Below are 103,987 nucleotides of genomic sequence, written 5' to 3'. Positions count from 1 at the left end.
TTGACTTTGTATTACTTAATTTGTGAGAAGTAAGATGACGTAGTCCCCGCTTTATAAGATAGGAAGCAAGATAATGTGATCCCCACTTTTTATATGAAAAATAATAGAGGAAGGCTATATAAATTTTGCATCAGTTCTTGAGGCTGTGTTTCGTTGCAGTGCAATTTTATCTGCACTAGTACAAAGGCATGGGAGTGCAAATGAAGAAAATGTAAATTCTCAATTAATTTTATTTTGGGTTTTACTTTATTCTGCTTCATGCCTAAATTTATTTCATTTGTACTACAATCAAACAAAATAAGATAAATTTTAAAACAAAAATAGGTCAGAATTTATATTCAAATAATTTGCACTTCCATAGTTTTTAACTCTAGGTCGGCCTTACCAACATTAACAGCCCGAGCTATATCCATCTACATTAATTTTAACCATGGGTGTTGCGGGGTTGTTGTGTAAGACCTTGAAGAAGAGAAGATGAATTCGTAGAAGGCAAGGGTCCCGGAGACAATAGATCATGTATAGCCCAGTAATGAGCCAACTGAACATTGGAGCTCTTGAACTAAAGCAACAACCCTCAACAAGTTTCTTGCACCAACCTAAAGTCCATAATATATAAATTATGACATATATTTCCTATATATTGTATGTTAATATAATATAAAATATTATAGATATTAAATATAATGTTCTTAATGTTATAGGCCCAAAGCCCTGTTCAAGCCCATAGGCTATAGCCCTTATCATTGGTGCTAAACCCAACCTAACCCAAAGATAAAAACATTATATTAGCTAGGAAAGCAGATTACCTAGTCCTTTACATCTGCTGTATCTGGAGGATAATGATTCAACAGAAGTGATCCTGCATAATATTTTTGCTCAATCGTGCAGCCTAATGTGCAGGAACATTGAAACTCCGACTTATAACCATGAGTTCTATAGACTGAAAAGAGTGAAATAAGTTTTTGGTCACCAAGTCCAATGGTTGATTGGACCCGTCAGGGACCCCTTTGTACATGCCACATCAACCTTATCCCCCAGATCGTGTGTTGAAGTTTTTTTTTTTTTTTTTCTCTTTCCTTGGAGTGACAAATCTGTCTAGAATTTTATTTTATTTTTTTCAAATTAAAGAAAAGAAAACGTTGAGGAAGGCCGATGGGCAATTTGATAATATGTATCTACAAAGGAAGCTTATTATAATTTATGAAAAATAGGAGAACTGTATTACTGGCCAATCAGATGATAAATCTCTTAAGGCTGCATTTGGAATTTCTTATTTTAAGGACTTATCTTTGTTTCGTAGTTAGAAATTCTGTTGCAGACACAGAAGCAGTAGACACACTCATAGGTAGCAGCACGCACTGCACGGCAGCAGCACGCACCACACGATAGCAGCAGTAGGGGGGCCCACACGATAGCTCACCAAGGGCCCACTTACCTTGCCACTTTAGCCAATTCGTCGCCAGCTGCATTATCCCTCATCCCTTATCCTTATCTTATCTTATCTTCTTAGTAAGAGTTCTGTTGCCACTAGAAGTAAGAGTTGTGTTACCATTAAAAGTAGGTAATTTATTTAGAAGTAGAAATTTGAGTTTGATAGGGATTACCCTAGTCTAGCCGAATCCAACAATGAATTCCCTTTTGTAATCTCCTGTTTAAGGAGCTATGAATTGAAATAAAAGCATTTAGTTTTCCAGTCAAGAAAGAGAGTGATGAGAGTTCGGGTGGTCTCTTGGACAAATCACCCATTCGGTTTCCCACAATAGGGTCTACATGTAAGGGAAGGCGCAAGGGAAAGCAGGACTTTCTCCGTGGACCGACCCATGACGAGATCCTACGCCCGCGCCCATAACAAATTCAATGTTCACAGAGGCATTTTAATTGCAAAAAGGAGATAAGTCCTTAAAATAAGGAATACCGAATGCAGCCTAAACATATTTGAGAACTAAATTACAATATTTTTGTGGATGCTTATAAAAGGTTGAGTTTGTGAAGCATATTTTTTTATTTTGTCAAGTTATGGGAGTTATTTTGATGTAAAACAAGTTGCTCCTTAAATAAAAATGTAGAATAAAAATGTAGAACAAGTTGTTGGTCAAAGGTTTATGGAAACCAAAAAGAAAAAGAGGCTAAAATAGGCATTGGAATTTCAACGGCTATAATTTTTTATCAAGGTATTCATTTTTTACATATTATATGTCAAAACAATCATTTTAACGTTGGCAAATCCTTTGTATTCATTTGCATTGTTCAGGCCCAAATTCCCTTGTTCTTTTGCTTACAAATATTTTTTTTTTCCTAAAAACTTTCCCTTTATATTAGATTGTATATCTTTATTGTTTTAGCATATTTTAATTCCTGAGTTTGATTAGTAATTCTTTTTTTTTTTTTCAATAGAATAAGATGTTTTGAAAAGTATGAATCCGATTAGGAGTTTTACTATTTTTAGTAATCTAACTATTTGTTAAGATTTTCCCATAAATAGAGCATTTGTGCAAGCCCAAATTCAATGAATTGAACAAAATTTTCTTTTGCTTTTCTCTTCCCTTCTTCTCCTTGTGGATCGATGGGCCAGATAAAGCCTAAGGTGGCGGTCAATGTCTAACAAAACCAAAGGTTATAAAAAGGGCGGGATGTTTTACAATCACTGAGCCAGTGGTCATATGGCACCTAAGGCAGCGGTTTGGACCGCCATCTTAACCAGGCTAAGCTAGCGGTCATGGAAAAACCGCCACTTTTGATAACTTTGAACCGCCTCGGACCAGGAAGCAAAGGTGGCGGTCTTGATCTAAGGCGGCACCGGCTTAGGCAGCGGGCATATGATCACCAACTTATATCTAAGCTAGTGGTCTTTAGGCCTATGCCAGCGGTTTTGAGACTACGGGCTTAGTCCATTTTTCTTGTAGTGATCCTAGGCTTTCTCTTTAGGGGAAGTTGTTGAAACCTCCCCTAAAGCTTTTGACCATTGCTGAAATCTCCCCCAAAGTTTGGTAATTGTAATTACATCCCCTCAATTTTTTGACACAACTGCAAGTAGACCCCCTTTGTTGGGATCCTCTAACAAGAGGCATAAAAATGTCCAAAATAGCCATGATATTACTATTGAGGCTGGTTTCTACAAAACAAAAAAATAGAAAATCAAACTTTATAAACAACAAAAAAAAGGTTGCAACTTTACCTCTGAGCAATTGATATGAAGGGAAATTTTGGAAAATAAATCAATTGCAGAAAAGAGATTGGAAGGGTTTGGGCCAGCGCAGCAACTCATATGAAGAGAAAATTTGAAAAGTAAATATTTTGATCAAAAGTAATTGCCTAGGTATTTTGGGTATTTTCATGCCTCTTTTTAAAGTATTCTAATAGAGGGGATCTACTTGCAATTATGTCAAAAAGGTTCAAGGGAGGTTTCAACAATTTACCCTTTTCTTTAAGACCATAGTGTACCGTTCTACATGTGCTTCCCACTATGTCATGTTTTGTCTGACTCAATTTGGATTATCAGAGTTACAAACTTTCCTCATTATTCATTAGTGGGTATTTTTGTGCGAGTTATACAAAGCTTACAAGTAAATGGGGTGATGATTAGGATTTTTTTTGCTATTTCTTTTTATTATATTTTTTATGGTTAGGAATTCTCAAAATTTTCAAGGGAAAATATAATATCTATTTTGGATGATGCCTCGTTGTAATGGAGAAACTAATGATTTTGATGTTTTTTGTGGATGAAAAATCCTTGGAGTGCAGTTTGGAAATTCCCTCCATTAGGTATTTTTGTAAACTAGTAAGTAGCGTGTGGCAATTCTGGATGATGATAATGATAACAATAATGTATCTAAATTTTTCTATAAAATTAATGTATTTTTTATTTTATATATATTTTTTGTTTTTTATTATTAATCGGATGCATATTGCAAAATCAAAATCCAATTACGTAAACATCTAGGTATCACTAACAAGTCCACCATATTGGTTTGACTTTTCTTTTTGTAATGTTGTATCTTCTTAGTGCATCATTTCTTGTTCATTTATAAAAAAAAAAAAATGTAAGATTTAAAAAGAGGGAATTGGATGGGGTGAAAAGTTGTAGCTCAAATTGCATTTTAAACCTCAAAATTAAATAGGAATTAAATTCAAAAAATGGGTATTTTAGTCAAAAGAATTTTTCACAATCTTATTCATATTTTTAATAGTAATGTAAATATAGAATTATAAATGTATTCAATTTTTTCTATAATTTTTAATTTCTATGTGTGTAAAAATAATTTTGTTATTTATACTAGTTTTTTTTGTAAAACTTATGTATTCTTTTCATTTGTGTGTTTTGTATTTTATTAATTGTTATTAATTAATTTTGACATTAAAGGTTAATGCATTTGACCCAAAAGTTGAACTATTGATTTCCACCAAACAGGAAAACAATTTCATTTTTTGTTAGTTTTAGATTATGTATTTCATTTTCATCATTAATAAAAACAATTCTTGTTTATTACACTTATTTTTTTAATTTGATTAATAAAAATATCGTTAATATGTATATTTTTCTTTATATTTTTGCAATTTTATATATTTATTTATATTTACAAATTTTATTATCTAATTATGATTTCATGGGTTGACCAAGCTAATTCAGATGGTTGAATTGTTTAGTCATCACTTTGATAAAGCATGGTTTTGTTTTTGAGTGTGGGTTTATATCATTAAAAGCAAAGCATTTGACATAGATCTAATTAGTAGCATTTATTAGTAAAAAATAACTTAGTAGGATTTAATAAGAGAAAATAGGAGTTAATATCTTAAATATAAGGCTTAATGACATGACATTAAATGAGGTGAAAATCATTAATTGAAATTACATTTTCAACTCTCATAATTAGAGATGGAATAAATACATAAATATGGGCATTTTAGTCAAAAAAAAGTTCTACGCCCTATCCGTACTTTTAATAATAGATGTTTGCCTTTGTTAAATGTTTGAAATTTGCTATCTAGAATGGTTAAAAGCAAATAATAGTGGAGTTGGACCCTAAGATAGCTGTATGTGCAATTAATGGAAAGTGTTCTAATGTGTCATGAGGTTGTTTAGACCATACTGCTATCCATTTATCCAAGTTTGACTTCTTAGAATTTACATATGTGAGCAGGTAAGGGAATAGGGCTGCACATGTTATATTTATATCTAATCATGAGATGTAGACCTGTTCATTGGCTGTGTTGAATTGGGATCACCTACCAACAAAACAAATTTCTATACCCTACCAACTTGATTTGACACCATGCATCTCCCTACAAAATTGGGGCCTACCATAAAAGTGGGACCCTCCATGTATGAAATGGGCAGTGTCAGATATTGTTGGTAGGGTGTTGGAACATATTTTGTTGGCAGGTAATCTGGACTGATCTGTGTTTGGGCTTAACTTTTACCAGAATTTGAATGGTATAGTCTAAAGGCCTAGCCCCAAGTTCGCCCTTGAAGATAGTTGAGTAACATTTGGCACTAAGACAATTTTTTTCTGATTTTTCATTGTTTTAATTATTTTTTATTTGCTGATTCAAAGGAAAAAATAGTAAACATTGCAGGCTCCTTAATAACTAAAGTGTGTTGGGTTGATTAATATCTATACTCATTTAAAAAGAATGTGACTTAGAAGATTTCTCAACTTATGTGGTCACAATACCATATACCAAATTCATTAATTCCCCCCCCCCTTATTGTAAGGAGATACTTGGTTAATTTGGAATGAATACCAATACAACTGAATAGAGTGCAAAGCCTTGTATTTTATATTATTTTGTATGTATTTGTACTGTATATTTTTGCATTTGCATTCTTTCCAAACTGAGCCTTAGGAAGGAGTACAAATACAAATATGTAGAGTATAAAACTTTGTATTTTGTATTATTTTGTATGCATTTGCACTACACATATTTGTATTTGTACTCCTTCCAAAATAGAAGAAAAAGGATTTGGGTTGAAGTAATAAGAAATAATTTAAGTGTTCATAATTTAACAATGGATATGACAATTAATAAAATAGAATGGCAAAACAGGGTTCATGTAACCAACCCCATATGGTTGAAACAATGCTTATGATGATTTAATCATGTATATACAAGTAATAATAAATATGAAAAGATATTGTCTATAATTGTTTTTGTGATTGAAGTTTTACCCTATTTGGTAATTTGTCCTCGTTGTATGGTGAGGGCAAAATCTTTATTAACAAATCTCTAGTGGTTGGCATTTTTATCTTGGTTCAAAATAAGCAAATTTTAGTTTTAATTTGTTAAAACACATTTTTGTAACAAGCCACTTACTAATAATGGGTTGGACGATCTCTTGCCTCTTGACCTTCTATTTTATGATGATGACTCAAGTGGTATTAAGCCACTGAAATTCAAGGCTATAAGAAAAAAATTTGCTAGGTCAACGAATCAACTAATTGAATACAATAATAAGAGATTGTAATGTTGCTAGGTTTAGCCACATCATCAACCTAGATCTGTTGTGAACACATGGGACCCGGCCACATCAGTAAATTTGGCATGTTCACCCATGATCGATTATGTAACCCATTATATGTGACTTTTTTCAGCTAGTGCATGAGAGTTCTACCAATAAAGGGTCTAGGGAAGGAAATATATATGCAACATTAGTCACTTGTAGAAAGGCTATTTCCAAAATTTAAACCTTAGTCACTTACGTTGCAATGGAGCAATCCCCAAGCAGGTTATAGTGCCACATCAGCCAGAACAAAATGGTGCAAGTCTGGATCTGCTCCTGACAGAGTGCCTCTCACACTGACCTCACAACATGTACCGGCCTCACATTGAGAACATCTCTTGTACTTGCATGTTATGGTGGGATGTGGCTATGAGGTGTTGTAATTTTATTTGAAGTGTGATTCAAAAGTTTAATAAGGTTAGTTTTGTCATTTTAACTTTCTACCTTTTGTCTTTTGTCCTTATTTGCACAGACCCACATAAGTCACATGCTCACATAAGCTTTGACAGTTTTACCTTTGCCAAAAATTTGAAAATTTTGTTTCCCTCCTTTTTTGAGCCCAACTTTTCAATCTCCTAGTTCGCTTTTGCTTGAATCCCACATTGGAAAATTACAAGGGAAGTGTTAAGCTTATTATTAGGAGTTGGCACTTCTCTTATGGGGACCCAAATGGGGTACATATACATATGGTCTCATGGCTTGAGGTAATTGAGGTAATTTTGTTTGTTCTAAATGTACTTGAAATTATGAATGAAAATGATTCTACTTTCTTTTATATGGTTGACTCTGTTGACATTTGGCATGGTACATTAGGACATGTTAGTGTTCCTTATTTAAAGAAAATGAAACAAATAGGGTTAATTTCGGATTTTCAAAAAACAATCTTGGCAAATGTCAAATATGTGTAGAATCAAAGTTCATTAAGAAAAGTTACAAACCAATACAAAGGAAAAATGAGTTACTTGGCTTGATACATAGTGACCTAGGGGATATGACAAGCACTTTGTCTAGAGGAGGAAAATCATATTACATAATTTTTATTGATGATTTTTCTCAATTTACCAAAATTTATCTTCTTAGAAATAAAGATGAAGTAGAAGAAATGTTCTACAAATACAAAAATGAAGTTGAATTGCAATTAGGAAAGAAAATTAAAAGATTCAGAATTGATCGATGAGGAGAATATGATTCTTTTTTCAAGATTTTTTGTGAAAATACAGGAATAATACATGAGACAATTGCTCCCTACTTTCGTAAGTCAAATGGAATTGCAGAAAGGAAAAATAGAACTTTAAAGGAAATTATGAATTGCCTGCTAATAAGTTCTAGTCTGTCACAAAATATGTGGGGGGAAGCCATAATAAGTGCTTGTTATCTATAAAATAGAATTCCTCATAAAAAAAAAAAAAAAAAAAAAAAAACAAGAAAAACACCTTTTGAACTATAGAAGGGTTATAAACCAAACCTGAAATTCCTGAAAGTGTGGGGGTGCCTAGAAAAAGTTGGAATCCCATAACCTAAAAGGAGGAAAATTGGACCAATAATGGTAAATTGTACTTTTATTGGATATGCACAAAGTAATGCAGCTTATAGGTTTTTAGTCTTAAAATCTAAAGGCAATATTATAGAGCTTAATACTATCAAGATGTAGAATTCTTTGAAACCATCTTTCCCCATAAAAGGGATGAAACCAATTTTGAAAATAGAATTGGTAGACTAATTGAAACACCTATTATCCAAGTACCTGATAACAATTATTAATAAACTTTTGACCTTAGAAGAAGCAAAAGAGCAAGAAAAGAGACTAACTTGGGTGATGGTATATTTGCATACCTAGTTGATGAAGATCCTAAAACTTATAAGGAAGCCTTAACTTCCTTTGATGCAACCTTTTGGAAAGAGATAGCTAATATTGAATTCTAGTCTATATTATCAAATCATACTTGAGAATTAGTAGACCTACCAAAAGGAGTTAAACCAATTCAATGTAAATGAATCTTCAAGGAAAGGCTTAAGACTGATGGAACCATTGATAATTCAAAGCAATGTTGGTTGCTAAAGGATACAAACAAAGAGAATGTGAAGACTATTGTGATACTTGCTCACCAGTAAACAAAATCTCCAATATTAGAGTACTCTTAGCCATAGCTTCTATATATAATTTGATGATACATCAAATTAATCTAAAAACTACATGTTTAAATGGAGATCTTGAGGAAGAAATCTACATGAACCAACCTGAAGGTTTTCAGGCTCCAAGACAATAACATAAGGTATGAAAATTAGTAAAATTCCTTATATGGTTTAAAACAAGCACGAAAATAATGGCATGAAAATTTTGACAGTGTTTTAACCTCTAATGGTTTTGCCATAAATGATAGTGATACTTGTGTATATAGTAAATTTAATGACAACTCTGGGGTTATAATATGCCTATATGTTGATGATATGTTAATCATGGGAATTGACTTGTCTATTGTAAAAGATATTAAAAATTTCTTAATGTCTAAATTTGATACGAAAGATTTGGGTGAAGCCAATGTTATTTTAGGGATAAAAATTTATAAAACCAATAAAAATATTTTATTATCTCAATCACATTATGTTGAGAAAATACTTAGAAGATTTGGTCAGTTTGACAGTATTCTAGTTAAAACTCCTTATGATCCAAATATTCATTTAATTAATAACAAAGGGAATGTTGTGTCTCAAGTAGAATACTCAAGGATTGCTAGAAATTTGATATATTTAAAAAAGTGCACTCATCCTGATATTGCATATGTGGTTTGCAGATTAAGTAGGTATATTCATTGTCCTAGTAATGATCACTGGCATGCTATTATTAGACTTCTAAAATATATTAAAGGAACTATGGATTATGGCTTGTTTTATTGTGGTATCATTTACTATTAGAAGGATATAGTGATGCAAATTTGATCTCTAATGTGGAATCCAACTCAACCAATGGTTATATTTTTACATTTGGTGGGGGTGTTGTGTCATGGAACTCATCTAAACAAACCCGCATAGCTAAGTCCAACATGGAATCATAATTTATGGCCTTAGAAAAGGCTGGGACTAAAGTTGAATGGCTAAAAAATCTCTTAGGTGATATTCCTTTATGTAAAAAACTAGTTCCCTCTATCTCACTACATTGTGATTGCCAAAATACTATTTCTCGAGCAAAAAATAGGACCTATAATGGTAAAAATAGACATATCAGATTGAGACATAATGTAGTGAAAAGATTAATTTCTGATTGGATAATATCCCTTGGTTTTGTACGATCAAAAAAGAACCTAGTAGATCCCCTAACCAAAGCTCTTCTTAGGAAGCTTGTGTTTGAATTTTCGGGGGGTATGGGACTTAGGCCTATTTCAGAGGTTATTAGTGATGGAAACCCAACTTATGCAAGTGGAGATCGCATGAGCTAGGTTCATATGAAAAAAAACGAAGTCATCAAATGACCCATTGAGCACAGTTAATTTATTTGTCCCTATATCACTTTAAAGTGCTCGTTGCTTTTAGGTTGAGTTACATACTCTTAATGAATCCTTGCTACTTTCATGATTGCTTATTGTGTGATTAAGCAGTTCACACTTGTACTTTACTTTTGGATTCACCTATGTGAGCTTGGAGGTGAGGCTACCTCCTATGAAAACTTAGGCCGATTTTCTAGTAAGCTCATGAAACTAGGATGGCGTAGGGCTGATTTAGTGCCACAACAATTATAAGATAGTTCTATGGGTAGTAAATCAACATATCTACGACAAAGAAAATTGGTTCATAGGCTTAGTCTACCAGATCTCTATAGATCCTGGTTGTATACCCTAATGTAAGTTCATAGTCTAAAAGACACTTACATCATTGCATTTTTGTCTTAGCATCTCAACTCAGTAATCTCATCATCACATTAAACTTTTGAATCATGTGGGGGATTGTTGAAATTTGTTTGAAGTGTGATTCAAAAGTTTAGTAAGGTTACTTTTGTCATTTTAAATTTTTGTATTTTGTCTTTATTTGCACACACCCACATAAGTCACATGCTCACATAAGCTTTGACCATTACCAAAATTTTCAAAATTTTGTTTCCCTCTATTCTTGAGCTTAACTTTTCAATCTCCTTGTTTGCTTGAATCCCACATTGGAAAATTACAAGGAAAGTGTTAAGCTTATTATTGAGAGTTGGCATTTCCCTTACGGGGACCCAAATGGAGTACATATACATATGGTCTCATAGCTTGGGGTGGTTAAGGATTCTATTTCACATGTGTGCATCGAACCGACCTTTTTTTACTGGGTGTGGGTTACCTGCTTACTTTTTTTATTGGCCTTTTTTTTTTTAATCTGAACAATTGTGCCTTTCATTTTAAACTTGTTTTAATTTTGAATTCAAACAAGTGACTGTTCATTTTCTTCTTTCTAATCAAAACTTTTGGTCTTGACTTAGCATCACTTCACCGCAACCTTTAATGGCATCTCTCAGAAGAGTCACCACATCTTTCTCTTGCATTAGAAATTCTATTTATACTCGACACATTGTACTCTCAGCATTCAATCATTCTATGCATACTGCATTCATTTTACTCTCAGTATTCCAAGTGCATGACTATTGAGTGCCTTAAAGGTTGTTGAATCATAGAACAAAACACTGGGTTTCCTATACTACACCAGACATTATCCAGAGGAGGTGAAATTTTGCTTAAGGACAACTTTACAGACACACCTCATCCAATAAGTCTTTGAACTCCATTTACTTTTACATCTTCTGCACATTCACTATAGATGTTGAATTTTAATCTCATTAGAGATCAAATCCAATGGGGTTTGATTGATCAATTACATGAAAAACATACCTGCACATGACTTGGAAAATAGTTTTTCTCTTATTAAAACCAGTTTTCAACTTGTCCTACATTGGAAAATTACAAAACTTGTTATGGGTTTTTAAATGGAGCTTATTTACACTCCTTAGAAATAAAGATGAGAGTATGGAGGCATGCTACAGCTCAACGCGTGTAAATGCGCATTTGTGCGGTGCAATGAGGGGCACTTTGCTCGCACCCACGTGACTAGCGAATGGAAGCTTTGACTTTTGGTGTGAAGCTGACTGTTGATGTTTCAATGGTCACAATTCAATCAAGTGTGATCAAGAGGCAGTATTCAAAATTAATAGTCATTAATTGTTAGCTATCTTTTTAATAGTCAAAGTCTAAAAAATCGTAACTGTTGAAGGAGCCTTTTTTGAACCAACACCTTCCTCTGCTCCATGACTCTTCAAAAATTATTTAAGGAGTGCGAATCAAGCAAATGCACACAGAAGGTTTCTTCGGAAACTCTTCAAATTTGCTGGTTGCAGATTCTTGCCCAATGCTCTGTTGTATCCTAGGAACGGATTTTAGTGACCCCAATTTTCCAACTATAACATCCACTTTCACACACAACATGAGTTCAGTGTGAGGAGTGATCTATAAAGAGCATATCCCAATTCTCCCAATTCAAATAATACATGAACATAACAGCTAAAATGACTTATTGCTTCTTATTTTGCAATTGGATGAAATTGAAATTGGGTCAATTACCATATTCATGCATATTTTACTATTTAATTAGTTCATGCACTAAACAATGGTGAAAAAGTTAGGGTAAATTACAAAGACCCCCCTGTACTATGGGGTCTATGACAAAGACCCCCTTGTACTTTGTTTTGCAATAAAGACCCCCTTATACTATGACCGTGAGACAAAAACCCCCTTTTGTTAGCCTTCTGTCCAAAAAAGCCATTACAATATTTTTTAATCCCCATACTACCCTTATAATAACTAGGAGAAAAACATTGTTCATCTTCCCAACCTTCAACCTTTTGATACTACCCTTATGTTCCTTCACATTTCTCTCTTTTCCTCTCTCTCCTGTGGTCTCTCTTCTTGCCCTTCCCCTTAACAGTGTCAGGATTGAACCCATTTAATTCAATCCTGATCTCTCTCTCCATTGAGCTGGGGACAACGTTCCAACGCCTTGTGGAGCCTCTAAAAACCAATGAACAAAATACATCTCTTCATTGCTTCTCTTATGTGAAACCATTTACAGAAGATACATGTTTTGGCGTATGTAGTCCATGAGTCCAACCACGACGTGATGCCGGCTCCGGCTCGTGGAGTCAACTGATCGTTGTAGCCTCAGTTGATCGCTGAATTCCCCCATATTGAATCGTTAAGAGAAAGATTTGCCAAGTTTGTCGATTGTAGCCTCAGCTAATCGCTGAATTGCTAGAATGACTACTGATTGTTCTCCATTTTTCTCCTTTGATGATTTAAAGATATTTGAGCAAAGAGGGAATGGGAGTCCTGAGATGGAGATAAATAGAAAAAAGAAGAAAAGAGGAACAAAGTAAACGAGGCCGATAATCTAATGAATGTTGGAAGAAGTGAGGATATATAGGAAAGGATAAGAGGATTGAGATGGGAAGGGGAGAGAAATTTCAAGGGTAGAGAGAGGGGGGAGGGAGGAAATAGGTTTTTTGTTCCGTGTAGATTTGTCAAATCGAATAAAATCAAAAGTTTGGAAAGGAAATCAGCATAGTCTACAGATTTGGTAGTTAGTAAATAGTAAGTAGTCAATGGGCATGATGACGCCAAAACCACGTATCTTGTAAATGGTTTTGGTAGTTAGTAACTAGTCGATGGGCGTGATGATGCCAAAACCGCATATCTTCTGTGAATGGTTTTGGTAGTTAATAAGTAGTCCCCGAGTCCAACCACAATGAACACATTTAGATCGGGATGTGATGTTGGCTCCGGCTCCGACTCCAGCTCCAACTCTGTTTTGGGAGAGTTGGGAGAGAGAAAGAATGAGAGAGGATGGTGAGGGAGGGGAAAATAAGAGAAGAAAGGAAAAACAATTGGTTAAATAGGTTTTAAGAGAAAAGGGCAAAAAGGTCTTTATAATTTACCTAAAAAGTTATTCAGTTCACCCACTTCAGTAGTTATCGAACACCTAGACGACCCAACCAATAGTAAACCTGACCCATTTTAAATTTTCTTCCTCATTTCAACATTTTAAAATTAGGGGTGGCAACGAATCAGGTTTTTCATGAGCTATTCAAGCTCAACTCGGCTCGGCTCATGAGGCGAATATATATATATATTAAATAAAATATTACAATTCTTAAATTTTTATATATAATTTTTATTTTTATAAAGTATTTTTTCTCAAAATCAAACTTGAACCGAACTCGAGTTTATACATTTTTTACTTGAGCCGAACTTAAGCTCAAGGTTTTGGCTCAAACAAGCTCAAATTTAAGCTCGAACCAAACCACTATTAAAACAGAAAGAAACCGCCCGGCAAATCTATACCGTCAAACCGACGCAGTTACGCAGATCTCCCAGCCAAAATCCAACCGGACGAAAAACCCAAAGCCCTTCCCCGAAAGATGTAGACGGGGTTCTGTCAATTTATGAAAAAAATGAGGGTATTTAGGTAAATGAGATCCCACTTACCACAACTTTTCCGTCAAAATTAATGGAAGCAAAAGACGCGCCTCTTCGTGGGAAACAATAAAATGATTTACCACGTCATCCGACCGCACGTGCGGGGTCCTTCAAAAGAACCAGCGTGAGGCGTCGTCTCCTTTCAGTTCCCTTTCCCTCCTGCCTAAGGGTTCTCTACTTCTCTCCCCCCTCTCTCTCTCTCTCCCCTACCTTCCTCTTTAATTTATTCCTGCAGAAAAGGAAAAAAAAAACAAAAAATATAATAAAAAGGAAAAATACCGAAAAAAGAAAGCCAGAAGAAACCCTAGTTTTCTATCACCTTTAGTGAGTCATCGTCAATCAAAACTCAAACCTTGAAACCAGATATCTCTGTATCGGTTTGTGTTTGTATCGACTCTTTTTTTTGTTTTTTGTTTTTTGTTTTCAATCGTATTGTTCAATCTCCGATACTGCAATGGCATCTGTTCCTCCACCAACGGCGCAGCCAATCCAGCAGCAGTCTCAGCAGCAGCAGCAGCAACCACCGCAAGTACAGACGCCTGTGGCGTTCACCAACGCTTCTCTGTACGTTGGAGATCTCGACCCTTCGGTTGGTGAAGCCCAGCTCTATGATCTGTTCAGTCAGGTTGCCCCAGTTGTTTCGGTTCGTGTTTGCCGAGACCAGATCAGGAGGGTCTCACTTGGCTATGGTTATGTTAATTATAACAACCATCAGGATGGTTAGAACTTCTTGATCCTTCGTTGTATTGTATTTTGCTTTACCTAGTTTTCTTCTGTTGTGATGATCGTAGCATAGTTTGTATGCTGTTCATGTTGCATGTCTGTATGTTAGGGTTGCAGATTAATCTAGGTTTCCGTGTTGATCGAAATGTGGAATCATTATGATTCATGTTTATACTATTTAGAGATTGTTACATACATTGGGATTTCGCTGGATTATTTGTATTTGTTTGGCCCGTTTTTATGAATTTATTTTCACCGGTTGGTTTATTGTTACTAATAATTTGCAAATTTGCCTATTGTCAATTGATTTTATTCAATCAATCGTTTACTCTTGGATACTTATTATGATTTGAAAGAAAATTGGTTATTTCTTATTGATAAAAGAGAAATTTATGGCTACTAGTAATTTTGGAACAATTTTCTTGTGATCTCTCATGATTGTGGTCATGGAATGAAGCTGAGCTATTATTTCCTGATAATTGGAATCTTCCTCATAAGTGTCTTATAATGTATTATTTTTCATCACTGAATGGGAAATAAGACCTGTGGGTTTCTCACATTCTGAATGTTATCAATTAATTGGTTCATAGAACATTTTGGTTTAGGGCTTTTCTGATTTGTTCTGGTTTTCTTACATGTGTTTGATAGCCATGAGTAATGTGTTTGCGTTTCATTTTAGTTTTGAGCTCATAAAATTATCATAAGGGAGACATCACCGAATAAATAAAGAAAAAAAAAGATTTTATATTTTGAGATTCCAAAATTACTTAATTTCTATTTTTTTTCTAATACTTTCCTGTGATACTTATTTTTAGATATAGATTTATCAATTTGGTGATGATTTAGAAACTGAAATGATCATGTCTTCCTTTTGTGAGTGATGTCCAACGACCAATCTATGTCTGTGATATACTAGTAGATTATTAACCCTTTTATTGCTGAAATTCCTCTGTAATATATACTTTTCTTTTCTTCTTTTCCTAGGACAAAAATAGAGGCTTCACCCCTCTATTCTCTGAAGTTCCTTTTCTTTCTTCCATTTTTTCATGAATATGTTGATTTTCTATGTTTTAAATGAAGTTTATACATTTTTTTTGAATATTATAGGCAAATTAATAGTTAAAGATGGTTGTTGCTGTTATGGAACCTAAGGAATTACCTTAGGATTCATGGTTTTTCTTCCAAAAAAAAAAGAATCACCTAGGTGACAATTAACAATGAAAAATGGGTTTTGTTCCAAAAAAAAAATCACCAAGCCTTGCCTCAACGCCTTGAAGACTATGCCTCTAAGGTCCACTCCCTTGATCAAGGAATACAAAGACAGCTTAACATATGGAGCAATGAGTTCACATGGCCACATCATTCTTTTGATCCTCCTATAAAACATGACATGCAATCAACCAAATGAAAAACCAAACCACCCATCACCCAATGTGTACTTGCTTGGGTCATTTGGTTTTGATGTGTTCACATGACACACTAACAAAAAATCAAATTATCTAATGAGTGCATCTTGTTGTTGCTACCCCAAATGGCACACAAACAACCCACTAATATATGAAAAAATAGAGATTGCCTCTAGGGCCTACTACCTTACTATGACAATTTAGAAACACCAAGGTAGCTTAACATGTTGAACAATGAGTTCACAAAACACAAGCAAGCTATCAATCAAATGAAAAACCAAATCATTGAATGAGTACATGCTTGGGTGATTTGGTTTCAATGAACTTACATGGTCATAACACTTTCTTGTAACTCTATAAGAAAAATAGAAATATTAACAATCAAATGAAAAATCAAATCACCTAATGACTGCATACCTTTTTCTTACCTTAAACGATACAAAACAACCCACTAATATATGAAAAAATAGGGACCTCTAAGGTCTACTACCTTACTATGACAATCAAGAAATGCCAAAGTTGCCTAACATGTGTTGTACATGTTTACATGATTTCTTGTGACCTTCCAATAAAACACTTAACATTTTATCAATCAAAAGAAATACCAAATCACCCATTGAGTGCATGCCTAGGTGACATGCTAATAATCAAATTTAAAACCAAATCACCTTGTGAGTGCATGCCTATGTGATTTGGTTTTGATTAGTCTACATGGTCACAACACTTTTTTGTTGTCCCTACCTCAAGTAGGGGGTTTGAATTGGACCGGATTTGGTCCAATCCGATCTGGTCCAATATGAGTCCATTACAATTGGATGAGTTTCAATCCAATCCAATGAATACTTGACCAGTCTGTTCAAATTGGTTTTAATCATCAATGCACACAATGTTGGTCCAATCTGACCCAATCCAAATATCCAATATAAATCCATTGCTCCATCCAATCCGTCCAAATTGATTTTGTTTTGACTGGGATCCAACCCAAAGCTATTCCAGTGAACACCCCTAACCCCAAGTGGTATATGGACTACCCACTATCCTATGATCCACTACCTTACTATAAATCAAGAGATTACTACCTAATTTTGACAATCAGGTGGTACCAAGGTAGCTTAACATGTAGAGTGACACCTAGGCAATAAAACACACATGGAGTGTCATCTCACTTAATCGCCAAACTATTCATTTTGAGTTAAAATACTAGTTTCTTTTTATTATTTTTCTTGTTAGGATTCAGTCAATATGTATACTGTCTTAAACCCTTGAAGAGCTCAAAACCTGAACTGATAAGCATGGATGCACTTAAAACCCCCTCTATCGTAGGTGATGCCTAGGTGCCTGACTAGGCAACTAGGTTACAAGGTGCCCCCCTATCACTAGGCCTGTTCATGGGCTAGGCTTGTTCTTGGCTTTTGCCAAAATTCTAATGGGCCCACCCTGAAGCCTGAGCCCAAAACAGTGTAAAGTCGACCCCAAAGCCCTGCCTGTGAACATGTCTACCCTTTGCCTAGCCTCACCTCGGCACCTTGAAAACTATGGGTGGTTTGGCCTATTGTGACAATCAGATCTCTCTTCTCCTATAACATCTTTTTTTTTTTTTTTCAAAAATAGGAAGCCGTTTTGGCAAACTAACATATTGTCTTGTCCACTTCAAGATGGTTGTAACATCAGCATCATTAGAGTTCTTTTTCTTTTTAGTTTTTCTTGTGGCATCTAATAAATCCAAATTTCTTCTTTTTTCCTTTGTGCTCTGAATGGTAAGTTATGCTTAATTTTTCTGAATAAAGTTAGTTGAGCAGTTTGGAACATGATGGTTGCAATTCCTGTTTATTGATTTTTAAGCTATTTTCTATCATTTAGTATCTTCATCTTGATTTTTTCCAATTATTTATTGCAGCTACTAATGCTTTGGAGCTCTTGAATTTTACACCCATTAATGGGAAGCCTATAAGGATTATGTTCTCACATCGAGATCCTAGTATTCGAAAAAGTGGATATGCCAATGTTTTTATCAAGAACCTTGATACATCAATAGATAACAAAGCATTGCATGATATTTTTGCTTCTTTTGGCACTGTCCTTTCTTGCAAGGTGGCCACTGATAACAATGCTCAATCAAAAGGATATGGATTTGTACAGTTTGACCAGGAGGAGGCCGCACAGAAGGCCATTAAACAGTTAAATGGAATGCTGATAAATGATAAACAAGTATATGTTGGTCTTTTTGTTCGCCGTCAGGAAAGGGATAGAACAAATGGATCATCAAGGTTCACTAATGTATATGTAAAAAATTTATCTGAAGCTATTACAGATGAGGACCTTAAGAAAGTTTTTGGCGCTTATGGTCCTATTACTAGTGCGCTTGTTATGAAGGATTCAAATGGAAAATCGAGATGCTTTGGTTTTGTGAATTTTCAGAACCCAGATGATGCTGCTTCTGCAGTTGAGAAGCTAAACGGAACTACTTATGATGACAAGGTTTGGTATGTTGGGAAGGCTCAGAAAAAATCTGAGAGAGAAGCTGAGTTAAAGGCTAAATATGAACAGGAAAGAAATGGTAGGCTGGAAAAGCTACAAGGTGCTAACTTGTATCTAAAAAATCTTGATGATACCATTGACGATGAAAAATTGAAGGAGTTATTTTCTGAATTTGGCACAATAACATCCTGCAAGGTATCACGCTTAATGAAGCATTTGGATTTCTTTTGTTGCTGTTTAAAATTCATGTATTTATGGTGTTCTTTTCCATTCAGGTCATGCTTGATCCTCAAGGACTGAGCAAGGGATCAGGTTTTGTGGCATTCTCTACCCCAGAGGAAGCTACCAGAGCTGTAAGCTTCTATTCCCTTTTCTATGCACTTCTTTTAATTAATATATCGGTACATGCACCCTTCTTCCATATATTTGATGTCATTGAAATTTATGCAGGTAAATGAAATGAATGGGAAGATGATTGGACGGAAGCCTCTGTATGTTGCTGTGGCCCAAAGGAAAGAAGAAAGAAAGGCACGGCTTCAGGTGATCTATTGCAAATCTTTGGTGGAAAATAGTTTATTTTAGTTATTGCTCTGTCTCTTGCCTTGCAGAAATCATATTCATGTTTGGTGAGAGAAAATAGTTGGGTAAATAAACCATTTATTACAAGGATGATACTTTCTAATTCTTTGGTGTATTTTATATATGGAAGAATCTATATGCTTCCAGAAAGACATTATTACAAGGTCTTGTGACACCAATTACTTTTGCATATGTTTGATGTATTTGATTCCTGGTTCCAGCTTCTTGCATTCTTAACTGCTCATTGAACATGGGATTCTCTTGGTTGATTGAAGTGAACACATCCCTGTATTTAATGCTAATGGAGGTTCAGCTATTTGTTATATTCTATTACAGGCTCACTTTGCTCAAATCCGAGCACCTGGTGGAATGGCACCTGTGCCGTCAGGTATGCCTGGGTTTCATCCTGGTGGCCCTAGGCTAACTCCTCAGCAGCTGTATTTTGGTCAAGGTACTGGTCTGATCCCACCTCAGCCGGCAGGGTATGGGTTCCAGCAACAACTCTTGCCTGGAATCCGACCTGGTGTTGCTCCAAATTTTATTATGCCATACCACCTCCAGAGGCAAGGACAGCCTGGACAACGAATGGGTTTAAGGCGAGGCGGAACCCCACAACAGATGCAGCAGCAGGTGCATTATTGTTCTTCTTCACCTTTCATTTGTAGTAAAGATAATTGATAACGTACTTAGCCCCATGCCCCCAAAAAACAATCTGGTGATTGTGTAATGCATACACCATCTACTGTGTCTGTGTTTGTGCAGGCATCAGTTATTGTCTAAATTGGTGATTTTTTTCCTTTTAGTTGATACAGCGTAATGCAAATCAAAGCTTTAGATTCATGCCAAATGCACGGAATGGAGTTGAGCCATCTATGGTACCTCAGGGCCTTATGGGTCCAATGATGCCTTTGCCACTTGATGTTTCTGGGATGCCTGTGTCTCCAATGGATGTGTCACGTCCTGGACCAGTGCCGATAACAACTCTTGCTTCTGCTCTAGCTTCTGCAAGCCCAGAACATCAACGATTGGTATGTAAATTTTCTATTATAATGCATTGATTGATCTTGTGTTCTTTTGTATTGCTGAAACATATATTTTTTGTTTTTATTTTGCAAAAATTTTAGATGCTTGGTGAACAACTGTTTCCTCTTGTGGAACGTATCGAACACGACCTTGCTGGGAAAGTCACTGGGATGCTGCTGGAGATGGATCAGACGGAGGTCCTCCATCTCATAGAGTCTCCAGATGCACTGAAGAAAAAGGTTGCTGAGGCGTTGGATGTCCTCCGGTTAGCTGCAACTGGCTCGGATGCCTCTGACCAGCTTGGTTCACTGTCATTAAATGACTAAATCAATTTGTTTCTATTGGTGTGTGCATTCCTTTTTGTGTGCTCGGGGCCCAATTTTTTTAAACAGGGCATGGTGAGTTGTCTTTGTTAGGGATTTCCTCCGAACTAATTTTATATATAGGTCTATGAGATTCTTTTTGGTGAATTTGAGACTGTTCTCCGACATTTGTTAGCGACTTTTAGGATTTTATGGTAATTTGCGATGGATACTTGTTATTATATTGCTCCTCTCCCTCCCCCTCTGTTTTTGTGGTAGTTCAAAACTTATGTTTACCTTTATTCAATAAATTGAGTAATTAAATCTATAAATTATCATAATATATTAATATATAGTTTAAAATTCTTATTATAATTTCAACCAAGGTTCAAAATATTGATATACGGTAGTCGATGTATCGAGCAGTTTTGATATTACTTTTTTATTTTTTTCATTTTTTTTTAATCTGGTTCAAAGGGGCTGGTTTAAGGTTTGTTTACCCTCTGAACCGGTGGAGACCTTGAAACACCCTCTGTATCAGGAAGCTCCTGATATGATACGTATTTGAACCTTGATTTAAATTTAATAAATATTACCTTTTAGATTAGTTATTATACACAGATATTAAATTGAAGAAAAGTGACCAAATCACTAAGGGCCCATTTGGTTCATAAGAATAGGGGTCTATAATCGAAATCCAAATGGGCTATTCCAATTCCAATTGTTTGGTTGGGTGAAATCAGAATCATATTCCCATTCTTGGTAGAATGGTATTCCAACATTTGAAGGATCCCCCTCTCTTTTGAATGAAATCCCATTCCAATTGATTCTGATTCCTGTCTAAACCCAGTAGACTATGGGAGTAGATCATTTTGATTTTAATTCCGAAGGATTTTGATTCCAATTCTAAAACCAAACGGGACCCTTGGCTCCAATTGAAATGGAATCATCTTCCCAAGGGAGGGGGAGGGATTGGCCCATTCCCTCAAATTGGGGAATGCCATTCCACTGAGATTGGTTTCTATTAGGGCACACAAGTACGGAGATATTCTCAATGCAAGGTAGTGAAGGCTGCTCGAATAGGCTTTGCCCTGATTGAAGCCGAACTCCATTCCACTAAGAATGGGAATGGGATTCCAGTTCCACCTAACCAAAATTGGCCTAAGTGGAAGTTAGTTGCTTCTGTACAAGGCTGCTTAGGATACTTTACATATTTCTTTATTGATCAAAAAAATCTACTTCAAGGGCATATAGCCTTATAATTGAGTAGGGATGGCAACTTCCACCCAATCTAGTGGGTAACAACTCCGAGAGGTGGGTTTTGTTTGAAAATTTGATTTTGAGATTTTACAACCCATATGGGTATAAGTAGGATGCAATGTTAGGATAAGCCTGATGCTCCTGATATATATATACATATTTGCATGACCAAATTACCCTCAAGTGGCCTATTAATCTTATTAAATATGTTTAGGACAAAGTTATCCCTGGCCTGGGCACTAGGCCTACACATTTTAGAGTTGGGCCTGAGCCTAATATTTCAAGCCCAGCCCTGGCCTGACCCATCCCACATATATTTAAAATATATGCATAATTGTTAAATATGAGCAATCAGGGGTGATTTTATCATAAAAATATTTAATAAGATTGACTGGCCACTTTAGGGGAGTTTCTTAAGTGTTTACATGGAAAACTTATATACTTAATGGAAATCTAGTAGAATGTGAGTTTTAGACAATAAAACTCACTGACAGGGGACTCTCTAGAAGTGGTTAGTTTAAGAGAAATATGAAAAAGTCATGATGAATTTTAGATAGTACCCTTAGTGCTTATAATTAAATTACTAATATACCAAGGGATATTATAAGTTTTAAATTGAAAACCCAAAGCCTTTCTTAGATTTTATGCATTATAAACTTACAATATGGAAATGTTCCAGATGTGTGGCTGCAAGTGGTGTGATCGTCCTGTGAGTAAATCTGAACTCTATTAACTTATGCATTATGTGTCAAATTTAATAATGTTTTGAATCTTATCACGGATAATTGACAATTTGCATTTTCTACATTTTTCAATCAAATAATTGAAAGATTTGATGTTTGTTCATAGCATCTTGCTTGTTTATTACTTAACAAAAAAATTGGTGTTAATTCTGAACCTGACCTACGAAGTACCAACCCAACCTGCCCCACCTTCAAATGCAGGCATAGTGGGGCGATCAGGAATGGTTTGGATTTTAAAAATCCAATCTGCTGTGGGTTTCAAGAGGGTGTGGGTTGGGAGGTTTGGGGAGATGAGGAGAGTAACATTTACAAAACTCTATCCAAACCCGCCCCATTGTCATTTGTAGGTTTAGGTGATGAAAAAATAAGTATACTTGTGGCAGGCAATACAATGACTAAACCACTACTTCAAGAAATGCTCATACTAATGGTGCATGTGACATTTCGCATCAACATTGCACTATAGTACACGCGCATCTGGACTTTAATTCTGGGATTAGGGATTGTCATCATTTCTATTTACCGTGGAACAAACTTACACCTATAAGATTGATTACTAGCTTACTGCGACTAGTCAGTAATTACTGCTCACTTAGTTGTGAATCGCATGTCAGGATTCTATTTAAGTTACTAACGTTGAACTCTTTGGAACAAATGATAAAAGTCCCGATCTGCTTCAACATGGCTGTTTCTCCAGTAGTATACAAGCTGGACAATCACTCAGCTGATGGGAAAAACAGTAAAGCTAAGCAAAACTGTATATATAAAGAGCAGATCCTGACTCAAAACAATAAACCTGTTCCAACATCTCGCCTTCCATGAGCCACAGCAATATAAGGGTAATGGAGAAAATGGACATCAGTCTATAACTCACAATTCACCCATGCCAACTGGTTGATTGCTAAATTTATTTTTATCTATTTAACTCTCTCATTTGGAGGCCAAGCATTCTTTTCTAGCAAACTCCAATCAAACTGAGATGCAGAACATTTCTTACAGGAATTGTTAGTTCTGAAATGAGATTGTGCAAATGGTGCCCTCAGTCAACTCCTGTATCAGATGAAGTTTCGGATGTCCAATGACTTGACGTCAACCATTTCCTCGTCCTTGAACTCCTCCCTGGAATAGGACAAAAATCAATTTATAAATAACAAATCTACAAACATCGTGGTAAAGGTAAACATAGCATGATTTGAAATCCAAGCCAAAAATGGCTTTTAGTCATTCAAGAAAAGAGGGTGGGCTGTTACGTAAAATATCTTAATTGTTTCTAAGCTATCATGTAACTATGTAAGCATTCAATTGAAATCAATCTATCAGGATAGTATGGGGCTTATACAAGTAAAGTGGATTGTGAATGTACTAGCAAGTGGCATCATACCGTTTCTTCTGAGTTTCCATGGCTTCAAGGGCATCTTTCTTCAGCTCTTCCAACTGGGCTTTAGCAATTTTGAGCTCCAACTGTTCCTCATACTTTGGCAAATCTTCCCTCCGAATGCCAAGCCTAATTATATTGACAAGTAGAGAAAGAGCAGTAAAACTATGTACAGCCATTCTGTTCTATATCCCAGAAACTAGGGAAGCAACAATAAGGACAACAGATACGATGATTAGTAGTATGGCACCTTTTTTTTTGACAAGTTAGGTGCCTTTCTTGTCATCTAAGTAATTGGACATTAGGCAATGGTAACTTTTCAAAGACTTTTCTTATACTGACTTCACTAGAGGATGGAGTGCCATAGCTGGTTCCTCATCCTTTTCTCCTATGGTACAGGAAAGTTGGACCCCGCCACGTTGCTTTAGAGTGAAACTGAATTTTGATGGAAGCTCTCCAGGAAACCCAGGCCCCTCAGGTATAGGGTAAAAGTTTAGGGGTTGGAGATTCCTCAAGGGCAAAAGTTTTCGCCTTACCCCAAGGTCTCAGGTTGGCAAAACAATAGGGAATGCAACAGTTAGAAGTGGAGGGAGATTCCAAACTGGTAATAGGCTGGATGCAAGCAAGAAGCTTGGGCATGTGGCTTTTCAGACAACAGATTAGAGAAATCTTGAGATTAGCAAGAGAGATTGGGGTGCAGTTTAAATGGGCAAGAAGTTCAGAAAATGGAATGGCTGATGCTTTAGCTAAGCAAGGAGTTAATAAGCACAGCGAGTTGTTTTGGGCTTGTTTGTAAGTCTGATTTTGTCAAAGGGCTGTCCATCCGGCCTTTGGATGGTGACAGTTGTATCCTATAACTAAAGAAAAGAAAAGAAAAAATAAAGAAAGCTAATAATAATGAATTTTGCATATCATGACATCTAAGACATTATGTTATTGATTTTTTACTTGGCAAAATCACTTTTAATCATGCCTTTCTGCCTTGCTAAAAGAACAGCCAACCTACTGATATGTACTCAATTGTAAACTGTTATTAGCTCCCCAAAATTTTACTTCATAATGTCTATATTTCCAAGCACCTAAAATGTTTAGAGGTTCCCTTGGAACCTAATGTAAGATTTATTGGGGTAGATATATGCCACTTTACCATCTTTTGTAAATTTGTAAATTCTGTTTAATATGCTCAATAAAATTTGATTATTACCGATCTAAAAACAAAATTATCCAGGATCATTATCAGTGCATAAGGCATGCCTTGTACTAATGTAAGCCTTTCCTTTAAAACATGTGGGGAAGAAATTCACGACAGTATCAAATTCACTACAGGTGCATTTATCCAAAAAAAATCACTATAGGTGCAACACGTTAAATTATGTCACAAGAACCAATAAAAAGGGTCAACCAGTAGGATTCAAATTCTGGAGTGAAACTTACTTCTTATTGATTGTATCAAATTCGTTCATAAGAAGAGCCATCCCCTTCTTGTCAGACCTCAGAAGTGGCTTCTTGATCTCTTTCTCAACTTTCTCCAATGCATCCATCATCATAGCCTCTGCACCAAGGTCATCAGTGAGGCCTCTCCTGCAAAAGATGTTAAATAATACATTAGGTGTAACCGTTTTTGTCCCCCTTTTCTTTTTGTGGATCAATTGCATGACACAAAACCAGTAATATAAGAAGTCATGAGTTAAGTTTCATTGCAAGCCATATATAGATGTGAAATGCATAATCAAGTCATTCCCTCACTAGTAAATGCAACATCAAATAGAAAAGTAGAAATCGATGGTCTATCCCTAAGTTTCAAAAACATTCATAAACAAAAATCTGGTTGGAGAAAGATCATGGTAATAAGAAGAATAATCTAAATAGAAAGTTAATAAACATTAAAAGTCAGATGGATGAATAAAAACAAAAGTCAGGGGGATATAACAGCACATACTTGATTCGTATCTCCTTCAATGTCAACAGATACGTTCGAGCATCTTGAATACCTTGTGTGCGTGTCTGAATTGTGTGCTGAATCCGTTGGGATTCTGAGAACAAGTCTGCCCTGCAAGTTGGACATGGAAAGGCACGCAAGTGTATCACTCAATGGCACAATATTATTGTGACAATAGAAAAGTGCAAATTGTCTAATGCATTGATGCTGAAGTGCCAAGATAAGTGAGTTGACTTGCAGGACATTGGATGAGAAGACACCTATGAACAATTTGCTAATCATAAAAAAAGCCGTGAGAAGACACCTCTGACAAGTCAGCATTTTTTTGTGAAAATTATGGTCTACCCCACATCACAAATTTCCATTTATTTATTTATTTTTAGTTTATTTTGCAAAATGCCCACTTATCACCCACCTCTGTTTGTAACAGTGACAAATTTGGGAGGTGGGGGAATCAATATTTGCCCTATTTTTTTTATCAGCAATAATGATTAATTTATTAAGTAAATATATGTGAGATTACTACAAATTGATGACCAAAGTGTCATCCCCAAAAAACATAACCAATATGACAAAGAGGCCAAGTACAGATGCTGCCTTGCAGTCCCTTGTTTAGCTAAAGTATCTGCTAACCCATTTGCACTCCTAATCCACCTGAAATCAGCATTTGTATCCTTCGCTAACCTTTCAATTGCCCTGAAAATATGTTTAGAAGTTCATGGAATATGTCTTTACATTTTGCCCAATAAATAAGTACTTTTGAATCCCCTTCCACTTCCACCTGTCAAAAACTCAATTGCTTTGCTAACCAGAGTCCTTGTAGTAAAGCCAGTAACTCAGCCTTCACTGAGTTTGTAATGCCAATTGGTCCTGTGTATAGAGCCAAAATCTTACTCTCCAAGTTCCTGATTGCTCCACCTATTCCTACCATTCCTGGGTTGCCCAAGGAGCTTCCATCAAAGTTCAACTTTACTTTGCTAACCTCTGGCAGTTTCCACTCTGCTCTTAGTTTATCTTTTTCTCTAGATGACTGTGCTATTTGCCTATTTCCTTCTATGCCCTTAGAATGTCAGTAACTGAGAAAAGCTGAAAGCTGTCTAATGTTTTTATCCACAAGGCAACCCTCGCTTTTATACTGTCAATTACCTCCTCCAAAGTCCTACTCTTTCCAGCAAAAATTCTGTTATTCCTTTTCTCCCACACCACCCAAGCAATAGCTGCCTTAGTGACTCTCCACATTATTCTTCCTCTCTTCTTTTGTTGCCTCAAGAAGTTTGGATTGAAAATGTTCGTCACCTCTTGGGGAGAGTCCCACATTATTCTTATCCCTACCTATATTCATGGAAAAAAATTTGGCCTAAAAGATGTTGCTACATTTCAAAATAAGCCCTTTCTATGGACAAGTGCAAAATTAAAAAATGTAAGTTTAAGTGGCTAATATTAGTAATACAAGGTGGGATAATAGAAATGATGTGGAATGTAGGATGAAACTTGTGGCCAATACATAAAGGTCCCTTGCAGGAAAGGACAGTTTGGATCAGAAATTTTATCCACCCACATAGCACTAGTAGTCTAGGCTGTATAGGGAAGCTCCTTACTTGAGCCAGAGATCAAATCTTTTTCCATTTATGCCACATCTATGAGACACCCATAATTTAACAATGGATATGGCGCTGAACAGAATGGAATGGTGAAACAGGATGCAAGCCAACCCACATAGTTGGGACAAGGCTTACGTGATGATACCACGTCTCTCAAAGAACCATTCAACCTAAAGGCTTAAGCTATTAGGTGAGGTCCTTGAATAGGTTGATATTATTTAACATGCCCCCTCACACGAAAGCCCATTGGGCTTGAAGAGTGAACAAGCACCAGCCCACTCATACCTTGTGTCGAAACTTAATTAATTATAATAGGGGTAATGAGGATCGAACACTAGACCACTTGGCCAAAGTGGCTCCGATACCATCTCCAAGAACCATTCAACCTAAAGGCTTAAGCTATTAGGTGAGGGGTCCTTGAATAGGTTGATATTCTTTAACAACGTCCAAATCAAGGAAGAAGATGTAACAAAGAAAAAGAATAATGACATATATAAACTATAAAGCAGATAAAATAATGACATATGTAAACAGAAGCTTTCATTCCCTCATTTTCGGTCAAACTGAGGCATTTGATGCATAAATGTGGACCAACAGGGGTTAAGCATATTCCCCAGGAATTCCTTTTTTATGGTCAAAAAGAATTTATGAACTGATAAGAAAAACTGGTTCATGGCACCAAGAAAATTGCTGATACCAGTTGCATGATAACTTTGTACGCTGTAGATAACCCATGCTCTGGGATAAATGGTCAAAGCTCTGGATCAATGTGACCGACCAACATGAAATATAGAGACATTTACGAGCACAATGTCAAGTTGTCAACTATATCAAATGAAGATCTACAGCATTTATGTTCACAAAAGATTCCAAGTTCAAATGAAAATGCTTACTTTTCTCTCACAGTCTTCATGACCTTTGCATACTGAGCAACTGCAGCTGGATCATCTGGATCTATTGTGATCTTCTCCTTCCGTAGTACACCCAGGGCTGTATCGAACTTCTTCTTAACCTCCAAGAAGATGTTCTTCAACATCTCTTTTACCTCAAGTGCATGTATAAAAGTCAGGAAAATAGATCATAGAGAAGCTGACATGTAAACAGAAAACCAAAAATGCCACTCACCATCTCCCTTGAGGGCAGGAGGTGCTGCTGGTGCTGCTTGTTTGGCAAAGAAACGGGCTGGAACAATATGCTCCTGTTGTAGAACTATCTGACCAGCATACAACTGTGAAGACATAATAATCAAACGAGACAGAGCTAGTAACTAGTAAAAGAAAAAAAAGAAGAAGCACAAATTCAAAGAATTAAGCGGAATAGAGTATAAAATGGGCCACCGGATACTGGCTATGGACAAATTGAAAGTTGCATCTGAGGCTTAATGCTGCTTAAGAAAATGTTAACCTTTCAATAGAAAAAGGACAAAAAAGAAGATAAGAAAAATCAGAAATCAGTAATTCCTTCAGGATTGCAGATATTGACATCAGTATGACATGTTTACTGGCTATTTATAGGCCTTGATATGGTAGAATGGAAAACCAGGATTTATGCAGTTGAGCTATTGTTAGGACTTAGAACCACTTTGGAGTTAAATAATTTTAAGACATAATGAGGCATCATCTGGTAAAATGAGGGTTAAATGAAAAAAGAATGCCTAATAGGATCCACTCAAATAATCAACCAAGTTGAAGTTTCACAAGTTTATCTTCTTACTACATGTTTTTCTTAAGGGACCATATTTCTTCCAAGTGCTAATATCATTGTTCCTTCTATTTGGACTTGATATTTCCATCTGAAGACTTTTAAGCATTTTAAATTGGATGTAATGAGGTGTTTTAAACATATGGTGCTCAGATGAGTAAAGGGCTAAAAGGCCTAGGAGAAGGTCAAGTAGGTGAGTTGAAGTTGTAGGAAAAGACCAAAGGACTATGAGTTAACAGCAGCTTTTCTTTCTCTTTCAGTTTTTGATAGGTAAAAATTAATTGTGTTAGCATATAATAGGCGGTAAATTGCTAAAACATCCCCTTAGGTTTTGGACCATTTCTGAAACCTCCCCTGAAGTTTGGTAATTGCAAATTTGCAATCACCTCACCCAAACTTTTTGACACAGTTGCAAGTGGACACCCTCTGTTAAAATCCCCTAACAAGAAACATGAAAACATCCAAAATACCCATGTAGTTACTTTGACCAAAGTGTTTATTTTCCTAATTTTCTATTCATATCAATTGCTACCCCAAGCACTTCCAATCTCTTTTCCAAATTTGATTTAATTTCCAATTTTGCCCTTCATATCAATTGCTCAAAGGTAAAGCTGCAACTTTAAACTCTCTTTTTTTGTTGTTGTTCATAAAGTTTGTATTGTTTTTTACTGTAGAAACCAACCTTAATAGTAATTGCATGGGTATTTTGGACATTTCCATGTCTCTTGTTAAAGATTTTTAACAAAGGGGGTCTACTTGCAACAATGTCAAAAAGTTCAGGGGGTTTCAGCAATGGTGAGAAACTTCAGAGGAGGTTTCAGCAATTTACCCTATAATAGGAGCATGATTTGTTTAGTAACCCCTGAATAAGGCTCAATTAAGTTATACTGCATCCACAATCCACCATCATTATACTCTTCAAATACTGAAACAAGTGGACTTGTCATGTAGGCCATGAAGAGAAGAGTATCTTAATTGAAAGAAACACATGGAACTATTGAAAACAAAGTACCATGGCTTTCAGACCAAAAGGCTGATCAAGGCAACAATAAAAATCAATTGCCAGCCAAAGTCACAATGAATTAATGCAGGAAAAGGTCCTGGATCTTTAAACCCATGGGGAGAGCAATGCAGTGAACCATGAAAACCATAAAGGCTAAAAACTTTTCTCCAAAGGCCCAACTAGATATCATCAAGATGTACCAGCAATCTCTTTTCCAAAATCCACAACAGCTATGCCTAAAACTTTGTACACGATCTCATTGCTTTGGGGTAAAAAGAATGTATAAATAACTTGATTAGTACCCTTGTAGCAAAACAATTCTTAACTTTTTTATGGGTAAAAGTTCATAGTTCTTTTTAGTTGTTAGTACTTAATGGTATTGCATACAATGAGAGTGAAAATTCTGAGTTTAGATTTGTTAGCTTCCATTAATTTCCATCTATGTTACCTAGATGTGGTTAGGACATGGATGAACGGGGTTTCAGATGATGAGAGTAGGACCCAAGCAGAAATCCTCGAGTTAGTTAAGCTGAAGGCTGCACATTTGGAGAAAACTTTGGATGATTTCAAAGTCTTTTCACTGAATGATATCTTGAAAACTTGGAAAGAGGTGGCACTATCGACTATAGACAAGGCAAGAACAATGTTGGAATGGAAGCCCCCAGCCCCCAATTTTATAAAACTCAACTTTGATGGAAGCTTCATTGGTAATAGGGGATTGGCAGGGGTGAGGAGAGTCTTCAGAGATAAAGAAGGCAGAGTGGTGGCTCTATATTCAGGTCCCTTGGAGCATAGTGACACATTGACAGCTGAACTGGTTAGTGTACTGCAGGGGTTAAGGCTTGCAAAACAACTGGGCTTCCACAACCTAGAGGTGGAAGGGGATTCCCAAGTAGTCATCTCATGGACCAGAAATAGCTCCCAGATTCCTTGGGTATTCAGGCATAAATTCAGGGAGGTCGTAAGTCTAACAAGGGAACTAAATGCTTCCTTTAAGTGGGTAAGAAGAATAACAAATGGAATGGCAGATTCTCTGGCTAAACAAGGGGCGGTGAGAAGGCAAATATTTTGGGAAAATCTGTAATCGTTGTCAATTTCGGGTGGAAATCACACCCCAGACCTTGTAATTCCTAATCTTTCATTAATAAAATTCCTTTTCTGCTGATCACAAACAAAAAAGGTTTCAGATAGATGACACCCATGTACAGGTTTATGGGTATCATATTCATAGGTTTCCATGACCATGAGACCTTCAGGTATTTGTGTAAAGCCTTATAAGAGGTTTTAAGAAAACTCGATTATAAAGATGAAGATGGTTTTATAATCTTACTTATCTTTTGCCACCAATTCTTTGGCTACAAATCAATGGATTGCTTTCCATTTCAAAGACTGTATTCTAAGGCATCAAGTATGATTTAATAACATGAGCATCTACCATGAAACTGTTCGTTGCATCTCAAGGTGTATGATTTGTGAAATATTTGCTCCTTATGCAATGTAAATGTAGAATCAGTCTCTCATCTCTTCCTACATTGTCTTTACTCAACTAAAATCTGGGAGCACTTAAGCTACCTGGTGGTGCCCATTGCCTCTTAAATTGATTTTCCAGTTTGACTGCATCTTGGCTGTTGAAGGGCCTCGACAAACAAAGCACATTCTTTGAAAACCTTATTTTATTTGCTAAATGTTGGTGTATTTGGAAGGGAAGAAGCAACCTAATCTTTGGAGGAATGGAATGCATGGTGAACCCAAGTGATAGGGATGAAGGAATGTATCAATGTACTATAAGCATCTGTTTTATTTCATACTCAGGAGCTATAGAAGAACTCCCAAACCTTTATAATGACGAGTATGATCCTTGATGGACTCTATAGTTACATCATCATCCAAGCCTTATCCCAAGTTCCCAACTATAATGGGATCGGCTACACAAGTCCTGTTTCGCCATTCTGTTCTGTTGAATGCCATATTCATTGTTAAATTATGGACCCTATAGTTACATAGTTCTATATTTTTGTAGGGAGAGGGGATCTTCCCAAATATATTTGGTGAGATGGAACTATACTTCATTCTATTATAAACCATTTCATTTGGGTGCAATTTTTATTTTATTTTATTTTTGAATATGTGAGGTATTTAGCCTCCATTTTTTTACCAGCTTCCATTTGAGTGGGAATTGGAGGAACATTTCAACATGGAGGAGGAGATCAGTATCAGTTGAATGAATTGATCTTGGTTATTCAAATGGAGAAGGGATAATAGGAAATGAAGGAATATTTAGAAATGGCTAAGTCAAACAATATAGGTGGTTTAATCTAATTCAAGTGTAGGCTATCCAGTCATTCAATGAGATGACAATCGGAGCACTTAAAAAATTGGGTGAAACAAGATTAATTTCGATTGGAGTACTCAATGTGCTTTGAAGGAGCGTATTGAAACAATAAACAAAGAATGCCAAGTTCTTTTCAAACCTTCAAGGGGAAACAGCAGCCAACAAGGGAAATTTTGATCAATTTAGGAAAAATAGAATAGTTTCGGCCTAACATTTTGGCTCATTAGACAGGAAAAAAGAGCATTAAGGACATCACTGAAAGTGGAGGAGCTTCAGTCCATTTCAAGTGGCTTTATAACGCAATACTTATCTTATGATGATAACTGGAGTTTATGGAAATGTTATCATGCAGGATAATAATGCCTCGTGCAAATAATAGAATAAAATAAAAATAAAAATAATATTTTGATACCCATCCGCAGATTTTAGAACTGCAAGTTACTCCATCGATCTCAAACCCAATTACAATCTATAATTAAATAGAAACACAAAGAAGTTTCTCCCATGTATCACCATCTTACCAGAAGTATGAAATTAGAACTGGATTTTTTTCCATAAATTTTAATCAAGTTCCATTTTATTTGCACTAGACGAATCTATCAGCAGAATTTTCCGCCGAAGCTCATCATCATTTTCCAAGTAAACGTAATCCAACAATTGTTTGGTTCACCAAATCAAGAGAAAAACATAATCCATCATCCAGAAAATGGATCTCAAACCCTAAAAAGCAATTGTTGACCATCCACATTTTCTAGTCTCAACCAACAGCATAGACGACAAAATCTTCTGCGGTTAAATACCCTAGCTCTATGTTTTCCTCATGGGGTAATCTTTCGATTTACGCTCAGAGTCTCGTAAACAAAAACCAAAACAAGAAACAAGAAAAAGAGGAAGAAATTAAAACAATGAATGCGTAATCACTTGATGTGGATTGAAGTGGATCACCTGTTTAGATCTCGATAGAATACGAGAAGTGAATGCCATGACCGGAGCTTCTGTTCTCTCGGCTGAACTTCTGTTAGGATCCTAGGTCCGTGCAAGCGAGGAGGTATCTCTCCCGCTGAAGCCCACGGTTTTACAAATTCTTCAATTCGCTGATCGAACGCGCTGTCAATTTCTAAGATCGGCCGTTTGAAAACTACTACTGAAATGGCTGAATACGACTTAATGACTTATTGCTTTAAAGCCGTGAGCTCCTCAATCAATGGCTGTATCTGAACATGGGTTAATTACTAGAGCCAAGCGGGCGGGGGGGGGGGGCGGGGGGGATAGCAATTTCTGACACCGGATCTCCTGCCACGAGAACATGTAAATAAACGTGGGAAGAGTTTGATGTGAATTAGGGTACGGTATTAAGTTAAATTTAATATTTTGAATTTGATGTGATCATTGATAGTTTATTATAAAAAAAATGTATTTTTTTATTTTTAATTAAAATAATTAGAATTGTGGTTGTTTGTTTGTGTTATTTTACCTATTTATTGTTTTTATATACCAAGAAATAATAGAAAATTATATACGAGTTTTAAACCCAACCCGCTTATATGCAGAGAGGGAGATCAAATCAACCCCCTACAATACTCTGCCCCACAACATCCCACAGCACATCCCTGACATGTATTGGGAACATCTCCTAATGATGGCATCATCGTTCTTAGTATTATCATCGGGAGATGTTTCCAATAGGGATGTGTTGTGGGGTGCAATTTTGTCGGGGGCTGATTTAAAGGGTAGGGTCAAGGAGTGTTTTGCATTTGCATGTGCAATGGAGGGTTTGGATTCTCAAAATCCAACCCACTACGGGGTTTAATGCGAGTGCGAGTTGAAAGATTTAAAAAGACGTATAGCATCTAGAATTTACAAAACCCTCCCCAAACCTGTCTTGTTGCCATCCCTAGAGCCAAGACATGAACAACAAAAACAAAATAAATAAATGAAAAATCTAATGTAGGAAAATAGATTTATCAAGTGAGGGAAAATAGAAGAGAGATTGGAGAATTTGGGAGTGAAAAAGGAAAAGTTTTGGGAATTATATATTTATATTATAAAAATTAAAGAGAGGTTAGCTCGATTGATCATGTGGTAGAAAAAACAAAATTATGAAAAATATTATCATTTTCGGTCTGCCCCCAAAATTCTAGGCTTGGGCTACGGATGGTAAGGGTGGATTGGATGCGATTATTTGCAGGACATGGCTTGAATGGCTCAATTGCTAATCGAACCAAGCTCAAATAATATAAACCTCAGCTACGAAGCTTGCAAGTTTATACATAATATTTTTAATTTTTATATGTATAATAAGAAATAACTTTTATATATATAATTTTATTTTTCATGTATACAATAAGAAATTATTTTTGTCTAATTTTTAATTTTTTATATAAAGCTTGGTTCATTGTCAAGTTCAAGTCAAGCTTAAACTTGAACATATGAGCTTTTTAGTAGAATCGATTTTTAGCTCATTGAGCTCGAACAATATAATTTTTTATTGAGCCAAGCTTGAATAATCTAATATTCGTGTTGGCTCAATTGGAATCCACCCCTAGCTTGGGCCTAGGCTTTAGGCTTAAGCCTAAGACCATGTTAGCCTACCCTAGCCTAACCTGCTTTGCCACATATTTATACATATATTATATGTGAAAAAGTACATTGCAATGCACAAGATCTAAAAAATTACTTAAGAAAAACAACCCAATTGCACAATTGAGCACGAAGTTATGGCCTCCAAAATTATGTGTTGTAAGTTGTAACCCTTAATTGGATGAGCAGATCAAATGGATCAATGGTTCAACCGCTTGAGTTGAATGAATTTTAACCATGAAAAATCTATGATGTGGGAAAGACATGGTATGGAATGAGTTTTGACCAATCAAAACTCACCCATGAATTTTGATAAATAACACATGATTGACTATCATTTTTCAGATATCATATCTTTTCCATATCATAGTCGAATCCATAACGAGTTGGAAACATTGATCAACTATATGGGATCGGCTACATGAATCATGTCTTGTCATATTATCCAGAAACGACCTGGCCCATCTTCACTCTATAATGTATCACATGCTTAATTTCACGTCCAAATTGAGTTTTGCATTATTCTAAAACCATGCCAACGATGATTGCGCAGTGGTTATTTGGAATTCCCTCTCTTCAGCAGAAGGCTTGTAATGGTATTATTATTTTGGATTCGGATTCGGATTTGGGGTTCATATTGAAGAGGGCACAAAGAACTAAGGATTCTTGTGTAAACATTGTAGTTTTTTTTTTTTTTTTCAACTGCAATAATAAGAAACATTGTAATTCCTTTTTTTTTTCAATGAACATTGTAGCTCATTTGCAAGGAAAATTCATCTCAAAAACAGGGATGGCTTCTTTAGGTCTTTCTGACTTGAAAAATGTACATTTGGGTCCGCCATAATTAAGATAGCATTTGTTAATGTTCCATTGGATGTTATGCATAAACATTACAGTGACCCATCACAAAGAGGAGGGAAGGGCATGAATGAGGAAATCTGCATAACAGATGCAGAAGCACATATACTACCTTATAAGGCTATGTTGGTCTCTCTCTGCCTCTCTCTCTCTCACACACACACGAGGCTAGAGCTGCAACTCAATAACAGAAAGGAATAGATTCCATTGAGCGTCTAATATGGTAATAGAACCGCCAAAGTATAAGCATGAGCAATTAAGTAAGAGTTGACTACCACTGAACTCTGTAGTGTATGCATAAGCATGTTCAGTGCAGCTACAAGCATAATGTCCTGGCAAGTGGCAACACTGGAAGTTTCGTAATACAATCATTTGTAAGGATGTTTTAGTTCTACATGTAATTGCCAACCAATCTTTAAACAGTTGATAGGCACTCACCTGATAATTCAATCTAATTTACACAAGTATATCCATCCTATTTTCATTTAATTTTGTTCTTAACATGAGCTTACATCTCAGCAGCAAAGGATTTGCCACAACCACAAGTCTGTGTAGCATTTGGGTTCTTGAATGAGAAACCTCCACCTATAAGTGCATCGCTAAAGTCCAACTGCATTCCATATAGGAAGAGAAGGCTCTTGGGATCGCAAACTGCAAAATAGAAAGAAGTCAGGGGGGAATAACCACATAAAAGAGATGATGCTAGAGATTGAAGTCAAATCTTGCATTAATATGAAAATTGTTATACTTTTAATGAGCAAGGACTACAAAATGATGACTTCATGTTTGAAATTTGGCCATCTCATGATGTTGCATTGATGTGTTAGGCACAAGTCGATACTACCATGTAGATAAACATTGGTTTACCATAAAACACATATTTCCAATTAATATTTGTACATAGTTCTATTTTTTTACAATTTTAAATAAAATCAAAGTATCCTTGATTTATCTTACTTATATTGAGAAATGATGTATTTACCAGGGTAATTATTTTTTATGAGTATAATTCTTATTTAGTTGATTTAGTGCTTGTAGAGGATTTTTATCTCCTTTCCGCTTTCTATTTTTCACTCAGAGACAGCAGAGGGGCTTGATTCCAGAGCACCTTATTAGAGAGGTGAGAGATTAGGCATCTATGATGAATTAAGTAGGAGTTGTAGAGTGAGGAGTTGGGAATCAAGATTCCCTAGCAAAGGTAACTGGGTAGGGGAGGAGTGGGGAAATCTGAATTGTAGACTCATTCTTCCCTGAGTAGTTTACGTCTATTGTTGTTTATTGCAGTTACTTTCCTCTGGTGAGTTTCCATTTCTGTCTTGCCCAGCTTGCACTGACTACTGCTGCACTTTTACTTTCAACTTAGTGACAAAAAAAGCCACCCCACCCTCAACATACAATGCAAAACAAATTAAATAAAATCCCCCAACTTCTTGCTGGCTTCTCTCTAAACTGAATAAAGCATCTCCTGACCTATTTTGGTTCTGGATCAGGGAACAAGGGAACAAGATCAACAGAAACGTTGGCCCCATTTGGCATGTCTTTCTGCATGGGCTACTGGGCCGTCGTCTGTTTAGAAGCCCGGCAGCCCGCATTTTCATCTTTTCCAGTTTGGTTGGGGAAAAATCTAGCCACCAAAAGACTCCACCCCAAAAAGACGCGAGAAACTCAATTTGATCTTATTTCGGGAAGCTAGAAATGAAGCTTCTCACCTTTTATTGTCTCATCTTCACGCAGAAAGACATGCCACCAACCAAATGGTCTGTGGGCTGCCAAGATCTTTATGTAAAAGCCCACTACGTCTTTTGGCTGTCAGATCTTTCAAAAAGGGCTTGCCAAACGACACCTTCATTAAAACCAGAAAAGGCAGAGCCAGGAAGTATATATAATGGTGACTCTCAAAGGGGAAAAAATGGAACCCCATGTACCAAAAGAATCCTACCACATTAAGATCTGGCCACAGTACATTTCACACCTCTGTTACACCACTTCTAGCAAGGTAATCAACTAGCTTATTAGTAGACCTCTGGAGATAGTGGAACAAGATTTTCACCCTTGCAGCCAGAGATCCTAGCTCTAATACAATGGTAATGATAACAAGGACCAGTTTCAGGATTCAACGTATTTTCAGTTTATCTATCTTGTATGCCACATGTACTAGTTTTTTGGAGTATAAGTTGTACAGTTGCCCTGTTAACAATTTTCAATTTCCTGGGCAAGCAATTTAGGTAGGAAATTTCTTTCATCAGTACTCAAATAGAAAATTATTAATATGAACGAAACTGTTCTTTATTTGATATCTAAATTCAGTTTCTAGCAGGACTACTGTATGTTGCGGTTTGGTGGAAAAATTTTGGCATGCCACATTGAGGTGCTATATGTCAGTCTTGACAAAGTTGACTGCCCGAATTTTATAAATGCCTTGTTCAACGATAAAGAGATCCTGGTATTTCAGTACTTATTCCACTCATTCATAGCAGAAAGAAAGTGAAAAAATAAAGAAGATAAAGAGGCATACCGATCACAAAACCATTGTATTCAATGACTGAGTCATCAGGTCTTGTGTTTTCTCTGCTCTCAAACTCCATTGTGTAAGACATGCCAGAGCATCCACCCTGCTTAACACCAATTCTTAGGCACAAGTCCTCATTCCTCTCAGACCTCATCCTATTCAAATGTTTCAATGCATTCTCCGTCAGAGAAATTGCAGGTGCAAAACCCCCAGAGGTTGGTGGTGCTGAAAAATTGAATCCCTTGTAAGCATTATTATGATTATGCACTTACAAACTTAATATCAAGGAAAGTTTCAGGTTTTTCTTTTTCTTTTGAAAGGTGGTAAAGATTTCATTAAGCAGAACAAAGAAGGGGGGAAAAGAGGATTACAAAGGGAACTACAATAACCACTATCATATCAGATTATAAAATAATCATCCCAAATAACTTTTTCCCAATGCGCATTGTTATGAATCTGCTCTTATGAACTTGTTGATATCAAGGTAAGCTATCAGGGTATTTTGAAGCCTTCCTTCTCTCAACATTTGTAACAGGAAAATTAGGAAACATAATGGGGAGTGGAAATGAGATCTTGTATATATTCACAGTGGTCATTGCTTGATGAAATGGTAAAATCTAAGGCTGTTAAGTGTGAGAAATGAGAATGCAGGTTCGAGTCTCAGCCACTTTGTGTAAAAAAATAGCAAAGGTTAAGTCTGTATCCAGTCTAAACCAAATAGCTGAAACAGACATTGGGTAAGGGCCTTTTTCTTTATCAGAGATTCAAATCATGAAAATCTTAATAAAATCTCTCAACATTTTGAATAACAAGTGAACAATACCAGTTTATTTACAACATATTTAACATTTCACAAGTTAAAATTTCTTCCTTTTATTTCACTAATGAAATCCTCCAGAAACAAAGCAAGACATATAGAATAAATTTTGAGGTCCTTAATCATGAAATGAATATGACATATTTAGAGAATCTAAAGAAAGAAAAATCAAGCAGCACAATTTAAGGACATCCTTCTTCAATTTCAAGTTTTTTTTTTTTTTCAACAACAGTACCTCCATTGGAAACAGAAAGTTGAAATAACTTTCTTAACAATTAAAACAAGTGATATTTCTATATGGTCCAATATCCTTAAGAATAGGAGAATGTAAATTAACTTTCCTACTTCTCACACAGATCACACATGACCCACCAATATGAATCTCAATATTGACATTTTTTCAAGGCAAACTACACAATCAGATCACTGAATTGTGAAGCTATCTTGGTAATATGCACAGAAAGTTCAGGCTAATTTGGTACAAAACCCTTGAGATGAACAATCTCATATAGAAAGTGCAAACATAGAAGGTTTCTCCTTCCATCTCCTTACCTTACCCCTCTAAATCATTATAGAAATAATGTGTATTATCACCAGAAACTTGTAGGAAAAATAACAGACATGTTGCACCCTGAATCAAGAACCCAACCTTAGAGCTTGGGAGCTTGATCTAAGGAGCTACTAGAAATGAGAAAGGAATATAAATAATAACTGAACTTCTGCATTGTCCCAGTGAATCATTTTAAAACAGCTAAACAAGAAATCAAAAGATGCCTAATCTCATTAAACAAATAGGAATGCCTTGAAGGACCTGTCCCAAAGCCCTTGCCCATTATATATTTCTAATTGTTATCATCAATATTTATTGCATAGATTATTTTTCTATGGCCTAACCATAAAAGAAAAACTATCACAAATTCATCAGAAGTTGATAAGGATATCGGCAAAAGAATAATTATAAATATAAAAATGAACTCTCTCTTTATTGATTTGAAATTTCAAATAGCAAAAGAAAAGTTCTATTTATATAACCATTGCCTACAGAACAAGGATGTGTGACATGCTAAATATACATGGCCGATGACCCATCTCAACATAACCTATTCCAGCCTTCATATGTTATCATGGTGCACCATCCCATTGACATGTATTAGCTATATGGTGCAGCTCTAAAAGAACAGTTTCCTGTATGGTTATGCTTCACCTTCCTCAAAGATCACCCTTTAAGCTAATAATATAAAGCCTAAAAATTGAATGTTCTAAAGAAGAGTATCTTCATCATGTGATAAAAGAAAACCCAGTAAAGATCATTATAGTCGATATCAATTGGTCTTGAAAACTAGAACTGCCGGTCTTCCACCATACATAACCAATATCGGTAAGGATACTTGATTCTGATTTTCCAATTTCCTTCTTTCTTCTTTTGATTTTATCAACCATGGCATCCTCTTATCTTCAGCTACTTCTTGCAAAAGCAGCACCACTGTGGTTCTGACATCTTAAATAAAGATGACTGATAAGCCATACTCTTAGGGTCTTTGACATTACCATCAGTGATTGTTGTTATCTCCTAGGGGTGTGCACCTAAATGATTCTTATTTCCCAACTTCATTCTAGATATATTGAGGGAAAGTAGACTAATGGTTTGGGCACGCTTAGAGAAGACCATCTTTAGCAACAATGAGAAGAAGTTACCTGGTACAAATTGAAGGAGGAAGGAGCTAGAAGAACTAGGGCAGACCAAATAGGACATGGACTGACATAGTGAGAAATGATTTAAGGACCTATAATTTAACAATGGATAGCTATGGTATTGAACAGAATGAAATGGCGGAACAGGACTCGATGTAGCCAACTCCAATATAGATGGGACAAGATAGCTCTTGAACCATCGCTTTAAGTCCATATTATCAATTTAAAAACCGTAAGCAAGATGACTGCCTCCCCCGCTTGAAACTTTTTCCGATAGCTTTTTAATTCTCAGTAGTCTACGTGCGAAAAGAAATTAACAGAGCTACAGTCCTACTACTAGAAATATTATATAGGAAAACCAAGATGCAAGTAAAATTTTTTCCTTGGAGAATCATTTAATAAAACAAAAAAATTGTGACACGAACTGACCAACCGTCGAAAACACGAATACATGAGGTCTCAAAAACATCAAGAAACTGACAAATTCAATATTTCAAACACAAAAATAAGAGAACATAATTAGAGCCAACAACCCAGAAAAAAAGGGAAAGAAAAGAAAAAGGTACCAGTAACTAAACTTGATCGAATCGAGATTGGTTTCCTATTGAGATTTGAAGGCGAATATCGAAAATAAACGGAATTAGAAGTTCTGGGCACGGGCGAGTATATGGGCAAACGGCAAAAAGATGGACTCTGAATGTTCGCAGAGAACGCCATTAGAGAGATCGCAACAGAAACAGAAAAAGAGAGTTAGGCAAAGTTCTAAACGAAGAAATGGAGCGAATCGTCAAGTTTTCGTTTATCTTTTCTTTTCCTCGTTGTTATTTATTTGTTAGTTGTTGTTGTCTGGTTAAGACTTATATAAACAAGAAACCTTGTATGAGATCAGAGAGGCCCACTAATCTACTCCATCTTAAGTACGGGCCCAGTGGATGAAGAATCTGATGGTTAGACCATTATCAGTAGAGACTATTGTGTGTATCGTTTCGTATTGTAAATAATCTTTTCCGTTTGCTCATCCTCCAGAAAATTTTGAGGTCTACGGCTGCTTAGTAGAAGATACTTTTGTCAGGGGCACAGACGATCTCCACGTGGCTCTTGTCCGTTTGTTCCACCGTGACACACACGGAATCGTTTTGTTCGAGGCTTTAGAAATGTACGATTCCTATTAAGGATAAATTGCTGAAGAACCCCCTGAAGTTTATTATCGTTTTTGAAACCTCCCTAAAATTTGGAAGTTGCAATCTTTCCCTATTGTTATTGTAATCCCCATGCATGAAAATGTTCAAAATGGATAGATTGGAAGGATTTGAGGTCAGGTAACAATTAATGTGAAGAGAAAATTTAGAAAATAATGAACATTTTTTGTACCTCTTGTTAAAAGATTTTAACAGAAACGTCTACTTACAAATGTTAAAAATTTTAGGGGAGATAACTGTAATTATTAAATTTTAGCCAGCCTCACTTGAACCAGATTAACATGTATCAGTCCCTTCCCTCAAACAAATCCCACAAGTACGTTAATAATATTAAACAAGTTAAAATAATTATAAATATGGTATAAATAAAAAATGCATTTTTTTATATAATTTATACAAAGAGAATAAGAGATGCATCACAGTCAACAAATATTAAAAGTCTAAAACATGTAGATACCAGAAATGCTATAGTACTAGAAAGGGACTGACTAAGATACCAGAAAGATATGATATTCTAAAAACTTGTGGTCAATCAATTAGGATCATAAATGAGTTAACCAATCAAGTGGTATTTATTAAAATTCATGGGGTGGGCTTTGATTGGTTAAAGCCCTTTGGATATTATAGATTTTCTCCATATAAAAACTTTATTAATAATACATCAAACTATGTTGGAGCTTCCAATAATATATTAAAAATTCATTACAAAACACATTGATTTGTCGTTAGAGCAATGAGTTTAATAGATCATGGATAGATCCATCTTATACTTCTCATGAGAATCAATTAGTTTATTTTTTCTAAAAAATTAAGAAAAAAGTGCCACGTGCACTTGGAACCCTGAACTTGACCTTTTTCTTTTTTTTTTTTTTTTTTGTTCAAAGCGGTTGCTCTAGAACTTGACTACAAGGGTGGCAATTTTCCTTGTCCCCGACGGGTACCCGGGCTCCCTGACCCAATGGGGTCGGGTATGTGAGGTACTTTGGTGATTCAGGGTCAAGGATGGGGCGATCCCTAAATCCCCGATCAAGTTCGGGGATGGGAATGGGGAATGCAATTCCTGCCCCGACCCAACCCCAATTAATATATATATATATATATATATATATATATATATATATATATATATATATAATATTATTCATTTTTAAAATATTAATTATTAAAACTTAAAAAACAGTAAATGTGTAAAACACTAAACTAAAACCCTCGATAGAGGGAAGAGAGAAGTCAAGAACTCTCAACTCTGTCTCTAGAATAGCTAAACTAGTGAACCCTAGCTTCGTGTGTGCCTTGGTCTTCGACTCTTCATCACCGACCGCTGTCGCTTTCGCCCGCCATCGCCGTCAAAAGACTCCGAACCCTAGCTTCGTGCCTTCTCAAGCGATAGAGAAGAGATACTCAAAGAAGATTTTTAGTTGTCAGTCCTTCTAACCTTTGTTTATCGTCGTTGACCGTTGTTTTCGTGACGCCATTGCCTGCCAGACTCTCTCTCTCGTCGCCGACCTCAACTCTCCAAACGGTCATCTCTCTCTCTCTCTCTCTATCTCAACCTCTCAATCCGTCAGGGATTCAGATCTCCAATGGGGAATTCATCCCCGTCAGGGTCAGGGATGGAGGGGGATTCCTTTCCCTACCGAGGATTAGGGACGGGGACAAAGGGTGATTTGGGGGTTAGGGTCGGGGATGGGGAATGTAATCTCTTCCCCAAACCCGTCTCATTGCCATTCCTACTCGACTATGCGTTCTGATGCTCGTCAAGATTTACTCCAAAAGACATCCATTTTGATTCAACCTTGGCTGGTTAGAGGTCTCAGTCGTCTAATCCTTTGGAATTTGATTTCGTTGGCATTATGTTAGGACCTCTACAAGGGGATTTGCCAATAAAGATTTCGTAAAGAGGTAGTGATCATCAGAAGATTGAGAGCTCTGGTTCGGTGGTCCTCAAGCTTGAATGGTTTAAGTTTCATCATTTTAAGGCAGAGGAGGAGAAAGATAAATTTAAAATTTCCTTTGATGTATAAAGTAGGGATCGAATTTGGGCCACCCATAATCAGATTGGGCATCAAAATATGATAAAGAGGAGGAATATGCGTTGACTGCAACTCTATTTAATATATTTTCCTCCCTGGAAAGATCATTCCCATCTACTACTTGTTGGCAACTTGGAATCCAAGTTTCCAAGTTGCAATCCAAGTTGCCTCTTGCACAAATCCACAACAGGATCAAGATCAAATGAGCCCTTGGCTTTGGGCTTCTAATTCTGTGGCTAAAATGTATGCTTGCAGCAGATGGCTACCATCATTCAATTCTAGTTGTTGACTGGTTGTAGGTATCTTATTAATCAAGTCTGTAACTACTGGTTATGCATGCTTGTTTTGTTTCTACTCGTATGTGAAACTAGGAACTCGTTTTGGCATTGCATTGTTTCCTCCATTCATCCTTTGATACAAGCAATTCCATAATAATAATAATAATAATAATTAGAAAAATGCATCAAAGTGTATTCTGCAAATTGTTCATACAAATTGGTCCAAGCATCATGAAGAACACTGGGATATATATGATCAATGTTGATCTGCTAAAACCCTAACATGTAACCACTCTGTACAAGTAATACATCCATTGGAACACTGGGATATATATGATCAATGTTGGGTATCATTCGATGCATAACAGATCAGCGTAATGTTCTCCTTCTGACTCAATACTCCTTTTATCTTCTGTCAAGCCTGTTTTCTGTCCTACCATAAACAATTATGGACTTTAATGCCTCCAAGGCTGCAGAATGTTTGAGCAAAGAAATAGAAATATGGAAGGATATAAAAAAAATGCTTCACTAGTCAATAGGAGATATTTTACCGAAGATTTCCTTGAATTCCTATAGAAATACATATCTCTGCCAAGCCCAATTAAAGATTGAATTAATATGAGTACAAAATCAGAAACATATTTGATGGTACACTACATTCATCATCAACCTGCAAGCTTTGAAAGAAGATGATGCATTGAAGATATGTTTTCAGCCTGAATCAAATTCAGGAATTGCTCAATATTAGATTTTATTTTTGATAAACCGAAGGCCTGACGTAGTTTTGCCTTTCCCACCATCACAAGCTGAGAACAATATGGTATTCAAGGAGTTACTTGCGATGTGACCAACATCTTAAAACCATTCCTGGAATAAAGAGAAAGCAAATGAAACTCCATATTATCCAACCAAATGTATTATTGTGGGCAACATCTTAGAATGCCAAGGCTCATTTTTCCCATTTTTTTTATAAGTAAATATGTTTCATTCCAAATATACAAGAACAAGTTTCTCAAATCTCCAATACAGCATAGCTACAAACTACAAATACTGAGATGGAATTGTCCTGAAGTCATAAATAACACCAACTCCAAATATGGAAGTAAGGTTGTTTACTCAATCTGCCAATTATAGTAAAAGTTCCTATCCTATCAAGAACAAAGTGATGAGCACACCCAAGCTTTGTAAATTTAGGTTTGCAGAAACAGTCAACCATGCCCAAATATTAGTGAGCCAATTCCCTTTCACCCTGTAAACTATGTTCACATAAAACCTATGAATCCTTCAGCTAATAGTACAATCTGTCACTGATTTGTCCTGCATATAAAGTAAGGCAATCCTCTCCCATCTTGAAACAACTTAAGAGATCATAGATCAGGATCTTCCACAAGAAACTATGTAAAATATAAATTTCGTGTGGCTCAAGTAGTCCTGTGGGACATCTATTATATTTGCATTCTACACTCAAGTATGTTCTGTGCTTTTTACTTCCTGATTTCTCTGTTGAGCTTAAAAAATATAAATTGCCTTGGTGACTCAAGAGAAAGGGGCTTTTTAATTTCAGTATCAGATAGTCTACCATTATACGACAATTCATGGCATAGATGAGTAACTGATCAATTATATATAGGACCCAACAGTATTTTCATATAAGATGCTGATCAGTTATTCATGTCTGAAGTTTCTTTCATGAACATCATAATAGATAACCTAGTAACATATTCCCACTTATAAATATAAAGCCTATAGGTGGAAATATCTCCTCTTTGTTTCATAACATGTGAATGTGATCAATGGTCCAACATTACTATCAAATAAAAGCATTAGTGGGCGTTTCATACTTGCCTGCTGCCACCATTCAATAACATAAGATATAGTGGATCTTTTGATGAGAGTCGGAAAAGTTGAATGACAATATATGAACAAGTTGTAATGCTGAAAATGGGCAAGGGAAAATATCAATATTCATTCAAAAAATATGTTTCATAGCATATATAAAGATCTATGGCATTGTAACTTAAATTTTGGACATTCACAAATGTGAAAGAGAAGGAATTTTCTCAAAATCTATTATATAATTAAAAGAAATAGCTAAACCATGAAGGGAAGATTGCTGTGCCTGCCAAAGTTACACTTAAAATCATACTCAACAATAAATAAAAATATTCAAGATAGGAAAAAGAATATGCCAAGTTTATGTTAATCTCATACAACATGTCATAACTAGAAATACCCAAAAAGGAATAAAAAAGGAAATAAGAATGCGACTGAGGGTTTGAGTCTGAGAGTGGCCACTTTGTGCAAGAAATTCCAAAAGTTAGGTCTGTACCCAGTCCATCCCTCTCAAGACCCAAGATAGCTGGGACCTACATTAGGTAATTGTCCTTTTATATTTCCATGTGAAAAAGTAAAATATAATTAGTTAATGCTCTCAATAACTTACCTGGGACTAAAAACGATGACTAGTCAAGCTAGGGTTTGAGGCCCCATAACCTAAAACAAGTCTGATATTCAGAGAACGGGGACCATAATTAAGGAGGTCCAAACAAGACTTACTGGGTAAAAGATCAACTTAGAACATGATTGCAACCACATATATTTGTGGCATAAATTTAGCAAGTTGAGAGAACTACTATTGGAACTCTTACCAATCTCAGCAAACAGCATATAAATCTGATGGCCAGGAATAATATGACAATTCTGATTATTGGTGTAGAACCTCTCTTTGGTGACTGGGTAAAAAATAATAGCAAAAAACTGTATAGATCAAATAAGAGAAGGTTGAGAGACTTGAATAGGCATCTTTCTCTTTGTCTCCCTTTTCTTTTTCTTTTTTACTCATTTTCTCTTTTAGCCATCTTCTCCTTGCTATGTATGTCATTTACTTGCCATTTTGACTTTTTTTATTACTATATACATTTTTTCTTTTGAATTATAGTGATTTAGTAAGTGAATCATATGAAAAATCATCCAATCACTGAATCCCCACTTGCTACTTTGGGAAAAGATTTAAAAAATGATGAATTTAATGAAATATCAAAAAGCTTCTAATAATACTCTAAAGTTTTATGTTGGGCAGTATGGAACCATAGAATCTTCGGATCTAATTAAGAGGCAATAGAAGTAGTTATTGGCAAGGTGAAGCAGGCAATACAGAGTTGGGCTGGGTGCTCACGCCTTTTTGTGGGGGTGCCAGCTAGCTCATTCCCTGAAAGTTGGTTGTCTATTATTTTTTGAGCATATTTTGCATAGGAGCTGAATGTAAATGATCTGTGCATATTGATATAGATGCACTTCTTGTACTTTGGTGAGGATTTCTTACCCTCTCTCTTTACATCTTTCAAAAAAAATCTAAAATTTTAAAACTTAAATGTGTAGTTTATCAATGAAATTTGAAATATCGCCAACATATCAGCAAAATATTGGAGATATTAGGAAAAACACATTCTTAAAAAAGTTTGCATCACGACCTAGAAAAATGGGAAAATTTCAGGAAAACTTTGCCAAATCTTGCCGATATTGTGAGCCATGGATGGCACATTAAGGGGCCCCAAAATGCAACCATAGATCCTGTAGCTCCAGACCCAAGACAGTCTCTACAATAATATCAAGATTATAAAATACTATTTTAACATTTTATATATTGGAACATAATAACACATACACTTCAGAACAGCATGTGAATGTGATGAAGACAACTTTGGAGCAAATATCCATGGAAGATATAACATGTAAAGGCTATGTGATTGGGAAGTAAAATAAGGAATTATGGTTTATTCTTATGCTACTTATAAGCTTAAGCCTGAACAGAGGGGAGCCAAGAAACCTTGGAATAATTACAGGGTCAGGTTTGATAGTTGAAGATTTTATGTATCACAGGTTGTAGTCAATATAAATAGAACAGAGCACATTGCATAATTTTATCTTAATGGCCAGAACTTGATATCCATCAAATGTAACCCATCCAAAGAAAGGATACCCATCAACTTTGTAATATGAAATGCACTGGAGAACTGTATTAGCAGATAGATGTAATAACTAAAATTTTGAGTGTTGAACGATTACCTTCCCAAACATATTAATAGAACTATCCAAATGAATGCACCTATCCAACCTGATTCTTTGTAGGCAATCCAAACCTGACATGATAAATTTGTATAGAAGAACACATGTAAGATAGAAATTAGAAAACGGGTGAAAATTATAGTCAGTACTTTATTAGTGAACACATGAATATTCCGAGGTTAAATTCTGATAGAGATAATTTTCTTAAGGCTCCTTTAATTTTCAAGAAAAGTAGAAAACACTATCACATAAATAACTTCTAAACAGAAAGCATGACCCAAGAGAGTAGTGACAACATACTGATATAGCCACAACATTAATATAAAAGTCAACCAGTGTTGCGGCCATCCACCTGCAAAAAGATTATCATAATATCAAATTAATTTAACCAAGTGGCAAAGTTGCTGGAATAATAATAGTTATTTCATGACTCTCTATGCTTTACAAAGATGATTCCACAAAAGGAAATGATTTTTGCAAGCCAAACTGACAGTTAAGAAAAAACTAAGGGCAACATAATCTAGTAATACACTAACAATTGGAAAATATGCCAAAATAGTAGGCTGGCTAGAATTCCACCGGTGCTTGGCCAGTTAGCCATGTCATCCCTTCCAAAGTGATATTACAATTTACAAGGCTTCCAGTTGCCTCCAAATGGTGTCTGTTTTATTTAAATAAAGTCCCTCAGACAAATATAAAACGTGTATATCAGAGTTGCACCAGTTTATTACCATCCATCTATTCCAACTTCATGGATAAGCTCAAAAATAGAATGTAGTCTGCTGAGATATTCAGGAGAAAATAAAAGCATACATTATAAACATTCTCTAGCCATGTATTGTCCTCTAGTAATGGTCATAAAAGCATTCAGAAGCCCATTAGGTGGAGAAATAGCCAAAGGTTGGTAACTTGCATGAAAAACCTCATATGTTGGCATCATTAAATCTTGGAAGCTTGTAAGATTTATGATAAGCCTCATAGTGGTAATGATGAGGATTAAATGAAGCATCAACTAACTCTCCCTAGACATGTTCAGTTGTCCAAAAGTGATATAAATTAACATGAGAAAATCTAGTAACACCAAATTTTTGCTAACCTTCACCATAGCCAGTAAAATAGTTTCAGCTAAATTGGGGTGGGGAGAGGGGGGGAGGGCAACAACATTCTTCATTGCAGTTCCATACATAGTATGTGATAACCTTATTTGAGAATAAAACATCATAAGGTTGGAATTATCGAATTTGCAGATCTTTGAAATGCGACCCAAAGACAACCTAAATGAATTATTTGTCAAAAGAACCATATTACTTCTCTTGGGAACATTGAGAGTTCCAGTTGTATGAATATTAGATTCATCAATTTGGTACTGACCACCATGAAAGGGCACGGTTTACCATGAAAAATGTAACTTAAAATTTAAAGAGTAAGGAGTCACAAGTGGTGCAATATGATGTAGAAGAGCATAACTTCAGCAATTTCATCTCATCTAATGAAGATTGAGACTAAGAAGAGCACATCAAGTGAAATAAATTTATCTGGAATACTTATATAACAACTATTTAGATCAAACATAAATATACCAATTTATATATCCCAATTTGATCAAATAAAACTGCGGTGATAATTAAACATTTAAGCAAGAGAAACTCTTTTTTGGTAAAAAAATAATAAAAATCCAAATAAAAGAATTTAGTTACGATTATGGGAATCTATGCTAATTAATAAGCTATTAATGGCACTATGGCAGGCTTGTTCCCCCAAGACGTGGGTTCAGAACTTCAGATAAAGTTCTGAAGATTGTACCTTTAATCTTTCAATGAATTGTTATTTGTATTAATGAAGAGCAAAGTTCCACAGAAGAAATACTTACGGTGTCAGCAGCTCTTTGCGGAAGGGGAGACCATCAATTAAGAGAGTATAAATCAGAGTTCCCAGCATTAAGCAACCCAATGTGCTAAAAAGAACTCTTGCAGCCACAACAAAGGAAAACTTCCCATTTCTTTCAATATCATCCCTAAAGAAATTTAAATTCACCAAGTGAGTGATTCATACTTAAGGTAGAGATGAAAGATAATCATTTCTGTCTGGGCCTGCATTGCCCAGCACACCCCATCCCAGAAATTTTTGGGCCTGGGCAGAAGTTTTTCCTCCAAGCCCAGCTAGGCATAGCATGGGCCTGCATCAAGCCCGCCAGGCCTAGTACCTAAAATGTATGTATGTATCTTACCAAAAAAAATGTATGTATGTATAGGACAATAAAATTTTGTATATAATTTCTTAATTTTGAACATAAACTTAAATTTAAATTTTCAGTTTCTTTTTAAATAGTTTTGTTAACTTATGTGGGAAAGCCTGGATGCCCAGCCTGGCCCATGATTATCCCTATCATAAGGAAAAAAGGAAACCAAAAGAAAAAAAGGAAAGATGAGTTATGCATAGTTGTGAGCTTACTTATTTTTGTCCCTCAACAAAATATGGCACATGGGATGTTGTAAAGAATCTTGAGATGAGAGCTTGAAGAGTTGCAGAACAATATAAGTGCAAGTAGTAATGCTGAAAAAGGAATGGAGGAATCAATATTGACAAGTAATCATACTGTCATATACCATATGACTATAAACAAAATAATTATGCGAATGATATAATAGGAAATTCAAGAGTAATTAGGCATTAGTTAGAGATATACAATTATTATATAGCTCATATAACAAAATTACAAAGTAGCAGAATATATTACAATTAATTTTCAAATTGTCCATATTTAAACAGAACCATTTAATACCTCTCTATAATTCTAAAGCAACTGGAAAATGGGAAAAAGTGGAAATGCAACGTGGAAATGAAAAATATGAAATTTTATATGGTACAAAAGTGTGTTTCTATAAATCAAATATTCCATGACACACTAATCCAGGAAAAACTACATGTAGCAACAAATTGTAATAGCTTACAAATTGATCATAGAGTATGTGGAATATAAGGAGTATGGGTGGCCAGCACTTATCCATTACATAGAATCTTCTCCTGTCTAGTTCTCCAAAGAGTTTTAATATCCCAAAAGAATGAATATAACAAATAGCTAAAATCATAGAATCAAGTTAATTTTTGTGGCCTCTTGGATTTCTAGGAGGGACTATCAAATGCTTGGTTTTCACCTCCTATATGTGTGTTACAATTATAAAATTCCATTTGAGACAACGATTAAATGATAATAATCTTTGCATATACCTAACACTTAGAGGAAGGTTATGTATCTCCCCTCATGTTTGTCCTCTTTTCCGTGGTGATGGTGAGACAGCTAATCACAATCTTCTCCACTACCCTGTCACAAGGAAGGTTTGGTGTTTCTTCCTAAACTTAGTTGGTTACAGCTGGGTTTTCCCTGAGAAGGTGGTGGACCTCCTGTGGCAGTGGAAAGGCAAAGGTTTAGGAAAAAGAGGAAGGGTATATTGGAGTACGGTGACACATGCAATCCTTTGGGGTATTTGGGAAGAAAGGAACAACAGAACCTTAGAAAATAAATTCAGAAATGTGGAAGATATAATCTCCTACATAACTTTCCTCCGTAACCTTTGGGTGATTAATTCTGAAGCTTTTAAAGGTCCGTCTCTAAATGACCTCCAAAGTAACCTTCCAGCCATCATGCAGTCCTCTCCTAGATCTGAATCGACCATGAGAAGCCTTGTAGGGAAGATGGTGGGATGACCCTAAAACTTTGATGGTAGTGCCCAAGGATCTACCAGCCAAGCAGGAATTGGTGGTGCCTTCCGTGGGGAGAGGGTGACCATTTGGGCTTATAGTGGTCCGATTGGGAGGGCTGATGCTACAAAACAGAGGTTTTGTCAGCACTTACAGGAATTCAGCTTGCTAAATAGCTAGGTTTTTGCTCCTTAACTGTAAAAGGGAACTCTGCAAATACTATAGTGTGGCTAAGGGAGAAGGAAGGAGGGCCTTGGAGACTTGCACATCTGCTAGCTGAAGCTTGAGATATCTTAGAGTCAATGAATGTAAATCTGGTCTGGATTCCTAGGGAGCAAAACACTGTTGCAGACAGCCTTGCAAAATCAGGGGTTTGGTTTTTAGGGAAAGCTTGTATAGTGACTTCTTCTTACCTCTATAATTCTGCCTCAGCTGCTTTATCTTTCAGTACATTCACTCATGTACTTCTTCCTGTTTTAATTCAATAAAAGTTACCTTTGCTAAAAATAAAAACTGCAATAAATGCAGATTTACCAATGTTAAGACAAACCTGAAAAAATTCGAAAATTGCAGATGACCATGAGGGAGAAAAACTAGTCAACATTATCCAACCAAGGTGGAACAATACCCACCATATATACCAGTGTTTTAAAAGGTGTAGCCTGGAGGCACGCCTCCAGGCGAGGCGCTCCCAAAACGCCCTGAGGCATATGCCAGAGGCGTTGACACCTCTGAGGCATACACCTCAGGTGCAAGAGGCGTATGCCTCATGCACTTTTTTCATGAGACGTGCTAGAGGCGTATGCCTCATACCAACGTTCTATGCCTTTTTCTTTTCATATAAAAAAGGTTGTCCTTCTTGCCAAATTCAAAAGATAAACGAGAGAAGTGAAGAAATCTCACCTGCCAAAACATACTAGCAGAATTATCCAAGCTGCTGCACTAATCCAGTTTGATTCCTTGTATGCAACCCAAGCCTAAAGCATTTAAACAGTGTATAAGAATATCAGGGTTTCTTGATTTTTGAAGAAAAATAAATTTAACAAGAAAATCTTCCTTGGCTATATTGAGAAAACAAGGAACTGTTTTTTTATACACAATACACATATAGATATGCATGCATATGTCGAAGTACTGCAAAAAGTTTTCAGTTGGTTTCTAATTCAACAATTATTTTGTAAATGGTTATAAGGGAAACAATTATATACTGAGCATAGTGCTGGGTAGTCAAAAGAAACATGCCAATAATGAGAATTAGAAATGAACGTATTAAAAGGAACTTGGGAAGTTAGGAGTGGCCCTAAATCCTGATATGTAATAGAATGAGAAGTAGACTAACATAGTTTGGACACGTGCCTAGAAGACCATCTGTTGCACCAAAATGAAGAAATGGTAAAGTTGAAGGGTCTGTAAGAGCTAGTGGTAGGGCAAAAAGGACATGGACTGAGGTCGTGAGAGATGGTTTCAATGCTCACTAATTCATCATAAATATGGCCATCGACAGACTGGAATTGCAACACAGGATTTGTCTAGCTGAGCCCGTAGATTTAGGATAAGACATCAGGTATTTAACTCAATGCATTTGATTTTCTACCTCTTAAAACTCACACCTATGATTCCCAAATATGGATACTGTCACAGAAATCTATACAAGAAAGGGGGCATGAATCTCCATTTCCTAAAGCTAAATTTTGCTACTCAATATTTACATCTTGTCAAATTTACTTCTAACATATAGCGATTTTTTGTAGTATGATTTGGTAAAACACCATTTTACACATTTTAGAAGTATTTAGGCTATAAAGCAAACTCTAGAAGAATCCAGGCAGTATATAGTTCATATACTGCATATATCATGTCCAACACTGATAAACTTAGGGGTGCAAGTCAGGTTGGGTTAGGTCGGATTGCAGTCAACCCTCCCAACCCAAGCTGTGGAACCCTCAACTCTAACCCTTCAGGTTGGCCCAGCTTTTCTACTTCCTTTTGATAAATGTTCTTATTTCCTAGACTCAAGGGTTGATGTCAATTAGGCTTCAAAAAGAGGGTTGAGATCAATTCAGTTTTAGCATTATTATATGTAAAAGGGCATAGTTATCATGCTTTTGAAAAATTTTGCCTTTAAACTTAAAATTATTGACATTACATATAGATAGATAAATACACATTTACTTTTATACATAAATACTTATATATATTCACATATAAATAAATAAATACTTATATATAAATACATGTTTTATAATATTTTTACATACAAATATGAAGCTAGGTTGTGTTCGGGCTGGTCAATGCCTTGACAAATGTTTATATAATATTGGTGCAGCATGTATCAATATACTCTTTCCATTTATCCTCAATAATATATTGATGCATGCTAGAACAAATTTTAATGCAAGTCAACTCCCAATAAATACTAAAAATTTTGTGAGTTATTCAATGCATCAATCATGTCCACATAGAAAAAAAGGTTCTCTGTAAATTCATCTGTCCATGAAATATGCTCAAACTCTATTTCAGCAGTTTCATACAAAACAGACAAATAACATCTTCAACTTGTGTACATTAGTGTAGAAATCATACCGATAGAGCCACAACATTAATATAGAAATCAACCAGGGTTGCTGCCATCCACCTGCAAATGATTGTAGAACATCAATTTGACCATGTAAATGCATTCTTTTTCTTGTTCAATAGGAAAACGGACTCCTTGAGTAAAGTCAAACCAAAAGAAACACGATCTTATAGTAAATTAATACGAATCCAAAGCAAATGAAACCAGGGACGAAAATTTAAAAAATAATAAAGAAACCGTTCCAACAGCTCTCAAAATCATTGAATGAAATGTCAATTTCACTACTATTATTCAATAAATAGAACCATTGAACATAAAAACAAATAACAACAAAGTAAACAATCAAACCCAAGAAAAAAACAAAAAAAAACGGCTCTAATGCTTCACTGCTTCTAGTGAGTCCAGTCTGAAAATCATAGTAGTTAAACCTTTAATAAACAAAAACATGTATAAGAAAACCCAGAAACCAGAGAACTGCTTACGGTGTCAATAGCTCTTTGCGGAAAGGAGAACCATCACTGACCAAAGTGTAAATGAGAGTCGCCAGCATCAAGCAACCCAATAAGCTGAACAGAGCTTTTAGTGCATTAACGGTCAAAACCGCCATTGCTGCTTACCGTCACGTTAATATTGGATCTATTAGCACAGAGTCGGAGACTAGTCTGAATTTCTGCCAATCGAAGAGGAAGAAGCAGAACAGCTGAAAACTTGAACTAAACTTTTTTGGCAGGAAGCCAAAAAAGTTCTGCGGGTGAGAAAAGTCCACGCCATCAGAAGTCTAGAAGGTCCAAAACTGAGTCCACGTGGCAAAAGTGAGCTGTGCGATCTAGTATTCGTGTCTGATTAGATAAAGCCCGTTCGATTTCATACATTTATGGAAGTGGAACAAAGGCAACCAACATGCAAACTGGTCCACTTATTTCAATTCCCAATTTATCCCCAGTTCTTACAATGAATTGGCGTTTGAGTGCACGCTTTTACAGTTTTGGTCATGAGCTAGTTTCCAAATTTTCATTCTTCAATGCTGGTTTTCCAGGACATGGGTAAGGCTTTCAATTCAAAAATTCATCAAGTAACATACAGTGAAGAATGATAAGAGCCTTCAAAGGTTCATTAATGCTGTTGGAGAAGGCTGTGATTAACTGATTATAGCGTTCCAACTAGCAAGATAAACAACTTCGCTGCTCCACTGTAAACAAAGCAGAATGAGCATATTCAATGTCTTTTCTTATCCTATGTGATTTTTGCTGCAACAAACAAATTCAACCCGTCCATGCAGCATTGAAGGCGAAGGTGGGAAAGAGGAAGACTGGAAGAGAACAAAGGCTGAACGCATGGTGAGCTGACGAGCAATGAAAATTCTGAAACCAACTTCGTAGTGATGGTGTTGGACTGATGGTCACAACGGCTAGAATTCCTTAATGATAATTTAAAGAAAAATCAACAGGGAAGCCCAAACCCAGAACCCAGTGTCCGTTTGAAGGGCTTTCACGCAGCAGCTTCCAATGTTCCATGAGCTGAGAAACCCAGAACGCCACGAAGCTGTGTTTGTTAAAAACCCAAGCTTGAATTACACTTACAGAAACCACAAAATCCACTTTCTGGTGAAGCTATCTCACATAACTACGGGGCTCGATTAATGTGGCTCAGCCAACACAGAAGCCTTCCCAAATGGGCTTAACACAAATACAGCAGATTCCATTCGGTAGTGTTCTCCGTTGCTAAACAAAGCGTGATGCAGACGTTCACAGCCCACACCCACTATGCTGTGATTGAGCATGAGTTTCACGAGATGCATCCATATAGAAAACCCTCAGACTAGACTAGACTAGACTAGACTCCACTCTTAAACAGATTATGATAATCTTTACTCTGAAAGTGAGGGGACTTGGATCATCTCTTCATCCACTGTCAAGTCCTTCGACCTATTTGGTTCGGGTCGTGCTTAGCTCTTCGAGTGGAGGAATGTCCTGATAAAGGTATTGATGATTGGCTTTCCCTTTGGTAGCAAGGTTTGAAAACATTCCATTCAGGCCCTCATCCATTATTGCTGCCTCGAATGCCCAAACTAAGGAGCTGATTACTCTGATACTCTGAAAGCGAGACATACTTCAGATCGAGCACCAACTTCAGTTATCAGTTGATTCAGTTCCCCGGTGATTTCATGGTGCCCTCCCCCTCACCGTTCATTAAAATTAATGTTGATGGAGACCAAAACCATTCTCAATCCGGGTTGGGTATCATTCTAAGGAATCACAAAGGAGATTTCTTATTTGTTAATGTTTTCTCTAGCCGACCCTGATATCACAGAGGCTCCGAGAAGGTATTCAAATGGCTAAACATTTAAGAATCTCACTAATAGATCATAGGAGATGCTCAAAAGGTAGTAAATTCCCAATTTTCTATGGTCTCTTTTCAGACCTCGTACAGGCAACAGAGCTGCACATTCAATTGCATAATTTGCTTGTAATATCTCCGGGGTCTTAACTTGGTCTGTCCCGTCAGACTTCCTGATGCCTGTACTGATTGATGACGTTAATGAATGATTTGCCGACGGTCTTTCTCAAGAAAAAAAAAAAGATTTGTGACAATCGCCTCCACTAAAAAAAAAATAAAAAATAATTCATTTTAAATAATGTAGGATCCACAAAGTGGGTTATTATTTATAAATAAAACTTGATTTAATCTCTTAAATTACATAATAAATTTATATATAAAATTATCTAATAAAATAATAACCTAAATCTATAACATAATAAATGGGTATCAAACAAAATTGATCAGAAAATATGAATTAAAATTATCAGACTAGCCCCAAAATTAATAAGGTCATTCTCTAGTTTTATTACCATACGTAAACCAAAGCTACGCTTTCCTCGGTGTGTCTCGGCAATCGGCATAATGGTTGTCTCGCATGCACGGCATGGGTGGAATAAAGGAACCTGCTAAGTCTAAATGGTCAGAAAAGCTGCGTAACAATGATACCATCAAAGAACTGCATTCTGTATTAGGTGAATCATTCCAAATGGGTAAGTTGGAATTTAGGAACCCAAGTTAATCTTGGTAACAGAACTTAACATACAGACTAACATTCTTACAAAAACACCAGAAGAGGAAACACTAGAACCAGAGTCTCAATGACAATTGCTTAGTGTACATAAAGCTCTGAATGGTAGGTAGTAGGTACAAAAGAATGGCTCTGAATCATAAATAAAGAAGAGAAAACGGTGATGATCAAGCAAACCAAAAGGTGGGAAATAAGTAAAAAAAAAAAAAGAATCTTAACAGCCCATTTCAGCAGGCGCATCCTCCTCCCCTTTGTTCGGTTTCTGAAACAGCCTCTGGAATGCTCTGGAAGTATCTGCAAATGGAGCACCATCTCATATCTTGATCAGATGAATAAAATCCAGTGTATTATTTGCTTTATAGAAAATTTAAATTTATTTAAATTAATACAAGTATTAATCAATTATTATGAACATAATACCAACTCGAGCCTATTATACCAAAAAGTCAAAAACAAATGCATGCAAAGAAGTATTGCCAAGTACACTGTGAAGAGCAATAGAAAACCGTCTCAGAAGATCACTGTCCACCAATACAAGTCACTCCTCCCCCCACCCAAATCCTAGCATCTAGCAAGACCTGATCACAGAAGTGGCAGACCTTCAAATCTATGGAACCAAAATATTAACTCTATAAGCCAAGTCTCCATTCTCTCGATTATGATAGAAAATCATGTTCACCCAACATCTAAGAATCATTCTCCACTTCGACTCTTTCAAAGCTTTCAGAGTACCTCAATCAGACCCTACTGTGACCCTAAACAGTACACAAGATCCTAAATCTCCACATTGATAAAGGTTCCCAACATCGATCAAACCCAAATTGTGGAGGTATAACTTCAACCAATCAAGAAGCTACAACCTAGGTCGGTTTTTGATGTATAGCCAAGGTCATATTATCAGGCAACAGATTATTAGGGTGCAGGTTTTCTAGTTAAGTTGTTTAGAGGAGCCTAAATGACCCAGGAAACTAGCACATGACAAGTTAGTTTGGGGCTCAAAAGGAGTCATTAAATTCTTCTCATCCTGGATCCATGGAAAATTCTGACGCAAAATACCTTACCAAATATTCTAGATAAGCTCAGTTTCATAGGCAACTTTTAAATTAAAAAATAGAAAAAATTAAAGGGGCCTTATAAATCAAATAAAACTCAAATCTGAGGTTGGAATAGGGCTGATGGGGACTGCAGGATTCAACACATGGTCAATCCAAAATGCTCCCCATCCGCTGATGAACGGTCCATTTTGTCATGATACTCTAAAAGTACCGGTAGTCATTTTATCTGGTATGTTCATTATATTTCCATATGGTATTCAGTACTCAATGAGACAATAGCTCAAAAGTCCACCGCTTTAAGGGAAAATTTCCCAAAATATTAATTTTTTAGCATGCAGAAAGTGTCATATTTATAGACCAAAAAACATCTGAAACAAAGTTAGAAGCAAAAAATCAATAAATGTTAAAATTGGGTAAAAATCAGGTTATCAAAACATGCATACATGTCCTGCTCGTGCTCATTGGCCAGTGCAGTTTTTGCAACACAAAAGAATGCAGCATCAACATTGAGATCCTCTTTTGCTGAGGTCTCAAAGTAAGGTATGTTCCCTCGGGAAGCACACCAATCCCTTGCTTTCTTCTCAGAAACCTGCGCATAAAAATATTTTAGAACCAGATACAAGGAAGAACACCAAATTTTGTGAATTGCTACATAGCCTTACCACTCGGCTGTTTCCACCATCTATGTCGATCTTGTTTCCAAGTAATATAAATGGAAAAGTCTTGGGGTCAGAGGGGCTTGCCTGAATACAAAGAAACTATCTGTCAGCATTATAAAACAGAAAGCAAGTTACACATTATGAAGAAAAAAATGAAGGTAACTTGAAATGAATGTGACTCAAATCTGTTAGAACATATGTCATGACTCTTGTAATGTGGAATTAGAATTATGTTTAGAACAGGATGAATAAACATAAACATAAAAGAAAGAAAATGACGGTAGACTGACAATGTATACAAAGTTTTTCTAGAACCAAAAGTCAGATACAACCTACAATAACACTTGAAGATTTATTAAGGTAATACACATAAGAAAAAATGCCATGCATTTTTTTCCAGTCAAATGAATTTTCTTGGGCGTTCATTATATCAAAATGTTCCGTTAACCTAATAATTCTGTAGTGATCTGCACATTAGCTACTGAATCTTTCACTTAGGTCAAGAGACCATTTCTCTCGCTAAAGTACTTCCTTTTGCCAAGAAGTACAAAGTTTGATCCTCTATATCCAAATGGGAACTGGAAAAAACGTAATTAATTGTTTGGGGTCGATTTGAACTCATAAGATCAAAACAGAGAAGTGTTAGTACAGTCTAACCTTCTTCTTGAGTCGGTTTTATGGACAGAAAGAAAGAAAATAAAATAAAAAGACCATGCTGTATATTCTAGGAAACTTTGCAGCTTCCACATATTAATAAGAAATAATAAGTTCCTGGGCTCAATGATTTGAACAACCAAAAAACAAATTCCACATAAAAGATCATCCCCAATTTCCTGCCACCATCAACGGCAAAGTGGTGCCAGTTTCTCCCTAATCTAATGGAGATGCTTGAGACTAGTCCTTTTGATATCACCATTAACAGTGAGGTGGTTTCAATTATCCTCTATTCAAAAAAGAACCAATAAGTTCTTTTTGGCACCGCCATTGATGGCAAAATGGTTTCTGTTTCTTCTGGGCTTACTGGAGAAGCTAACGAAAATACGTGATTCGAAGAAAAGCCCAATAAGCTAAATATTATAAGATTTTGGGGCCACCTTTTATCTAGATTCAAGTATGCTTTGTTTCTTTTAAGGTTTTTTATTGGTAACCTATCAGAAACTCTTTGATGGTGAAAAAGGAAGGAGAGGAGAAAATAGGAAAAAGGAAGCAGTATACAAGGCCATAGAGAAACATTAAAAGTCAGTTCCACCATGCTATTCGCCTCCAGAAAACACAGAAAATAAAGAACTAAGAAACCCATGTAAGAAAAGCACGGCTAACACTTTCAGGTATGTTATGCATGTTGTTCATAATAAGGTATCTAACAAGCATTGCTGAACATTTAGAAACATAAGCCCTCCACAAGGACTGAGACTTGCAAAGCAGCTTGGGTTCAGCCATCTGGAAGTGGAAGGTGACTTGCAATTAGTGGTAAGCTGGGTGAAAATGAATAATATGGGGGTTTGGATCCATAGACAGGCTAGAAGTAAGGTAAAAGTTTAGCAAGGGAGATGGGGGTCAATTTCCAATGGATTAGAAGAACAGCAAATGGTTTTGCTGATCTTTTAGCCAAACAGGGAGCATTTATTCCGGGCTAGCCTGTAATGATTTAATTTCTGAAAGGGATCACAACTTCCCTTTGGATTGTTCAGCTTATTATTGTACTCAATTTATGTCCCTAACCAATAAAGTTCAATGTTTTTTTTTTTTTTTTATTTCTTTTGAAGGGCTACACCATGGGGGGTAGCCCATCCCCCAACCCAGGTGTTGGTGGGATTTGATCCCAAGTCTCCTCTATGACCAGCAGGAGACCTTACCAACCAGCTGGTTGGCACCTTGCAATAAAGTTCAATATTTCCTACAAGTAAAAAAAAAAAAAAAAAAGAGGAAGCATTGGGACCTAAAACATAAACCAGGCATTGGACATGTTTCAATCAGTTGCAGTATGCCTCTCAACTTTTAGATCATAAATTTTACATATCTTTCCATATTATTAAGGAAAGCGGAGGAAGAGAAGAAGAGAATAAGCTCTTTGAAAAGGGCTTGTTCACAAATGCACTGTGGGACTGATTACTTTCCGTTGTCACCTTCTCCTTCTTCCTTTCCTGGCCAAATACCTTTATTTCTTGGCTAGTCTTATTGCTAGTATTGCTATGCCTACCCTGATGACTTGACTGGTGCAGTCTCAGTTCCCGCTCTTACTGCTCTGGTTTAGGTAACTATGACATACTTTAAACTACCATGCAGGATGGGTCCAAAAAAAGTTCAAAGTATTGACACAGGCCGATACGCCCTTCCAGCATATCGGCCTGTATCGGTGCGCTTTTTTAAGTTTTATTTTTTATTTTTCAAAACCAGTTCAGAGGAGTAGGTTTAAGTCCTGGCTACCCTCTGAACGATGGTCTCACCCGATACAACCCTCGAACCCCTGGAGGGGCGTATCGGGAAGCCATCAGCATGATACATATTGACCGATACATGTCGATACTTTGAACCTTGGGTCCAAAGCCTTTTCCTAGGATGGGTTTCATGTTTGAACAACTTCTTTGGATTGTGACAATTGTCAGAAGGAAAGTTTGATTTAAAAAACGAAAAAAAGGTATGTGATACAAAAACTTATCTGGCACATGTTTGGTTAAAGCAGTTGTGCTTTATCAACAAATAGGCAGAGATGAAGCACCTGCTAGAGTCTAAATGCGCTACCTTGACTGCATTCAACAACTCTAGTTTCAGTTCATAAGTACCTTTGAGGTTGGTACAGCTACCATCAACACCTTGGACAACACTAAAGATATCAAATCAAAACAACCCAAAATTTCGAATAAAAGTTCAAGGAAGTTGAAATAATTATTCAGATTTTTAACATACATAAGGTAGAAATCCAACATGTCCTGCAAGTAGGAGTGTAGGACATTGGTGGACAAAACTAGTTGTTGGTGGAAAATATGATAGTCCATACAAACCCTTAGATGGGAGAGCCTCTACTTCAAGCACCTGGTTAGGCCACAGGAAAACAAATTTTAGTTCAAAAGAAAGATATATTTGGATTGCTATGGGTCCCATTCCATCTTTAAAGTTAGCTAATATCATTAAATTATAAAAGGGCAGCCCAGTGCACAAGGCTCCTGCCAATGTGAGGTCTGGGGAGGGACAGATGTTTGCAGCCTTACCCCTGCACATATAGAGAGGTTATCTCCAAGATTTGAACCTTGGTCACCTAGGTCGCAATGGAGCAACCAAACCATTGTGCCAAGATCTATCCTCAGCTAATATCATTGAATAACAAACTAAATTAAATTTAGCATCCTAACTCAAATAAAAAATTCAGCACAAAGGCAGAAAGTTAGCTCATATCCCTTACTCATAAACCCTATCTAATATACTTTCCTAATTCAAATAAAAAACCTAGTGAAAAGGCTTTCATGACATTATATTAGTGTGGGTTCCATTCTTCTTCTTTTTTTTTTTTTGATGAAGGTAAAGTATTGTATTATGAATCAAAACAAAACAAAATAAACCACCAGCCCAGACCCCTGTACAATGAGAATCTGTACTAGAGGAGACCCAACATCCCCAAAATAAACCCAACCAACAAGAAACTACATATAAAACTATCCAAAAAGAAAATCCTTGTCAAAAAAGAGTTTGTCTGTCTAGCATTGAATAGAGAGTGATTAGCCAACCACGAATAGTGTGGGTCCTTCAATCTCTTACTCTTTATGGATAAACAAGACAAAACAAAACCAATTTGAGAAGTCACTTCTTTCTTTTTCCAACAGGAATGTCAATAGAATTTATTAGTGAACAAGCTCCTTCATTCCAAAGGATTTGAGAAGGTGACTAATACAAAGAAACCATCAGATCTTACCCGTGAAAGAAACATAACAGTCAAAAAAAGGTTTACAAGTTCAACCCAATGTTTTGAAACGCGGAGGCGTGGCACAAGGCATTCCACTACCTAGAGGTGTGAGGCGTAGTTCAGAACATAAGAGGCATAAGCCTCCCGAACACAAGGAGGCGTAAGCCTCCTTAAGAGGGGGATGAGGAGGAAGAAGGAGAAGGAGAAGGAAGGGGAGGAGGACGAAGAGGAAGGAGGATCTCATTTTGCTTTATTTTTAATAAAAATCTTTTATATTAAGAAGAATGAAGATGCATATAACCTTTTCTTTTTTGGTAGGAAAAGGGGGGGGGGGGGGGCACAAAGGGGGTAGCCCTTTCCCAAACCCCAAACACCCCAGCCCCTGGTTAAGCCAGGACTCAACTCCAAGTCTATGCTACAACCAGCCAGAGACCTTACCAACATGCTACTTGGCACCTTCAATGTTTTCATGTCTTCTCATAAATCCTCTGCATTATTACACGTAAACCCTTCAAATATTTTGTTATGGAAAAGCAATGCACAATCCAACCCACCTCCACATTCAAGGGGTCATAACCCAATGTTAGGATGCAACTTGGGTTGGTCTGAGTTAACATTTTATACTGCTTTAGGTTCGGGCCTATGGATCATGCCCATTCAAATTTTGACAAATTCCCGATCCAAGCCCACCCAAGTTGCACCCCTACCCAATGTTGGTCCTAACTATCCAGGGTCCTGGAATGAGTGGATTGAATACAGACCTAACCTTTGGCATTTCCTTACAAGATGTGGCCATTCTCAGTCTCAAACCATGTTGTTACACTTGTCAGATTGAGATTTTACCATCGTACCAAGCAATGACCCCTACCTCCATGACCTTCAATAAATTTCTAAAAACTAGAACTGACACCCTAACCAGGGAACTCAATAAACTCTGTTTGAGTTATGAAAAAAAGTACAGAAGAAACTACAGGAATAACTTGAGAATAAGTGAAAGTAACAAAGAAAGGACCTGTTTGAGAAACTCTTCATGCCAATTGTCAAGAGTGTCAAACGACCTGAGTACATTAACATCATATACTAGAACACAACAATCTGCTCCTCTATAAAATGCAACTCCAAGACTTTGAAATCTTTCCTGCCCTGCTGTGTCCCATATCTGCAAATGGAGAAATAGTTCAAAAAATGTACTCGGTGATAGGGATCTTAAACAAGTAAAAGGTAAATGAACCAGCAAACTACTCTTAGACCATGAACTCACCTGAAGAGTGACAAGTTTATCATCAATCTGAAGCTCCTTGGTGACAAAATCAGCACCAATTGTAGCTTTGTACTGTTGACTGAACTTTTTATGTACGTATCTAGGTAAGCAGTTAACGACGACCCACATATACAAATTTCAAAAATTTTACTAGTCAAAATGTAGCACTTGAACTAGCATTTAAACATAATTCCAAGAGAAACCTACGAGTTCTAAGTCATCGATTTCCAAACCCAGCGCAATTAATAGGTCAAGTTACAATAACCCTTCTTCCCAACTGACCGGATCAAGAATGATGCACCACTCAATCCTCAATTTCTCAACAGCATAAACGTCATGATTGTAAAGATGGAAAACATATACGGAAAAATGGTCAACTCTTATACCATCAAATCACGATAAAGAAAAAAAAAAGAAAGAATCTCAAACGGAAACAATTCGTAAGAAATAAAAAGCGACTACAGAACAAAATCAGTCTCCAAAACTTCTAATAACAAAACATGTAGCTCAAAATTCTGCACAAATAAGGAAAATTGCAATAAAAGATCTAGCAATTGCTCACTGATAGAAGCAACAAGAAATCAAAGAACATATCCATCAGATGAAACCGTCGTCAAAGGATACTGATTCATTAAAGATGTTTTCCCCACCCTGGAATGTAGAAACAACGAAACAAAATTATTCACGAGAAATCACAAGCTTAATTCAAGAAAAAACAAACAATAAAAAAAAGAAACCCAAATTAAAACTAAAATCATACCCACTGTCGCCGAGAACAATGACCTTCAGCAACGTTCGCCTTCGCACAGACATGGCGAAAAAAATGGTCGATGTTTTGATAAAAAGCTTTATTGATTTCTTTTCCTTATTTTCTTCCTTTTCTCTCTCAATCTCCGGTTTTTAGAAGGTGGATTGAAAAGGAGAGAAAACTAAAAAGGGATAGCGGAAGGAAAATATAGCGGAGTCTCCGTTTTCGAGGTATTTCTAGTATCCTCCTTCTCTCCTGTTTTTATTTCTCTCTCCTGTTTGATACGACGCAAACGCCATCGCCATGTGAACTTGCCGACCAACTATTACATTATACGCGCCAGCGAGGCTTCGTTTTAAAAACCATGGCCCAAAAGACTCGTGCATCCCTCTTAACTTTTTTTCGTGCAAACAATTTCACGAACACCCCGCGGGATGAATGAAATAGGGTGGACATTAAACTTGCCACGTGGCAAGTTGTCAAAGTAAATGTTCACAAAGATTCTGTTGTCTGAATTTCCCGTCAATGCGGGACTGGGCTCTGAATGTTAGATATGGGTAGCCAAGCCCACTAGCCCAAGTATTCAGCCAGAAGGCTTCCGCCCCGAAAAGAAGTTTTGTTCACTTTTTTTTTTCTTTTTGTTAATTTTTGTTTCAGCCTGTTTTGTTCGTTGATTATCTGTTACAATTATTACGAATGTAAAGCCAGCACATGCTACCATGTATCAGTGCAAGTAAGTATCATGATACTTACATTCGATTCAATTTTTATGACCCACGTGGAATTCAAAGTAAGAATTATAATAGATTTTGATCTAAAAGTGAATAAACTTTTATGTCCCAAAATTAAGGGACCATTTTGGAGGATTGAGCTGAAAATCCAACCGAGCTCTTCGCATGCTTTGGAATGCTCTGAATAAATTATTTAAAGAAGGTTGAAGTGAATAGCCCTTAGAATGTCTGACATTTGACAGTTGATTTGGGCTTACTAAATATAACTTATAGTCTTTCCATGTGGGATCCATCTTGGAAAAGCCTGAAGTCGTTATGATTCAGACTTCTCAAATAGGCACTACGCACTATGCTTTTGTGCTTTGATTGAAGCTATAAAAGCACACATTAGATCCTGAAGCTCATCTAAGTACAGCCTAAATTTTGCCATCTTAGATCCCATTTGATGTGTCTTTGAGTGCTGGCTATTGGCATTTTAGAAGTCTGGCTGTCTGCATTTTACTCTTTTTTTGTTTGGTTGAGAAAAAATTTAACCAGCAAAATTCGCAGCCCCGAAAAGACATAGGAAATTCATTTCGATCTATTTTCAAAAAGTTCTAAATAGAGCTTTTTGCTTTTTTTTTTTCAATTCATCTTTGAGCAAAAAGACGCATGGATAAACACGCCTTAACCAAACGGTCTTTAAACTATTAAGATTTGTATGCAAAAATTTACATCGTCTTTTGACTGTCAGAACTTTCAAAAGATCTTTCAAAAAATACTTAATAAACATCCCCTTAATTATTTCAGATTTCTTTGAAAACTATTAATTCAGATTTAGATGTTCATAATTTAATGAGCTTGATTTTATAAATGTAAATCACATATTAAATGTGTGACAAAACTTTAATTAAAGCTGTATTTGGTTTGTAATGTAAATCACAAAACTTTAATTTAAGGCTGTGTTGTGAAGTAAACCTGAGTGAATTCAAACTTGAAATCCCACCAAGAATCAGGCAACCAATTCTTCTAATTGAGCCCAAACCAAAGCCTCAACTGAAATGGGAAAAATAATATATGAAAAGAGATATCAGTAGACCCAAACTGAAACTCAATAGAATTCAGAAAAAAAAAAAAGTTTATTGAAGCCAACCCCCTCCCCAATGAATTGGTTTTACCGCAAACAAAGCTTTTGGGGAGAAAGGCTTTTTAGGCTTTTACCAATCGAGTAGTTGTAAATCAGTAGATTGATGGGCCTTTTTAATGTATTTAATTTTCGGTAGGCTGTATTTAATGGGTTATTAGCGGGGCCCATGCTATAGAAGACAAATCGAATCCAACATGATGCTAGAAGGGTTTAAAGGTAAATACGTCATTTGTCCATTATTGCTATCATACGTACAAAAAGACAAATTAAATGATCACCGTTACAGACTACAGCATATATGATGGATAAAAAAGTTGGAATATCCATTTCGGTTATATCTCCTTCCCCTTTTCTTACAGCATATATCATGGTTTGACCATGATACCTAAAAAGCTGATAACAAATCAGTCATTACCAATCGACCAATGATTAAATTAATAATATGATAGTTTTTAATTATTACAACTAATAATAATAATAATAGGGAGAATGACGGTTCAGCCCAGGTTAGAATTTTTAGATCCAGTTGGGTGAGTGTCAACTCGAAATTGATGCCAATTTATGAACGGGCATTGATGTATAGAATTAGGATATTTGACATTTTGAATTTTTATAGATATACAGTGGAATTCAGAAATCTGCAGGCCTGTCTGTACTTTTCCTATAATAATATGATATGTCTTGTACCTATATTGGTGCATCCAAATGGATATGCTGACACAAATTCTTTTAAATTATTTAAAATTTTAAAATAATGATGAGACCCTCTAATACCTATAAAATTAAAAAAAAAGTAAAAAAAGAAACAAGGGGTTTGAATCGTATTGAGAGTTGAGACACATCGATATTGCTTGTTATTTATTTATTTTTTACTTTAAAGTTTTAAATATTTTAAAAATACTTATATCAATGTATCTATACGTATTTGGATGCACCACTATAGATATAATATATTCGATATGGGGTATATATTATCAATATTTTAATCATTGTTCATAAGTATTCATCTAAATTCCAAATACGTAATACAAAGAATGAGGAGGGGTTACAGGATATTAACTAGGGGTGCAAGTTGGATGGGCTAGGCTAGATTTTAGTTCAACTCAGGCCCATCCTTAAGAATTTGGCTTAAATTTAACTCTTTAAGTTTAAATCTTCTGAACCGATTGAGCAAACCAAAAACTGATTCAAACTGATACATCCTGAACTAGTGGTTGGTCGATTTTGGATGACCAACTCTCCAACCCAACTAGGTCAGCTCAATTGACCAAACCGCCTACAACCAAACCAAATTGACCCATGAACATACCCCTTAACTGGTTGTTTATTCTTAAACGTAAACGATTTGTTTGCTTCCCTAGAGCCGTAGAGGGATGCTTCAGAGTTCAGATTAAGACATACTTGTTGGGCCTTGGTCTTGATACGCAATGTATTCATTCATGCCATCTACAATGAAATGCTTTTCAATTCAACGCTACTCTTTAAAAGAAAATGTTGATATGATTTGAGTGATGAGAACACTAAGTGAGAATGATTTGTACTTGTCACCGGTTGGCTTGGAAATTTCCTAGAACCCTCAAGGCATTGAGCATTTTTCTTTAGTCATCATTCAATGGCAAAACACAATGTGTAGGATTTCTACTTTTTAAACACATTACTCTGCAATGAACACTAAGTGAGAACGATGCTCATTTTATCACTCTCAGGCTCCAAATCTGAAAAACTTCACAAATAAATTCCCAAGATGTCTGTGGATTAAATTGAAATTGGATTGGGGGAGAAAATAATAGGGCCAATTCTTTAGGGTTTTGGATAACTCTAGTTGGGTTGAATTTAATAAAGGGCCAGAAGTTGAGAGCCTCCAATTAGGGATTCAAATGTTTTTTTTTCCTCCTTTGGGTACGGCAATGCAAATGTTCTTTAGATGGTGGTATTTGAATTTCATGTACCTAAACAGAAATAGAGTATGTATTTTATATTATTTTGTATGAATTTGCATTGTATATATTTGTATTTATACTCCTTCTAAATTGAGTTTGAAAATGCTTTTGGTAAGAGTGTAAAAAGCATATGTATCAATATAAATGCAAATCTAATCTAAAAACTCAGTTTGAAAGGAGTACAAATACAAGTATGTAGGGTGCAAAACCCTGTATTTTATATGTACAATTTGTATTTGTACTCTTTCCAAACTGAGCTAAAAGTGAAAATGTAAGTTTGATTCGTTCCAATCTTGAATGCAAAAATGCCATTAAAAAAAACAAATATACTTTCATACATGTTCTTACCAAAAAGCTGCAAAACTGAACCAAAGAACAAATTCTTCTTGGTTTTGCATTTGCATTCTTAGGTTGTGTTTGGGAAAAGTACAAATACAAATATGTTTGGTTCATAAAATGCAAATGTACTGATAATTTTGTATTTTTGCCAAATGATCTTTAGTTGTGATAGGTATAAATATGAATTCCTAGACTAAAATCCACCTTCTTTACATTGAATAACTTGAATGTAAAAATTTGCATACATTGCTCTCGTTTGTAAACATGTCTTGAAATCCATATATTGACATTATCAATACATAAATACATTCTTATCAAATACTTGCAAAACTGAACCAGAATGCATATATACATTGAATCAATATTTACACTTTTCCAATGCAGCAAGCTGGGATTGTCTTTCAAAAGGTTAAAATGCGTCACTTTGGGAATGTTTGGAACCCATGTATAAATACCACATGTTTTGGTTTAGGGTGTACATTGAACATGGGGTCCTAACTTTTCCCATGCCCTAGATTGAACTGCTTGAATCCTCTATGGACGGGGGCAATATTTAGCCAATCATGATATGCTACCCCTATCTAACCCAGTTTAATTTCCTTCAGTGCAACCCTATTCGAACAGCCTTTATAATCTTGCATTGAGAATATCTCCGTACTTGTGTGCTTTATTTTATGGGGGAGATATTCCCAATACAAAGTTGCAAATGACTATTCGAATGGTGTGAACACGGACTTGCACTGACCGAAACTAAGCTCTATCTAACCCATGAGACCCATAAATGTAAAGTTGATGTGAATCATGTGATGTACTAAGGGAGCCTGATCTGCTATCAACACAGCTTCCAAACATTGATTTATAGCTGCACATCTCAAAACATATTTCTTATTTGTCTATTGTCATTGATAGAGTCAAACCTCTGAGACTGGCAATAAGGGTTGGGGATGGATCATGATGGAAGCTGCGTTGGTAATCTTGTTGGCAGCAGATTCGGACTCATAATGAGGTTGGCCTTGTAGTATTATGAATTGAATTATAGAAACTCTACATATTGAACTGAAGGGGTTTATTATTTTCCCAAAGGGTTTATGAATTGGGCTTGGGCTGGATCATCTTGCTTGGGCTTAACACCAATCCAATCTTCATAAAATTGGATCGGCATGAGGAGTTTACCTTTTATCTAATGGGCAATAAGGATTTTTTTTTTCCCCATCAAGTTAGCTTTTGATGAGACCAACAGTTCTAGCCAAGTATACACAATAAGCACGATAAACTCGGGCTGGTTAAATGATAAATCTTTAGCCAAGTATACACAATAAGCACTATACACGGTTGTGGGGCCTTAAAATTTGTCAACCATCCAATCTCATTTGGTAGGGTCCTACTTAATAGTAGGGGTACAAATGGATGGGATCCGAGATTCGATCTTATTTGGTCGAATTTACACCACCCCAGATCTTTGGATCAGATAATAGGGTTCGATCAGAAATGAGACTGGATCCCTATCCGATTTGAGAGAGATCCATTCCGATCTTATTTATTTTTTTATAAAAAACATGTATATGTATGATGAAAATAATTAAAAAATATTTATATTTTTTGTTTTTATTTTATTTAAATTAGTATATTTTATTTTTTTAATAATTTATTAATTTTTAAAAAATACAAGTTGGACTAGATCAGATCCAAAGATCCAACTTACTGATAGAATTTGATTTCAAATCGAGACCTATCAAATTCGATCAGATCAAATCCGACATCAACAATATCAGATCGGATTCGAATATACTCTCATTTGAATGCGATCCAATCAATTTGCATCCCTACTTAGATCACCTGGAACTACCGAGAATGCACAGAAATTAGTATTAAAATTACATGGTTCTGATTTAATAGGTGTAGGCTCAAGTGGCTTTCTACTTGAGGATCTTTTAGTCAATACATCTTAAAAAGGGACAACAAACCAGGGAGCTCTGGTAAATAAAAGCACATGTTCTTCTTCCTGGATGTCATTCTGTTTTTCCCACCCAGTTGTTCTTTTCCTCTATTAAAGTGTTCTGCAGTTTTGGAGCAAGTGACAATCTGCTGGGATGGATTGGGCCACTAGGATTCTGAGTTGTCTCTGCCACTAGACATCACATGAAAGCCCAAAGCCCACGTCGGCTCACTGTGGGAACTGGCTTGATCAACGATACTATTAACCACTTGACTGGACTTTTATAATTATAATATAGTTTTTGTAAGAAATTATGTGTGTTCCAATAAACAAGTAGGCACTCACTGAAGCCATGCACGTAGTAGACATATACAATGATAATATACACATCTTTTGGGCGAAATGGGCCTAACTGGGCTTTGAGAATTAGAGGAAGACTAGCTCAGCCTTTAATTTGGGCGGGCTGGGCTCACTATTGCCACCATACCTAGCTTAATCCCTTGAGCCCTAAGCTCAAGTTCTCCTCTTGCGACTAGAGAAACCACAGATTTCCTAACGGCCAACCTTGTTAGAACCAACATTTAAAAAAATGACCCGGACATACAACCTGATGAGGGCAGATTTGGCCCTCCAGTAAAATTGTGACACGTGTCACCTCGTGACAACTAGGAAAACACCCAGCCAACAAACTTACGAAGTTTGTGACCCACCTGGGCACCTGTCTAACCGGCCTGGCGCGACCTGCGAGCGGCCTGACACGCGCCTGCGCGACCTGCTCGCGGCCTGACGCGCGCCTGCGCGGCGCGCACGAACTGCACGGCGCGCGCGCGGCCTGCGCGAACTGCACGCGGCCTAGCGTGCGGCCTGCGCGAACTATGCACGGCCTGCGCGACCTGGCCTACCTGGACCAGCCTAGAGCATGATCCGGCCAAGGCGCCAGCTTGACGACCTGATCTAGACACTGACCCGCCGACTGACACAGGCGCCAGCTTGACAACCTGATCTAGGCACTGTCCCACCGACTGACATAGGCGCCGACCTGACGACCTGGCCTAATAACTGACCCGCCGACTGACGCAGGCACCCCTCTGACAACCCGGCCCAGGCGCCGACCTGGCCGCCTGACACAAGCGCCAGCCTGACGACCTCGAGGAGTTCACCACCGTACCCCAGTTCTGACCGGATGCGACGAGTCTTACCGTTTGGAGGCTTTTCACCCACCTAACCCGCGAAGACTCCGGTATATAAAGACTTCACCCCCCAAAGGGGAAGGGGGGAAAAGGAAAGGGAAGTAACCCTACTCTCTAGCTCTCTCATATTATCTTCAAAGTTCTCTACAATAAGAGTGCTAACTTAAGCATCGGAGAGCCCCCACCGGGAATGTACCCCCGGGACCTCTAATTCAGTTCTCGCAGGTCCTTCAGCTCCCGCCGCCTACGAAGAGGAGGAAAAGATGCAGTTCTCGGAAGTCCCTCAGCTTCCCCCACCTACAAGGAGGAAGAGATGGAGTTCTCGGAGGTCCCTCAACTCCCGCCACCTACAAGGAGGAGGAAGAGATGGAGTTCTCGCAGGTCTCTCAGCTCCCGCCACCTACAAAGAGGAGGAAAAGATGAAGTTCTCGCAGGTCCCTCATCTCCCGCCACCTACAAAGAGGAGGAAAAGATGAAGTTCTCGCAGGTCCCTCATCTCCCGGAGCCTACAAAGGAAAGAATACCGCCTCATGCTGAGGGCAGTCGGATTGCACCGCACCAGGGAGCTCCAACATTCTCTAAGGCATCGACTGCCTAGTAGGGAGTTCGCCCCCAAGGCAGTTCGCCACCAGGCAGTTCGCCACCAGGGAGTTCGCCCCTAGGCAGTTCGCCCCCAGGCAATTCGCCCCCAGGCAGTTCGCCCCCAGGGAGTTCGCTACCAGGGAGTTCGCCCCAAGGCAGTTCGCCCCCAGGCAGTTCGCCACCAGGGAGTTAGCCTCCAAGGCAGTTCTCCCCCAGGCTGTTCGCCTCCAGGGAGTTCGCCCCCAGGCAGTTCGCCACCAGGGAGTTCGCCCCCAGGCAGTTCGCCCCCAGGAAATTCGCCCCCAAGTAGTTCAACCCAGGGAGTTCGCTACCAGGGAGTTCGCCCCAAGGTAGTTCACCCCCAGGCAGTTCGCCACCAGAGAGTTCGCCACTGGGCAGTTCGCCCCCAGGCAGTTCACCACCAAGGCAATTCGCCCCCAAGCAGTTCGCCACCAAGGCAGTTCGCCCCCAGGTAGTTCGCCACCAGGCAGTTCGCCACCAGGCAATTCGCCACCAGGCAGTTCGCTACCAAGTAGTTCGTCACTAAGGTACGCCGCCACTGGGTCGAATACCGAGGTACTTTGCCAAAAAATTTTACATCACAAAACATTGGTACGTGGCCAAAAACGGTTACATCAGAACCGTTCTAGCCACTGGTTTCTGGCTCAATGGTCCGACTGTCCGGTTCGAACAGATGGCCCATTCTGACAAAAAAAATTAAAAAATAATAAAAAAAATAAAAAATGGTTAAAAACCATTGAACAGGTCGATGGTTCGACCACCTGAGTCAATAGTTTGTTGATTTTTTCAACAATTTTTGACCAGATTCTGGGTTTTAGATAAAACAGAATCGGTTGCCTAGATGATTCTCGAGCCGAGTGATCCGACTGTCCGGAACAACGGCGGTTCGAAAACGTTGGTTAGAACTTTCAACATTGATTAGTGTATCCCGTTTTTATATTGATTAGTGTTTTCTGGCAGTTTATCCCATGCTTCTTCCTTATTACTTTTGGTTCTTTTTTTCCCTTTTCCAGTGTACCCACAAATCCACCATGACTTCTATATATCCAGTAGATTTTTAATTCTAATAACGTTATTTACAACCTATTTCATTATCATCATCGTCATCATTTAAACTTTACTCTAATTATAGGGATCGATTACATGAATCCTATTTCACCATAATTATAAACCCTTAATTCATTTTATCATTTACAGTGTATTTGCGACATAAAATTCAACTCAAGAAAGCACATGGAATTTTATTTTAATCCTATCTTACTCCTTGTTGAACTAATACTGTAAAAAGTAGACCCAATCAGCCTGTTGAACTGGGTTCAACTAGGACCAATCCCTTGATGCATGTTCGGTTGAAAATCTGTTCCAAAGAATCATTATTGGAAAATTGATTTTTGAGCAAGAAATGATTCTTTTCTGAAACCAACTTTTTTAGTTCTGAATCCCAAAAAAAAAGTCGGTGTGAATGAGATTAATTTAGAATAAGAAACAGGAACTTCACTAGGTTTTATTCTCTGAAAATACATTTTTTTTTTGTACCGAAGACCAAACTGAGATGAAAGTACAAAAAATAAAAATAAAGAATGCAACGAGAACTGCTCATTTTGCAAGGTATTCAATTAAGTATTCGTCAAATATATGTGAGTCGATTTTGATTTTCAGCGTTGGCTTACTCAACCCTGACGCATCTCTAGAGTACGAGAATGAGTACTTACAAAATTGATTAACTAATCTAAATTAATCAAATATTCAAGGCCAACGAATTAGCAATAGAAAACTGGAGTTATCTCGGGGGAACTCACTGACAACAAAACATGATAAGACCTTCTGACATTTGTATTTTCTATTAATTGGCACAGCTTGAACTTGTCCATTTTCCGCGCTCTTCAAGGGGAGAGCCAAAGATGATTACCCGAAGCTTCCCAGTCAGTAAATCAGGAGACCATATTTAATCTCCCTTTTGATCCTTAATTAATTCAAAATCTCTCTCTCTATCCATTCAGATCAGAATCCTGGGTTTGAACCGAACTTGAACTCCAGTTGAGTTAAAACAATGAACAGATGAGATGAGATGAGATTGTGCCGCCCATGTGATTCAACCCAGATTTCCTTGGTTGATAAGGCTCCTCTCATCCAGGGCTCCAGATTTTTTCTTCAGAAGTTCTAAATTTTCCTGGTCAGTCAATATGCCATTATAGGAATTTATGAAGAATTTACAAGCAGCAAGCAAGGTATCATCGATTGGCAAAGTACAGCTTTTGCATTGACACCTACCAACCAACTTTTGTTCCTTCAAGTAGCCCCTCAAAGACTCTCTCATGTCTGCACAAAATAAAACCTCTGGTTGACTTGATTGATTACTTGAGTTAGGGTTAGGGTTAAGAAAAGCGAACCCAGTACTTACAAAGACAGAACTCTTCATCTAATTCATGGTCAATGGATTTAGAATTTTATAAAACAAAATATGAATTGGGTTCAATTTATTGTTCTTAATCAACGAGCTGAGCTCCACAATGTCATCACATCCCGTTCTACACTCATACAAGTCAGTGGGAGGATTCCTGAGACGAGAGAGAGAGACGACTGGTTAAAGAGAGAGTGCGATCATTCTATACCCCACACCACGCAACGTTTGCGCCTAACTTCATTCTGATAATTAAATGCTTTCTGTCCTGAGTAGGGAACACTAGAGACAAGATTTCTGTGTTTGATAAAGACGTTATCATCCAAAGACCGACCAAAACGGTTTATATATAGGTTTCAGAAATAGACCAAAACGGTTTACCTCACTGGTTTTACATACTGACAAATTGGCTCATTCACTTCAGCTGTAAAGGTGGTGGCCATTGCCATCACTGAGGCTTCCTCCAATTGTCTGTCATCAACACTTTGAGACTTGTTGTTTGAGCCAAATTTTCCCCATTTTACCCATTTCCTTGAACCTTCTTGATTGAATCACCTCCAGTTGCAGAAAGATGTAATCAAGAAATTGGGGAAAAGGGTTAGGTCTTAGAAGCCTTCACAGATGCTGCTGCGAATCAATGGAGCTAATCTTTATTAATTGTTGTTCAATTACTTCACTTCCAGCTGGAAACCCACAGTGATAAAATTAAACAAGATAGTCTGACACCCGGGTGGTCCATATATATGCTCTTATGCTTTGACATCTAAGACTTTTGTGAAGAAAACCATGGTTAGCTACTACTTTACGTCAAATTGACTAGTATTAATCAAGGTGCATGGACGATGCCATGTGGCCATCAGTGTGTGTTGTAAATTGTAAGGAATGACCCAGATTGTGACCGACATCGGGTCGTTTATTCGGGTTATGTAAATTGCCAAACCCAAAGTCTAAACCGGGTTCTAGTTTTGTACCTGTTGGCTGTTGCCGTCCATATTGGGGGGCAGCCTGCCCAACTCATGCGGCGGACCGACGGTTTAAAATGTTTTCTCTTTGACAATAATTTAATCAACAAAGCTTATAAGCTAGGCTTGAATAATGGAGTTTTAACTAAAGTTACTTTCTCTCTCTCTCTCTCCCCCTCTCAAACACATACATCAGTCATGGTTCCAATAAGGCCTGTTTGTTTTCATCATGCGATATTTATCTAACTAGATTCTTTTATTTGTGTTCTTTTTTGTCCAAGATTTTTCTGTTTTTATTTTTATTCTTATGGATTTTTGTTTTTAGTGCACTTTTTTTTTTAAATTTTAGCAAATTTTCTTTTAAGTGAGAAAGTAATTTGCCCACTTGAGAAAAGGGTAATACTTTTCCAGACTAGTTACTAAAAAGGGGAAAAGTTATTTTACCTAGATCCCACATTTATGATAAATGAACATAGGAAAGTTGGTCAATTTTTTCACTGACCAAACTTGCTTAACCCCCCTCCCCCCAAAAGTTGCCATTAAAAGAATGGACCTGTATAATGTGTAAATCCAAGGCCAGCCATAGGCTAAGGTTCTATCCAAGGATAAATGTGTAAAGTGGGCTGTGTCGGGCCCATGGGCAATTTGTGCAAAGTGCGGGCTGGCCCGTGGATCAAAGCTATTTATTTAAAAAAAATTGACAAAAAACTTAACATTTTAATTGAAATTTGTGTATAAAATTGTTTATATATTCAATAATTAAATAAATTAGTATAATAAAATAAAAAAATATTTATTTAATTAATATATTATTATATAATTATAATTTATGTAATATTATATAAAATATATAAATATATAATATATATATGGGCTGGGCTGTGCCATGCCGGCCTGTGGACCTAAAACCCCAGGCCCAACACGGCCTACGGACCGTTGTGCTGGGCCAGTCCAAGTTCATATTGTGCCGCGAGTGGCATGATCCGATTTACACCTCTATCCAAGGATCAAAATATTGATATGTCCAATACCAAATTTGGGTATCGCGTATTGGTGTGTATAGATATGACTGGAGCTCCATTTTTTTTTAATTTTTTTTTTTCAATTTATAACAATTATAGGCATGGGATCTATCTCCGACAGTTTAAAATTTTTTAAAAGATATATGTATAAGTGCATCCATGTGTATCTAGATGCATAATACGGATTCAATATTTTGATCATTGGTTCCACCAGCAAATGTATGGGGTGATCAAAAGCAAATAATGATATATTGGTTAGATGTTAGGGATAAAAATCACCTAGGGGGTGTTCAGTTGGAGGAATCAACCCGATGATTCTGATTCATAAGGTTAGTCCCAATTTTCATGATTTGAGGTGATTATAAACAAGTTGAAGAGAGAATTTCAATAACCAGGGGGTGATTTTCAAATTGATTTATGACATGGTTTTTGGAGATATCACCTTGTTGGTATTATTTCTTTTAAACTCATTCTGTTGGCGAAATCAGTGACTCCATAGCTAATCACTTAAAATCACGGCTTCTAAAAGGAAATTATTTTGATAAATCAATTCCTCCTAGGTGTTGGTTGTATTCATGGATTGTTTTAGGGTGCAATGGTAAAATCTCAGTTTGACAAGTGTGCGAAAAAGGGTTGAAAGCAATTATTTTGTACAAAAATATGCCAAATGTTAAGTCTATATTCAGTTTACCTCTCCCAAAATTCCGGATAATTGGGACCATCTTTGAGTGATGACCCTTTCATCTTGTTTCCTGTTTGAAGATACATACATTTAGAAATTAACCTAGAAGGATATCAGCCCATGTTTGGAAGACAAGATATGTGGGACGTTGGCATATATGAGATCGTCCTCTCTTTGCTAAGTGTTATGGGTATTTGATGTTTCCTTCATAATTTAATATTGTCTTTAGCCATATTGCATGCTACATGGATAAACAAAGGCCACCCATTTAAGGATTATTTGTAAATTCCTTAGTCTAAGGTGGCTTAGCACATAAGGTTTGGTTTTCAGCTTTAGATGGTAAAATTAATACGTATGTTTATTTTTATATAAGGATCAAAATACCATTTTTCAATAAACTTTTTTCTTGCAATCACACTATGACAAAATCAGAAAACTAATCTGTTTGATGTGGCATTAACAGATGCAAAAATGCAAGGTTTTTAAAACCGATTTCGAGAATGAACCAGTCAGCCCGTTCTGGCAAAAATAAAAAAATAAAAAACGATCAAAACCGTTCAAACGGTTAATCGCCTGGGTCAGCGGTTTGTTAACCAAAATCAATGGTTTTTGAGAAAAATCCATTATGGGAAAAAATGAAACCGGTTTTTCCGGTCCGATCAGCTAGTCCAATCCAGTTTTGAAAACCATGCAAAAATGCTAAATAATTACACTGCTGATACAAATTAACCATCATTTTTTAGGATGAATCTTGGTGCATGATTGGATTATATTGCTCCATTGTAACCTAGCCTAGGTAATCAGGGTTCAAATCTTAACTTAGAAATATTTTTTCTGTATATGCAGGGGTAAAATTGCGTACATCAACCTCATGCGGTGCTGCACTTTGTGATTAGGGGTACAAACAAGAATGTAAATTTCATACTCACAAGAACTCTGCCTACATCTACCCACATAATATGTCATAATTACACATGAAAAATATCTCATCCTTCTATATAGTAATTTTATGTACCGGATAGTGTGTTGTGGGCAGAAATCCCTAATCTACAAACAACCCTGGTATGAACTATGAACAAAAAAGCTCACTTCTCTCCTATATCACTCAACAGGTTGACACTGTTGGAATATATCATGTAGGCATTATAAGACATAGATGTCATTGTGCCAATCTATAACTAGGCTTTCTGGACAAGATTATTCTTAGGCTATAATATAGGACCTACAGTTGTACCCTTTCATGAACCAGCAGTAGCTAAATGTCCAATGTTCATGGTGGTGACCTTTTGAATGTGTCATTGTCGCAATGCCAAACTGAATGTGACACATCTATCGGTTGGTTAATAGATTGGTTAACTGATGCCGATCGAGTTACAGCCACCGCCACCCTCTCCACCGCAGCCGCTAGAGGACGCGCGCAGCTTGAATGGTCCATCCTCTCTCTCATCTTTAATAGTCCATTCAATGGTCAATTTTATTTTCTTTCCTTTCTTTCTTCTTCATTCTTCTATGACAAACCCTTATATGTCAAACCCTTATAAAGACGGAGGCGAGGAACAGGAAACAGAAGAAACAAAGAAAAAAAAAAATGAAGAAGGAAAGAAAGAATTTTGTTACGTGCTGGAGTGTTACGGGGTCGGATTTGGTGAAGATGTGTGTCTGCTTTTAGATAGCCGTAGAAATTAGTCTGTGATTTTGACTCAACGTATATAATTTTGAAAAATACATTAGATCTATTTGCATCAATGGTGGAGATAACAAATTTCTGATTAATTCAAGCCACAAATCTTTGGGAGCAAACGTGTTAGTGGGGCTTACGTCTATTCCAATGTCAAAGCCATCAAATAGGTGATTCCCATCTATTGTCCTCGTGTGGAATCAGAACTGTGTATAAAATATATAATCTTTTTTATCATTATTGTTCTAAATATCGATACGCCCGATACCATACAAGGTGTATATCAATATATTCTATAGTATGAAAAGTCAGACAAGCATTGTATGAAATAATAGATTAGAGAGTCCCCCACTGGCATCAAGTACTTTTTGTTGCAGACTGAGAGTCGATTCACTTCAATCATAAATAACAAATTAACAACCAACAAAATAAAAGAAAGACATGCTTGTCTAACCAATTCAATAAATTGTCGTTTTCTTTTGACATGTTGTTGTTTAGTTTTTGTCAGAACAGAGAAAGAATAGTAGTTACTGACAGTGGCCATTACTTGGTGTAATGGTGAAATTTTGAGCTGAGAATACAAGTTTGAATTTGAGGGTCAAAACCCTTTTGTTTTTTTTTAACTTTTTTCACCAAAATGTGCATCTCATTTGATTTCCCCAGAATCAATTTCTGAAAACTGATTTTATTAGTTCAACAAAGAAAAAAGTCATTTTAGTAAAATAGACTTTTGCATTTTTAGAACCTTTATAAGTGTTTCTAGCCTTTTGCTGTTCTTTTTTATTAATAAAAATACAACTTCTGTGATGGGTATCTTCAAGTCATACATCTTATCACAAGGTTTTTCTGGATTTTTTTATTGTATTATTTAACATGATCTTTTAACTTATACTCTCTTAACAGATATCAATACGTACTCTTAAATTATACAAATTACTTTTATATTAACTACTTGTCTTGCCTGTCTGAAAAGCTAAATCAGAATATTTTAATAGAATATAATGTGAACACTTGTGAACGGTGGTTGTTTAAATGCTTTAATATTTAAATCTTATCATTGAGTCAAGACATTTAAAAAAATATAAAAAAAATCTAAATCTAAATGTCTTTTAATCTTTTATCCTTTCATCATCACTTACACGTGCCCTTAAGCTAATTGATTTTATATGAAACAAGTTGAATGCATATCAACCGACTTAAATCTTTAATTTAAATGTATCTTTGGAGTTTTCATTTCAATGGTGGATAATAAAGCCAGTTTATGAAAATCTTAATATTTATCATGATAATATGGTTGACATGGTTTTTATAATAATATCGATTATGAAATGAGCTTTTTTTTTTTTTTAAGGCGCAGTTTGAAAAGAGTATAAATACAAATATGTAGACTACAAAATCATTTTATTTTGTATGTATTTATATTGTATTTATACTCTTTCCAAGTTCCTAGATGGAGTATAAATACAAATACGTATCATGTAAATACATACAAAATACAAGATTTTGCACTCTACAAATTTGTATTTATACTCCTGCCAAATTGAGTATGGAAAGAGTACAAATACAAATATGTTCAGTACAAATATTAGGGCTGTTCATAAGAAGGTTCAACCTGACCAACCCAGACCGATCCAACCCGAGTCAGTCGGGTTTTGATCAGCATGTGTTGGTTTCGGGTTGTGCAAATTCATAAACCGATGATTCAGGTCGGTTTCAGTTTTCACACAAGAAAACTGAAACCAATCCGAACTAAACCGACTTAGTTAAAACATGAAATTCCAAAGCCCATTAGGCCACATAGTTTTTGAATGGTTGCAAGAAACTTTGGATTAGTGAATAGTGATTAATGAACAACTTTTGTTATTAACTTTTCATTTAAATTTTTATCATAGGAGATGGATGAAATGATGTTCAATTTATGACTGTTTTTAAAATTAGCAAGATTTGATCATAGGGATGAACTTAGAACCGAAACCGACCCAACCCGACTCAAACCGACCAGGTCGGGTCGGTTGGAAAAATCGCAATAAACCGACCCAACCTGACCCGTGAACAGCCTTAACAAATACATACAAAATAATGCAAAATATAAGGTTTTTCACTCTACATATTTGCATTTGTACTCCTTCCAAACTGAGCCTAAGACTGCGTTCGGAAATGATGCAAATAAGTGTGAATGCAAATATATAGTGTAAAACAGTCCATATAAATTGCAAAGTTGGGTTAGTTTTGCACTAACAAATTTACCTTCTTACCAAACAAGTTGTAATGGATGCAAACACGAATTCTAATAAAACATGTCTTTTTTTTTTATCAAAAGCCCACTTGAATGCAATTTTACTTCTTTTTTTATTGATGTACTTATACATCTTATATCAATGTAAATATGCATTGGAAAATGTGTTTTGTCATTTGTCAATGCATAAATGTAATGTTTCCAAACATAAACAAAAGTGAACCACAATACAAATTTACCCTGAATTGGGATTTACACTATCTTCATCATTTCAAAATGCAGCCTAAGGCTTGGTTTGGAAGGAGTCCAAAAAGCAAATATATAGAGTGCAAAACTTTGTATTTTGTTTTATTTTGCTTGTATTTACAATGTATATATTTACATTTGTACTCCTTCCAAATTAAGGCTCAATTTAGAAGGAGTACAAATACAAATTTATAAAATGCAAAGCCTTATATTTTATATTATTTTGTATGCATTTGTAGTGTACATATTTATATTTTGTACTCTTTCCAAACTGAGCCTAAGGAACGAAAGTGAATTATATTAAGAAAACAATTGGTACACTTCGAATGGATTTGTCAAGAATGATTCATATAGATGTTTAGTTGCTTTCATTTGACTTTTGGTGAAGACATCTTATCAAGGTAGGTCCAATTTGTTCGGTTCTGAAATCCTTTGAGGAAGATATGGGGTGCCAACTTGTACCAAGTGTTCAGTGTCCCATACATATTTCTTCATAGACCTATATATGAAGAAATAAGGTTTTTTTTTTTTTTTCTTTTTTATTAAAGAATGGTAATAAGGTGATAGGGTTTGTTTGCCCACATAAGAGTGACATAGCAAATTTGGTATCCTAATGACTTAATTTTGACCAAGAGCACAAATATATCCATCCAAATGGTCCTCAAAACTGGCCAAAAGTGTTACACCATTATATTAATTATCTACTCTTTGATCTCTGTGGGAGATTAGTGTTGTAATCTCATGGTTGATGAATGGAGTTAGATAGTTTAAGGGCATCCCTAAAAAACCCATCTAATCAATGGGCAAAAGTAACGTTGACACAATTACAGCATGTTTGGACAGTAGTGCAAATTCATGTATTGGTGCAAGAAAATTATGGTAGATAAGCAGTCAGCAGTACTGGATTATTAATTAGACCAACCGATACAATCACACAAGTAAGAAAATAAATGTGAAACCTTTTGAGGTCAACTGATGCAATCATATTCATCTGCATATAGTTTCAAAGCGATTTCACTTTACCTCCCTCTTTTTGTTTTATATTCTAAAGCAAGGCTTTGCCCAAGAAGAGGGACCCAAAAGGTGATTCTCAACTGCCTAAGAAAAAGCTTTAATTTTCTTTTTTCTTTTCTTTCCAATTAGGAAGCGGCTAAGTTGCTTGGGAAAATAAAAAACATCCAGCTCTGCTTCTCTCGTACCTTCAACAGGTAAAAACACCTATCTTTCTCCTCTCCCACCTCATAAGACAGAGTGGGCGTCGTCAACAAAGCAACTACACTGATAGGACGCACATTCCATTACTATTCCCACAACTACTTGTTAAGTCGCTTGCCCCATATTCACATATTTTGCCAGATGGCAACATTTTGTTGGCTTGTACACACAATCCTATTATCCCATGTTTTTCTTTCTTCTAAATGACATGTCCTAGTAACTGCTGGTGTAGTCAATATAGACCACAGATTAGTCGGCGACTAATCATATATATATATATATATATATATATATATATATATATATATATATATATATATATATATAAAAGATTTAGTTGGTGGGTACTCTCTTCTCTTGATTTGTCATCTTCTCAATTCTCATATGAAAAGTCCACCTCAATTTAAACTGTCTTATATGGGTTATTCTCCTATTGTATACCCATCTCTCTCTCTCTCTACATACACAAAAGTTGAAATCATCAAGCTGAGAAAGGATCAGAGGAGACATTTGCTACAAATTAATGCAAGAAAGCTGTAATTATATCTCAAACTTGCCACAGAAGAGGATACTGACATGCACAAATGCGAGACTTAGCACCTGTAAAACGTCAGGTCTACTATATATAATATATGTAACTGCCAGTCTGAAAATTTGAATTTAATTTGTTCATAAGGCTAAGTTTGGAAAGAGTATAAATACAAATATATAGAGTGAAAAACCTCATATTTTGTATTATTTGGTATTCATTTGCATGTATATATTTGTATTTGTATTCCTTCCAAACTGAGCCTAATACAAATGCAAATATGTAGAGTACAAAATCTTATATTTTATATTATTTTGTATGCATTTGCACTGTATATATTTGCTTTTATACTTTTTCCAAATCAAACCTCAATTTGAAAAGAATATAAATATAAATATAAATATGTACAGTGCAAATACATATTTATATAGGATTTTGTACTGTAGATATTTGTATTTGTACTCCTTCCAAACAGAGCTTAAATATTGATCGGGTCACTATGTAACTGCCAGTCTGCCATGCAAATACGAAACAAACAACTAGTATTTTATTTGCATTAATCCGCGGTGCTAATTTGACTACAAAATTTGCACTTACGAGTTTCCTGTTCTTGGTGATCAAGGAATTAGGTAGCTATATTTTGTATTAACTGAGAATTAGGTAACCAGTTCATATATTAATCATAATTGCTAATAGAATATTATTTTATCAGCTATATGAGGCACGTGCCTTGGTGCGTTTAACAATAATATATCCGGATCATCACTAAGTAGTAAACAATATCAGGCTCAGAACTATGTTAATGCCATGCTCCCAAGTAGCTGGCCCTATCAGTCATTCTTTGAAAATATTCGATTCGAATCATGGCGGGCCCTCCGCCAACAATCCATGGTCTGAATGGGTGGACACATCTGAATGATGGAAGCACTGAATCAGCTTCCAATATTAAAAAAACAAGGCAAAGGAAGCAAAGCAAAAGTCCACCGTCGCAGCCTTTAATTTCAAAGTGGTTAATTGTGGGCTTATTTTATCATTCTATTTACTTTCAAAAGTGTTCAACCATGTAATTGATTGATTTATCAATTTGAAAAGTGCTTTTGAATATGATTTGGATAGATATCCACAAACATCAAAAGAAAGGTCTTTTCAAGCTTCAAATTCAGTCTATTTTGATGAGAACTAGATCACCATAGAGTATGTTTGGTTTGAAGGAAAATATAGGGAAAGGTAAGAAAATCTTTACAAACCTTGTATTGGTTATCTTGTCTTTTCCTACCTTTTCCTTCAAACCAAACATAACCTTAAGTTCTCATTTGTTTTTTGGTACCTAGGTAATATGTTTACGTGGGTATGTGATTCCCAAACAAATGTGGGGAAATTGATCAATTACCCAATTGACCGACTTACCTCGTGAAATACCAGAAAGCAAACAAGGCCTAATAAGCAATTAGGAACAATCTTTAATTAATTGATTTAATTATATATAGGGCAACAACTCTAGCATACAAACTTCTTGTATCTCTTCATGATTTTTTTGACAAGCTAGTATTTGTGCATGTGTGACACATGACAAATTTTGTGATGATGATAGTATATAATATATTTCCATTTTTTTTTTAAATATTTTTATATTTCTACATGTATAAAATAATTCTTATTTATCACATTTATTATGGTTCATTAATATAAAGATAATGTCCAAATAAAATTTTTGCAAAGGTAATGAGAATTAATAAAATTTTTATTATTCTTATTTATTATGTTTCATTAATAAAATTAATAAAATTAGTATTTTTTATCAATTACCTTTGTCAGAATTTTATTTGAATTCTTGTTATCTCTGCTAAAATGAACTTTTATATGATAAGTCCAGCTTCAGCTCCTTCAACCATTGAAAACCTTACAATGAACTACTATAAAAAAATATCAATTACTCTTGCAGATATCTTGCCATCCAATGATGTGAGATTTAAGGTAACGGAAATGAAAAAATAACCCACCATATGGTGGGAATAAAGAAGAGAAAACCATCTACTATCTTAATGATCAAGAACCGAATCAATGAAAATAGGTTAAAAATATTTTAAAAAAGCAACAAAATAGTTTAAAGAATAAATTGCTCATCTATTTGCATTGGAAGCCTCTTCATGGTGGTTAATGTGGACCAACATTGGCTATCAAGAACATAAGATGTACTTTAAGTTTTTTTTTTTTAATTTAAATAAATGAAGGGGTAAATTATTAAAAGCTCTAGTAAAAGTTTGATCATTGCTGAGCCCCCCTAAAGTTTGGTAAATGCAGCCACCTCCCATGAACTTTTTGACACAATTGCAAGTAGACTTGTTAGAATCTTCTACCAAAAAGCACAAAAATGTCCAAAATACCCATGTAGTTACTTTTGACCAAAACTTTTTTTCATATCAATCACTATCACAATCCCTTCTAATATCTTTTTTCGAATTGATGCATTTTCCAACTTTGCCCTTCATATCAATTACATGGGTATTTTGGACATTTCCATGCCTCTTGTTAGGGGATTTTACAAAGGGGGTCTACTTGCAATTATGTCAAGAAGTTTACGGAGGTGATTGCAATTACCAAACTTCAAGGGAGGTTTCAACAATTACCATGGTTTGTTTTTCAATTATTGAACAAAAGAGGGATTTTGTGTATTTTCCCTAACAAGCATTAAATGGGAATGTTAAATAACATTTTTGCCATTGACTTGTTATACAATTATTATGAACAAAAATAATGGAATTTTGTGTTTTTTTTTTTTTATAATAAGCATTAAATGGGAAAGAAAAGTCATTTCCTAATAAATAAAGATTATACAAGGAAACAAAATTATACATTTACCATTGCTCCTTCTCTTATTCAAACCTTAGAAATGGAGCATTTTAGTTTAGTGAAAATTTCATAAGCCACTCATATCTTTACGTACTTTTATAGATATATAGTATAAATTTAGAAGAACAAAAAAAGATATGATCATCATTTCTCTTGACTATTAATATTTGACATTAAAATTTCAGAATATGTACCCACTCATTTGATGGACAAAAAAAGCTCATTATATAAAGTTTATATAACTTCACTTTGATCTTGCCCTGCAATTTCTCCATGCATGTAACTTCTGGGGTGTGAGCTCAAATGGATTAAAATGAAACACGTCTGATCCAATATACATTCAGCCTAACACGGTTTGAAAGTGTAATAAGTTGTATGCTGATGTGTGGACAAACTCATCATGAAACACACACGTCTAGCCCTTCACATGGCAAAGAAACCCCGACAAGCTTCAGGGTTCAGGGTCTGAAAAGAAAAATACTACTTGAGCCCTAATTACTAGAAGAACATAGAGAAATGGCCAGTTTTTCAGCCAAGTACAAATTGTAGAATTTTGGGGTTTGCTTTCAAGTTAAAAATCCCTATAAATTAAATAATCTAGCAAAGGTATGTTACTGCAGCTTTCTGGTTGCTGTTACACGTGAATTGCATGTGTCCTGCTAACAGTGTTTAACTTTTATGCTGATCGTGTTTAACGTTGAGCTGCTGTCATGTGCACCATTCAGCTTCTATTCTTGTTTAAAAGTTTTTGGCTCTTAATAATTAAACAAGTAGAGTAGTACGTAGTATTCAACTACAGCTCAATCTTACGTACCCATGGCGCAGCCGTGTCCATCTTGTAAGTCAATAAAATAATTTCTTACTTGAAGCCCAACTAATATTAGAGTAAGAAAGTGATTAAACTAACTAAATTAAATTAGAATTGGTTTCACAATCGATCCATAGAGTTTGGTAGGTTACCATCAGCTTAGGAATTAATTAGAGTGGTCCTAAGCAAACAGATATAGGGGGCGGCTTCCCCTGTTTATTCTAGCTTATTGCGTTGCTACAATCTGGTTGTTCAGATGGGAAATGGTCTTATTAATTCTAGGGTTTGGTTCGGCTAATAACCTCATTGGCCATTTTTATTTTGTCTCTACACTACAGATCTCTCTTCTTCTTGAATTTTCTAATCAATTGATTGGTGTACGTCTGCCAGCCCTATATTCTAGGGTTTTAAGCAGGTTTCCCACATACGGACACAGAGACGAACCATTAACCACAAAATTACAGAAATGAGACAAGGTTGTATTTTGGTGTAAATTAAATGCATATATATATATATATATATATATATATATATATATATATATTTGAATTAATAATCACATATAACTAGCTAGAGGTCCACCCTAAAAGCCCATCCCACATGTTCAGAATAAGCCCTTTTTGAGCAATTATTATATTAAAAAATAGCAACTTTTAATTTGAGAGCTAATATTATTCAAAGAAGGTGGAGAGGATAAGGTTGAGGTAGATTGAATGACAGAGACTAGCTACTGGGCACTTCAGAGAGTCCTCTGTACTGTGTGGATGGTCAAGAATCAAGATTGACCACAATATATACTCCATGAGGGCAGAAATTTGCTAGGTTGAATAGAGAAAGAAACCTAATTGGTAACACATGCATATATAGTCCTGTCCTGCCCCATGTTTTCTCTCTATCCCTCTCTCATTTTAATTAATTTGTTTCTGGTTAAGGAAATGAAAATGGTCATCAGTCATCACCAATTCACCATTGGTAACAGTCTAGTACTTATTTTATCCAGTCAAAGGCTGGTTGTATATGTTGTGTATATATATATGTATATATAGCCAAAATTGCCACGTGGAAGATGATGTGGTCAATCTAGCCCACCTTTCAAGTCTATTTTGGCTACTTCTTCAATGATCGTTAATTACTCCAAGTCAGCTTTACATGTTATCTCTGATTCTTCCCTCCCAATTAGCTAATCACAGTGAAGCTAGGCCTTTAATTAATGGTCAAAATCATCATCGATCTGCTAGAATAGTCTATATTCTAACTTTTGCAGCATTAAATTTAAGCATCCCAGTGGAATACAATATAATACAAACCTGGGTCGTCATTGTGGTTAAGTCTCTGTGAGCCCAAAAGAGCCAAATATTTTTATCTTGAGTCTTGCTTGGTGGTCTCTCCCCCCCAAACCTGGGTCATTCTGGTTCTGTTTTTTACCACGTGGCAAGGGTTAAACAGACGGTGGAGTAGTGTGAACACCGGAATACCCTCGTAGAAAAGCTGCAATTTGGGAAGCTTCTTTGCTAGAGGATTGATGCTTATGTGAACTTGTAAATCCAATCCAAAGCTATTAAATTAATATAAAGAAATCATGTCAAATCTCTAGTCCTGTATTAATCTATAGATGAATCCATACCCACTTTCCCCCTTTTCTTCTATATGATTTTACCGAATTTTCTTTGTCAAATAGTTAATTAACTAAACGATTCCAGTTCCAGCCATCTCAAATCAGTACACCCCAGAGCCCAAAACAGCTGATTGTCCGACCCAAAAAGGAGAGGAATTCCAAATGGGGCCATAATTCCAGAAAACCAAAGTTTGGAATAACAGAATAAGATTGACAAGAGTGAAACTAAACACAGTAAACAAAACAAAACCAGGAGATGAAGGATAAAGCTTTTTATTGCACCAAGCTGTACCGAATCATACTCGACTGAATCCACCAAATAGTCGCACCGATGATAAAAGGTGTCATAAAACGACAAACCCATCTGAGTGGTCCAAAGAGAAGAAAAAACGTGCGTCACCTTGATAACGTAGGGTGGGTCCACCTTCCACATCAAGGCATGACACGTGGACCAATGGAGAACGATCACCACATCCCTCCACGAAGGTATCCACGAAAGCGTCCCAAAGAGAGAGATAATATTTAATCCAAGCAGAATGCACGCTTATTATGCACCAAATAATCAAAACCCCAAAGCCAAAGCGTACCCCATCCGAACTCTCCTTCTTCATCTCCACCTTCCGCCATGTCCGACTCCACTTTCCTGGCAACAGACTTCCTTCCTGCAGACCCCAATTTCAACCCTAATCCGATGCTCAATTATAATTATTTAGTGGACTATCATGGCCAGCCGGAGTTCGAACTTTCTGATTATCTGGCTCTCGAAGACGGATCGGAAGAAGATTCGACGTCAAACCACCTTATCGGATGTCACTTGGCGAACCCAGTTTTGCCGGAAAAGATTATCGATGGCTCAGTCCGGTACACCGACGACTCGGTTCGGAACGTGGCACCGACACCCAGAAGTAGTAGCATGCAAGTGATAGCTACTTGATTTTACTGTGAAAGCTAGATGGGTTTTTGAATAATTAAACATGATTTTCACTCTCCTGGTTGTTTGTTCATGTGGTTGCAGAAAATGCAAAGGTGGGCTGAAGAAAATTAAGATGGATGCAGGCTTCAGGATTGCATTTAGAACCAAATCCGAGCTTGAAATCATGGATGATGGATTCAAGTGGAGGAAATACGGGAAGAAGACGGTCAAGAACAGTCCAAATCCAAGGTAACAGCGAAACCCAAAACCGCTATACGACTATGTATATATTTATGATGATTCTAACTGTTTGTATGTGTCTAAACCTACCGATCTTATATCTCTTTGGTTAGAGCAAAGTTGGACAATTAAGCTGTTGGTTGATGATGCTAATGGTGATGACTTGAACAGGGATCTGCTTATTTTGAGCTGCCTATGTTATAGATATTTCTGAGTTGCTTTAACCAAGTATAGTTCGCCTATTGTGGGTTTGGATGCTATTGCCTATCAATTGTAGGACTAGGTTTTACTAATGTCTTGGATTTACCTTCTCAGTTCTAATTTGTTATAAAGTGTGTGTGTGTAGAGAGAGAGAGAGGGAGAGAGCAGTTCTCTGATTGAGGAACACTAGGCAAAGAAGTAATCTTGTCACATACTACCTCCTGTACTAGATCTGATCAATTATCAATTATGGCAACGACGACTATCTCATAGCCTTCCTTTTGGATCCTTCACGTCCCCAAGAGAACGTAAGGTGTGTTGAATAGTTGGTGTGTGGATTCTACTAGGAAACTTAACCATATTTTCAAGGGGGGCGGCTCCTTCATTCTGATTTCTGTCCTTCATCAACTGGGTCATTGTTAAAATACTGCTAACAGCAGTACTTAGTTATGCAAGGAAGATTAGGAAGTAGTACTTGTAGTTTAATTAAATTCCATTTTTATGTACTAATTAATCACTTCAAAACTGCATAGATAGATAGATCATTTTGATGAACTCATCATCAACTGTGTATAGACTGAGGGGAGGTGAGGTCACTTGGGCCGCTAGCTGGCTCCTTTTTATTAAAAGGTGGAAGAGTAGGCTCCTTCCTCTCCTCCCTTTGATGGTGGATAACATGGGCGACGTGGCTCTTCTATCCACAGCAGAAAGGAGCCTTTCCTCCCTCTATAAATGAAGCAAAAGTTTAATTTTTGATATAGAATAGTACTATAGATCTATTGATAATATTAGTTGATACTCTTAGACATTGTTCCTATCTAACCCGTGTTCTGTGCTCTCTTATTTCTAGTGTGTGTGTGTGTTTGTCTCTATGTATGTGTAATGTATGTGCATATGCATACCCATCTCACCCCTTATAGATCGATCATACAAGCAAGTTCACGAGTGAGAATAAAAGAGCTAGGACACAATAAAAGCGTCACCATTGAGACAAGGTGGAGCCAAATACTCAGCTACTTTGTTTGTCTTTCTCTCCAGTCTCCACTGGTGATGCATATTCGATCCAGTCCTGGAAATTTGTCGATAATAGCTTAGATATATGATCAGAGAAAACATTGCCGACAGCAATCCAAGTTTGCTACATGTCTGCTCTAGCTACCAGTATTGTTAATTTATTTATTTATTCACATCTTTTGTAAGATTCAGCTTGTGAAACCTGAGAGGGTTCACACTTCATATATACTACTTGAAGCTGATCAAGAATCGTCTCACACCATACACCCCATAACACAAATATCCTTGCTCAAGTAGAAGAATTGAAGTGAACTTGTTATTTGATAATTAAGCTGACAGTGGTGTCTAGATACCATGGAGGATGATTTGATCGATGCTGTTTACCCAGGAATTACTATCGTTGCTCAAGTGGAGGGTGCAATGTGAAGAAGAGAGTGGAGAGGGACCGAGAAGATTCGAGCTACGTGATAACGACTTATGAGGGTGTCCACAACCATGAAAGTCCGTGTGTGGTTTACTACAATGAAATGCCGCTAATGGTTCCTAGTGGCTGGACTCTGCAAGCTTCGAATTCATCTTCCTCTTGAAGCTGCTCGCCAGCTCATGTGTTGCTCGCATTAATCAGATTCTAATGACGATAGGGACACAGTGGGAAGGCAGTGATGTAAAGTAATTAACGTTGTACCTGTAGCTAGTGACATAAGATTCTTATATCTAATAAAACATTATATTTGGTCTTTAGTTGGCATTTATTACTTAATCTTCTCTCTCTCTCTCACACACACACACACAAAGGAGATAGCCATGCAACAAGATTGGTAGGTTGGACCAGCTATCCTCTAGCTCTGGAGTACTGTTTTCAGTCTGATCCTATAGATTGGGGATGTTACTTGTTAGTCAGCCAGATGAAGAATTGAACATGATTCGATGATCGTTTAATTAAACCAGTAAAAACCCATCAGACTCAGACATTTAATTAATCTGGCAGGGGGTCTAGCTGTTCTTTTAGTATTTCAGCTAAGTATTTAGATATAAAGGAGATGGCACAAGATCAACCGGCCGGTGATACTGCAACTCTGATGGGCCAACAGGTTAGTCGAAGCAGTAATGCTGCACGTACGTTTTTACTTCATTGGGTCAATCTAATAGATCATCGATTAAAAAGAAGAACCAACTTTGCTGAAATTCAATAAATCTGATCGTATAAAACTGGTAGGGGTTTAATTGACCAACGTACATAATGGAGTCAACTCGGAACAATTGCCACTGATTATTAATTATGATATCTCTACAATAGGAAGGTTTCAAATTCTTGTTTATATTGAGAAAATCTTGAATTAAATGGCCATTACTTAGTTTCTTTCCTTTAATCTTTCTTTTTCCATGAACAAAATAAAAAGAAAAGAGAAAAAAAGGCATCACGTTTGAAATTTATATCTTATTTACTGTTTTTGGTAGAACTAAATCTGGGTTTTTGAAAAAAATGATCCATTGTTAAAAACAGTGAAATGGTGCACAACATAGAACATATGTATACATATAGTTATTAAAAATAAGAACACTTCTTGGAATTTTGTGCTCTTTTCAGAGACCATATTTTTATTTCTAAAACAAGTTTAATGTACAGGATTCATGTAGCTGTGTGATCACCAAGGTTTTAAAAAGCTAAAGGCATAGCTGAGGTGTATGCATCAAAAAATTAAAAAAAAATATTGTTTAAAGTTTGTAAACAGTAAGAAGAAAATATGATAAACTAAGATAGAATGATAATACTTGCCAGCATTCATAAAACAGGAGTTATAAGTAACAAATTCTTGGCTTTTAGCACTCAACAAAATAATAACCAATCAACTAGCAACCACAAACCTTTTATATTTCAAGTTTCAAAACCCAAATTTGGCAACTTATTGTTCAAATAACCAATCATATGTTTTAGATTACCAAAATTAAACTCCATATCACCAATGTTTCTCTATCACTAATGAAATCTTCTAACAAATTACTCATATAATTGATATATACTAAATTTCTGGTTACCCAACATTTTAGAAGAAAGTAAACAACTTAGTTGGTTTAAGCTATATAATAAAGAATAAAACAAAAAGAAATCCATTATGAAGAGAATTGAGTGGCAAAAATCGAAAAAAATTGGCAAACTTAGGATGCTAGATTTGTAACCATCCCAAAGTGTAGGATAATAATAAAAAAAAATCTGACTTGATTTGACCAAGAATGAAGAGAGTATGGTGAAGGTTATCTTTGGTCCTTGGTGCATTGAACTCCTCTAAAACCCTAAGAGAAACCATAAATTCTATTTGCTCTAATAGCTTTTCCTTTTAATCTTCTTTTGTCCATAATTAGCAAAATGTCTTATAATTTCCATATGTTTAAACTTAGAAATAAAAACATAAAACAACATTTTATGTATTAAATAACTAAACTGTTGTAGGTTCTTGAGGCTTATGCCTCTTTTTGACAAAGGCATAAATGTCAGACCAACGTTATGAGCCTTAAGCCTTAAGGCTATGTTTGGTTTGAAGGGAAGTGTAGGGAAAGGAAGGGAAAGATAGGAAAACCTTTATAAACCTTGTATTGGTTTTCCTGTCTTTCCCTTCCTTTCCCTACCTTTTCCTTCAAACCAAACATAGCCTAAGGGAAAATTTGAGAGTTTCGCCTCGAAGGAAATCTTTTAAAACCATGGATGGGACAAGACCTTAGATGATGATGATGATGATGAGAAACAAAGTTTGATGTGTCCCTTCATATTTCTCATAATACATTAATATTCCTACCTAATCTAGGGGACTGAAATGCTCATCAAAAAATGAAAATAAGAATAGTGCCAATTTGGCAGATATTAGCTAGGCTTCTGCAGCTTCAACTTTGACTAGCTTATTAAAATGGAAATGAATAAAGCCAATAAGATAACAGTCATTTCTAGAAATTATTTCTAATGATATTTGTAAATGTGATATACATATTGTACTGAAAGGTTGGCAGTATATTGAAAGTTGTTCAATTTGACATCTGGAAATCACAACAATAGAAAAGGCATTATTGAGTTGCAATTATTTGATTTCAGTTTGTTTGTTGATATGTAATATCAACAACTTTTACTTGATAATGTCAAGATAACCTGATCCCTTTATGAATCCTAGTTCACATTTGTGATTTGGCCCTTATTGGTAGCTGGCTTCAGCATGATTTGTATATAGGCACAAAAAGATGAGGAGAAAAAACACCATAAGACAGTGTTTGGTTTGATAAAAAAAAGGAGAGAAATTATTTCTCAATCATTTTTCTATTAAACCAAAAACATAGCCTAATTGTGCAATATACTCATGTTGCAGCACATAGAGAAGTCTAGTGAGACACTGTGACACATGGATGGAATCGGGTTATTGCCATGTTAGCAAATATTTGACAAGAAGTTTTTTTTTTTTAAAGCTACTTTTCTTTGTTTTTCAAAATAATGAATATTCCCCGGGTACCGATATGTCAGTTTTTACAAATTAATCAGAAAAAAAAGCTCCATTTTTGCAAATGCATATTTGCAATTTCTCTCTGATTAATTGTTTCTAATTTTGGAGTAAGAGAAACCAAATAATTAAACCATGGTGGCAAACACCCCCTAAATTAGAAACTAAAGCAGAATGCTCATCTACTAGCTAAAATTTGTTTAAAAACAGATTAAGCTACCCATTTTCGCCATCATTAATTATATGTCATTTCATTTATATTTTGATTTCAATATTCCTAACAAAATGGCAACAAAGCTCATCATCTCTTCATTTGTACAAACAATTTCTCAAACTAGGATCAATGAATGGATATGGCTCTACTCCCTTTTGATGAAATTAATTAATGGAGAGCAGAATTGAATCACTTTGTATATATATAGATGTATGACAACATCAAGACGTCTGTACCTGTAGTTTTCTTTTTGTTTATGATAGTGAGACATCAAAATAACTCATGTGAGAGTGCTTTTCAGTGGATTGTCCACAGATGGAATTGAAGACAATACAAGTAGGGAACAAGTGTTCAAATATTGATTCAGCATGAAACAAAGGAGTCTTCTCGTCATGGAATAATTTTCGTTTTATTCCTTTTTGCTTATTCGAAGAAGGGAATGTTGGACCACTCTTACCGCTCATAGGACAAATTTATCAGATATCCCTAGCTACTTCCTCTACAAATTTGTTGTATTGTCCTCTTTAGCTCTTGTGTGTAAAGGATTATATATGATGTAAGCCCTCTACACCATAGTCTATATGTATGTATGATCTATAGTTAAACTTACGAGAAAATAAGCAAACAACACAAATACATCTTTAATTTTGATTTGTTAGCTCTGATTCATTTTTGTATATATGTTATACAGTGTGTCAGCCCCAAACTAAGCCCCCAGATAATTAAAAGAGTATATATATAGTGTGTTGTGTGATGTTGGTGGCTGACAAAAAAAATGTTTGAAACTAGCTTGTTGAGAAATAAAAAAAGTTTTTTTTTTTTTTTTTTTTTCAAATTTCTGTTTCTCTCTTCTTATTTAAAATTTTTATCCAACCAAACACAACCTTACCAAATTCAATATGAATATGAATCCTGAACCGTTGGGATTAAGTGTCAGTTTAGTTGGTCCCATTTCTATATGGTTAATTATATCATGATCGATAATCAACGTGATAAGAACATCTAGAGATTCCGCATTAGAGATGACAAGCTTATTAAATTTCTGATATGATCTCTTCTACTACGTACATATCATACCATTACATGCATCAATGATTTATTTATTTATTGCTAATAGTATTATTGATGTTTCAAATTTCGTATTTTATCGTTTTGAAGAGATGGAGACTCAAAAAGGATTTAAGGCTATATTTGTTAGTTTTTCGAAGGAAACCTTAAACTCAGTTTGGAAAGAGTATAAATATAAATATATACAGTGCAAATGCATACAAAATAATATAAAATATAAGGTTTTATACTCTACATATTTGCATTTTTACTCCTTCTAAACTGAGTATTAGGGTCAATTTGGAAGGAGTATAAATACAAATATGTATAGTACCAATACATATAAATACAAGGTTTTGCACTCTACAAATGCATACAAATACATAATTTTGCACTCTGTATACTTGTATTTGTACTCTTTCCAAACTGATTCTTGGAAATAATACAAAATACAAATATGCTAGGAGGGGGCTAAAATATAAGTGGAACTTAAATAGGTTTTTTGGGAATTTTGATGAAATATGTACAGTGCAAATGCATATAAAATACAAGGTTTTGCACTCTATATATTTGTATTTGTACTCCCTCCAAACTAAGCCTTATATTTCATTTGTTTGCAGTGCAATTTTATTTGAATTAATATAAATACATAAAAATGCAAATAAAAGAACGCAATTCTAGTTTATTTTTCCTTTTGGGTTTTATGTTGTTTTTTGTTGCCAGTATATTTTACTCGGTCAACAATGCAAACAAATCAAAAGCAGCAGAAGCTGAAACAAAAATAAAATAGAATTTACGCACTCCCCCAATTTTGGGGTAAATGAAATTGCAATTCAAACAATTTATGTCTTACATAATAACTTAATTTCCTTCAATTTTCATTTTTTTCTTATTTTTTCTGTCAATTTCTAAATGATTTATAAAAAATAATTAGTCCACTGAATTCATCACATGAGACTGATTTGATTGATTATATAATCTGACAATGGATATGATACCGAAAAGAGTGGAATAACTAAACATGACTCATATATCGGAACTAGGAGTGTCAATGGACCGGTTTTGGGTTGGACTCCGTACTAATCAAAATTTATTTGAACGGATTGGACAGACCAATAATACATATTGAATTTGGATGGATTGAACAAACCAATAAGATATATTGAATTTGGACGGATTGAACGGACCAATAAGATATATTGGATTAGACCTGGTCCATCGATCCATAAGGAATTTATATTGGATTGAGCCAATATCTAGTCCATTGATAGAAGATAAGAATATAGATGTCAATAGACCAGGTTTGAGTTGAAACTAATCTAAATTAATAGGAATTTAAACAGATTGGACAGTCTCTAAACCAATCCAAAATATTCATTGGGCTGGATTATACCAGGTCCATTTGTAATGATAGACTCACATTGGACTGGACCGGATTGGACTAAATCCAGTCCAATTGACTCACATTGGGGTTGATACTGATTTATCAATGGGCCCCAATGGTAACTCACGCTTGAAACTTTTAGGCCCACATTCGAATATAATCGTATGGGAATTTCTGAATCTAAATTCACAAGGATTATAATAGTGGCAGTGGAGCCCCACATAATCCTACGAGGAGAGGAGATAGATAAATTATAATCCAACAGTTTTATTTTATTTATTTATTTATTATTATTATTATTTTTTGTTTCATGGGGTTATACAACGGCCAACGGGGTAGTCCATCCCCCAAAAGTGTCTAAGAGTCAAGCATGTCAAGCATGTAGTAAAATATGTAGAAAAACATTTGGGATCAAAATATTGGAATAGGCTATTTCAATTTCAGCTCTTTGGTTGGGCAGAATGAGATTTCAATTCCCATTTCCTCATTTGAGGGAATGGCCATTCCATCCCTTTAACAATGGGAATTTCATTCCAGCTGGCCAAAAAAAAACAAAAAACAAAAAACAAAAAACAATTGACTTAAAAACCTCCTCAAACCCTATTTCTTTTTACCTTGTGAAAAACCCTCCCTAAGAATCATGTATATCTTAGAGAATCTGACTATGATTCTTGTCTGAACCAAACATGAATTAAAATATTATATCCAGGGGCTTTCCGCTTTCATACCGATTTCGACTGCGAATCAAATTGAGACAGGATCACCTACCAACAAAAGCATCCCAACCCCCTACCAACATGATCTGACACCGCACATCTTATTATGAAACGGGCTTTCATATCAATTTTGACTGCAAACCAAACTGAGAAAGAAACACCTGCCAACAAAATGCATTCCAACCCCTTACTAACATGATCTGATACTGCATATCTCATTATAAGACTGGGACCCACCCTGTATGAGATGTGTGGTGTAAGATTAGGTTGGATTGTGTTTTATTGGCAGGTGATCCGGACTCAACCAAACCCACCCTGAATTTCATTTGCAGAATGGTAATGGATTATTCGTAGGTTACATTGGACTTAACATGTCAGCCGTGGTAAGGATGACGCTACCATTGAATGGGCTTGTAGTAGACTGGTCTTATAGTCTAGAGATCGATCTATAAAGCAGACATAGAGGTCCAATAACGATACACCTGATATGCCGGTAGGGGTGTATCGGGAAAAACGATACCTTGTTTTTTACTTTTTTTTTTACAAAACTGGTTCAAGGGGCTGGTTTAGGGGTCCTTCACCCCCTGAATCGGTCAGACCCCCAACACATCCACTGTAGGTGCGTATCGGAAGGGTCCCAGAACAATACATATTAGCCAATATGGGCCAATACGTGTTGATACTTTGAACCTTGGATGGAGGATATATTCAGAGTTTCATACTCATTCTTCCATTGAGAGAAAAAAACAAAGATGAAACAGCGATGTTCTTCTTGCATTCGTTCAGACAGTACAAATCATCTTTCCAATTCTTGGAAACCCTCAAAAATATACCTAAATATCATCTTCATTTACTTTTCATCACTTAGGCTGTGTTTGACTGTTTGGTCTGACACAGAAAATAAGAGAAACAGTTCTTAATTAAGGAATTCGACCCACAAGTTTTGTTTGATTAAGATCAACTTAAGTGGAAAATAGATTAGGACTGATTAAGATCATCTAACCACTTGGCTACTCATCATGTAGTGTAGCATATGATATGTATAGATCTTTCATGGGCAGAATTCAGGCTTAGCTTTTGACAAAATTTGAATAGGCCCGACATAAAGCCTAAACCAAAGCAGTGTAAAATGTTCATTAGCCGAGCCCATAGCCTGGTCCATGAACAGGTTCAGATATGTACAAGTATTATAGAAGATAGCATAATTGGTTGTCTACAAGAATTGGATATGGAATGAACTCAAGCCACATAGCAAACTAATGCCCCTTTTTTTATTCAAGCTAGTGAATGACCTTGTATTAAGTATGGGGAATCAGTAATGTTAAATTTATATTATGGAATCAATACTATTAAATTTATATTTATTAATAATTTAAATAATTATTAAAATTTTAAGAAATATTTATTTCAAAAATTAGCTTTTCAATAATTATTAGAATATGGATAGTTTTCTTTTGTTATAATATAATGAATAATGAGATTGATAGAATGCAGGCAGAAGTGGTTGTGGATAACCACTTTTGCATTTTCTTCATTTTTTTTTATGAATGGATTGAAAATGGTGGTAGTGGGTTGTGGGCTTTAGCAACAACTTCTCAGAAAATGCCACGTGTTTAACTTTCTAGAAAAATGTGAAGGTCATGTGTGAATGGTGGGGAGTTATAGCTTGGTAATGGGTTGTGAGATTTAGAAGGAATTTAGAAAGAATTTCTCAGAAATTGCCATGTGTCTAGCCTTCTAGAAAATGAGAAGGCCATTTGTCTAAATGGTGGTAGTGGGCTGTATACTTTAACAACAATCTCTCAAAAAAATGCCATGTGTCTAAATTTGAAAAAACCACGTGTCTAAACTTGTGAGGCTCAAAAAGTAATAGGGCCAATCTAAAGTATATGCTATAAATACAAACATGTAGAGTGCAAAACCTTGGTATCCTTTGACAAGTTTTTTTTTTTTTTTTAATCTTCTGGTAGACCTGCAACCAAAAGACAATGTGAGCTTTTGCATTAAGATTTTAGCAGCCTAAAGACCGTTTGGTTAAGGCACGTCTTTTCGTATGTTTTTCCGTGCGAAGACGCAATGAAAAAAATCGAAAAACTCCATTTAGAGCTTCTTGAAAATAGCCCAAAATGGGCTTTGCATGTCTTTTCAGAGAGGCATCTTTTGGTAGTTAGATCTTTCTCCAACCAAACGGGAAAAGACCAAAGCGTAGGCTGCTGGACTTCTAAACAACCGACAGCTCGCACAGAAAGATGCATCAAAGAGGCTCTTGTATTTTGTATTATTTTGTATGTATTTGTATCGTATATATTTGTATTTGTATTCTTTCCAAACTAGCCTAAGGCTCTGTTTATTTGCAGTGCAAATATGACTCGAATACAAATTTTGCACGTAGTTCAGTTTTACATCTGTTTATTTGTAATAATGATTTGCACTCTCATCTGATGCTAAATTTGTACTGTTTGTTTCATTTGCACTCAATGACAGTAAAACTTTTGCATCTTAGAAACTAGTGCAAAATTTGCACCTACCTTCCTCTTACCTCGATCCTCTCTCATGTAAATCGAGGACCACAACATCTTGCTTCCTAGTTGCTACCTCACTCAAAAACAAATAACCATCCTATCTCCATTCTCCCTCATTTTGTGTAACTATACTGCTAATTAGATTGAACTTCAACACAAAGCAGGGCCCCCATAAATTAGTGCTTTTGGAAGTAGGTTTTCTGTTTGATTAGTGGATAGAATTCTTTCGCACATCATATTCATTTTTATACAATGAGATGATGACAAATGGTGAACAATTTTTTTTTTCTGTATAAAAGAGGAGTAAGTACACCTATTAGGTAATATATTCTACTATTTTTTTTTATTGTTTCATCTATTCATTTATTTATTGATTGGATGTGGAGGTGGTGGATTACAAGTATTGGATATTGGTTTTGAGAGAAGTGGTTATGCTAATAAGAATATATTTTAGTAACAAGAGAAGAGGGGGGAGTAGCGACATTATGGAGCTTTGATTGTCACTAAGGCTGAATTTGATTTGATAAGAAATAAGAGAAATAGAAATTTGAGGGAAAGATCTTAGGCTTAGTTCTGGAAGAGTACAAATACAAATATATGCAGTGTAAATTCTTGTATATTGTATTTCTAAACTTTATATTTTGCACTGTACATATTTGTATTTATATTCTTCTCAAATTAAGCCTATTGTACTTGGTTGTAGTGTAAATTTATCTGTATCAGTACAAATGTATTTGAGTGCAAATGAAAAGAATGTAAATTCTGATTTAATTTTGTTTTGGGTTTTACCTTATTTCACTTCAAGTTTTATTTTACTTCATTTGTATTGCAATCAAACAAAATAAGGTAGAATTTGAAACAAAAATAAATCAAAATTTACACTTCCATAATTTTACATCAGTATAAATAAATTTGCACTGCAACCAAACACAACCTAAAGAATTTTGTGAGAATTCTTTCTTTAACTTTCTTATTTTCTCTTATTTTTCTATCAGATAAAGCATAGCTTAAATGTGTTGCCTTGGATTTTTTGTCCTTTGGTTTTGAGTTTGGATCCACTAGTCTACTTCTAACATTTGCTACTGAGACAACTGGTGTGTGCCCGCCTACCCTGAACATGTGCATGGGATTGCACTTTGTGCAAAAATCCCTCTGTGTAATGCATCTTCTTTAGTACAGGTGGCACACAGTGGTTGTATTAGTAGCCAACGTTAATAGCAGGTCTAAAATCCAATTAAAGAAAGTGGTACACAGATCTGAAGTAGTGCAGCCATCCCTAATAATCTTTAAATGAGATGGTCTCAAATGATTTATGATCCGTTTGTTTTACAGTCGGAATTTGAATTGGAATTGGAATGATATATTTTGATACTCTGTTTGGTTCAGACAGAAATGAGAATGGAATTCCAATAAGATGGAATGAGATTTCATTCTCAAGAAAGGGGCAGGGAATGACCATTCCCTCATATGGGGGAATGCCATTCCAACAGAAATGGGAATAAGATTCTAATTCCGTTCAATCAAACAGTTGGGATCGAAATAACTCATTCCAATTCTGATTTTAGACCCTTATTCTCATGAAACAAACGAGGCCTTAATCTCCCCTTTCTTCCTATGGAGTCTATATCCCCGTCTTTGAGTTCTCTGCCTCTATTGTTCCATGAAATCAGACATTTGATTGACTTCTTGAAAGATGTAAAATGCTTTAGTTTCTAATTCAGCCAAAGATAAGATCTTAAAAGAGTATCCAAGAATGTTTTACTTAAAATCCCTTTCAAGCCAATTCATTCTCTCCACCCTTATCTCTTGTTAGAATTGTTGATTCTCTAATTTGCTTTTGTATTTGCATTTGTATGAAGTATGAACTATTGCTTTTTTTGGGTGTTATGTAAGTAGTAGAGATTTTCTTAGGTGAGTGAATATGGAGAAATTTATACCGTCCACGTCCATTAGTGGAAGGTACCTTGTTGGCCATTCATGCATGCTTCCACATTAGGGGTGTCAATGGGCCACAGCTTTGGGTTGGACACCGTCCAAATCAGAATGACAGATTGGACTGACCAATGAGACTTAAGACATATTGAATTGGACGAGTCCAGACTTAATGGTTCAAAGTATTTAATGGATCTAGTCCATCCATTATAGATTTATATTGGGTTGAGTCAGATTGGACCAATATCCGTTGATAAAAGATAAGAATACAGGTGTCAATGGACCACCTTTGGATTAGAACAAATCTAAATGAAACTAATTTGAATAGATTGGACGGTCTAGACACTGAATGGGATTACTAAATCTTTTAAAGGGTGGTGAAAACCGAAACTGGGGCTTGAAACCGCTTCTTGTTTGGGATTACTCAGTTTACTTACCAATTAAGTCACTACTTTTAATAAAAGGGCTTGTACCATGCTCAATACTTTAATACTTTTTTCCCAAGGGTCCAGGTTTTACCAGTTAGCCGGGCAGTTTGCCCCAAATGCTTTAAAAATCGATTCAGAACCGGAATCATTTTGATCATTGATTTCTGGATCAGTAGTTTGACAATCCGGTTTAAATGGATGTTCATTTTAATTTGAAAAGATAAAAATAATTAAAACAAAAAAAAAATAGCCAAAAATCATTATTTGGGTTGAACATGACAACAGTTCAACTGCCTAAGTCAGTAGGTTACTCACTAAATCAATGGTTTTTGGGGGTA

The 103,987-nt window shown here is 36.0% G+C and overlaps 6 protein-coding genes across 18 annotated transcripts; 2 read left to right on the top strand and 4 right to left on the bottom strand.

Moving 5' to 3' along the window:
* Positions 1–14,131: 14,131 nt before the first annotated feature.
* On the top strand, positions 14,132–20,745 carry LOC148851481 (polyadenylate-binding protein 3-like). Of its 2 annotated transcripts, none has more exons than XM_088945394.1 (7): positions 14,132–14,711; positions 18,019–18,794; positions 18,875–18,952; positions 19,050–19,139; positions 19,515–19,808; positions 19,991–20,206; positions 20,303–20,745. In XM_088945394.1, the coding sequence occupies exons 1-7, from the start codon at positions 14,447–14,449 to the stop codon at positions 20,525–20,527; spliced, it is 1,944 nt and encodes a 647-aa protein (XP_088801520.1). In that variant the 5' UTR covers positions 14,132–14,446; the 3' UTR covers positions 20,528–20,745. The 2 variants fall into 2 exon arrangements, with proteins under 2 accessions (XP_088801520.1, XP_088801519.1); XM_088945393.1 differs by having other exon boundaries at positions 14,133–14,711; positions 19,982–20,206.
* Positions 20,746–23,161: 2,416 nt separating this feature from the next.
* On the bottom strand, positions 23,162–33,793 carry LOC148851480 (putative ATP synthase 24 kDa subunit, mitochondrial). Of its 2 annotated transcripts, none has more exons than XM_088946640.1 (7): positions 33,403–33,793; positions 28,547–28,649; positions 28,315–28,459; positions 25,821–25,931; positions 25,316–25,462; positions 23,888–24,010; positions 23,162–23,625 (listed from the first exon to the last, which is right to left on the bottom strand). In XM_088946640.1, the coding sequence occupies exons 1-7, from the start codon at positions 33,439–33,441 to the stop codon at positions 23,562–23,564; spliced, it is 732 nt and encodes a 243-aa protein (XP_088802766.1). In that variant the 5' UTR covers positions 33,442–33,793; the 3' UTR covers positions 23,162–23,561. The 2 variants fall into 2 exon arrangements, with proteins under 2 accessions (XP_088802766.1, XP_088802767.1); XM_088946641.1 differs by having other exon boundaries at positions 28,547–28,634; positions 33,403–33,743.
* A 2,457-nt stretch (positions 33,794–36,250) lies between these two features.
* Positions 36,251–41,751, bottom strand: CPISCA (chloroplast-localized ISCA-like protein). Of its 2 annotated transcripts, none has more exons than XM_088945392.1 (3): positions 41,492–41,751; positions 38,411–38,629; positions 36,251–36,546 (listed from the first exon to the last, which is right to left on the bottom strand). In XM_088945392.1, exons 1-3 carry the CDS (start codon positions 41,628–41,630, stop codon positions 36,404–36,406), a joined length of 501 nt encoding a protein of 166 aa, XP_088801518.1. In that variant the 5' UTR covers positions 41,631–41,751; the 3' UTR covers positions 36,251–36,403. The 2 variants fall into 2 exon arrangements, with proteins under 2 accessions (XP_088801518.1, XP_088801517.1); XM_088945391.1 differs by having other exon boundaries at positions 41,480–41,747.
* A 2,818-nt stretch (positions 41,752–44,569) lies between these two features.
* On the bottom strand, positions 44,570–57,219 carry LOC148851478 (uncharacterized). Of its 9 annotated transcripts, none has more exons than XR_016099363.1 (10): positions 55,245–57,079; positions 54,771–54,822; positions 53,091–53,164; positions 50,940–51,041; positions 50,359–50,502; positions 48,789–48,840; positions 48,489–48,562; positions 46,269–46,358; positions 44,975–45,290; positions 44,570–44,856 (listed from the first exon to the last, which is right to left on the bottom strand). XR_016099363.1 is itself a non-coding variant. In XM_088945383.1 (10 exons), the coding sequence occupies exons 1-10, from the start codon at positions 55,367–55,369 to the stop codon at positions 44,774–44,776; spliced, it is 828 nt and encodes a 275-aa protein (XP_088801509.1). In that variant the 5' UTR covers positions 55,370–57,219; the 3' UTR covers positions 44,570–44,773. The 9 variants fall into 9 exon arrangements, 7 of the variants coding, with proteins under 7 accessions (XP_088801509.1, XP_088801510.1, XP_088801512.1 ...); XR_016099361.1 differs by having other exon boundaries at positions 44,570–44,851; XM_088945383.1 differs by having other exon boundaries at positions 44,570–44,851; positions 44,975–45,011; positions 55,245–57,219.
* Positions 57,220–57,744: 525 nt separating this feature from the next.
* On the bottom strand, positions 57,745–65,860 carry LOC148851477 (ras-related protein Rab7-like). 2 transcript variants are annotated; one of them, XM_088945389.1, is made up of 7 exons: positions 65,463–65,860; positions 65,327–65,353; positions 64,703–64,802; positions 64,454–64,600; positions 59,547–59,627; positions 59,328–59,473; positions 57,745–58,123 (listed from the first exon to the last, which is right to left on the bottom strand). In XM_088945389.1, exons 1-7 carry the CDS (start codon positions 65,513–65,515, stop codon positions 58,057–58,059), a joined length of 621 nt encoding a protein of 206 aa, XP_088801515.1. In that variant the 5' UTR covers positions 65,516–65,860; the 3' UTR covers positions 57,745–58,056. The 2 variants fall into 2 exon arrangements, with proteins under 2 accessions (XP_088801515.1, XP_088801516.1); XM_088945390.1 differs by lacking the exons at positions 57,745–58,123; positions 59,328–59,473; positions 59,547–59,627 and adding exons at positions 62,268–62,356; positions 62,451–62,576 and having other exon boundaries at positions 65,463–65,816.
* Positions 65,861–90,108: 24,248 nt separating this feature from the next.
* Positions 90,109–92,668, top strand: LOC148851476 (putative WRKY transcription factor 51). Its single transcript, XM_088942461.1, has 3 exons — positions 90,109–90,474; positions 90,575–90,721; positions 92,316–92,668. Exons 1-3 carry the CDS (start codon positions 90,185–90,187, stop codon positions 92,512–92,514), a joined length of 636 nt encoding a protein of 211 aa, XP_088798587.1. The 5' UTR covers positions 90,109–90,184; the 3' UTR covers positions 92,515–92,668.
* Positions 92,669–103,987: the final 11,319 nt, after the last annotated feature.

The sequence above is a fragment of the Nelumbo lutea genome, chromosome 5 (assembly GCF_056320005.1).
Source record: "Nelumbo lutea isolate HS-2025 chromosome 5, American lotus-T2T, whole genome shotgun sequence".
Taxonomy (NCBI): Eukaryota; Viridiplantae; Streptophyta; class Magnoliopsida; order Proteales; family Nelumbonaceae; genus Nelumbo; species Nelumbo lutea.
This window is presented reverse-complemented; position numbering and strand designations above follow the sequence as displayed.

What these genes read in the sequence shown, in the direction of transcription:
- LOC148851478 (XM_088945382.1), bottom strand. Translation starts at nt 55,369, where the DNA reads ATGGCGGTTTTGACCGTTAATGCACTAAAAGCTCTGTTCAGCTTATTG. An exon ending in TTAATGTTGTGGCTCTATCG is followed by an intron (nt 53,165 to 54,770) that starts GTATGATTTCTA and finishes TAAATGCTTTAG; the next exon opens with GCTTGGGTTGCATACAAGGA. An exon ending in CGCAAAGAGCTGCTGACACC is followed by an intron (nt 48,841 to 50,358) that starts GTAAGTATTTCT and finishes ATCTTTTTGCAG; the next exon opens with GTGGATGGCCGCAACACTGG.
- CPISCA (XM_088945391.1), bottom strand. Translation starts at nt 41,630, where the DNA reads ATGGCGTTCTCTGCGAACATTCAGAGTCCATCTTTTTGCCGTTTGCCC. An exon ending in TCGATCAAGTTTAGTTACTG is followed by an intron (nt 38,630 to 41,479) that starts GTACCTTTTTCT and finishes TCAATTTTTCAG; the next exon opens with CACCACCAACCTCTGGGGGT. An exon ending in ATACAATGGTTTTGTGATCG is followed by an intron (nt 36,547 to 38,410) that starts GTATGCCTCTTT and finishes TCTATTTTGCAG; the next exon opens with TTTGCGATCCCAAGAGCCTT.
- LOC148851481 (XM_088945393.1), top strand. Translation starts at nt 14,447, where the DNA reads ATGGCATCTGTTCCTCCACCAACGGCGCAGCCAATCCAGCAGCAGTCT. An exon ending in GCACAATAACATCCTGCAAG is followed by an intron (nt 18,795 to 18,874) that starts GTATCACGCTTA and finishes TTTTCCATTCAG; the next exon opens with GTCATGCTTGATCCTCAAGG. An exon ending in GCCCAGAACATCAACGATTG is followed by an intron (nt 20,207 to 20,302) that starts GTATGTAAATTT and finishes CAAAAATTTTAG; the next exon opens with ATGCTTGGTGAACAACTGTT.
- LOC148851480 (XM_088946640.1), bottom strand. Translation starts at nt 33,441, where the DNA reads ATGGCATTCACTTCTCGTATTCTATCGAGATCTAAACAG. An exon ending in TTCTATCGAGATCTAAACAG is followed by an intron (nt 28,650 to 33,402) that starts GTGATCCACTTC and finishes ATGTCTTCACAG; the next exon opens with TTGTATGCTGGTCAGATAGT. An exon ending in ATGAAGACTGTGAGAGAAAA is followed by an intron (nt 25,932 to 28,314) that starts GTAAGCATTTTC and finishes TCCAACTTGCAG; the next exon opens with GGCAGACTTGTTCTCAGAAT.
- LOC148851477 (XM_088945389.1), bottom strand. Translation starts at nt 65,515, where the DNA reads ATGTCTGTGCGAAGGCGAACGTTGCTGAAGGTCATTGTTCTCGGCGAC. An exon ending in ATTGTTCTCGGCGACAGTGG is followed by an intron (nt 65,354 to 65,462) that starts GTATGATTTTAG and finishes TCTACATTCCAG; the next exon opens with GGTGGGGAAAACATCTTTAA. An exon ending in ATAAACTTGTCACTCTTCAG is followed by an intron (nt 64,601 to 64,702) that starts GTGAGTTCATGG and finishes CTCCATTTGCAG; the next exon opens with ATATGGGACACAGCAGGGCA.
- LOC148851476 (XM_088942461.1), top strand. Translation starts at nt 90,185, where the DNA reads ATGTCCGACTCCACTTTCCTGGCAACAGACTTCCTTCCTGCAGACCCC. An exon ending in ACACCCAGAAGTAGTAGCAT is followed by an intron (nt 90,475 to 90,574) that starts GCAAGTGATAGC and finishes ATGTGGTTGCAG; the next exon opens with AAAATGCAAAGGTGGGCTGA. An exon ending in AAGAACAGTCCAAATCCAAG is followed by an intron (nt 90,722 to 92,315) that starts GTAACAGCGAAA and finishes CTGTTTACCCAG; the next exon opens with GAATTACTATCGTTGCTCAA.